This window comes from Heteronotia binoei, chromosome 7 (genome assembly GCF_032191835.1).
Source record: "Heteronotia binoei isolate CCM8104 ecotype False Entrance Well chromosome 7, APGP_CSIRO_Hbin_v1, whole genome shotgun sequence".
Taxonomy (NCBI): Eukaryota; Metazoa; Chordata; class Lepidosauria; order Squamata; family Gekkonidae; genus Heteronotia; species Heteronotia binoei.
The window spans coordinates 65,599,509-65,743,687 of record NC_083229.1 but is presented as its reverse complement, the minus strand read 5'-3'; the positions used below and the strand labels follow the sequence as shown (position 1 = coordinate 65,743,687).

The following is a 144,179-nucleotide window of genomic DNA, read 5'->3' as shown; positions in this document are numbered from 1 at the left end:
GGGGAAATATTGGCACGAATATGGAGAAGGACTTCTGTGGCAGAGTTGGCAAGAGAAATACAATGGTGACTCTGACCTTTTAGCTGTGTCTGAACCATGGAGCAAACCTGAGGTGAAAGAAAAGTGGGAGCAGCATTATTGCGAGCTATACTGGTATTACTGCGAACAGTTTCACTACTGGGCAAGCCAAGGTTGGACTGTTGACACTGTACATAACAACACAATAAAGAACACAAGTACACTGGAAACAAGGCAGCCAGAAGAAAAAACACCAGATATTGGTGCAGATGGCGACTGTGGAGAAATGCTGGATTCAGAATTTCATTCTCATCTTTCTTCTGGCGCTGGCTGCAAGGAAAATCTCATTCTACCTGATGAACTTTGTAATGAAATTCTTACTGCAGTTAGAAAAATAAATCTTGATTCTGAAGAAGCGAACCAGAGCAATTCAGCAAATGTGGTTGATATTACAGGCAATCAAGGACAGAGTTCAAGAAGTGATTCTGATCAGGCAGAAAAAGGAACAAAGGGGGAAAATGTGTCTTCAGAAAAAGGATGTCAGCCAGGTTTGTTGCCAGGATCAGAAACTGCATTTTTCCAGCCTGCAAAGGAATAAAATCCAGTCCTGATACTGAGGAGGGATATTCCAATGTGATAAATCTTATACCTTGCATCCAGCTCAAGTAATTTGTTCATGTGCAGGTTTATAAAATGATGCATGAGAAGGAGAAAGTGGATAGATGGACATTTTTCTTTGTCCTCCATAATAGTAGAACTTAAGAACACCTAATGAAGGTGATTGGCAATAGATTTTGGACTGATAAAAAGAAATGCATCTTTTTTTCTTTTCTTTTTTAAGAAGTGCTTCTTTATTAAGCTAGTAATGAAATTGTGGAATTTAGTGCCAGCAAATGTAGTGAAGGCCATGAGCATAGATGGCTTTAAAAGGCAAATTACTGAGGGATAATGTCTGTCAGTGGCTAGTACACATGTGAATAATACACACACACAGCTGCCTTATACTGAATCAAACAATTGGTCCATCAAGGTCAGTATGGTCTGTTCTGACTGGCAGTGGCTCTCTGGGGTCTCAGGCAATGCTCCCTCTAAGCTGTGGAGTCTTTTGAGCAAAAATTCCTCTTTGTGAGCTCCTGGCATTAGAGTTGTGAGTGAGCAATTTGGCTTCTGTATAAATTAGTTTGCTCTGGCGCCATCCTTCCTGAGTTAAGACAAAAATGTGTGAGCTGAAGGCTAAAAAGACTGTGAGCTAGCTCACATTAATTCAGATTAGAGGGAACACTGCTGTCAGGTAGCATGTCATGTTTTGAAACTTAAACTGTAAATTAAGAGTTCTAGTTGTATATTCCCAGTCTACATATGACACAGCCAAGTGCACTGTAAAAGGGGAGGGGAATGTCATTTGTTAACTAGTTCATTTTATTAGATATCAGGGCAAAGCATTATGACATCCTAAAAAGGCTCCCAAATAGTATCTCTAATTATCTTTTAATTGCTAGATTTTATTTATTTATTTTTAATTATATTCACCTTCAAATAGTTCACAAATAATTCACAGAAACATGACATAACACCCAATACCATTACCCACATACACCAACAATACATACCTACACAAAATACACAAACAAAAAGAGGACAAAGGCTGTGGAATCCTATTAAACAAAAACTTTCTTTCTTCTATGCTGCATCCCAAAGATACACTTGGCATTTCAAGTCATGTAGCCCTGTCTATGAGAAACACAGTACCAACTCATTTCATTCACTTTCCCCCCCGCAACCATTGACAAAAAAAATTCCATCTACCAGCTGTTTGGTCATTGCCCTTCTCTCTCAATTCATCTGTCAAAATATCCACCTCCGCCACAACCAATACCATTGCTATCATTTCATCCATTGTCTCTCACCATCTGCCACATCAAAGCTTTCATTTGCCCCATAGTAAACCTTATATGGACTTCTCTCGGAATGGAGTGTTTTTTGAAGTAAATACAGTTGACTCTGTGGACATAATCTATATCTTTCTCCAATTCTTTTTCCTCCATTCCAAATACCGGTGTCAAGGCCTCTACTATAACTTCTTTTATATCTTCATGTTTATCGAATGTTCTGCATTCTTAAGATATACGCTACCTGCTCCATTTCCATTCTCACTAGTTTTTCCCCTTCTATTTTTTGAATTGTTTCAATCTCCAAGCTTTTAATTCACTACTTCCATCTTTCCTTCCACAGATTTTACAGGTTGTGTCAAACCAAAAATCTCTTCCTTTGTTTCTGACAATTGCTTTTGCAGGCCATCTAATTTCTTATTTACTCCATCTATTTGTTCTGTTACATTTGCCTGCATTTGACTCAATGCATTCATAAAGTATAATTGTATAGAATTCTGTAGTTCCTTTATGACTTCTTGTGAAAGCATTGCCCCTATGGATTTTGAAGCTCCCAGTGATGGGACTGACTTATCTGGCTTGTTTGGCTTACTCATTTTTATTTATTTATTTATTAACTATTTATTCCCCCCCTTTATTAGCCTGTAAATTTCTTTCTCCAACCAATAACAAGTTTAGAATATATTACCCAGTCTTAATTCCAAAATATTGTCAATATTAAATTTAAAGCTATTCTGTTATCCAGGGTCTTACTGAGCTTCTATATATTAGGTCTCTCCTTACTATTTACTATTCACCCTAATTCCAGTTCATATACTAAAGGATACCTTTATCACACTAACACACTACTTCACTGCTTCACACTACTTCACTCAAAATCCATACATCACCTTCCTTCAGCACACTCACTCACCTACCAGTTGATTTTTATATCCTTCAGTTAGTGTTCTTTACCACCAAACACCCCTCACCCATTCCATTAATACTCACTCACTGCATATAGAAAATCAATAGTAATCAAGATAAGCAATAATTAATTACTCTGTTAGTTATTTGATTAAATGTCTCTTTTGAGTCCTTAGTGTTTTTCCAATTGCTTCCCCTTCTGTCTTCCTCTTCTTTTCTTCTCCCTTTTTTTCCTCGCCTCAATCTCAATCTCTGCACCGCTCTTCTTCTCTCTTCTTCCCCTCTATTTCTATATCTCTTCTTTCGTCTCTAATCCAGTCTCTGCTTCCTATTTCTTATCCCTCCTCAAATGGTTCACTGTCTCTTAACGTGAAAAGAAAAAACCAAACCAAATAAAAAACCCCAATTCAGTAATAATAATAATAATAAAATTTTATTTATACCCCGCCCTCCCCACCGAGGTAGGCTCAGGGCGGCTTACAGAGTGTGGCAAAAGCCATGTTAAACAATAAAACAATTATACATTCAGTACCATTTAAAATTACCATTAAATTTACATAATATAAAAATCTAAAATCAATCTAAAATAATCTTATCTTATTGCTAACTCAATTGTTGACTCAATAATCTTATCTTATTGCTAACTCAATTCAGAAAGTCAATTCAAAGTATCAGTTCAAAAAGCCAGTTCAGAAAGTTGATTCCAGTTCTTCTACGTTTCCACCGATAATACTCCACCCTCTCCACCGCACCTCTGCTCTTGCAATCCCAGAAACTATGTATTACATCCATAGTCTTCAGTCTCACATCAGTTCAAAAGTCCGGCAACTTTCTTTCCACCCTGTAAATTATATCCACGTCACGTCCAAACTTATTTATTCCTTTTCTTTTGGCAATGTCTTTATTGTTTCCTTTTGTCAATTGCAGGATTTCCCCCTCCCCCCGCTTCCGTTCCACACTTTCGCTGCTCGCCGGTTCTTCAGTCCTCCCTCCACTTCATTCCAAACCTCTTTCTCCCAATTCTTTTTTTTTTCTTCTCCAATTATTTCTCCTCTCTTCCCTCTTTATCACACAACATATACAAATCTGTCTGTTGCCACTTCTTAGGGTTCAAAATCACTTAACTTTTTTTTTCCAAAACACCGCTTCCCCTCCTCCTCTTTCCGGCATTCACAGCTTACTTGCCTGCTGGGGTCCACTCAAGTTGGGCTTAGGGAAGAACACCCAGATCCAAACCTTGGTAAGAGCCTGAACCCAGACCTCCCTATGCCTCCTCTGCTTAAGAACCCCTACAACGGGGGTTCTCTTGGGTTCCTTCGGGAAAAAAACCAAAAAATGAGCAGTGCAGATGCCTCCAGAGCCATAGCTCTGGAAACTGTGCCCATTTGTCACCGTGCCGAAACCGGATCCCATTTATTTATTTATTTTGATTTATATTCCATCTTCCTCGCAAGTGGGCTAAGGGCAAATCACAAAAATAATTTTACAAGATAGTTAAAATAGTAAGTAGTATTTCTGTTTTCATTTTAGTGTCTCTGAGGTCGTCTAGAAGAGATGGCACAGGAGGTGGGGTTTCTCCTAATACCAGTGATGATGGTGAGCAGCCCCCCGAACGTAAACCTGTCAAATTAAAGAGGAGGCAGGTTATCAGTCATTTCTTCTTATTGTTTAATTAACCAGTATTGTATATTTATACAGTTCTATATCATTGATTCTTATTGGATGTTAACATACTTAAACCATATTTTCTGTCCATTTAGTAACTCATCTGCAGAGTGGAAAAGTCTTCATTCCTATACTCATATATATTGTTCCATTAGCTGAAAAATGTATATCTCTGTAGTAGAGATATTTTGACTGCAGAGAGCCAAACAAAAAGTAGTTAGACCAATTTTCTGAACATTTGTAGTGCATCTTGGAAACGCTGTTGGGAGAAAAAATAATACTTGTGGTTATATTAAGGACTTGGGGGGATTGCAAGAAGTTATAAAAATCTTGGATGTGGGAAATAGAGAAATTCTTGCATTGTTAATAAACTGAACAACTTGAAGGACACTTTGGGCCGCTTCACTCATGAGATGAGATGAGTAATATGACTGTAACAAGCAGCCACAGGGTGACCCACTCTGCATCTGAGCAGTGGCCCTAGGGAAGGGAGGCTGAAAGCTACCCAGTAGTTTCTCCAGTTGGAAATGCCCCTCTCCTTAGTGTTGGAAAGCACCAACAAACTGCAGCTGACTTATGGCAACCTCGTAAAGTTATCAAGGCAAGAGACATTCAGAAGTGGTTTGCCATTGCTTGTCTGTGCATAGCAATTCTGGATTTCTTTGGTGGTCTCCCATGCAAATACTAATGAGGGCTGACACTGTTTAACTTCTGAGATTTGATAGGATTGGGATGGCCTGGGCCGTCAAGGTACCCCTCTTCTTATCCATTGCTAAGGCTCTGATCCATTTCTTCTTTCATCTGCTTTTTGGGACCAAATTGCACATCAAGAGTTACTGTTGCACAAGTGTACTGTCTAATATAGTCCCATTTCTATATCTCTAGCTATTTTATTATTACTTAAAAATTAATCTACCTAATTCAGAAGATCAAATTGGTAATAAAGACTTAACCTTATTCGTTTTTTTTTCTCTTAATGGTTAACAAAAGCACTTTGTGTTTTCTTTCTAGCCATGAACTAGATGCTGAAGAACATGGTCAGGCAGATCCAGAAAGTGTTTGTTGTCTTTTGGGGCTCAAACATGGCATGGGACAAAAGTAAGAAATACTCTGAATTTTTCCTCCAAAAAAGAGTTTATTTTAGACAGCACAGCTTTGCCCAGAATTATCCATTATTTTAAAGCATATAATATATCTCCCCTTTTCCTGCAGAATATCTGAAGAGTTACTTTAAGGCTCAGTTCCTACAGAAACATTTTTGTGTAATGTTGTGGTCAAAAATTATAAAATCATAGAGAACTGGCTTTATTATTAATTAATTTTTATTTTGTTAGCAGCTGCTGTGTGGGTCGTTCAGCTCTTTAATTCAACATGTTTCCAAAACGGACACAAAATACCTTACAGGCATAGCTTACCAAAATAATTTTAAAAACTACTTATCTGTGAACTATATAATATATGATGCTGTGGGTCTAGTTTGGTATAGTGCTTGGAATGTTAGAATAGTATCTGAGACCTGAGTTCTGGTCCCTACTCTACCATGAAGGCCATTGCGTAACTTTGGGCCAACTAGCCTAACCAACCTCTCAATGTCACTGTGATAATATGATGGGAAAGAGAAAACCATGTATGCCATCTCCAGCTCCTTGGGGAGGGAAAAGGATGAAATGCATTAGACAAATAAATGGATCTCCCAGGGTATCTAAGGGCCTTGATTTCAAATGGTGCTGTAGTGGTGGAAGAAGATCTTCTGTTTCCCTGTTGTATCACTCCATGACCTGAACATGATAAAGGACTATTTTATGGGAATTTTTCCCCTACCACCAAATGGCCAGGTTCTCTCAAAACACACTGTTTTGTAGCTTTTGACTATAAATTAAGAGATCTGATTATGTATCTCCAAAGCCTCCTTTGGTACCACCAGTAATGATGATTGCTATGTTTACTTATTTGAATCCTTGAAAAGACTGTATTAATAAATAGTTGAAGCTAAGCAACTGGATGACCTTGTTTAATTAAAAGTAATCAACCTGGAGGCATGTCTTGTATATTCCTCCCTAGGTAAAAAGTTGTTCTTAATTGTAATCTTTCTGCAGATACAGAGGAATTCCTGGCTTCAGTGAAAGAAGAGTGACAGAATTCAATAAAAACATGAAGTTTAAATCTAAGTTCTTGGACATGCGCAGAACAGTCAAGACCAAAAACAAACACATTTTTTTTACAGAGGAATCTGAGACATTATTTTGCAAGAAGAGCAAGACTTTAAATAAGGTAGCTGTTATTTATATAGTAAAATAAATAACCTTGATAGAACATATAATGCAAAGTACTGTTTCTGCTATATTTTTCAACATCCTGTGCAGTTTAATAGCTAATGCCTAATGGTTTATTTCACACTGCGTTTACATTATATATCAAATAGTTATGTGTGGCATCCCTATCTGCGGATATCTGAATCTGCAGATTGGGGCCAAACTGTACTAAACAGATTTTTCTTCAAACTTGGGAAAGTCCTTAGATTTGCAGAAAAATATGAAGTCACCAAAAATACATAGGGGATTTAAATTCCCCCAGATTCTGCAGCATTGAACATGGGGAGAGGGTCTGTGGCAGATGCCAGGAACTGCTCTGAGCAGCTGCCAGGCACCATTGCCTCCACAGCTGGTCTCTGAGGTCTAGAGCCATAGCAGGCTTGGTGATTGGGGGGGAGGGGATCCCCCCATGAGTCTTGTGGGCCCCACACTTATAAAAATAATGTTTTTGGAACAACTGGAGCTAAGACAGCCCTTGGAACCTTTTACTTTGTGATTCCAAGAGAGAAATCCGTGATAGGGTGGACATAGTTCCAAACCATGGGTTAGTGTTAACAGGAATGAGCCGAATGCTAAAACACTGTGTTCCCCTTTCTTGCATGCTCTGTTTTGATTAATAACTTCTGCTGTAGTGCAGGCCATTGCATCTGAACTGGGGAGGAGGAAGAGATTTCAAGCCATGATCTTTTTGTGATTAGTAGTCTTGGTCAGGATGGAAATGGTAATTTGCTGGTTCATGGTAAACACGTAAGTAGTGGGCAAGCAGGTGGCAAGGCACTCATTTGCATAGTATTACATCTTTGCCTGCTGTGTCTGCAAGAGCTTAATATGGCTTAAATGTCCTACCAAAAGAAATACACAAAAAAGCACTGCAGAATTTATAGATAAGATCGCTGGTAATTAAAAATAAGATTTCCTCAAACACTTGTAATTCCACTTCCAGTCTGTCCGTGACACCGCAAGCATGACTTCCATATTTTCCCCATCTTTATGATATATGAGGAGAATTGTGAGCAGAACAAAAACAGTATGTCTTGTAAACATAACTGACACTTATAAGCTAGGATAGTTTTGTTATGACATTTTTTTTATTTAGCATTGGCTGAAATAGGAAAATCTATATGTGATTTTTCTTTACTCTTTCAAGGTGATTTCTTTTAATACCATAATTGCTGATTTGACGCCCATCTTGTTTGTGATGCACGGTATTTTCCAGGTAGAAAAGTTCTTGAAACAAGTGAATGAGCTTAAGGAAGTGAAATCACAGGACTCCTTGCAAGATGTACTTCATAACACTTCTACAAGTAGTGATTTAGAGGAGCAGGAAAGTGATGGTGACTCTCAAACAACTTTGGATTTCCAGAATTGTGGCTTGTTACCTTCCAGCTCAGCTTCCTGTAAAGCTGAAAGCCTCACCGTAGAAAAGAAAGGCAGGGAAAAGGTGGCAATAGCAACAGGTGACTGTAACTTGCAAGAATCAGGACCAGGAGAACAAGGAGGAGAAGAATTTCCGTTGGGAAGACAGCTTGTTTCCATGGATATCCCAGACTATCTGCAAGAAGAAACAGAAGGTGCAAGAAAATGATGAATAAATATTCTGTGGGTGTGGGAGTACATGCCTTACATTTATTACAATTTAAGCAACAGACTAGAAAACTGAGGCTTATGTGTGATTGATAGGTTTGGGGGAGTTGAAGCAAAATAGCTCCATATTCATTTGGAAGTATGTGCTTGAAGTGGTATGATAGTGCAGTTTCACTTATTCCATTTCATCGTTACATCCTTTCTTGGCCTATATTTATTTATTAGGATATTTCCATGCTGCCTTTTCAGAGTCCTGCTGAAAGCAGCTTAAAATTGATATTGCATAACAATGTAGAAAGAAAGATGTTTGTTTTGTCCATGAGGGTCCTATGAATTCACAGTCTTCTTTCTGGAATCAGGAGTCATCTTTCTGAAAAGGAAATGTTTTTGTCTCTTGTGATTGTTTGGATCCTGTCCAGTACTGATTATTTTTGGTGACTAAAACAACAACAAAAATGAACTTCTAAGAGTTTTTTTTAGTTTCAAGACAATAAAGGGCTTGGATCCACCAGAACTTTCCATGAGTGGAAGGATCTCTGCCTGCTGAGTGACTTTCTCACCTCCCCACTTCCTCTACTGCACAGGAAGCCCCTCCCCCTATGCTGTTGCTGGAGAGTGGGGTCTGCATTTTGGAAGGGCGTGTGGGCTGAGGTAGGAGGTGAGAAAGTCACACTCTATGAGCACAAACCCTTTCCCCCATGGAAATGTTTCAGTCAATCCAATATTCTGTTTTAACAAATAATAAATTACAGACAAGCAATATTGTTTGACGGTTTAGTTGGATCTGATGGTTTTATGTTCATATTCCAGGGAAATCTATTTGTTTTTAAAAGATGAAAGTGATTGGAAAGGTTGATAAAACTAACAGGCATTTTCAAAAAATTTCAGAAAATGTTTGCAAGCTATTTTTGTCAAATGTATTCTCTCTATCCTTTGTTTAGTAATATGTTACAATTCCCCATTTTTGTTGGGGCTTTTTTTCAATTTATGAATTACTAGACATGTGATAAACTACGACTCATGGCCCTGTATAGTACAGCAAAATCAAAGACAGTCACCAGGATTTCACTATATTTTTTTGCAATCCCATCTCTTGAAAAGAATGATAAAGTTGTTCAGATTTGCCCTGATAATCTTAACATTTCAGCCAGGCAGTTTCAGAGTGATAAGCTAACCATAGAGCTGGGTTTTTTTCCCTTGGTGAAGGTGAAAAAGTCTCTCCTAAGAAGAAGAAAAACAAGAAAAAGAAGCAGAAAAAAATCAGACCCTCCCAGTCCCTGCCTCCTGAAATAGCCAGAGATCCCGAACTAGCCAAATATTGGGCACAACGGTATAGACTGTTCTCTCGATTTGATCAGGGGATTCAGTTAGATAGAGGTAAGCTCATAATCTATTGACCTGCCAATGCACTGTATGAACTGAAGCCTTGTTTCTTTTGAAGTTCTGAGTGTGGTTGTTTTATCTGTAGTAATTGCATTATGCTACATGGATACTGGGAAATGACTGGGGAAGGCAGTGGCAATGGCAAAGCACGCTGTAAAAAGTCTGCCTTGAAAACGTTGTGAAAGCAACGTCACCCCAGAGTCGAAAACGACTGGTGCTTGCACAGGAGACTACCTTTACCTTTACATGGATACTTGAAGCAGCATCAAGCCAAAAATGTTGGTGGAGATGTTATCTAGCATGAACAATGCAGTTTCCCCCTTCTTGCTGCGGCCTGTTGTGTGCTTCTCTCCCCTCAAGAACAGGATAGGGTGAAGTGGGGAAGTCTGCCCCGCAAAAGGAAATTGGTTGGAAACAACCACTTTTTTGCTGGCACCTAGTCAGAATCTAAGTCATTTAGAATCCAGACTTGTCTGTGGATTGAATTCTGAAACATGACAATTGCTTTCTTCTGACAGAGGGATGGTTTTCTGTTACTCCTGAGAAGATCGCAGAGCACATTGCAGAACGTGTAAAGCAGTCCTTCAACTCTGACATCATAATAGATGCATTCTGTGGTGTGGGGGGGAACACTATTCAGTTTGCCCTGGCAGCAAAAAGAGGTAAGGCTTCTCTCTCCTCTTATTTGTGGTGCAGTGAGCATTTTAAAAATGTGATCGCTGTAGTTAAAATTGAGATTTTTTTTCTATGTTGTTTTAACTAAAACACTCCCAAGCTGACTTGAGTTTTAAATACAGGCAAAATATAGAGACATGCATTGTTAGACAATTTTATTGCTTCTTAAAGCAAGAAGCAATTTACTTCATGGTTAATTGTTCCTAGCTGCTTACTCTGCCATCTCCTACAATTGCTGGATTGATTCTGTCTTAGATTTTTAAAGCCTGGCCTGGCAGATGCTGTGTGTTTTCCACCTGTCCAGGGAACATGGTGGCTGCTGACTCTGAATGTAGAAGGTAGAATGTAAAAGGTCTGGAACCTGCTGTAAGATTGAGTTTGTATGGGAGAAAAACAATGTTAACACTGTACTGCTGTGTGTGTCTGTACTGTTCTATCAGAAAGAAGGGAGACTAAGATGGGTAGTTGCTAGTTCTTATGTCTGGAGCACCTGTTGGACATGACTGGCATCTGCCAAAACAGTTATTACTTGGTTGAAGAAAATGCAGTGTTGGAGACCTAGAAGGAGAGATCAATGTGCATATGCAGTGACGACTCAAACAGTAGTTACTGGGAATGCCAGATATATAAATGGGACAATATGAAAGCATCACCACTAGCAAAATAAATACATGTGATCCAGCCCCTTCTTTGCTGCTCCTGTCAAACTGTCCTTATCCTTTAATTTGTCTTTTGTTCCTGAGCAGTGGGTTAAAGTCCTCAACCTTTAGCAGTAGGCTAAATTCCCCTTTAGCAGTAGCCTGAAGTCCGCAGCCACAAAATGATTCCCAACCAAGGATGCATTTGTTTATTTATATACAATATAAATTTATTTATTATATACTTTTCTCCCCAAGTTGGGACTCCAAGTGCCTTAGAACATAATTTTCTCCTCCATTCCCTCACAAAAACAGTCCTAAAAGAGTAGCAAAATTTGTGGCAGGGTATGAGCTTTCATGAGTCAGTGCTCACTTTTTCACAAAAGCTTGCACCATGCCACAAATTTTCTTAGTCTATAAGGTGCTACTGAACTCTTGCTCTTTTCTGCTGCTACAGACAAATACCAGCTACCCATCTAAAAACAATCCTGTAAGGTATGCCAGGCTGTGAGTTTGTGACTAGGGATGGACACAGGCCAAAGAAGTGCAAGTTTGTGGGTTTCATGAACCACGTTTCCATTTTATGAACCAGTTCATGGTTTGTGGTGGGAGGGGGCTTGCAAAAGCCATTTAAAGGAAATGCATCCCTTTAAATGCCTTTAGCAAGCCCCGCAGCAATGTGATGCAGAAGTCAATTCAAAAGGCATTTAAATGCCTTCTGAATCAACTTCTGCATCATGCCACCATGGTGATGGGGCCTAAGGGAGCTCATAACTGAAAGCATTTAAATGTCTTCTGAGTCAATTTCCACGGACCACTCCTGTGGTCCAAATGAACTCTTGAAAAACCCTGGGGGGTCCATGGAAAGTGTGAGGGCACAGATCATACAAATGGACCATGAACTGAACCCCAGTCCATGGAAAAATTAGGTTTGGGGTCTGTGCTCATCTCTATTTGTGACAGCCCCAAGTTCATCCCTAGTGAGCTTCTGTGGTAGAAGTGGGGATTCAAACCTGGGTCACCCAGAGTCTTAGTCTGCCACTCTATCCAGTATATACCACACTGCTCTTAAGGAGGGAACTGTTTCCGAATGTGTGCTTCCTGACAGACACAAAGGTCATGCCTTTAGAGCCCTGAGCAGCATTTTAACTGTTTAGCTCTCCCATATACAGAGAAGATCAGGTATAAATTATATAAATTTAGCATGGCTTTCATTAAGCAGAAGTTAAGTAATGGTTAACCATGGTTAGAATATTTAAAATAACTTGTATCTAAAACCTACTATTGTGCCTGAAGTGCCAGAAAAATTTAAGCTTTGGGAAGTAGTTTGACAATAATATGGCTGATACGAATTTTTTGCAACCATTTATAGAGATCTGTTTTGTTCTTTTCAGTAATTGCAGTCGATATTGACCCTGTGAAGATTGCTCTTGCTCACAACAATGCAGAAGTGTATGGAGTGGCAGACCAGATAGAGTTCATATGTGGTGACTTCATGCAACTGGCATCTGGGTTGAAAGCTGATGTTGTATTTCTTAGTCCTCCATGGGGTGGCCCTGAATATGCCACTGCAGAAATCTTCGATGTTCAAACAATGATCTCTCCTAATGGATATCCTTTTCCACATCAAATATTGTTTTAGGGTTTTTTTAATAAGTATTTTCTACTGTAGGATGAAGAAAGCCAACATTTGCTGTTACTTTAGATTAGTAGAGCCTTCTTAATTAGCTGTTGCACATCTCAGGTAATCTGAAAAGTCTAGCCTTGATTTCCAGCCTTTGCGGTTATAAAAGAAAAGTTCATTCTTTTCCTTTTCTAGATGTGGGTAACAGTACACTGTTTGCCAGTGGTACATAATATATTTACAATAAGTGAATATTTATAACATCTTAAAGTATCACAAATAAACTGTCAGGAGAATAAAACATTTACATATCAGCATACTTCATGTTGGAAAAAAGATGAGGACCCAGAGTATGGACTTTCAGAGTAAATGTTAAAAGTTAGAACAAAACAAGCCACTTATAGCTGTTCCTTTGGAAGTTGACATTAAATATGAGAAATATGCTTGTCATCTGGGAGATTTTTATGGACTTTATTTCTTAACAAAATCAAGTGAACTTGGACACTTTTAGTTTTATAAAGCTGTAGTCAGTCATGTAATAAAGTTATCTTATGGTTAGATCTTATCAGTGTTGATTTAGTTCCAAGATTCATGGTGTTGAAATATTTCAGATGCTTATCAAATTTGGCTGTTAACATATTAATCCCTTCCATGCTCAAATGTCTGCTTTCTTATTGGATAGCTTTATACATTGCCAGATGTGGCAATCACATCTATATACCCAACATCACAACCAAAAGATACAAAGGCTCACAAATTCATCCTGATTCCAATTAACTAACGGCAACAAAGAATATGTAAAATGTGCTTTCCATGAGGTATGCATGAGGGGGGTGGTAAGAAGAATGCGCGTGAAGGATTTTCCATAGAGTCATATCACTGAATAAACTTTTCAGGAAATATTTGCCTTGTAGAACATGCCTTGGCCCTGGTCCACACACCTGGAAGAAAGGGTAGGAATTAGGTGGTAGCCAATGTTCCCTCTAAGCTGCAGAGTTTGTGAGCAAAAACTCTACTTTGTGAGTTACTGGCATTAAAGTTGTGAGTGGTTGCATAAATTAGTGTGCTCTGGAGCCATTTTTCCTGAGCTACAACAAAAATGTAGCTGCAGGCTAAGTAGCCAGCTGTGTAAGCTGCAGGCTAAGAACCTGTGAGCTAGCTCACGCTAACTCAGCTTAGAGGGAACACTGGTGGTAGCATCCTGAGATAGATTATGTCACTTCAGATTTAAGTTAGGATCACATCTTTGAATTTCCCTGCGAGTTAAAATCTGATATAGGATCAAGAGGACTGGTCTAGGATTATTTCTCAATTGCAGGAAACTGGGTATGTGTTAAAATATTACTGCAACCCCATCCATAGCATGAAGTAATAACACTTCATTTATCAGCTTCTATCACTTTAGCCCTCTACACACAACCCTTCCACACCTTTAGTCAACACACAAATGACAGGAAGAGACACAAGTATGCTTGCCCCGTTTCCTATGATCATTGGCTTCCGAGTTTGGTTCCTTTGTATGGCAGAAGTCTGTGTATGTGGGCTCCCATCTTGTGTTAGGTAGCATTTGATCACAGGGTCAGTGGCTACATGTACACTATGCATCACCCACTGTGTTCACAAACCAGTGATTATGAGTAAGGTTACTGTGCCAGCACATCCATGTTGACTAAACATGTAGAGGGGTTGTGTTTAAATGGCCACTCTATTGTTTGATTTTTTAACAGATTTTTTTATTGAGATAAATATATGAAAACAGACAGGTAATTGAATTATATATCCAACACGGTACAAATAACACATTATAAAAGATTATTATAACCTAGAGAAAACGTATCCATCTATATTTAAAATTACTAAAGCCTTCTACTAGAGGAAAGAAAAATAAGTTAATAAATTAATAAGTAAAACAAAAACTCAGAGGTGAGTTTTCTAGGATGAAAAAAAATAGAACTGTAGCCAAACATGAAAAGAATGATGGGAAGGAAGGATATTGTGTTCTGTCATGTATTTTAATAGCGGTTACCATGTTGAAATGAATTTGTTATGTCCCTTATCGGTGGAAGTATGATGTACAATGATGGAAATCTTGTGTATAATGAATTGCCCCCATATTTTGTAATGCCATACTTTTTTGGAAGGTAGTAGAGGAGATCTCCAGGTGGATGCTATTGCCTCAGCTATAAGCAACAATATTAGTTCTTTGTCTACAATATTTAATTGTGACTTATCCCAAAAATTCAGAAGCACTAGCTCAGGTGTCACACGAAGACTTTAAGAAATAATAGCAGATATTTGTTGCATGACATCATGCCAACATTTGTGTATGACAGGACAGTCCCACCAGCAATGTAAATATGTTCCCACAGAACCACAGTTCTTCCAGCATAGAACACTAGATTGGCAATTCATTTGATGAAAGGAGATTATCACTAGAAATATTCAGTTTATATTTGCAGAATAGTGAATTGCTTTTATTAGAGAGTTTTCTTACAAAAAGAACCTCCCAAAAGAAAATATCTTTTTCTTCCTTAACACATCTCTACATATGAAATTTTCAAGTTGTCACAGAAGATTACCAGCAATATTGTGTACTTCCTTCCTCGTAATGCTGATATTGACCAGGTAAGTTTTGAAGCCCTTGGGTGCAGCTGGTGTAGCACAATGTTTAAGACTGACAAGTGAACTTGGAAAAACCCAGTTCGTTCTGTCTGTGTCATGTGCTAAACAGTGAGCTCTCAACACATCTTTCAGGCTTATCTCCACATTTTAAATAACGGATGCAAATCCAATATATCAACAACAACAACAACAGTTTTTATTTATATTCCGCCCTCCCCGCCGGAGCAGGCTCAGGGTGGCTAACAACATGATTCATACATTGGTTATACAAAATTGAATAAAACTACATTAACAGTTTAATTAAAATTCTGATTAAATTTCTAAAATTAATAAAATGTACTAGTGCTATGTTTACTTTTATGATGGCGAGTTTCTTGACAATTTCCTTCTTCGTCAGTGAAGGCCAATCAAAAGAGGATGGTCTTACAGGCCCTGCAGAACTGTTCAAGGTCCCGCAGGGCCCGCATTTCCTCTGGAAGTTGGTTCCATAGGCTTGGAGCCATAGAAGAGAAAGCCCGGTTACGGGTGCTTTGCAGCTTCACCTCTTTCGGTCCGGGAATGGTCAACAGGTTTTTCCCAGCTGACCTCAGTGCTCTCTGGGGTTCATATGGTGAGAGACGGTCCCTAAGGTAGGCAGGTCCTCGACCATATAGGGCTTTAAAGGTAATAACCAGCACTTTGTAACGAACTCGGTATACAACTGGCAGCCAGTGCAGTTCACATAGCCCAGGCTGTATGTGCTCCCACTTAGGGAGCCCCAACATCAGTCTAGCCGCCGCATTCTGCACCAGCTGCAGCTTCCGGGTTCGGTACAGAGGCAGCCCCATGTAGAGGGCATTACAGTAATCCAGTCTCGAGGTGACCGTTGCATGAATCACCGTTGCCAGATCTTGACGCTCTAGGAAGGGAGCCAGCTGCTTTGCCCGCCTTAGATGGAAGAAGGCTGACTTGGCAGTGGCTGCGATCTGGGCCTCCATTGATAGTGAAGGCTCCAGTAAAACTCCCAGGCTCCTGACCCGGCACGCCGCTTTCAGCGGCGCCCCGTCGAAGACTGGGAGAGGTATTTCCCCTCCCCGAGCGCCCCGACCTAGGCAAAGGACTTCTGTCTTCGCTGGATTCAGTTTCAGCCCACTCCGCCTCAACCAGGTTGCCATAGCCTGCAGAGCTCGGTCTAAGTTCTCTGGGACGCAGTCAGGCCGGCCGTCCATTAGCAGGTAGAGCTGGGTGTCATCTGCATATTGATGGCACCCAAGCCCATGTCTCCTAGCAATCTGGGCAAGGGGGCGCATGTAGATATTAAATAACATTGGTGAGAGAACTGCTCCCTGAGGCACTCCACAATCCAGTGTGCGCCTCTGGGACAGCTCGCCCCCAATTGCCACCCTTTGTCCCCGATCCTCAAGGAAGGAGGAAAGCCATTGTAAGGCAGACCCCCTAACCCCTACATCAGCGAGGCGGTGGGTCAGTAGCCGATGGTCGACCGTGTCGAACGCAGCCGACAGGTCTAGCAACATCAGCACCGCCACACCACCCTGATCCAGATGCCATTGGAGATCATCTACCAGGGCGACCAGTACTGTCTCCGTCCCATGACCCGGGTGAAAGCCAGACTGGCAAGGGTCTAGGATGGAAGCGTCATCCAGAAAACCCTGCAACTGTGACGCCACTGCCTTCTCTATAATTTTATCTAAAAACGGTAAATTAGAGACCGGTTGGTAGTTTGCCAATTCGGCTGGGTCTGCTGTGCTTTTTTTCAAGAGGGGACGGACCAAAGCCTCTTTTAGAGATGTTGGAAAGTGCCCCTCCAAGAGGGATCTATTTATGATGTCCCGTAACAGTACTGTTAAAAGCATTATGCATGTAAAGTGTTAAAGTTCTTTAAGCTTCAGTCTCAGATGCTCCATAAATATTTATTTTGATTGAAAGAAAATTAACTGCTATTGTTCATCTTAGAGATTAGGAGAAAGAGTAAGGTGGGACGTGATAGAAACATAAAATTATAGACAACATACATAGAATATAGCTAGAATTTTGCACCTGATGCTAAAAATCCAGGTGGGATGTATTCTGATGGCAATATCTTAGGTTATTTTTAAGTGGTTATACAAAGTCATGGAATATGTCAGTGATTATAGTAGTTAATACCTAAATGGAATCTCTGGTTCTGACATGATCAATGTTCCCTCTAAACTGAAGAATCTTGTGAGCAAAAATTCTACTTTGTGAGTTACTGGCATTAAAGTGAGCTACTGCATAAATTATTGTGCTCTGGGGGCTATTTTTCCTGAGCTAAGGCAAAAATGTGAGCTGGAGGCAAAAAAATCTGTGAGCTAGCTTGCACTAACTCAGCTTAGAGGGAACACTGGACATGATATACCTCTGAAAACCTACATGAAGTTGTCTTTATACTGAATCCATCAAGGTGAATATTGTCTACTATGACTGACATTAGCAGCTGTCCAAGGTCCAACATAGAGGTCTTTCATATCAGCTGGTACTTGGTCTTTTTAATTAGAGATGTTGGAGAGTGTATCTGGATCCCTCTGCATACAAATTGGGTGCTGTCACTGAGGAGCAGCTCCACCAGTTGTAGGACCAACAGTGGAGAGAGCTGTTACATTCCTGCTGTATTTGTAGACTCCATAAAAGCATCTCACTGATAGTTAGAAACAAGATGGGCTAAATGGGGCCATAGGACCAAGATTGCAGGGCTGCTGTTAACAAGTATACAAGTAGAGATGTGAACACACTGGAAAAAGCATTTTTCAAAGACACTTTTTTTTTTCAATTTTCCCAGTGGAAAAATAGTTATTGAGGAGCTCCAAAATAATATTTTTTTTCTTTTAAAGAGATTTTTCTCATTCATTATGTATAGCATGAAAAGGTCTGTGAACCTCAGGTTTCCCAGTGGAAAAATTAGGAAACATTGAACAGCACTGGAAAAAACTATGATACTTTTCCTTCGGGAGTAAGTAAAATGAAGGCCATGTTTTATCAAAATGTAATATTAAAAACTAGAGAATATGCAGCATTAAATAATAATTGCAATGCAAACTGTAGTCATTTACAATATTATCCATACTTTTTGTTTAATTGTAAATAATTTTGGCAACAGTATTATGGCTGGTATTATGCTCCAGACATCGTCAAAAAGCATAGTATCCTCTTGCAACACATTGAGATGGTTTGGTATGTGAGAGAGAAATTATCAGGATTTAAGCATGAACTTGTTGCTCTCATTTTTATGTTTTAGAGGCAAGTAGAATGGTTAATCATAGTTCTAAAATCACAGAAATATGTTTATTCCAACAACAGTTGTGACAGATGTTGTGACACATGTGCATTGGAAATCATTGCAATAAGATCCAGAAGATCAGTTTCCACTGTCACCTATTTGAGCACTGAGCACCAATACAGAAGATCAGCTAATGGCTAATAGCTGGAATAATTCATTAGATCTAATGAGAAAGCTCCTAAAAAAACACTCTCAACTGGTTAATTGTAACATGGAACTCTCCCAGTTATTGCATGTTGCTTTTTCTCCACTAGAGGGTACAATCACACAACTAGCACATAGTATAAGCAAATAAAGTATATTGTCACTAAGCTAGGTTACCAGATGTCTTCTTTTTAAAGGTCATATACTCTGGGCTTTTTTAAAAAAACTCATGAAAATGTTCTCTTTTGGGGTTGGAAGGTTAGGAATATTCTTTGTTAGTTAGTAGCAGTTATCATAGCTTAATGGTGGGGTAATTAAAATGAGATTTGTCATAGTGATTGCTTGTTTGAAGTAGTCATTCAGGAAATACGTCGTCCTTTTTGTTTCTCAAGATATGGTAACCCTACTTTAAGCTAAACAAAGAAGCAGATTGTTTGAAAGACTTACTGTTGGTTTTGGGCGTTCACGTAATATGCCTTGTATATATAGTTGGCAGAAAATTGTGTCTATTCAAATTTGGACCACAGAATTTGGACAGTTCCGCAGGGCCTGTAAGACAGTCCTCTTCCGGTTGGCTTATAACTGACCGGCACCAAACTACCAAAATACTGAAGGAAGTTTATAGATAGCACACTGTTGGATTGATGTACTGATTTTAATGTTTTAATTATGTAATTTCGAATTTCATTGTTAGAACTTTTGTGTTGTGAGCCGCCCTGAGCCCGCTTCGGTGGGGTAGGGCGGGATAAAAATCAAATAAAAAAAAAAGAAGCAAGAGTGCCAGAATAAGAAGGAGCTTTGGAAGTCATCTAGGCCAACTTCCAGTTTAGTATCCCTACAGCTAGCCACCCAGCTTCCCTAGACCTCTAGTGAAAGAGTGAGCATAACTTTCTGAGGCAGTCTGTCCCACTGTTGGGGCTTTTCCACAGAATTCTACCCCCCCCCCCCCCGTTAGTTCTAGCCCCATACCATTCTGGTTAATTCCCTGATTTTCACACATATTTTGTGCCTTTAATTGTCACTTTGTTCCCCCACCTCATCCCAGGTTTTTTTCATTTCCTTTGAGACCACTTTTACCTGCATTGTTTTCTGAAAGCTGATTTTGAATTGCCTTTAAGTTTCTTGCCTTTTCTCTCACTGAGGTGAAGAAGTCTGCAGATTTATACCCTGCCCTTCTCTTTGAATCAGAGACTCAGAGCGGCTTACAATCTCCTATATCTTCTCCCCCCACAACAGACACCTTGTGAGGTGGGTGCGGCTGAGAGAGCTCTCACAGCAGCTGCCCTTTCAAGGACAACTCCTGCGATAGCTATGGCTAACCCAAGGCCATTCCAGTAGTTGCAAGTGGAGGAGTGGGGAATCAAACCTGGTTCTCTCAGATAAGAGTCGGCACACTTAACCACTATACCAAACTGGCAGGGGAAGGTGGGAACTCAGAGAACTTGCTTAACCAGTTATTTTAGCAATATATCACTATTTTAGTGCCTTTAAGGCATGTGCAAAAAAAAGGGGGTTCTCTGATGCCCCAATGATGACAGCACAATTTTTTGAAAATCCTGATTATTTAAGGCACATGCGGAAGACAATAAGCTGACTTCACAGCTGTGAAAATCCAGAGGGAAGGCAGACATGTGGAAGAACCCTGTGCAAACCAATTTCAATGCTTGTGGATTGACTCCCAAGAAAATCAGAAGTAAACTGAGTATGCAGAAAAAAACCTTTAACAGCTCTTCCCATTAGGAAGTGTCTCCTAATCATCAGCAACAATCTACTTTGCTATGTGTCCTACACTGGGAGTTTCTATAACAGGAGCTATCTCTGAATAACAAAAATATCTCACTCTACCCATCCAGTTACCAAAAGCCTAGAGCTGGTTTTTTCTAGGGATGCTGTACATGCTGCTCTAAGGCTGCTGGTGAACTTCCAGTACTCACAAACTACCTGCTGGAGACCCCTGACCTAGATAATCCCATCACCAATGACATTTTCACAGGGGTCTGATTGTCTTCAGTATTTAGTGAAGTCTCCAGACTGTACTGAATGAAGAGTGAAGTCTAGAGGGGAAATAGCAGATGTATATGGTGCCCCAGTCTCCTCTGAGTTTCCTGCATGGACATCAGCAGCGAGTAAGGCTGCACTGATCCCATGTAAATAGTGCTTGTGCAAGCAATGCTGCCTGGATTGGCGCTTATTTTAAAATTCTTAGTTTTAATTTTTGTCATGTTGTGGAGCTCTTGCTGTCCACTTCCATTTGCAAAATATTTCTGAAAGAGCACTTTCATTCTTAAATAGAACATTGCAAATGGCTAGAAATATGGGAAATGACAAGAATGTGATTTAATAACGCAAACGCATGAAGGACAGGAACTGAGGATTGGCTGGGATTTCCAAAAGCAATTTTTTAGAAGTCTTGTGCAATCCAGTTCTTTCCCTCATGAACTGCCAGAGTTCAGTGAACTTCGGTGAAGTCTGGTTTCAGAAAAATGACCTGCTCATAATTAGATTACAGCTCCCAAGTCCTTTGTACATATGCTAGAATAGAAACTGCTGAGTTCTTTTTAGGACAAAGTAAGATGCAATTTCTTGCCAAATTGACTTTTTCACCTTTGCTGATTTCCCAGTTACTTTGCTAGAAGCTGAAGGCAGTTTCTGATTTTGGGGGGCTTTAGCGTCTCCTTAGTTTAGCTGTGACTGAAATGTATCCCTGTTCTGATTCAGTTGTTTGGGATGCTGTCTACAGTATCTTGAAGGTAGTGAACCTTCCTACTCCACAGTTCTGAAGAATTCTATACTGATCTTTCCCTGAATGTGGATGTTTCATTTGCTCTTGTATATATTGTATTTACTCAAAAGAAAGACTATTTTTTTTCTGGGAATACTGCTAAGAAAAGGAGGGAATTGCCTTATATTTTCATACAAGTATGAACAGTAAATGTTTTTTGGCTGGTGTGTGTGCCTCACATTCAGGGCCATCTTCCTTTCCCTTAAATACATGTATGTCATGTGAGAAAAGTTAACTTGTTGGCTCATTTTTGAAATTAGTTAGACTAGTTTGATGTAACATCCAGTTTCCAACATTCTCTCTTCCATACACTAGTATTAATTTCTGTCATGACTGATATTTAGTTCTCACTCTCTGCAGTTAAAGTGATAAGCAGTGTCTTAGACCATAGCACTTGTACAACAAAAGAAGTTATTCCACTTTAAAAAAAAATCCCTGAACATAGCAAAACTAGATGTTGGGGAACAAGTTGTCATGGGAGACCCTATCTGCAGTTTGGGAATCCAGCCAGGATACCTGATCTGCTGTCTGTACTCTCTACACATGTGAACATAGAGATTCTTAAGAAGTGGAACTTAGAGGAATGGGTACCAAGTATGTGAAATGTAAAGTGCTTTACAAGTTAAAATAGGCTTGGTTCTCTGTTCACTTCATTAGGTTTGCATTCAGGGATTGACAAGGATGTTAGAAGAGGTGCAGTCCCCCCTCAAGTGTAAGGTCACCAGTCCTAAATAGGAAATGATTGTCTGAAAATGATCATCTGCTGAAGGTGGCTGCTAGAGTATAGGCACATGTAGTGCTTTCTGTACTTAACTGAGCCCTTCCTACTTCCCCAACCCCTTCATTGGACACTTTTCTACTTCATAATGATTAATTTCTGCTTCTAATATACTGCAAGATTCCTGGTTCGTTGTGTGTGCTTGCTGGTTTTGTTTATTTTTGCTAAAACAGGATTTGTGTATATTGAATAAAAGGATACATTGGGGGGATTGGGCAGCTATCTAATTTGTCTTCTGCCTGCAAGGAATCAGTCATCTAAAGAATAGTTAATATTTCACTTCCTCCTTCTTTACAGTAAGTTTGCTCTGCTAATAATAGCTCGAAGATAGAGGAAGTTTGATGTGTTTAAAGCTGGTACTTTGTAACAAGTTTTAGAGGAATATAAACACAAGTGACATTTTATAGTCTCTAGATAGGAATTCATACATAGTGTCTGCAGCATTTCATAGACCTGGTCAGTATAAAACCTTTATTCAATGTTAGAAGTGAGTGTAGCAGCACTTCCAGATGCTATCTGTAAGTAGAATTTAAGCATGAGTCAGAGAAGATAGTCCCTGTTGCAGCAAGTGTTCTCGATAAATGGAAACATTAATGAAGTCTGCTCAGGAAAGTCGGCAGAATAGCACTTGTTCTCTGCTTTTGGCCATATCCAATTGCAACTGACTTACAGCAACCGCAGCAAGAGGCTTTTAAGGCAAATGTGGAATGTAGGTGGTTTGCCATTGCCTTCCTCTTCAGTCTTCCTTGCTGGTCTAATCTGCTTTCAAAAAATAAATATTAAACTACTGGTTAGGTATGTGTTCTCAAATATCAACAAAGGGGAGAAATTTACAAGATATTCAGAAGCTGGGTACAAATTTCCAGGTATAGAAGATCCTAAAGAAGGCAGAGTCAGAGAAATTCTCTCTCTAGTGATGGAATGGAAGTTCACTACTGAAACCGCTGTGATAAGCACTGAACTTACAGTTAATATGAAAACTTGCAGCCATATTGGCTCTTCTAACTGCCATTGCCTTCCTGACCTGTCTCACCGTAGGACAATACCCAAGGTATTTTGTTCTAGTCCTCTCTTGCTAGTCCTGGTAGAGTCTTATATGCACTATATGTAGGGTTGCCAAGTCTGATTCAGGAAATATCTGGGGACTTTGGGGGTGGAGCCAGGAGACTTTGGGGGTGGAGCCAGGAGAAAGGATGTGACATCACTTTGTGATGTCATATCCTGTGATGTCACTTCCAGGTCAAAGGTCAAGTGATGTCATTTCTCAAGCACCGCCCCTTCAAATGATGTCACTTCCAGAATATTGCATCCAAACGCCTTCCTGTGACGTCATTTTCCCCTTCCAAATTTAAATTTCTCACTTTACATTGATTTCTGACCCTCAAACCTTTGTTGTAATAGCAGGGGATCTCCAACCACCATCTGGAGGCTGGCAATCCTGATTTATACCCTACTTTTAGTGGGAACCCAAGCTGCTTCCATCAGGGGTTGAGAGTATTCCAATGTTACCCAGCAAGCTTCCTTGACAAGGTAGAGATTCAAACCCAGGTCTCCTAGACCCTAGTCCAGCACTCTAAAGCTGGAATCCAAAGGATGGGTACATAATATGAAGGGAAAGAACTACTCCATGCACAGCAGGAGCTTTGCTTGTACTCTTCACTGCAGGAATTTCTTTTGCTAACCAGGCAAAGTGTACTGAAAACTGCACAGAGGTTTGTGTTTGAGGGCATTTGGAACTAATTGATGCTGAGAACTCTGAAATAAAATTCCAGCTACATAGGCAGTTCTCTTCTTTGATTTCTAAATAGTTAGCAAAACCGATTTACTGTCTTTTCCCCACCCCCAACCCCAGCTCCAAATGGCTGTGGAATATCTTTGCTGACCATTGGAGAAGGGTGGGCTGCAAGATGACAAAAGATACAACCTATGCTTGTCACCTTCTCTCCCCAGGACTCCCCTGCTCATTTGGTATTCTAAAACCACCAAACCAGAGTTTTGAACCAGACCTGTATGTTTAATAAACAGTATTCAGAAATATGGAGATGAACACTTAATAGCAAAGAAATCAAAGAATGCTAGTTAGACATCAACTCATAGAAATAAGCCCTCCTATTAATTCTGAAGTTCTCATTATACGAACAGAGAAGTCACAACTTTGTATGCACTACTAAGACAGCAAGAAGAGGAACTGCTGAGTTCTCTGAGACAGTGAAATCTTGAGAAAAAATGACAATAGTAGAGCTGTAATGAAATCCACTGCTTTATAAAACTTTGTTAAGTTCAATCAGTAGTAATGTCTTAACACAGTAGCCAATATACTGTTGAAGTAAATGGAGGAATGGCTTGAAATCTGTTGCTCTTCAGTTACAGACTCTTTATTTCTATCTAATCTTTAACAAACTTTTAAGAAAAGCTAAATATGTAATTAGTACTAAATATGTAAAGACAAGATTGTCCATAGAAAACAATAGCAGAGCCTGGATTGTCCATAGGATATAATGGGAGAGAAGATTGTCCATCGACTTGCATGGGCTTCATTGAAATACATTGAAGCACAGAAACGGCTTTAACAAAAACCTGGAATGGATTCTTTCAGGAAAGTCAAAAGATACTACAAGTGTCCTGGGGGAGGGTGGGTCGCCATACTCTGGGACTGCATTGCTAGGGGACTGGATTGTCAGGGGGAAAACTAATCTGCCAGCCTTTAGGACTGGATTGACAGGGGAAAAGGTAGTTTTCCATCCTCCAGGACTGGATTGACAGGGGAAAATGTACTTTGCCAACTTCCAGTCCCCAAGGCTGCCCTTCTACCCTGTCCCCTGGCAATGCAGTCCCAGAGTGTGGCAACCCACCCTCCCCCTGACAATTCCATTCCAGGACACTTGTAGTATCTTTTGAATTTCCTGAAAGAATCCATTCCAAGTTTTTGTTGCAGCTGTTTCTGTGTTTCAGTGTATTTCAATTAAGCCCATGCAAGTCAATGGACAATCCACGCTCTGCTATTGTTCCCTATGGACAATCTTGTCATAGGCTTTAGAGCATCCCCGACACACACTCAGGGAAGATCTTTGTTGATTTGAAAGAAAGTGGAATAGGGGGAGAACTGAAAGGCGCTGGAACGGGAGGGGGAGAAACAGAGACGACAGTCTCCTTTCCAACACACACACAAACAAACAAATACCGGAAGATTTTTGTTGATCTTAAAGAAGCTGGAATGGGATTACCGAGGACACACACAAACAAATCAGGGAAGATCGTTGATTCTAAAGGAGCTGCTGGAACGGGATGTTGAGGGGGAGAAAAAGGACACCTCCAAACATTCACTGAAGGAGGAAAAAACTTTGTTGGTGCTTCAATGGGATGAAGGAGGAGAAAGGAGAGTGAGCGTGCATGGCTCCCCCCCCCACACACTTCCATCCATGGCTCCCACACGCTGCGGCTGGCCCCTTAGCAGACTCTCTCACTCACACGCGCGCACACACTGGCCTGCCCCCTCCCCTTCTGACAGACCTCCTCACCTCAGGACTGGAGGAGAGCGGAGCAGGCCGACGACACTGTGCGCTGCTGCCCGCTCGCTCTTGCTGCCTGAGTCCTGGCCTGGCCTGCCCCCTCCCCTTCTGTTAGACCTCCTCACCTCAGAGGACTGGAACAGGCCGCTGCCGCTGCGCGCTGCTGCCCGCTCTTGCTGAGTCCTGGCCTGCCCCCTCCCCTTCTCTGATTGACCTCAGAGGGGAGGGGAGCGGAGCAGGCCGACGCCGCTGCTGTGTGCCGCTGCTGCCTCTTCATCAACTTGCTGCTCCAAAGGACCCGGACTTGCAGCCTTTGCGCCATTCCCCTCTTCCCGCCCCCCCCCGCTTCCGTTTTTGGGGACAGCGGGGGAGGAGGGTGCAAACTCGGGGGTCCCCCGCCAGGGCGGGAGGGTTGGGACCCCTAACTATATGCATTGCTGCATGTATATGGCTTAATTCTTTATTCTTACCTGCTGGTGAGATAGCTGACTGACAGATAGGTCATGAAGGCCTGGAGTGCAAAAAGTATGGCTACAAGAAGGGCACTATTGTATCAGACTTGTGGTCCATCTTATCTAGCAAAGTGTTTCACACAATGGTCAACTGCTTGCCCTGGGAAGCCAACAAACAAGGCATAGAGGCCAAGGCCTCCTAACACTTGGTTTTAAAGTTTTACTACCTCTGAAGATGGAGGTTCCCTTAACTCAATATGTGTAGCAGCCCTTCTGCATGATTCTCTAGCCCCCTTTTAAAGCCATTTGTGCTTGTGGACATCTCTGTGACTACAGGTAGTGAGTTTTACAATTTAATCATGGATTGAATATAGTGTATCTTTTTGTCTGTCTGTACTGTGCCCGTTGCCTGTCAGCTTCATTGAGTGCCCTCAAGTTTTGGTATTATGGGAAAAGTTCCCAGTTGCTTCCATCCACTTTCTCCAGCCAATTCATAATTCTGTAAACCTCTATCATGTCCCCCTCTTAGCTTCCCCGTGTCCCTTTTGAGAAACAGTAACCAAAACTGTACACAGTATTTCAAACATGGGAGCACTATTGCTCAGGACAAGGGTATTGGCTTTTAAAACAGGGTTCAAAAACACAGACATGCTACCTCAAGGAATGGGAGAGTTTCCTAAAAAACTTTCTGGGACAGTTACCTGTATTCTGATTTGAGGTTGTGCATTGAAAGTACATTGAAAGTAGATGGAGTGAACTCTTAAAATGGTCTACGGAGGATGAAGTAGTGAAATCTCAAATGATTAAATGGGCAATTAATGTAAATAAATAAATACAGATGGAAACTTGGGAATACTTGTGGAAAAATTCTACGAAGCTTTCGACGTGTCATAGTATTAGAGAGAACTGTTTTAGAATGATGTATGGATGGTATATGACTCCTAAAAAATTGGCAAAGATGAACAATAAAATGCCAGACAGATGTGGCGGACTTGTGAAAGGGCAAAAAAGTATTGGCAGATGATTCAGCAAGAAATTTCTAAAATCTTGGGATATGAATTCAAGAAAGTTGCAGAGACTTTTCTGTTGGGATTACAAATGGAAAAATTTCCAAAAGAAAATAGAACTGTAATTTGGTACTTGCTTTCAGCTGCTAGGACATTATATGCACAGTTGTGGAAGCAAGAAAAAATACCAGAGAAATGGGATTGGATTATAAAAGTTATGACATGGAGTGAAATGGACAAATTAAGAAGAATATTAAGAGACTGTGATTTAGAAGTTTTCAAGATGGAGTGGAAAAAGTTTAGAAGATATGTAGAAAAAGAGTGGAAAATAAAAGGACATTGGACAATTTTTGATAATGATTAAGTTTTTAAAAAGAAGAATATAAATTTTTGTTTTAATAGTTAAGGGTGCCTTTAAATATTTGCATTTTAAGTACATAACACCGGCGGGGGTCAAGTAACGGGGGGGAGGGGTGGGTAGAAAGTAATATATGGGGTAGATAAAAGAAGTTATTAAAGATGTAAGAAATAGATTTATTACCATATGTTATCAATAAAATTGTTTTACTCACAAAAGAAAGTAGATGGAGTGAAAGAAGCTTGGCAGGCATGGGGAGGGTGTGGTGGCACAAAGATATCTTGCCCAAGGCCTGCCAGACCTGGAGCTAGTCTTCTGAACTGGCTGTGTTTTTCTCACAGTGCTCTACTGTGAAAAAAGAAATTAAAACAGAAGGGAATGTCAAAAAGCAATTTGAGACGTGTTATGAGCAGAGAAGGATGTTTGGCCTACAAAAAATTCCACATTCACAAAACTCTTGAACATGCTTCAAGATTATTTATATTCTGGCTTAACTGAATAAATCAGAGAGAAACTTTATCCTCCCAACTGTATTTTAATTAATTAATTAATTTTGCGCACTTAACAGTTCTAAATGTATGTGCTTGAACTTTCTTTTTAAAAGTATATTGGAGGAGTAGAGGTGATAGAGGTGAACTTTCTTTTTAAAAGTATATTGGAGGGGTAGAGGTGATACTAGAATACATGAAAGGAATGGCAGGCAAACATCTTTTATGGGATTAAAAGACTTATTTTATCATATTTGTATCCTGCCCTCCCCTGACAGGCTCAGGGCGGCTTCTCAGAGATGCTCTGTAAAATTACCCTTGAAGAGAAATGAGAAATGATAGAGCTGAATAGGTGCAAGAAATCCAAGAATAAAACGTGTGCACCAAAACAGTGCAGACAGTATTCCTTTGTGTATTTACTACTATTTGTGAGATTTCTTGTGTGCTGCTTCCTAGTAAAGGACTCACAACAACTAGTATTTGGAAAACAAATTATATCCACCTAGTTTGTAATAGGACCAGAACCTTTTCAGCTCTGACACCTACCTGGTGGTGGAATGAACTCCCCATGGAAGTCATGTCCCTGTGGGATCTATTGCAGTTCCACAGGGTCTGTAAGACAGAGCTCTTCTGCAAGGCCTTCCTGGGAGTTTTGCACATCTGATTTCATCTGCCCCTCTTGCTGTATGCTGTATACCGTCAGGATATTGGCCAGACCTGCCTTTGACTGCTCATTGTTTGGAACGCCTGTGATATTAACTATTATCATCATGCCTGGAGCAGAGTCATAGATTATAGCCATCTTGTGCTTAATTAATGTTGTGAATTGTGATTTATTGATCTGTTGATTTTAGGTTTTTAATGGATTAATGTGTGTTTCTATGTTGTTACCCACCTTGAGTCTGCCTTGGTGGGATATAAATCCCATAAATACAGGAATTATTAATCAGCATATCAATTATCATTAATGTTAAATTTTGTGTGTGTGTATGCAAATGGGTTTTAATTTGCTGGGTCTGATACTCTAAATTATGAGAAAATTAGGCTCTTCAGTTATAAAAGGATCCTGACCCCTGCCCTGTTAAGTAATATGTCAAGTAGGTTTTGTTTTGTAAAGAGAACTATCTAGAAAATGGTCAGTTACAACATGATATAATCAAGCTGAGGGGAGAGATTGGGCTGCATTATATTTGTTCAGTCACTCCCGGAGAGCCAATTTGCTGTAGTAGTTAGGATTGTGGACTCTAAGCTGAGAGAACTGGGTTTTTATTCCCCACTTTTCCACATGCAGCTGCTGGGTGATCTTGGACAAGCCACATTTCTCTCAAGAGCAGTTCTCTGAGAGACCTCTCAGCCCCACCTGTCTCACAAGGTGTCTGTTGTGGGGCGAGGAAGGGAAGAGGATTGATTGTAAACTTCTCTTGAGACTTTGAGTGAAGGATGGGTTACAGATCCAGTCTCCTCTTCTCTTCCTACTCCTGATGGCTGGCTCTTTATAAAAGAGCTTTATAGCTTATATGTAGTTCCAAGATAGTATCCAATTCTGCCAGTGCCACTTACGTCACATATAGAATTGTGTCCACATGCATTCAGCTATTTTTCTAGCCCTTCTAAACTTGTTTACTCTGCTCCATTGGTGAATCTGAAGCTCTGGAAAAGCAGATAGCAAAATTAGAATTTAGTTACTGGAATTCATTTAGAGTGCCAATTTTTGGCTAGAAGAGGGATTTAAAATATAATTAATATATGATATACTTGTGCACATTTCTAAAGTGTAAACCAGATGTCACAAAGCAAAGTTCACTTATTCATGTATTGGACCTGTGCATATACATACGCAAATGTGTGTGTGAGAGAGAGAGAAGTTGGGGATTTGGAGAGAGTATGCACATAAAAAAAAAGCACATATGTAAGGACAATCCGAAGCTTCACTTCTCTTAAGTACAAGTCCTCCTAGGCAACTTTCTGCAAGCTTGGCTATGTTACCGGAACTGAAATGAGCTGGGAGTAAAATGTTTGAAGCAATAGAGTTTGTTTTTCTGATTTTATCCAGCATGTTTAGGTATCATTTTGAACCTTTTTTTTTTCTTTTCTTTTTTAGATTGCTTCTTTAGCTGGACCAGGAGGGAAAGTTGAAATAGAACAAAATTTTCTGAACAACCGATTGAAGACTATAACTGCTTATTTTGGTGATCTAATCAGACAAGATGTACCGTGACCTGTGAATGTGATCCCAGACTTTGATCTCTCCATCATTCATTTATTTCCACAATCAGTGGCTCTTCTGTAATGTTTGTTTTTGTTGACTTGAGAAAAATTGTTGAGAATATCATACATATATTAATAAAATATTTTCTAATAAGGCTTGAGTTATCTGTGGTAGTAAATATTGAGGGGTATTATTAACTTTGGGAGGGAAGGTGGCATGGTATAGCCCAGTCTTATCAGATCTTTGAAGCAAAGCAGGATAGGTACTTGGAAGGGATACCACCAAAGAAGACTCTGCAGAGGAAGGCAATGGCAAGACCACCTCTGCTTCTCACTTGCCATACTGGGGTCGCCATAAATTGGCTGTGATTTGAAGGCACTCTATACACACATGACTAACTTTATATTGGGAGATATGAGGCCATTATTTTGAAAGTATTACTCTGCTGTTTGGAGAACTTATTACAGCCATAGTCTACCTTAAGTTAATCATCTGAATACTGAAAATAATGTAAGCTTTAGTGAGTGGAGCCTGGTTCAAATGAGACTGACCCTACATTTTAACTGAATTGAGGTAAGCTATTACTGACAGGAGAGGATGTGCAGAAAAGTTGTGTTTAAAAAGTGCAAGGAAGATTTGAAAATGCAAACAAGTTGAAGTGAGACAATTTAAAGGTGAGAAGGAAATTAAAGAAGGATAAAAATAGAGCAGATCAGTTGAGAAGATATTGGACTAGAGGTGGAAGAAACACGGAGGATGGAGGAAAATAGCCTTGGAATTTGGGGGTGGTGTTATAGCAGAAAAATAATGAGGTACACACTGAATTTCTTGTGTGAAGCGAGATTTTACTTTGGTACCAAAGCAGAGCTCAGCTGGGCACGGCAGCCCAAAAGAACTGAGTTAAAATCATTCACACAGTTTTCTAGCAAGCAAGCAGGCTTATCTGATTTCAACGTTCCCGCCTCTGCGGAGTTCTTTCTGGTAATATTCCATGACTTCATTCCTTTACTTTATCTATGACAGCACGACGCCCCTAGGAGGCCGTTACTTTATCTAAACAGCCAGCTTAAGCGCACACCTGCTTAGGCGGTGATCAGTGCTCCAACAGAAAGTTGCATCAGACACTTCAGTTTGAAAACAAAGCATGCTCTTATTCATTGTACTCATTATTATGGGGGTATTAATTATACAGGCCCTCCCTTCATTCCTCCCTTTCAGCCTCTGAAAGTTGTTAAAGTCTGAAAGAGACTGACCATCATCAAGCAAATTAATAAAATATTGTTTCCTTTCCTTTGGAGACATGTACATGATGTTAACATTCTTCCCATGGGGAGTGAGAGCCTTCACAGCATTATTAACTGTACCTCATAATAGGAATTAAACATGGCAATAGCATTAAACCTCCTAAAGAAATACCAACTAAAAATAAAATACGTTTCCAATCTCTCATAATTTGTCCAAACCATGACACACCCAATTTCTTCCATGTTTGCACTGGAACATGAGCAATTTTACAAATTTCAGGTGCACAGCCTCTCCATTATCAATATTAAGACAGCAATTTGAAAGATTAAACTTCCCACAGATTTGAAAGATTAAACTTCAGCCAGCAGATAGTCCAGAGCCAAGCGGTTCTGATATATGGCTGCACGCGGTTCTGATATATGTCTGGCTAATAACTCTAGAGCCTTTGGGGGGGTGGGGGGGTGGGCTCCCTCTGGGTATCCTACCCCCCCAGGGAAAGTGTATGCGCAATACATAGCCTCTCCTCTCCCGGTGTAGTGAATGCCGCGTGGTCACTGTCTGGCTATGCCTGGCAGATGGTCACTGCAATGGCCTCTCCTGCATTACTGCATCCGTAGCAACACCTTCTCGCTGGTCCCCCCCGTTTTTCACAGAGTTTGCTACGTCATGGTGCGACCGAATTGTCCGGCGGTATAACCGGATGGGCAGGCTGGGCCCAACAACCTTGCCAGCCTAAGAGAAGGAAAACTCTAACATCAAACCCGGGCAGATAGAGCTCGTTAATGTAACACCTACCACCTGGAGGACTCGCTGCCGGCGTCCCGGCTTACTGGGCCATGGCAGATGACCCCCAGGTGAAAGGGTGGAGCCAGTACCGCGCACACTGGGCTTCACCTAAAAAATTCCTCTGCGCAGGCCTGAAGGACATATCCACATACACAACCCACAACGCATCAAGTCCTGCAGCGATGGGCAAGGGGTGAAACGGCAGGTGGAAGGTGCCACTGGAAGCCGCAGTCCTGATCCTGCATGTAGGCGGTTCAGGGTATTGGTCGCCTGATGCTAACCCAGAGACGAAAGCATTTTTCGACAGCACCCTGAACGACCAAGCAGCCTTATCTAGGGACAGCACTGCTTGCTCCACACGGAGAGGGGCCTAGAAAAGGTGATCTAAACAAAGCTCGTCTCCTCCACCGCAGTTGGCTAGCCGCGGTCAACGGGCATCCTTACTTGCGGTCAAAAAAATAACAACAAAGAAAAGGCATGCACCTGCCTCACAAAGTGTGCAAAGACTAAAGCTTGCGTGTTGGAACATCAGAACCATGCTTGACACAGTAGACAGTGGTCGCCCTGAACGACGCTCTGCTCTAGTTGCCCACGAACTTCTCAGGTTGAATATCGACATAGCAGCTCTCAGTGAGGTCCGTTTCCCTGAGGAAGGTAGTCTTCAAGAACACGGTGCTGGCTATACCCTCTACTGGTTAGGTAAGTCAAAGGCTGAGAGCCGCCTTTCTGGCGTTGGCTTCATGGTCAGGAACTCCATTACCTCCAAACTCGAAAACCTGCCAACAGGTCACTCAGATCGCATCATGTCCATGCGCCTCCCACTTCAAAACAAGCAGCATGCAACACTCTTCAGTGTGTATGCCCCAACCCTTCAAGCAGATCCTGCAGAAAAGAACAAGTTCTATGCTGATCTACACAACCTCGTATGGAAGACCCCTACAGAGGACAAGGTGATCATCCTTGGCGACTTCAATGCCAGAGTAGGTAAAGACTCGGAAGCCTGGAAAGGAGTACTTGGCAAACACGGCATTGGCAACTGCAATGACAACGGGCGCCTCCTGCTAGAATTCTGCATGGAGCACCAGCTCACCATCACCAACACTATCTTCCAGCAGAAGAACAGTCTGAAGACAACCTGGATGCACCCACGGTCCAAGCACTGGCACCTTATCGACTACATTCTGGTGCGCCAGAGAGACCTTCAAGATGTCTTACACACCCGAGTAATGCCCAGTGCAGAATGTCATACGGATCATCGTCTTGTATGCTGCAATCTCCGTCTTCACTTTAAACCCACATCCAGGAGAGGAGGTATCCCTCGGAGGAAGTTTCAGGTTGGCAGTCTCCAGTCAGCCGAAGTTAAAGCTGCCTTCCAGGCAAAACTCCAGTCAAGAATTGAGGACCCCAGTTGCTCCACAGACCCTTCTCCAGAAGCACTCTGGGAACACCTAAAAACTACCGTCCTGCAGATCTCTGAAGAAGTCCTCGGGTTCTCCACAAGGAAGAACAAGGACTGGTTTGATGAGAACAATCAAGAGATCCAAGATTTACTGGCGAAAAAGAGATCTGCCTACCAAGCACATCTTGCTCAGCCCTCCTGTCCTGGGAAAAAAGCAACCTTTCGCGCTGTATGTAGCAACCTCCAGTGCAAGCTTCGAGACATTCAGAACGAGTGGTGGACCAAGCTTGCTGAGAGAACCCAGCTGTGTGCAGACACTGGTGATTTAAGAGGGTTCTACGAAGCCCTGAAGGCAGTATATGGTCCATCATATCAGACTCAGAGTCCCTTGCGTAGTGCAGACGGCCAAGTGCTCCTCACAGACAAGGCATCCATATTGAACCGGTGGTCGGAGTATTTTCAGGTTCTCTTCAGTGCCAACCGCGTAGTTCAAGATTCAGCAATTCACCTCACCCCACTTCAACCAGTGAAAACAGAGTTGGATGAGATCCCCACTCTAGAAGAGACTGTTAAAGCCATCAAGCAACTGAAAAGTGGCAAGGCAGCAGGAGTTGATGGAATTCCACCAGAGATCTGGAAGCATGGGGGCACAGTACTACATAGCTCACTTCACAAAGTACTTGTCACCTGCTGGGAACAAGGCAAATTACCACAGGACTTTCGCGATGCAATCATCATCACCCTATACAAGAACAAAGGGGAAAAGTCAGACTGCTCCAACTACCGGGGGATAACCCTGCTCTCCATCGCAGGCAAAATCCTTGCCAGAATACTGCTGAACAGACTGGTGCCCGCCATTGCAGAAGAACTCCTCCCAGAGAGCCAGTGCGGCTTCACAGCTAACAGGAGCACCACCGACATGGTATTTGTTCTCAGGCAGCTCCAAGAGAAATGCAGGGAACAGAACAAGGCTCTGTATGTGACTTTTGTCGACCTTACCAAAGCTTTCGATACCGTTAGCAGGAAAGGCCTGTGGCAAATCTTGGAACGTTTAGGATGTCCCCCAAGGTTCCTCAGCATGATCATCCAGCTACACGAAGACCAGCGAGGCCAAGTCAGACACTGCAACGACCTCTCGGAGCCCTTCCCAATAGGCACAGGTGTAAAGCAAGGCTGCGTTCTCGCGCCAACTCTCTTTACGATCTTCTTTAGCATGATGCTTCAAAGAGCCGCAGTAGATCTAGATGATGACGATGGTGTCTACATCCGCTATCGCACCGATGGCAGCCTGTTCAACCTGAGGCGACTAAAGGCCCACTCCAAGACAATGGAAAAACTCATCCGAGAGCTACTGTTTGCTGATGATGCTGCACTCGTCTCCCATTCGGTATCAGCTCTGCAGCATATGACGTCCTGCTTTGCAGAGGCTGCCAAGCTATTCGGCCTAGAAGTTAGTCTGAAGAAGACAGAAGTTCTCCACCAGCCTGCACCCCAGGAAGATTATCACCCTCCCTGCATCACTGTGGGTGAATCAGTTCTGAAGACAGTCCAGCAGTTCAGCTACCTGGGGTGCATCATCTCCTCAGATGCTAAGATCGACAAGGAGATTGACAACAGGCTGGCAAAGGCAAACTGTGCCTTTGGCCGACTGCACAAAAGAGTGTGGAGCAACAAGCATCTGAAAAAAGGCACAAAGATCAATGTTTACAAAACGGTTGTGATGACAACCCTCATCTACGGCTCCGAATCGTGGGTTTTATACCGTCATCACCTGCGACTCCTTGAGCGCTTTCATCAGCGCTGCCTTCGCACCATCCTCAACATCCACTGGAGTGACTTTGTGACCAACACTGAAGTTCTCAAGCGGGCGGAGGTTACCAGCATCGAGGCACTGCTGTTGAAGACGCAGCTGCGCTGGGCAGGGCATATTTCTAGGATGGAAAACCACCGCCTTCCCAAGATTGCCCTGTATGGCGAACTCTCCACCGGCCATCGAAATAGAGGGGCACCAAAGAAGAGGTACAAGGACTCCTTGAAGAAATCCCTTGGCACCTGTCGCATCAACCATCACCAGTGGTCTGACCTAGCCTCAGATCGCAAAGCATGGAGGCACACCATCCACCAGGCTGTTTCTTCTTTTGAGAACGCACGCACAGCTGGTCTTGAGGACAAAAGGAGATTGAGGAAGAATCGCACTGCTACAACACCAACCCTAAATCAGACTTTTCCCTGCAGCCACTGTGGCCGGACCTGCCTGTCCCGCATTGGTCTTGTCAGCCACCAGCGAGCCTGCAGCAGACGTGGACTATTGCACCCTTCTTAAATCTTCGTTCGCGAAGCCAAGCCGAGAGAGAGAACTCTAGAGCCATGGCTGTTTGATTTGTTATAATTTCTACCACAGCTTGCAATCTGATAATATGATTAAGCATATACACAGGCGTACAGTAGCCCCAAGACCCATCCTGTGCCCACGTGGCTGAGCCATAGTATTCAATGATCAGCTGTGGGGGACATTCTGTGGGGGACATTCATTTCTTCACTGTGTACCTCCGATGTCAAAGGAACGCTTTGATCTAACATAGTCATCCAATACTGGAGTTCCCAAAGCAGAACCAGCATTTGAAGGCAAAAGAAAGAAGCTGGGACATATTGTTCCAATAATAAGTTCCATGCCATCTGGGCAGGGGAATATAAGCCATTTTACCACAAATCCAATATAAACCTTCTGGAGCCATCCATTGATTAGAAGAATCTGAAGCAGCATTAGAATATTTATTTATGCTGCTAACATTTTCCCATGGCTGAAAATCCTCTATAACAGTGCCATCCGCTTCTACCCATTTTGGTTTCTCCTTAGTGGAGCTGACTAACAAGGTTTGGCAGCACGAAGTGTGCCCAACGTGCTTTCCATTCATCCACAGCGCAGCCCGAGAAATACACAATTCTCCATTCACAACTGTCTGCAGTTCCCAGATCTTCCTCCCTTCTAACTTTGACTCCAATCTAGGTTTATTCTATCAGACCGAGTCAGAAGGCAAAACCTCCGTGCCAACCCAAGGCCATCTCTCACTCATCAGTGGACCTTCGCACACCCAAGAGTTTGAAATATTTAGGGATGCGGCTATCTGTTCGGCCAGGGCTATGAAGAGATTACTCCCGGGTTCCAGAATAACAAATTTCTCATCCTGAGCATCATTAAACACAGCCTTATACAGAATTTTCATAGTCTCCTGGACAGGTGGCTTAGGCTTTATTAACGTGTAAGACTTTAAATCAACCAGCCAGCATACCCACTGTAAAGTTGGGCAGCGGAAACTTCCTCTATAAGGTATTGACCTGCCTGATCCGGGATACTCAATTTTTGCCTGCTAATAAGACACTCCACATTCTGCACAAACTATCTGAGTGTTATGCTCTATGCAGGCTCCATGCGCTTCCCTAAGTTGGACTCGCAGCATACGCTTAGAACTTTCTCCTTCCCAACATTTAGTACATCTTGCAACTTGAGTATAACATATTGGCACACAGAAAAAAACAGCAGAAAAGCGCAGCAATAAAAGCACTTGGAGCATACATAATTCTTTAGTCTTACAGCAGAAGCTTATAGCAAAATAGCACTTTTGTGATAATGCATTCAATACAGAAAAATAGTAAAAAAAATTCAAAAAGTTCAGAAAAACTAATACAAGGGAATATCTAAATCTGTGTGGTTCCAGAAGACCTCCTCAAAGCTTCAGCCGTGCATAGACCAGCCAACCTTCAGATATGACGGAAGCAGGGCTGCCGATGAAGCTCGGTATGCTGGACCCACTTTCAAGCAAGTCCCACTAGCTACAGGCTGCTGACTTTTAACAGTCTTTACTGGATGGCATAAGGCTGGATAGAATCTTTATAAAGTTTCAAAGTCTCAATGGCCTCCCTGGAACTGGCTGTGCTTTCCAGTGATCTGCAGCTTGCTTTAAATGAGACTAATAATAATAATAATAATAATAATAATAATAATAATAATAATTTTTATTTCTATCCCGCCCTCCCCACCTCGGCAGGCTCAGGGCGGCTAACAACACTTTATAAAAACATACAATAATAGATAAAACCTTTAAATTTAACAATATAAAAACATTAAACTTAATAACATTAAATCCAATAATCCAGTACATACGGTTAAGTAACTTCGACTGACAATGCTGATGGTGTTTAACGCTAGTTCTGCCAGTTTATACACAGCGGTATAGGTCTTTAAAACCGCATTGGCGGATCCTTAATTAACAAACTTCTTTAGCAGTCCGAATGTGCAAGTTTAAAAAGGGTGGTCTTGCAGGCCCTGCAGAACTGATTGAGGATCCATGCTGCTACTCCGTGGAACTTGGTGGCTGTAGGAGAACTTAAAAGAACAGTAAATGGGCCCTTCCACTTAAGCTGTAAGGTTTTTGCCCTCCAGCTTTTAACCCACACACTGTCTCCTGGCTGGTAAGCAAGTACAGGAGAATAAATTTGATATGGCAGAGTCTCAAACACATACCTGTTCACATCTTTCACAGCTTTGCCCAAGGCTTGCAGTTCTTCCCAAGTTATGAGGCTCCTAACTGTGAGAGGTCGCCCCAAACTCCTTGGACTAGAGGGGGAGCCTTTCGTAGACGATCTCAAATGGGAACAGTTTGAGTCATTTGTGTGGCAGGCAGTGCAACCGGAACAACGCAATTGGCAACATTGTAGTCCACGGCAAATGGGTTCCTTGACAGAGTTTAGATGGCGTTCTTCAGAGATCTGTTAGCCCTTTCAACTTTTGCTGAGCTCTGCGGGCGTTAGGCAGCATACAACTTCCAAGTAATACCGAGCAAAGTAGACATACCTTGTACAGTTTTATCAATGAACAATAGCCTGTTATCACTCCCGATGATTACAGATAAACCGAATTTAGGCACAATGTCTTTTAATAAAGCTTTTACAACTTCATTGGCTTTCTCAGTGCAGGTCAGGTAAGCTTCAATCCATTCGGACATCGTGCAAACGAATACAAACGATAAGGCTTAAGCGCAGCTTCCTTTGCAGCTTTCCTTTGCATTGGAAACTATAGAAGGTTGTAGTGTAGTATTCTGATAGATCACTTGTTTTATAGGTTTTATTATTTTATTGTTTAAACTGCTTTAACTTGTTGTATTTTAAATCTAAAATTTATGTTAGATCTTATATGTTGTGAACTGCCCTGAGCCACTTCGGTGGGAAGGGCGGGATATAAATTGAAATAAACTGAAACTGAAGTCCACCTTCAATACCAGGAAAGTTGGTAGAAACCATTATCAAAGACAGAATGAGTAGGCACATTGATGAACATGAGTTATTGAGGAAGACTCAGCATGGGTTCTGTAAGGGAAGATCTTGCCTCACTAACCTGTTACATTTCTTTGAGGGGGTGAACAAATATGTGGACCAAGGAGACCCGATAGATATTGTTTACCTTGACTTCCAGAAAGCTTTTCATCAAGTTCCTCATCAAAGGCTCCTTAGTAAGCTCGAGAGTCATGGAGTAAAAGGACAGGTCCTCTTGTGGATCAAAAACTGGCTAATTAATAGGAAGCAGAGAGTGAGTATAAATGGGCAGTCTTCGCAGTGGAGGACGGTAAGCAGTGGCATGCCGCAGGGCTCAGTACTGGGCCCCATGCTCTTTAACATGTTCACAAATGATTTGGAGTTGAGAGTAAGCAGTGAAGTGGCCAAGTTTGCAGATGACACTAAATTGTTCAGGGTGGTGAGAACCAGAGAGGATTGTGAGGCACTCCTAAGGGATCTGTTGAGGATGGGTGAGTGGGCTTCAACGTGGCAGATGAGGTTCAATGTGGCGAAGTGCAAAGTAATGCACATTGGGGCCAAGAATCCCAGCTGCCAATTCAAGTTGATGGGGTGTGAACTGGCAGAGGCTGACCAAGAGAGAGATCTTGAGGTCGTAGTAGATAACTCATTTAAAATGTCAAGACAGTGTGCGATAAAAAAGGCCAACGCCATGCTGGGAATTATTAGGAAGGGAATTGAAAACAAATCAGCCAGTATCATAATGCCCCTGTATAAATCGATGGTGCGGTCTCATTTGGAATACTGTGTGCAATTCTGGTCACCGCACCTCAAAAAGGATATCATAGCACTGGAAAAAGTGCAGAAAAGGGCAACTAGAATGATTAAAGGTTTGGAACACTTTCCCTATGAAGAAAGGTTAAAACGCTTACGGCTCTTTAGCTTGGAGAAATGTCGACTGCGGGGTGACATGATAGAGGTTTACAAGATTATGCATGGGATGGAGATTGTAGAGAAAGAAGTACTTTTCTCCCTTTCTCACAATACAAGAACTTGTGGGTATTCAATGAAATTGCTGAGCAATCAGGTTAGAACAGATAAAAGGAGGTACTTCTTCACCCAAAGGGTGATTAACATGTGGAATTCACTGCCACAGGAGGTGGTGGCGGCTACAAGCATAGCCAGCTTCAAGAGGGGGTTAGATAAAAATATGGAGCAGAGGTCAATCAGTGGCTATTAGCCACAGTGTGTTTATATATATATATTGCTTTGGAGAATCTTGTTTTCCTATTTCCCTATATCTGTACTTACTGATGCTCAATTTGAAAATTCAGATGTCCTGTTACCCAGTCATTGAAGAACGATTGGTTCACATTACATGTTGCCAGGAGCTGGTAGGGAGAAAAAGAAACAGAGAGGGAGAGAGAAATTTGAATGTAGATCTATATATCCCTCATGGCCTATCAAATTTTTTGGCCACTGTGTGACACAGAGTTTTGGACTGGATGGGCCATTGGCCTGATCCAACATGGTTTCTCTTATGTTCTTATGCCTTGCGATTTCCTCTTGCAACCAGTCTTAGGGGCTTTTCATGGCCTCGGCAGTGAATAACAGCTATAGGCCAAGGGTACCAGACAGCTTCTAATAGTTCTAGAATTTCTTTTCCATTTCTAATTTTTTTGCCGCTTGCAGTTATTAAGTCTCTTTCTTTTTCCAAGGCTCTGTGGGCATGTAATGTCATAAAAGCATATTTGAAGTCGGTGTAGATATTTGCTTTAAGTCCTTCTGCTAGCAAAAGAGCTCTGTGAGGGCAATTATCTATGCTTTTTGGACCGGTTGACATTGGCAGCGCTTCAGCCTTGATTACTGCTTCCAGAGTAACTACTGCATGCCCTGCTCTCCGCTTTCCATCCTGGACAATGCTACTCCTATCAGTAAAATACTCAATATCTGGATCTGAAAATGGGGTATCTTTTAAATCAGGCCGGCTGGAGTAAACTTCTTCCATGACTTCTAGGCAGTCATGTTCTAATTCAACATCGGGAGTTGGCAACAGGGAAGCTGGATTCAGAGTTGACATGGTTGCTATTTCACATGGGGATTTTCACACGAGTGCTTGGTATCTGACCATGCAGACATTGGTGAACCAATAATTCCCTTTGTACTCAAGAAGCGCTTACACGTAGTGGGGCAGTTTTACTTTAAGTTGATTGCCGAAGGTAAACTTGTCGGCTTCCTTCACAAGTTCCGCTGCAGCTGCTATTGAACGCATACACGGGGGCCACCCCTTGGCTACTGTGTCTAGTTGCTTAGACAGATATGCCACTGGCCGGGGCCATGATCCCAGCAACTGAGTCAAAATGCCTGCAGCTATTCCTTCTCGCTCATGCAGATACAGAGTAAAGAGCTTGTCGGTATCAGGTAATCCCAGGGCTGGAGCCTGCATGAGTTGGCACTTCAGGGTTTCAAAGTCATTTTGACATTGTTCTGTCCATTCAAAGGGTGCCCTTTCTCCCCCCTTTGTAGCCTCGTACAAGGGCTTAGCTGTTATTCACCATGCACAAGTTCTCTGCAGCCTCAGGATCGAATGGAGTATAAATTCGAAATGCTTGCATCAAGCGTTCGGCAAAGGCTCCGGGGCTTTCATCTGCTTCCTGGAGAACTTCGCTGACTTTGGACATATTAATGGACTTCTTGCCTGCTTCTTTCATCCCTCTAAGATTACCTGCCTGTCAGTCAATCAATTTATTGCATTAGCACATACTGCCATAGCATCAAACAACCAAATTCAACAATAAAACAGAGGTACAAGGGGAAAAAAACAGAATACCTCATGCCTTAATACAATAAGATACATTAAAACCCAATTTTAAAAACCAGATATAAAATTTAAAATATCAGAGAAAAAGGAAAAAAAACTACCCAAAATGAACAGTTAACAAGGTACAGTCTTCATTTTCTTTTCCATAATACCAGTCATAAATCTTGCAACTTGGAGGGGATTACCTGCCTGTATTCTAGTAGACGCTCTTTGGAAACGAGGGTATTGGATCTGTTGCAGGAAATCGGGCCTTTATCCACTCTTCTCTATCTGCAGTTCCTGGAGGAACTCTTCCTTCTACATATTTTCGGGCATTATACAGGATACGGCTTCTCTCCTCAGCTGGGAAGAGGGCCAGTAAAAGCTGATAGTCTACATAGGTAGGCTAGTGCATAGCCATAATACTGTTTAGCAGATTAATCAGTCATTGGGGCAGGATTGTCAGAAAATGCAACAGTATGGGTCTTCCAATTTACTAGATCACTTTAAGTGAAAGGCAGATAGATATATCGGATCACAGCGCCGGGACCGGGTTGTTGAGGGATGTGGACTTCTCAAAGGGGAGCTAGCAGTGAGCCCTCTGTGCCGGATATAAAACCTGGAAAAAATGAGGACGAGGCAGTGGAAGAGCTGGAAGTTTGCTTAGTGTTGGGAGAGAGTTCAATGTTGAGGGAAAGCCCAGGAGGTGAACTAAGACCTGTGGCTAATCCTTGGCGGTTGGACACGGGCATAGAGTAACAAGGGGCTGTTGCAAAAAGTGGTCGCTCAGAAAACAGCTGCTGGGTTAATTTTAGAGTTCACAGGGATCGCGCTCGCCCTTTTGCAGTTCCCGCTCCCTCATCTGCCTCTACTTCCTGGCTCTCTTCATTGAAGGACCCTAGAGCACTCTTAGCTGGTTGTGCCTGGTCATCGTCATCATCATTGCCATCCGCTGCCCCAGCACCTCCAGCTGGCGGCATTGGGAGAGGTGGGAACACTGGAACATATGGTGGGGGACTGGCCAAGGGATCTTTGGGACCAGCATCTAACCCCTTCTCCGGAGGGGTTGCCGTTTTCATTAGCGCACCATGACGCAAAGCCATAATTTAACTTGCAGCTTTAGCAGCTTTGTCAGCGGCACTCTGAACCCATTTCCTCTTCATCCTTTGTAACTTTTCTGGCCACCAGTAGGACTTTTGCACTGTCGCTGCCCAACTGTCAATGTAGGGGAACTGGCTTGCATTACCCGGGGACTGGACTATACTCTTATAAACCCGGTGAACCAAGCCTTGGTCAAAGCTATCCTCAGGCGGCCATTCTACATGTAAGGCCACCCATTCTTCCTGACAAAACACTTTCAGAGTTTCCGGAGTCAGTTTGACTCCATAATAATAAAAAATACAGAGTGTTGGACTGGATGGGCCATTGGCCTGATCCAACATGGCTTCTCTTATGTTCTTAATCATCACAGAAATGTTCCTTAAAGTTCTTACACATGTACTCTAGCAGGGTTTTGACTGAATTCCACCCATGGCACCAGACATTTAAACAAGACACTTCTAAGGAAAACAGAAAAACAGCAGCCACTAGTAAGGGGTCTGGACAGCCAGGGAGCACTGGGGGTTTTTCGCTTCCCCTCTTTCATTTATGCAGATCAGTTGCCCTACTGGGAAATGCACTACTAGAAAGTCCACACTCACTTAGAGGCTATGCCTCCTCTCATTCATGCACACACGCGTTCCACAGAAATCCTGCCAGATCCTAGCCTCTGTGCTTCAGCGCCAAAACGGAGCATACTGAACAGAGCTTAAGGGGTGATCAGACCTTTCTTCTCTCCTAAGGAGAGATAATCCAAATTCCCAGACAGTTTATACTCACAATTCTGAAGATCTTCTGATTCCCTGGACACATGGAAATGGTTCAACCAGGTGCGGGATCTTGGTTGGCAGACCAGGCACCTTCCCCCACCAGGACGGAGAGAGTTGGACTTGATCAAAAATGTGACCATAGCACCTATCCGGTCTTCCCGCCACAAGGGTGAAAGGTGGACGGTTATACAGCCACCCCAAGGGGAAGGAAATGTCCTACCCCGTTATTTCCTGGCCAATGCACCAGGTAAATATAGCAGAAAAATAACAAGGTCCACACTGAATTTCTGGTGTGAAGCAACGTTTTACTTTGGTACCAAAGCAGAGCTCAGCTGGGCATGGCAGCCCAAAAGAACTGAGTTAAAATCATTCAAAGTACATACAGTTTTCTAGCAAGCAAGCAGGCAAGCAGGCTTATCTGATTTCAACGTTCCCGCCTCTGCGGAGTTCTTTCTGGTAATATTCCATTACTTCATTCCTTTACCTTATCTATTACAGCACGACGCCCCTAGGAGGCTGTTACCTTATCTAAACAGCCAGCTTAAGCGCACACCTGCTTAGGCGGTGATCAGCGCTCCAGCGGAAAGTTACATCAGACACTTTAGCTTGAAAACAAGCATGCTCTTATTCATTGTATTAATTATTATGGGAGTATTAATTAATTATACAGGGCCCCCCCTTCAGTGTAAATGTAAGCTTGTATTTAACATTGTCCATCTAGCAATAGTGGTGCCTGTTGCTACCAAGGCTCCTTTAAACGTTACCTGTTTGGAGAATCAGCTATTTAGTAGAAATGCTGACTCTGTTAAAATAGAATGACTTAGTACATTTAAATGCTGCTGTTTACCCAGCCTACTGAATGAATATCCACTATGAACCCCCCCCCCCCAATCTTAGTTTAAACAGTCCAGAGAACTTTGCTAATAAATGAATGATTTTGCTGGTTGTTGCCATAATGAATACCACTTTCAATTTTATAATTTTTTTTTATTGATTTAAACTACAAAAGAAAGAAGCATTGCAAAGAATATGTTAAAAAGGGGGGAAAGAGGGATTGGGAATGGGGAAAACAGAAACAGAAAGCAGTACAAATTTATCAGTTATAATTCTACCTCCCAATACAATACTCAAATCATTCTACCTACAAGTATAAAAATCTCCATATATTTTACCTTCCTTTCATTACCAGAAAAAAAATCCTTTTGATAAACTAGTAGTAGCAATATGAATGTAAACACTTCTTAAACACATAGGTATAACAAGTTAAAAAAATTTTTTTGTCAAAACTGTCTCAATGCCAATTTTATCTGATTTAAGTTAAGCCTATTATAGGCACAAATTAGATTGTTGATTTAACAAAATCCTTATTAAAACAAGCACATAAAAATCATGTCTTTATCCTTAACAAATTACATAGGATATAACTAAATAATTTGTCTATCTCAGTCTAAACCATTTATCCAAAAAGCGTATTAAAAACAAATCTACCAAGTTACCAAATCTACCAGATACACAACAATTATGCTATCTGCCTTTACAACTGTTCTGTTTATAACAATTTTTATTATCCTCTATTAACAATATTTTATTATTTTATTATATTTTGCAATAATACTCAACATCAATTATTAAAAATTCATACAAAAAACATTACATTTTTCTCCTCTCCCCCCTTTTCGTGACCTCCAACAGTGTATTTTAAGTAAATTGCTAAAACTAAAAGGTAATTTTTTCATATAAAGAATCTTCATTAAAAAAACTTACAAGAAGATAAAAAGGAAAGAAAAAACCATATATATAAGAATTATAATTCATCTTCATTATAATCCTTTAGTCCTTATCAAAAGAAAATTTAAAAAAAGTATATTCCCACTTTTGACTATAATCCATATATACTTCTTCCAAAGTTCAACTATTGTCAAAAATCGCCAAGTATCCTTTAACTTTCCATTGTTTTTCAACATATATTTGAAATTTTCTCCATTCATTTTTAAACTTCTCTTAATCATTTTCTTTTAAGATTCTTGTAAGCTTGTCCATTTCACTCCAATGCATAACTTTCAAAGTCCAGTCCCACTTTTCTGGTATTTTATCCTGCTTCCACATCTGCGCATAAAATGTCCTTGCCGCTGAAAGCATGTACCAAATTATCGTTGTGTCTTGTTTCAGAAATGTTTCCATTTGTAATCCCAACAAAAAGATACCTGGTGCCTTCTTAATATTATAACCCAAATTTTTTGAGATCTCTTGCTGAATCATTTGCCAAAATTGTTTTGCCTTTTCACACGTCCACCACATAGAAAGATCCTTCATGTTTTTTACATTTCCAACGATTGTTCATTTTTGCCAGTTTCTTAGGTGTCATATATCACCTATATAACATTTTAAAACAGTTTTCTTTAATGTTATAACATGTCGATATCTTCATAGAGTTTTTCCATAAGCACTCCTATGACTCCATCTGTATTTCCTTATTTATATTTATCACCCATTTTATCATTTGAGATTTGACTACTTCCGTAGACCATTTCAACAATAGTTTATAAATCCTTGAAATCAATTTTTCGTTATCACCAAACAGCATTCTCTCCAGTTCTGTTTGTTCTTGTCTTATTCCATCATTTTTAATGTCCTGTTCAAGCAAACTTTTAATCTGTTGCAATTGAAACCAGTTATATTTATATTGTAGTTCTTCAGCCAATTTTAACTCAATCTTCCCTCCATGTATTTTTAACAATTGTTTGTATGATAGCCATTTTTCTTCCTTTGTAAAATTTTGCCGTGAAACCATCTGGACCAGGTGCTTTTCCTAATTTCATTGAATTACTTGCCGCCTCTACTTCTCCTCTTTCAGTTGGTTCATTTAGTACCTTCTCCATATTTTCTGTTAAGGGGTTTACTTTAATTTTCTGTAGATATACGTCAATTTTTCCTTTGTCCACCTTTTGGCATTTAAACAACTTAGCGTAATATTTATAAAATTCTCTTTTGATTCCTTCCTAGTCAACAATGTCCTTACCTCCCAATTTAATTTTGTTAATAATTTTATTCTCCCTTTTCTTCATTTGCCAGGCCAAATATTTTCCAGGTTTATTTGCTCCTTCAAAAGATTTCTGTTGCAATCTTTTTAAATTCCATTCCACTTCTTTATTTAACAAATGTCTCAATTGACTTTGTAATATTGTATCTCCCTTATAATTTTCTTTTTTCCAGGTCTCTTTTAAGCTCCTCCTTTTTTCCAGTCTTTCTGAATATCCAACATTAGCTTGTCTTTAGCTCTTTTATCTTTATTATTCAGTGTGATTAAAATACCTCTCATTACCGCTTTATATGCATCCCACACAGTTTGAAATTGAATGTCCTCTTTTTCATTTATTTGAAAGAAAGACTTGGTCTCCCTTTCCAGAGATACCACGACTTCCATTTTCTGTAGCAAATCTTCATTTATCCGCCATCTTAGAGTCATTTTCATGGGTTTTGTAGAGCACATTAATGGATTGTGATCTGCCCCTACTTTGGGAAGAATCTCTATTTTTTTCGTTAAAAGTCCAAGATTTTTTGTACTCCATAACATATTAATTCTTGAGAAAGAATTATGCCTTGCTGAAAAGAAAGTATAATCACATTCTTTAGGGTTAAATTCCCTACATATATTTTCCAGACTTGCTTGTTTTACTAACTCAAAAAATGACTGGTAATTTTCCTTTATTTTTTTCCCCAGATCTGTCCAGAATATTTTTGACTGTTCTATTAAAATCCCCTATTAGCATAATTTGCTCATACGTCATTTGGTCTAATTGTTGCATAATATCCTTAAAGAAAGAGTCTTTTGCTCTATTTGGGGCATGCAATCCCAATAACAAAGTTCTTTTGTAGTTCATCGTCACTTCCACCACAATATATCTGCCATCGTCATCCTTGAAAATCAATTTTGAATCCAATTCTTGTTTAACATAGAAAACAACTCCCCTTTTTTTCTCCTTAGCCAATGAACAGAATTCCACACCCAATTGTTTATTCCATAAAAATTTATAATCCATTTTTTGACATGTACTTCTTGTAGGCAAATTATATTACATTTTTGTTTCCCAATCCAATGAAACATTGCCTTTCTTTTTTGTGGTGAATTAAGTCCATTTACATTCCAAGATATTAATTTGTAATCCATCATGATTTTCTGTTTTTAGTCTGTACCCCAAACTCCTTATGTTCATCCAAGAACTTTGTCATTTCCTGGGTGCTCGTAATTGTAAATTTCTTCCCTTTGTGTTCAAAGCTCATTCCCTCTGGAAGTATCCATCTGTATCTCATTTCATTTTCTCTCAGCTTTTCAGACAATTTTTTGTATAATCTCCTGTCATTTATAACTTTCCTTGGCAATTCTTTCATGATTCTTACACTACTACCATCCACCTCCAATGCATTTTCAAATTGTTTGCTTAGAATCTTTCCGACCATGTCTCTTGTCCCAAATCTTTCAACCACATCTCTTGGTAGTTTGTTTTTTCTGGCATATTCTGAATTAACCCTGTAAATATAGTCATAAAAATAACTAGTTTCATCAGGGTCATCCCCCAAAAACTCAGCAATGATTTTTATTATGTATGTCCTTAAATCAGTCTCAATAGATTCAGGCATCCCTCTCAGACGGATCTGATTTTCCATTAATTTACAGTCTTGTAGCACTGCTTTCTCCTGCATTTTTTTTATAGCGGAATCCACTGTGTCAATCCTTAAGTCTTGGTCCTTTACCTTCTCTTCAACCTCCTGCACTTTCTTTAACGCTGCTTGGGAGTCTTTTCTGAGATCTTCAATATCTTTTTAAAAATTCTTTCTTACTCTCTGATATTGAATCCTTTATAACTTTTACCAGTCTTGCCTTCATGGTCTCCATTGCCTCCTGCCATTTAGACACTGCCTTTAAAACCATTAATCCGCTCTTACAACAATATGAGCAATCTCACTAAGTAAGCATACTGTAGATACATCTACTATATGAAGAAATATGTTATCTGCATTCTTTAACATTAATCCAAATTGACTATATATTTAGTTACAATTTTACCAGCTCTCTTACTTCTTCAAAATCTCCCTTATTCTTTTAAAATCAGATATCTGTTCATTATTAATAGTTACATGTTTGTTTACCCACAAAAAACAAACAAACCAGAATTCAGGAATCCTTCGTCCCAGTGATTAAAAACTTTGAAGTTCCTTTAATTTCTGCATCCATATTACATCAGAGTCATTCCATTTGATCACAGCTTGCCTTTTAAAATTGCATACCACTTCTTAATCAGAGTTCCATATCCAGCCATTCACAAAAAAAAAAAAAAATCCAAGATCCTTCTTCCGGAAAGCTTTTCACATCTTGATTTGTTGATTGGAGTGTACCTTTTCTCTTCTCAATATGGCCTGCCCCCTCAACAGCAGGAGGAAGAATTCAATACCATTTTTCCTTCTCCGGATGACTTCACTGGATCTTGATTTCCCGTCTTGTTTTAAAACTGCGACATAGGAGACAATTTTAATTTCCCTTTGTTTATTTCGAAGCATATCACTTTCCCATTCCGATTTCACAGCCATCAGCATACTCTCTTTAGCACTCAACTCCTGTAGGGTTGCAATTTCATTAGCTTTCAGCATAAAACAACTCATTTGGTCTTTAATGACCTACATAAATGAGACAAGATCTTGTTTCAGAGAGATGATATTTAAAAAGATATCTTTTTCATGAGACATTTTACTATGCAGTGCCATTTTTCTCTGATAACAAACTCAGTCTTTTAGTTCAGATTGTAAAATAGCTTCAAGCTCCTGCTAATCCACATTCCACGCCAGCTCCAGCTGAGATTTCAAATGCCATTCTTTCAAATACATTCAGGCGATAGAGACAGATCTCTCTGTAATATATCTCCTTTGTGTTCAGATCATATTGCAACCTAATAATAATCACTTTAGTATAAGTCCAATTATAATTCAGGTCGATTTTAGTAGTTATATTCAATCCAATTTAAATAGTTAAGACTGCTCGTAACTTTCCGAGGCCTCCTTTGTCTTTTTTTGAGCTAGTCTCTCGTTATGTAAAGTGACCCATCAGGGAACGGAATTGGAAAAGCACCTACTTGTTAAGTAGAATCATCACATTAGGAATAGGAAGATGCTACTTAACAAAGACGTACTGGAGAAAACGAAAGCAAAAAAGCAGTTGGGCATTTTTCTTTTTCTGCTGGTGCGCCAGCTTTTCATGGCTGTGGCGCTTCAAGACATACAGGAAACACAGGGGCAGCCGCCTCTGAACCCCTCTCTCCCCGTAAAAATCCCATGCCAAAGAAAAAGCCTCTTACGGGCTTTTTCTATGGGGGCATCACTTCTGCGACACCCCTCCAACAGCCAGACTCAGAATTGCCTCAGGAGGATGATCTGCGGACCACTCTGAAGCGAAGATAACAGCCTGGAAGTTCTTGAATATCACTTTCAAATAATGTTATTGAAGACAAATGGCATGATGACCAGCAGAGGGTGACAAATTTCATAGTGCTTATGGGGGCAAAGCTGTGAGAGCTTCATACAGAGCTTTTTTTCCATTATAGCCTAAGAGACAATAACTCCTCTTTTTTTGTCTTCAAGTCACAGCTGTCTGATGGCAACCCTGTAGGATTTTCATGACAAGATGTTCAGAGGTGATTTGTTATTGTCTTCCTCTACATAGTGACCCTAATATTCCTTAGTTGTCTCCTATCCAAATACTATCCATGGCCAGCCCTGGTAGCTCTTGAGATCTGATGAGATTTAGCTAACCAGGTCAGGGAAAAAACAGGTTTTAAAAAATAGAGGGAGAACTGTATGTGCAGTCCTATGGCAGTGCTGTCAAAAAGTCATGGTATAGCAGCTGCTTCTGGAACTTTGCTCTGTAGCAGGGAAGAAATCCCTGGTCATGTGGAGATAATTACTGGCCACCAGCACAGTACTTAATTACAAGATTGCATTAAAAGCTAGAGAAGTCTGATGATCTGAAATTAAATTTGGACTGTTAGGCTCTAGACTAATTTTGAATCCTAGAATACATTGAACCATTAATATCTTGTGGTTAACAACAATAAAGCAAGGCTAGAATGGTATATGAATGTAGTGATCCAAGGCAGAGAGGGAGAGAAGCTAACGAAGGGAATCTGCCAGATGAATGTTGCTTCTTTTTAATTTTGTAGTGTTATTATAAAGCTAATATATGTGGCATTTTGATAGTTAAGAACATAAGAACCAGATCAGATCAATGACCCATCTAACACAGCATCCTGTTTCACACTGGCCAACCAGTTCCTCCAGACAGCCAACAATAGGGCGTAGAGGCTGAGGCCTTCTCCTGATGTTACCTACTGACTCTGGATTTCAGAGGATTAGTGCCTGTGATGTAGAGGTTCCCCTCAATCACTATGACTAATAGCCATTGATAGAGTTATCCTCCACGAATCTATTCGATCCCCTTTTAAAGCTGTTTATCCCTGTCACCATCACTACATCCTCTGTCAGTGAATTCCACATTTTAACACTCTGTGTGTAAAGTATTTCCTTTTGTCTGTCTTGAACTTACTGCTCATCAACTTCATTGGATGATCTCAAGCTCTAGTATTTTGGGAGAGTGAGAAAAACTTCTGTATCAACTGTATCCATCATAGAATCATAGAGTTGGAAGGGGACCTCCAGGGTCATCTAGTCCAACCCCCTGCACAATGCAAGAAACTCACAAATACCACTCCCTAAATTCACAGGATCTTCATTGCTGTCAGACAGCCATCAGCCTCTGTTTTAAAACCTCCAAGGAAGGAGAGCCCACCACCTCCTGAGGAAGCCTGTTCCATTGAGGAACCACTCTAATGGTCAGGAAGTTCTTCCTAATGTTGAGCCAGAAACTCTTTTGATTTAATTTCAACCTATAGGTTCTGGTCCTACCTTCTGGGGCTACAGAAAACAATTCTGCACCATCCTCTATATCAGAGCCCCCAACCTTTTTATCCCAGGAACTGGCCCCAGCGCTGGCTGGCCCACCGCGGCCCCAGAGCCAGTGGCTGCCCCCTCTGCCCCTCCACGGCATCTCCTCCTTTCCCCATTTCCTCCTCCCTCCTCTGCCCTGCCCCCCGCAGCCTTGCTGCCCACCTCCATGCAGCCTCACCGCCTCCTGTTTTTACCACTTTCAGGCCAGAGAAGTTGAAATGCCTTCCAGACCGACCCCCCCCCTTCCAATTAGCTGATCCAATCAGCCAGGAAAACTATGGCAGTGCAGCTGTTTCAGCGGTCGCTCGCCACTGCTGCCACGGTTTTCCCTCTGATTGGATCAGCTGATCAGCAGGAGGCAGGGGAGGTTGGCCTGGAAGGCACTTCATGGCACCTTTCCCAGCCTTAAAGTGGTATAAACGGGGGATGGCGAGGATGCACGGGGGGGGGGGGTGGGCAGGCAGCTGCACGGCCCTCTTGGAAACAGGCCACAGACTGGGACCGGTCCGTGGCCTGGGGGTTGGGGACTCCTGCTCTATATGACAACCCTTCAAGTACTTGAAGATGGTGATCATATCACCTCTTAGCTGCTGCCTCTCCAGGCTAAACATGCCCAGCTCCTTCAATCTTTCTTCATAGGACATAGTCTCCACACCCCTCACCATCTTCAACACCATCCTCTGGACCCGTTCCAACTTGTCTATATCCTTCTTAAAATGTGGTGCCCAAAACTGAACACAATACTCCAGGTCTTACCAGGTCTTACCAGAGCAGAGTAAAGCAATACCATCACTTCACGTGATCTGGATACTATACTTCTGTTGATACAGACCAAAATTGCATTTGCCTTTTTAGCCACCACATCACACTGTTGACTCATTGTCTAAGTGGTGAGCCTCTTGGCCTGCCCCCGTCCTCTCCTCCCCCGCCATCCCTGAAGGCAATTGAGAGGGGAACTGAGCCACTGAACAATGCTCAGACCGTCACAGCTTCCAGCAGCATGTCTCAGAACGCTCTCCTGGTGGGGGAGGTGGGGGCGCATCCCGCGGGCACAGCTACAGATTCCGACATGGGCTGCCTGTACACAGCTGGTTTCAATAAAGCTGAGGAAGCCAGGTTGGCAGGGGTCGGTGGCACAGGGGGATTAGATTTAAAGGGAGGGAAAGAAACACACTGGGAAGGAAGAGTCAGTGCTGTCGGACCAGTCAGTTCAGAGAGAGGGAGTGAAAGGCAGCAAGGCCAGGGCAGGTCGGCAGGGACCCAGGTGATGCTAACCTTCCCCTCACCACCTGGTCTGAGGTGTGTCTGTTCTCCTCCCTCAGTAATTAGTCCTGGAGCAGCCACCTGGCCCCTCTCAAGGGCCTCAGCCAGAAGAGCCTGACACTCATGTTCAGCATATGGTCTACTAAGATTCTTTTCGTGCATATTACTGCTAAGACAAGTCTCCCCCATCCTATAACCATGCATTGGATTTTTCCTACCTAAATGCATAACTTTACATTTATCCCTGTTAAAATTCATTTTATTCATTTTAGCCCAGTTTTCCAGCCTGTCAAGGTCATCCTGTATCTTGTTTCTGTCTTCTACTGTATTTGCAGCCCCTCCCAATTTAGTATAATCTGCAAATCTAATAAGCATTCCCTCTATTCCTTCATCCAAATCATTTATAAAGATGTTGAACAAAACAGGTCCCAGGACAGATCCTTGAGGCACTCCACTTGTTACTCCAAGAGGCTGAGGAACCATTCACAAGGACTCTTTGGGTGCGATCTGTCAACCAGTTACAAATCCACCTAACGGTAGCAGGATCCAAACCACATTTTACCAACTTGTCAACAAGGATAGTGTCAAGCGATATTTCTCAATAAGCAGTCTTTTATTGTTAGAAACTCAGAAGCTGTACCAAGGACACAAGCCTTGGGAATAATGACGTATACAGGGTTACACAGTTGCTATATAGGATATCTTCAAAGGTTACATTACAGATGCATACTTGAGTCACGGGTTCAAAGGTTACTACACACTATCTCTTTCATTACTAAGGAATTTTAGGCTATTAAAAACATCTCCCATTCTCACACTTTTCTAGCAGAAGATAAGAGTTGTCTGTGAGAACCTGTGGGAGAGGCGACTTGAAAGTGGTACCAGCCAGGCTGTAGCATAAACATCCTTGGGCCAGATGGATTTATTAATTGCCCAATGGTTGTAAATAAGGGGGGAGCAGTAGAGAGCTGGTGACCAGCTCTTTGTCTAAGAGACAATTATGTTACAGAAATAAGCGCGCTTGGAAGATAGTATGTGAAACCTTATCAAAAGCCTTACTGAAATCAAGATAAACTATGTCTATAGCATTCCCCTGACCCAGCAAGGTAGTCACTTTCTAAAAAAAAAAGAGAGAGATCAGGTTAGTCTGACATGACTTGTTCTTGAGAAACCCATGCTGGCTCTTAGTAATCACAGCCAACCTTTCTAAATGTTCCAGGAGCCACTGAATGGGGAGCCAGCTGTTTTTCCTGAAGAGCACAAAGCAGGGGTTTAAATTCCTGCTTTCTGCTCTTCATCCTAGGCATAATTTTATAAACTTCTCTCATGTTCCCTCTTAGTTTCTTTTCTAAACTAAAAAGTCCAAGACTCTTCAGCATAGGAAAGGTGCTCCAACCCTTAATCATCTTGGTCGCCCTCCTCTGTACTTTCACCAGCTCTTCAATGTCCTTTTTGAGATACAGTGACCAGAACTGTACACAGTATTCCAAATGAGGCTGCACCATAGATCTGTAAATGGAAATTACAATTAGGGATGGGCACAAACCACATTTTTATACTTTGGTTAGGTTTATCATTCATGACTGAACTACAAACCAAACCATAAGCCCATACATCTGGGAGATTTAGTTCACAAATTGACCTGGTTCATATCAGTTTGTGAGCCATTTTAAGTTTAAACCCTTGCTTTCTGCTCCTGGTGACTTTTCACAAGTGGAAAGCAATAGTTTAAATGGCTCCCAATCATTTAACCAAACAGCTGAATGGTGGGAAGCCCCTACCACTCAGCTGTTTTTCATGAAGAGCACAAAGCAGGGGTTTAAACTCCAGCTTTCTGCTCTCATGAACTGCATCAAAATTTATGAAAGTTTGTGGCAGTTCTTTCATTCACAAACATTGCTTTGCAGACCAGGAATTGGCCAATATTCATTGTGAACTTTAGTTCATTAGCCAGTTTGTGCCCATTCCTAATTAAAATGTCAACCACTGTATTCTCAATCCCTTTCCTAATAAATCCCTATTATAGATTTTGCAACATAGTTCCCTCTGTTCATCTGGGTTCAGAAGAAGTGCAAATAACCAAGCACTTGTTATGCCTTTAACCATATCTTAAAGTAGAAATTAAAAAAAAGTGAATGATATGCTAGGAAACAACATTTGTGAGTCATGTGCCTGCCTTTATTAGATAAATACAACAGGACATCCTGTCATTGCTGCCCAATTTTTGTTTAGCTGCTTCATTCTCCCATCAATATGGATGGAAAACAATTGGGAAGGGAGAATGAAACTTTTCCTACCACAGAACCCCGGCACATTTCTCTGCAGGAAAGAGTTGTATTTCTAAACACAGCTAAATGTCTTTATTTAGATATGTTTTAGACAGGCTTAGACCCAGCTATCTTTTCCACTTGCACCCAGTTCTGCTCACTACAGCCGCACATTTGTATACATAGTACCATGATCCAAAAGAGCTTTTTTTATGGTCAAAGGAGAGCCCTCTATAATGGACAGGTTAGGATCTGCCTTAGCTACCAAGTACCTTAGCTGAGCGAGGCGCCACATTTTATACCTTCTTGACTGTGAACTTCTCTCCCTGCTGTGGTTTGAGTATTAGGTGGACTTAGGGTTTAGACCCACCCTGTCTCTCTGCTCATTGTGTGTGGTAGGTCTTCACTAATGGGAGTCTTGGCTTAGTGAGGACCCATATTTTATACCCTCCTGACTTCTCTCTCCTGCTGGGGTTTGGGTGTTAGGTGGACTTGGGGCTCTAAGCAAACACTGTCTCTTGGCACATGCCAAGTGTCTTGGCAGAAGACCCATATTATATGCCCTCCTGATTGTGAACTCCTCTCCCCTGCTGGGGTTTGGGTATTAGGTGGACTCAGGGCTCATGGCCATGCAAGAGGGTTTGTACCAGATGGCAGCCCTGTATGACCAGAACTCTAGGGATCAGCATCAGTTGTCTGAGGGGATTTGGCAAGGTACTCCCTCACTATCACCTTTGCTGAATCCTCTGCCATTGCACACTTGGCATCCCCACAACTGCTGACTTCCCGGTTCACTACTGACAACCATTGCTGAAGCTTCTCCCTGGTTGGGCTCTTTGAGGCAGAGATACTTGGGTGTGGGTCCTCCTCTTCCCCAGCATCTTCCACCCACTGTTACCTCTGGCCACATCTGTTGGCCTGTATCCTCCAAAGTCTTTGCAGAGCTCACACTTCCATTGCAAGAACCCTGCATTCAGGAGAGCAATTTTGCCTTTTATCTAGGGGTCACAGTCTATAGAGGCCAACTTGTACTCCCTTTTATTGCAGGGAGGATGTAACCTGGTGGTGATGCCTATCTGCAACCTCACTGCCAAGGCCCTGACCCATGGGAGAACAGCCATCTCCAGTATGGAGGCCAGCTCCTGGTCCAGCCCTCAAATCACATTTTTGAATGGCTTTTTCTTATTTCAATTTCTCCCTATATTCAGATGTGCTTCTGTTACTATTAAGAAGTGTGGCTCCATTGTTTGATTCTCCTTCCCTTCCCATGACTCTGTGGGCATCTGCAGCAGGACCACTTCTTTCCCTGCCCTTGCTTCTGGACTCTGGTGAAGTAAATAAGTTTGAGAGAAAGCCTTATCACTTTCACAGTATCTTTGTTTCCATTCCAAAAGTCATGCACTATGTACCTAGCATGTCTGGAGTGAATGGCAATGTTTAAAAAGCAAGAAAGCATTGATATATTAGACAAGGCTTGCCAACAGGCCTGGAGAAAAATGTCCTGTCCCTTTAACAATGACGTATTGTGTGAAAATTGCAGGTGCAGATTGCCCATTAAGGCCATAGAGACAAGTCCCAGTAGGGATAACCTGATGTGACCCTTCCCCCAATGAGGGTCACCCTCAGCCTCAAAGGAGGGGCAACTCTCAACCTGTGCAGGTCAGGTGGCAGCTGCCTTTATCCTTGCCCATGCCGGGTAAGGAAGGGGGTGCTCAGGCTCATTGACTCCCATGCTGGACAAGGAAGGAGGCATACAGCCCTACCACGTTTTATGTGGCAAAGGAGATGCTTGGTCAGGCTATTTTCCTCCCCCTTCTTTTGGAAATAGGCAATTGAAGATTTTCATGTCATGGAGGTAAACAGCATCACCTCGTAACTGACATCCTATTAAAAGATAAAGGTAGTCCCCTGTGCAAGCACCAGTCGTTTCTGACTCTGGGGTGACGTTGCTTTCACGTTTTCACAGAAGATTCTTTTATGGGGTGGTTTGCCATTGCCTTCCCCAGTCATCAACTCTTTTTCCCCCAGTCATCTACCCCTTTTCCCTCATTTTACCAACCTCAGAAGGATGGAAGGCTGAGTCAACCTTGAGCCAGCTACCTGAACCCAGCTTCTGCCGGGCTCAAACTCAGGTTGTGAGCAGAGCTTGGACTGCAGTACTGCCACGGGGCTCCTGACATCCTATTAAGCCTCTACTAATGAAACAAGACATTTTTCTCCAGCTCTTTTTAAATTATTTTAATTTTATATAATTGTATTGAATCAATGGGGAGGAGGTGGTTATCAAGAAAACAGAGACTCATGGGCAGGTAATTCAGAAACAGGAGGCTATATATATGAAATATAGCCACTTTGCTGGTTACCTTGCCCTTGTTCACTGTTAGTAAGTAGATATCTGCCTCTTTAAGATTTGAGTCCAGTAGCACCTTAGGAACCAACAAAATTTGGGGTGGGGTATGAGCTTTAACTGTAAAAAAAAAAAATTGTCAAAACATCTTGTTGATTCCTAAAACACTACTCAACTGGAATCTAGCTCTCCTGCTTTAATATAATGACCACCTGGAAGTTTGAGAGAAAGTGAAAAAAGTAAATTACATTACAGTTGTCTTTTGCTGATAATAAGGTAGTCTGTATAAAATTATTCTGAGAGGTTGCTTTGAATCAATAAACATTAATTTTGCTTTGTCTCCTTGGAACATCAACACCAACCAAGAGACTTTGAATGGACAAAAGGAGGAATGTACAAAACTGCAGAAGAAACAGCTGGTTATTTTTTTTTAAATGAAAAGAATAACATAAAGAGGGAGTTGGTCAGAACATTGTTGTTAATAGTGAATTCAAAATCTGGTTTGTGGAGGCAGATTTTTAAATCAGCCTCAGGAAAAGCAGTTGAAGGAAGCCTATGACATTCTAGATATTCTAGGAAGGATTACTATGAAGAGCCCTTGTTCAGACATGTAGATAAGTATTTGGTGCTGAAAAATAAAGTGAAGGGCTTTATAGATTACTGAATCTGAAAGGGCTCAGTTTTATAATCAAGAAGGGGATGCAATAAACTGAGAAAGTCAAGAAGTAGTAGCTTAGTTTCAGGAAAAGACAAAAGAGGGCAACATTGCAGTAGCCTGTAAACCACTTATGGAAGTGGAATAATCTAGTGGAGATTTGAAGAAAGTTATACATATGCAATCCTCAGTAAAATACAAAAGGCAAGGCTGACCTGTAGTGACACTTTATTTGATTGAACGCAAAGATAGAAGGGGGTACAGGGAAACAAAGCATGTAAAGAGAACATGCAATGGGTCACAACCAAGTCATTGTGACCTCCTCCATGGAGCATTCCAGGCAACAAATGAACAGAGTGTTAGCCAAATTGCCCTCAAAAGTGGTCTGGGAAATTTAATTAGATGGGCATAGATGGCAAATTTGTACAGGAGCGATAACGTATGCATACAGGAATCAGTCCCCCTTAGGAGCACTTTTAAATAATGAGATTATTAACAGTAGAATGTATGTGTGATGAGAATTTGTGTTTTCTTGTATGCTTGAGTGTTTTCTAATAAAGATCTAGGAAAAATAGGCAGGAAAATGATAGCGATGTTTGCATTAGCAGGAATTATTGTGATGAATGGGTAATATTAGTATATCTGTCCAACAACTGGAGAAGGGAGTTTCCTCAGCGAAGATGAAATAAGGAAGGGGGAAGCAAGATACAACCAGCTTCACCTCCAAACTAATCAGGATTGGGGGTAACTCTGGCAGCAAGGTAGGGGTACTGTCAGAGTCACACCTGAATGGCCAAAAAGTTGGCCTTATATAGCCAGTTTCATATCCCAAGGCAGGATCTCGTGATGAGATTAGCCTGTCTGGTTATGGTTCCTAGAATTTTGTAAAAAGAATTTGATGGGCGATGATGGGTCATTGAATGCAAACCATATATTACACAAAGAAACTGATCAATTTAGGGTCTGATGACTACTATTGTAACACCTTGGGAAGAAACAATGGGAGGACAAAAGAGACTGGGAGGAGGAAAGATGGGTGTCAGGATGTGGCTGGAGATGGGCAATCATTACAACAATGTTCTGTTGAAAGAAAGATTCTCATTGATGGGCATCAGAAAGGTTCCTGTCTCTTTGAGAATGACCATTGCACCAGTCCTTTGTTTGGTTTTGCATTTCCAAAGGATGGTTTCTGGAATGTGGTGCATGAGGAAGAAACTGTCTCTGCATGGCTGCTTGCAGGAAAGTGTGTTGTCATCCTGGAACACCTCAGGAACATGATTCCTTTCAGGGCTGCTTCTGATCCTGTCCTTATGGAGACAGAGGTGCAGTTTCTGGTCTGCAGAGCTGGACAGCTAGTAGATGAAGCAGTCCGAGGTTCATGTGTCCTTGTGGGCACAGGCTACCCACAATATAGCAGGCTAGGTAAGGAGCATGGCTAGATGCTGTATAATCCATGGGGGCTGTGACGGAACCGGCCCGATTCTGCCTTCAGACCCGGTCCCATCAACTCCCTATTGAGTCGCCAACTCCTGGAGGGAGCTATTTCTCCTCCGACCACTTGGGCTTGCTGCCACCACCTGCTTAGTCTAGGGGTTCAGATTGAGAGGAACATGACTCCCAATTCCCCTCTCCAGCTATGAGGCCAGGCCTCAAGGTCCTCTGCCACCCTGTACTTGGGTATCACAGAGACCACAGCACTTTTTCGGGGAACCCCTGGAGGATTGGCACCTTATCCAACTGCATGCCTTCCCCGGGGCCCCCTTCATAAAGCAGCGTGGTCTAAGCGGTTGGGAATCTATGTGGTACAGAGTTTGACTGCCAGCATTCAAAACAGTAAAAATGTTTAATAAGAAGAGAAAGAAAAATAAAAACAAAAACAGTTACATGTAAAAGTTTAGCACAGCACCTGATCAGCAACAAGAAGGGCAAATAAAAGGTGGATTTAAACGCCTCCTCTCGTCCCTGGTGTAAACTTACCCTACCTTGTGAATTACTTACTCGGTCTCACTGCCTGGGGTCCTCCTCCTCTTGAGTAGGCCTCTCCCACAGTCAGGAGCCCACAGACTCACAACCTCTCTCTTGGAGGGCCAGCTGCGGACTGGCCTTTTCCTGCCTAATTCAAATAAAAAAACCAAAAGAACTTCCTGCCCCTCTAGGAGGCTTTCCCCCTAGAGTTGCTGGTTTAACTCCAGAAGGGAGGAGGGAATGAGGGGAAGGCTAAAGAACTTCCTGCCCCTCTAGGAGGCTTTCCCCCTAGAGTTGATGGTTTAACTCCGGAAGGGGGGGGGGAGTGAAGGGAAGACTAGGCCACACAGCCTGCCTAGTAGTTTCATGTTCCCCTCCAACCAAGCACCAACATTAACCAAGATGGCGTTTCTCCACAGGGGCCAAGGGCCCATAAGTGATCTGGCATACGTGCCAGGCTGTTACAGTCCATAACAGTCCAATATCATGGGGAAGGGGGTCCAGGGCTAACAAATGGTGGTTTGAAAATGCCTTCTTCTTCAACTCCAGTCTTCCTTGGTGGTCTCCTATTCAAGTACTGGCTGTGACTGACCCTGCTTAGCTCCTAAACTCTGGGAAGTCCAGGTAAACTGGGCTATTTGGGCTGTTAAAGAATATGGAAACTGTAGTCATAGTGACTTGGTCTGAGTTCAGCCCAAGGGAACTTTTGGAAGGAGGAAAGGGTCTCAGCTTAGCAAAATTAAAACACACTTTGAGCTCTTATCTTTAAAAGGATGCAATAGAACACTACTTGCAACTGTCCAAATTAGGAGGAAAATTCAGAGTACCCTCACTTTGCTGGCACTCACAAGAAACAGATTTTGTGCTAAGATATGACGCACACACACAACTTACTGGTCTATTCCATACTTGCAATGTTACAGAATGGTAGAGAATCTGAATCATGATTCAGGCTTGTTTAAACAATAGCCGTAATACTTGTTTAACATATCTCATTGGAAAAACTGAACATCATTATCACCAGTTTTTCATTCAAGCACACTGAAGTCTCATTGGTTGCAATGAGAAACAATTAAGCACTAAATGTGATATTAGTTAGAAAAGTGGAGTGCCTCAAGGATCTGTCCTGGAACCTGTTTTGTTCATCTTCATAAATAATCTAGATGAAGGAATAGAGGGAATGCTTATTAGATTTGCAGATGATACTAAATTGAGAGGGATTGCAAATACAACAGAAGACAGAGACAGGATACAGGATGATCTTGACAGGCTGGAAAACTGGGCTAAAACAAATAAAACTAATTTTAACAGAGATAAATGCAAAGTTCTGTATTTAGGTAGGAAAAACCAAAAGAATCATTATAGGATAGAGGAGACTTGCCTTGGCAGTAGTATGTGTGAAAAGGATCTAGGGGTCTTAGTGGACCATACACTGAACATGACTCAGCAGTGTGATGCGGTAGCTATAAAGGCAAATTCAATTCTGGGCTGTATCAACAGTAGTGTCCAGATAATGTGAAGTGATGGTATCACTTTACTCTGCTCTGGTTAGACCTCACCTATAGTATCAGTTCGCTTATAGTATCAGGGTCATAAGTTCTGGGCACCACAATTTAAGGATATAGACAAGCTGGAATGTGTCCAGAGATGGGCAACAAAGATGGTGAGGAGTCTAGAGACCAAGTCCTGTGAGGAAAGGTTGAAGGAGCTGGGTATGTTTAGCCTGAAGAGGAGACAATTGAAAGGTGATATGATCACCTTCTTGAAGTACTTGGAAGGACTGTCATGTAGAAGATTGTGCAGAATTGTTTTATGTTGCCCCAGAAGGTTGGACCAGAACCAGCAGATTGAAATTAAATCAAAAGATTTTCCAGCTCAAATTAGGAAGAACTTCCTGACAGAGCAGTGTTCTCCTTCCCTGGAGGTTTTAAAACATGGTAGATGACCATCTGACAGCAATGCTAATTTTGTGAATTAGGCAGATCATGAGAAAGGAGAATAGGAAGGGTTGCATCAGTGTTTAGTTCTTGTAGCCCCTTCTTACATACCCAGGGAAATGCTGATTGACACTTTGGGGTCAGTCAGAAATTTTTCTCCAGGCCAGATTGCCAAGGCATTCTGGAGGTTTTTGCCATATTCTGGGCATGAAGCAGGGGTCACTGGGGATGTATGCATGTGTGTGAGAAGGGTTATTTGTGAGTTTCCTGCATTGTGTGGGTGGGTGGACTAGATGACACTGGATGTCCCTCCCAACTCTATTATTCTGTTATTCTAGTTGTGTCTGGTCTCTAAAGTATGCTAAATATATTTCTCCTTCCTTTTTATAAATATGTTAATATGTGTTTGTGTTTTGGTAATTTGTTTTTAGTATTTCATATATATGCAGTTAAAAAATTGTTTTAATGTTTTGACTTGAAACTATGGACTGGGTGGAAAGGTGGCATCAAATGCTTTAAATAAATAAAATAGCAATATCTCCTCCCCCAATACCATAGTCAGAAAGGAATTTTCTTTCAGCAGTGGAAAATTCTTTTGGTTTGGTTTACTTAGTTGGCTTTGACTGTGTACTTTCGGTTCCAGTGATATTAATTGTCTATTATGCTTTCATCACTTAACATTGTCTAATAAACTCCAAAGTACTTTTCTTATAATGTATTTCACCCTAAGAAACCAGTTCAGGAATGTTTGATTATGAACAAAAGACTCTTGCTTCTCAGTAGCAACACAGCTCACAAAAATAAGTTCACTTCCTTCTTCTGTAGTGGAAAAGGGTTTAAGAACTACTCAGATATATTTATTACAGTTTGCTTCATCCAGGTAAAAATAACCTGGTGGGGAAAAAATACAATTTGATACAACTAAATATGTTCCTTTTCCGGATAATTCACGTGTGCGTGTAATGTGAGTATAGTAAATTTTTAAAAATTAACTTCAAATCTCAGTTGAGCCATGAATTCACTTGGTGGTCTCAGGAGTGTAATAGACCCCTTTCTTCTGTATCATCCTGCTTTCCAGTTATAGTCATCTCAACCCCTGCACTCTGTGCCCCTGCCTGAAGTAGAAAGGGGAGCACTGAACAGAAATAGGTTTTCCCAGTGGTGATGCCTTATCTGCCCTCCCCCTTGAAGTTCAGTTAGTGCCTACTCTGTTAGTATTTCAGCGCCAGTATAAAATGTTCCTGTTCTGTTGTTATGATCTTGGCCTTTCTGCCTTGCTTTTAAGGCTAACTTTTATGATGTTTTAATACCACTGGTTTCAGCACTCATCTTGAGGTAGTTTTACTGCCAATATACGAGTTTTATTTAAATTTTAAATTATTTTACTGATACATTATGTGAATTTTCCACCTTTTTTGTCTTACATCTTTTGTTAGTTGTCTTAATCAAGTACCTACCTGGACAAGGTCAGTGACCCCACTGAGCCTAGTCAAGTGCTGGCTCCTGTAGCATAGCGTTGCCAATCCCCCACTGGGGTCAGGGGATCCCCCAGTTTGAAAGCCCTCCCCCTGCTTCAGGGTCATCACAAAGCCGGGAGGGATGTCTGCTGGGCACTCCATTATACCCTATGGAGACCGATTCCCATAGAGTATGATGGATAATTGAGCCATGGGTATCCGGGGTTCTGAGGGGGGACTTGTTTTTGAGGTAGAGGCACCAAACTTTCCGCACAGCATCCAGTGCCTCTCCTCAAAACACCCCTCAAGTTTCCCAAAAAATTGGACCGGGGGTCCAATTCTAAGAGTCCCAAAAGAAGGTGCCCCCATCCTTTGGAATTCCAAATGGAGGGAAGGCATTTAAAAGGCATGGGGTCCCTTTAAATGTGATGGCCAGAACTCCCTTCAGAATTCAATTGTGCTTGTCACACCCTTGCTCCTGGCTTCACCCCCAAAGTCCCCAGATATTCCTTGAGTCAGACCAGGCAACCCTACTGTAACAGCATAGTGTTAACTCTTTCTGGTTCCATATGGGATGTATGATTCAGAATGGTCTAGGGTTGCCAAGTCCAATTCAAGAAATATCTGGGGACTTTGGGGGTGGAGACAGGAGACTTTGAGAGTGGAGCCAGGAGACATTGGGGGTGGAGCCAGGAGCAAGGCTGTGGCAAGCACAATTGAACTCCAAAGGGAGTTCTGGCCATCACTTTTAAAGGGACAGCACACCTTTTAAATGCCCTCCCTCCATTAGAAATAATGAAGGATAGGGGCACCTTCTTTTGGGACTCATAGAATCAGACCCCCCTTGTCCAATCCTTTTGAAACTTGGAGGGTGTTTTGACAAGAGGCATTGAATGCTATGCTCCAAATTTGGTGCCTGTACCTCAAAAAACAGCCCCACCAGAGCCCCAGGTACCCGCAGATCAATTCTCCATTGTTCCCTTTGGGAATCGGTCTGCATAGGGAATAATAGAGTACCCAGCAGACATTTCCCTCCCCTCCCCCGCTTTCAGATGACCCTGAAGCAGAGGAAGGGCTTCCAAACTGGGGGATCCCCTGCCTCCACCTGGGGATTGGTCCAAAGTTTTTCTTGGAATGCATAAAGCATGTAGCTGCCCCTGTTCATTATTCACAGCATGTTATATTAGCCACAGTGGCTTCCTGGGGATACCATATATCAAATAGAAGCTCTTGAATTTGATGCTAGAACAAGTGTTTAAACTGTGCGCCAGTGACTGTCCCTAGAATATAGGATTTGGGGTGATCCAAACTGATTTTGAGGTTCAGCTACCCCTAATTTTCTTAATAATTTCTCCTGAGGTACCCTACTTTTGAGCTGCAAAAGAGGCTTTGGACCAGGGAACAGTCTACGTCCCCTTAATAGGCCTTTATGCTGGTCCAGAGCTTATTTTGCAGTGTAGAGTTTTGTTAATATCATCAACATTTGTGACTGAATCTGTGAATAAGGAAGTAGGAATTGTGAATAGAGAACTGGGAACCAACGTCAGCCACCTTCCTATCTACCACATGCTGGATGGTAACACTTCCTCTTTTCCTGTGAGAGTCATTCTAACCCCTAACAACCAATTTTTTAAAAAGATTATAGAAACCTATAATCTTTCACTGTGGGCAAGATACAGAAACAAGATGCTTTCTTTCTTTTTTACATTCGAAGTGGTGCATTATAAATTATAAATACAAAATTAAGGCATTCTCAATAATATTCAAAATGAACACATTAACTTCCATAGTCTTCTGGTTGATTCCAGCAGTGGATCTATCTGTCTGTCAGTTCCGCATCAGGGGACAGAAGGATCCAAAGGTCTCTGTAACCATGTCCTTTTCAAATGTATTTTGAAGTGCTATGCAGACTAACAGCAGGGTTGGAGCGGGTGCCCACTGGTTCCATGAACTGGAAAAGTGAAGGATTTTGTCAGTTCTGTTGCAACAGGATTGACAGGAGGTCTTGAAATGACAAACTATTCAGACCACCTGGACAGAAGGATCAAATCATTTGTACTATTGTTGCCACAGACTCATCCTACTTCAAATGTTTGTGGGTTGGCAGCTTATCAGCCAGTCTCTGAGTCCACCTGAGTCTCTTTATACATTCTGCTTCTGCACAGATAGGCTTGGAACCTGTCCAAATTCCCAAAGGCCTGAAGTGATTACCATAGCATACACCACTGTATCTGTAAATTGCACTTTATGTTTCATCTGGATATTAGATTTAATTATTGTTAGCCACTTCAAGAATCTTGGTTCTTGATGTCTGAAAGCTAGAATATAAATGGAGGAGGAGGGGAGAAGAAGAAGAGTTGGATTTATACCCTGCCCTTCACTCAGAGTGGTTTACAATCTCTTTCCCTTCCTCTCTCCTCAACAAACACCCTATGAGGTAGGTGGGGCTGAGAGAATTCGGAGAGAACTGTGACTGACCCAAGATCATCCAGCTGGCTGCATGTGGAGGCGTGGGGAATAAAGCACAGTTCTCTGGATTACAGTCCACTTCTCTTAACCACTACACCAAACTTGCTCTAAATTAAGGGTGTCTAAGAGAATAAGAGGTTCTAGGGGATTATAATTTTAGGATTCTAGGGGATTGCAATCTTGTGGCAGTATTGAGTCCTTCTGACTGTCAACAACATAGAGGCAAAAGATGTAATCTGAGGTGTAGTCTTGAGCTTTCCACAACTGAGCAATCACTGTATTTGTTAATTCTTGGAATTTTGCCAAGTATTGTTTCATAAGAAAATGTGCTCCATACCAACAAAGGGGACCAGATACTTACTTATCCTTTTAACCATCCCGTCCTTAAGAAGTAATGTAAACATAAAATCTTCATGCTGGTATACAGGGGAAACACAAGCTCCTTATTAAATGATATAAGATGTAGGTATAACCCTTAATGACTGATCAAGGCATACATGCATAGCAAGAGTGTATTTGCATTTTCAATCAGATGGGAAATAAACTTTGTAATATGAACTATTGGAATTATGGATTTCAAATGTACAATAGATAATAATAGAACTATCCCATAATTTCTCAGAAATTCAATACCTAAGAAGCTCCTAGGCTTGCTGAAGAAAAGAAAGTATTGGGCTGGATCCTACTCCTGTCCTACCACTTCACGGAGTAAAGTTTGAAGCTTTTCTCCAGTCCATCCTTCAATGAGCCTTCCTCCGGGTTGTAGCTCTTCCATTGGAGGAGGATCCATTTATAGGGCAAGGAGGCTAACTGGATGATAGTTGGATCCACCCCTTTGTCCCAGTCTTTCATCTCATTTTCCCCATCTGTTAGTTTGTGAGTGCACATCTGACAGTATTCCCCAATTGCTGTTCCAAATCTCTCCAGGCACATTTAGCAGCAATTCACCCACTTTTTTTGGAAATTAGATACTGACAGGCAATGACCTACCCAGGAATAAAATCAAAAGAGAGACTGTGAAGTCTGTTAATTGGCCTGCACCATTACATAGTGCAAAAGAGACATGGGGTTGGCTAATGGTGGTGCCTTCTTCTGGTGCAAGGTGCCTCCCTGATGCAAAAAGCTATTCTTCTAGTGGAATACTACTCTACTGCTCCAATGCTAGTATAATAGTATCATAGGATCTAACTTAATGTCAGGCCAGAAGGAATATACTAAGATGTTTATTCCTTGAAGAAAAACTGGAATCTTTGAAGATTTTGACTAATGTTAATAAACTGCTTAAATTTGTCCATTTTATAATGATACAGTAAGCTATTAATACTGTTCTCATTTGTCCACTTAACCATAGAAATATAGACACACAAACATTACTATAGAAATCAGGCCCAATTCAAGCCATGCCCTCCTCGTTTCCCCTTACCCAAGAATGCATTTCACGCCTTTTATAGACATAGTTATCTGCTAAATTGTGGGCATAAGGTAAGGAGCTGATTTGACTTTGTTTCTCTATAGCCTAAAAGGAAACAAAATGGCAAGTGAATTAGTCTTTTAAACTTTTGGCTAACATAGTCAATAACTCACTTTACTAATTTCTCCTTGGGATATTTATTTCATTTATATCCCACCTTTCTCTCCAGTGGGGACCGAAAGCAGTTTCTGTCATTCTCTTCTTCTCCATTTAATCCACACAACAAACTTGTGAGGGAGATTATCCTGAAAGTGGTCCAAGGTTTTCCAGCAAGTTTCCATGGCAGAGCAGGGATTTGAGTGTTGTCTTCCAACACTTTAACCACTACACCACACAACAGAAACAAACCAAGGCAGCAATCTTCAGTATTTATACCAATTGAGAGATTTGTGGTACCAGTCTTACTACAAACAGCAACATCATGTGAGTAGTAATATGTAATAGGTCACTGTGAGGCAAAGCACCCCAGTTCCCCTCAAGGGTTAATGTGAATATTAGTAGGCCTGCTTCGACTTGAAAGTTGCAAGTGTCTGTAATTGGGCCTTCTTGCCCACACTATCCTTATCTTCTTCAAGGCCAGAGACTGAAGACTGCAGTAATTGGCTAATCCTGAGAACCTCTGTTCAGTTGTGTAACCAGATGGGAAGCAGGAGTGGGCATCTGGAGGGCTCCCTCAAGAGAGCTCCCTAATAGGGTTTCAGAGACCACCTGGTACCAGATAGTCAAATACTATAATTAAACTATAGGCAAGAGAAACATAGGGAGGGGTCTGAGCTGAAAATCTACCTGAAAAATACCCTAACTGTATTTTTGGGAGTAGATTTTGGCATCCCAAATGTATCTAGGTTTTCTCAGGAAAACTGAAAAGAACAAATCCTTAAAAAATCCCAGATGTATTTGAGAATTACTGAGTAGACCTGAAAACAGCAGAGAGGCAGGAACAATATGGGTGTTTGTCATGCTTCTACTGCAGTCAAGGGTTGCCAATCCCCAGCTGGGGGCAGAGAATCCAACAGTTTAGAAATCCTCCCCCCCCCCCCCCCGCTTCAGGGTTATCAGAAAGTCGAGGGGAGGGAAATGTCTGCTGGGCTTAAGGTACCTTTAAATGTCATGGCCAAGAACTCTCTCTGGAGTTCTGTCGCATCCTTGCTTCTGGCTCCACCCCCAAAGTCCCCAGATATTTTTGAGTTGGACCTGGCAACCCTATTGCAGTTTCTTTAATGTTTAAAGGGACTACAGAAGACAGCCAGAGGATCACCTGTGCCAGGGGGAACAGACTGATCCCACTGGGTCAGCTTGAGTCTGGCTTCTCAAGCAGCCCAGTTTACACCAGGCTGCAGAAGAAGCCAGCCCCAGAATCTGCTGTGCCACCAGGCATAGCAGTAGCTTCTCCTGCAGTCCAGCAATGTGCTCCACTGCACACAGCAGCTCCTGGTCCAGTTTAACTGGACTGATTCTGATTTTTCCCAGGAAATATCACTTTTGCTGATGGCTTCCCTCCACCAGGACTCCTGCTGGGAGCCAAATGTCTGTATTTGCTTCCACTTGATATACATATAAGAACAGGGTTTGATTGTAAATGTATCAACACTTGCCCTAGACCCACCAGCACATGGGGCAAAGACTCCGCAGAAGAAGAGCTTTCAATATTTCTACTTTGCACAAGGCTCTGTGTGCTGTGAAGCTCCTGGAGGAAACACCATGCCTCTTTGATGTAGTGATTAAGAGCCAGTTTGGTGTAGTGATTAAGAGTGGTGAACTCTAATCTGGAGAACTGGGTTTGATTTCCCACTTCACATGCAGCCAGCTGGGAGACCTTGGGTCAGTCACAGTTCTCTCAGAGCTGTTCTCTCAAGAGCATTTATTTCCAAGTTCTCTCAGCCTCACCTACCTCACAGGGTGTCTGTTGTGGAGAGAGGAAGAGTAGATTATAACCCACTCTGAGTGAAGGGCAGAGCATAAAATCTAACTCTTCTCTTGACCAACAGTTCCTCTTCCAGCAGACCAGAAAGATCGGTCCACTTTCTGTACCTCCACAGTCTCCCATGAGACACAGGAATAGAAGGCCAGAGAAGGGCCAGAGCGGAAGCCTTGGCTGGGCAGATGAGTACATGCTTGGCAGCTCAGGGTCTCCCACACTCTAGCCCAGTGGTCCCCAACCTTTTTGACCCCAGGGCCCGGCACCAGGGCCAGTCCGCCAACTGTGGCCCCAGGGCCATCAGGGTGGGGGCACCCAATTCAGTCTCCTCCTCCCCCAGTGGTTTCCCCAGTGGACCAACTGATTGGGGCAATGTCGGCCTGAGAGGCGCTTCACCATCCCTTTCCTGGCCTTAAAATGGTGAAAACAGGGGGAGGGAGGAGACACCACGGGGGAGGGGTCCACTGCAAACAGGCTGCGGCCCAGTGCCAGTCCCCGGACGGGGCGGGGTTGTGGACCCCTGCTCTAGCCTCTCTCAGGAGGAAGAGAAACTCAGTAACTCTTTGCAGGATTAGAGACCCAACAAGGACTACAGGAAAGCGAAGGATTTTCAATTCCCACAATCCAGCAAATGTGTTCCAGCCTTTTCTGGTTTAACACCTTCTTTTAACCAGCTAGTGCTTTAACCTGGAGAGTTATTGTCTTTTGCCTACAAGTCACAGCTGATTTATGGCAACGCCACAGGGGTTTTAAGGGAGATGGTTGGAGGTGGTTTGCCATTGCCTCTGCATCTTTGGAGTATCCTTTGAAGGTCTCCCATCCAAATCATAACCAGGGTTGACCCTGCTTAGCTTCCAGGATTGGCTAGCCTGGGCTGAGGGAATCCGCGTTACTGAGCTTCAGCTTGCATCTTGTGGAGCGTTAACTTCCACTTTGATCCTTGGACTATTGATTAAAGCCTGCCTATCCTTTACTGCCCTTTTCCCGCCAGCATGTAGGAACAAGGAAGACGGTTATTTAGCATGAAACAAAACGTAGATAACAGCTATCAAACGCCTTTCCTTCTTTCCTCCCCTCTGTCTTCTTTTATTCGTGGATGCTCTCTATAGTTGCAAGCTGCTTTACAGAGGGGGTCGACCAGAGGCGTCTCTTGGAAGCTCCTCCGCCGTTCGGCCCCCTCTGCAAACCGTCTCCTTATTTTTAACTAACAGTATCAGGTTCTCCGTTCGGATTCAAGTTCCCCACCCGCCCACCGGTGCCTTCCCGAACAACTATGCAAATTCCCTATGACCAGGAAGTAAGCAGCAAACCCTCAGCCAGGGGCGAGCCGGGCAAGTTGCTGAAGTTCCTCTCTGCCGAGGAGCGGGGCAAGCTGCTCTGAGAATGAGCGTTTCGATGTCTCCTGCTCCGGGTTTTCGGGTCCATTCCCAAGAATCCCGAGTTGCCTCATTTTGAGCAACGCACCTTACTGGCTGCCGCCCTCTCCAGCCCTGTGGCTGAAGCAACAGTGGGATTAACTTGCTGGTCCCAAGACTTCACGTTCAGGAAAGTAAGTCCATCCTCCCTCTTTCTCTTCTCTTAATGCATTATTTTTGCCTCTCTTAGTTGTGTAGAGACCGAATATAATGGATTCTAGGGACTGCGACTGGCTGGAATGAAAACTGGCTAAACTTTTATAAGTGACTAATCAAGTTCAGCCTCAAGTTTGTTGCTGCTGAATGCAGTGGCAAAGAGTGTTGTCTGAGAAGGGAAACAAAGTCCTGCTATCTTTTTGGTTTCAGTTGCCTCCGTATGGTGGGTTTTCCTTACTGGCCAAGCTTGTGAGATGTTTTAGTAGTAGGTTGTTCGTGGATGGAGAAAGGGGCGCGCACCATTACCAAGCGTTTCAGTTCAGTGATCTCGTTCGCTTGATTAAACAAAACAAACAAACAAAAAACCTCCTCGTGAGGTGAATTTCTATCCTTCTCTCCTGTATAGAAGACTTCGTACATTCCTGAAAAGGGGTAGGGGGTGGAAAAGACCGACCATGGATATCTAAATTTACATCAGGAACGCGGAGGATCGGTGGGACTGCGGGAGACCCGGATTCCCTCAGCCTCAGCGCTTTCAAGGCTAACTTCGGGCAAGCTTCCTTTTCTCAGAAGTTCTAGGCGTAAAATCAGATAAGCCGCTTGTACAATTCGGTTGAACAACAGAGAGTGCAACTGGTAAAGGGTTGCCATTAATATATCAAAGCAGATCGATTTTTATCAAGTTCTGAAACCTGATATCCTTTCCTCATCTCTCTCCCCCATCCCACTTTAAACCACTGTAATGTGGAACATATGGAGAGCACATTTTTTAAAAGAGGAAGTTTTATACTAAATGGACAGTTTGTGTTTCTGAGCCTCTACAGGAACTTTTCTCTGAACACCAGATAAAACCTATGTTACAGTGCATTAGTTAAAAGGAAGTCAGTGTTATTTTCACAAGGGCTCAGTTTTCCCCTTGCCTGAGGGAAGGGCCCGCCGGTCCAGTTTTAATCTCTCATGTGATGCTGATGAATTTTATAAGACATCTGACCTATTGTTGGAATGCTTCCTAAGGATGGTTAATGTTTTCCAGTCTTCTTGATAGGATAATATTCTATATATGTTGACAGTTCTTTGCTTTTTTGGGGGGGGGGGAGAATTCCACTGGATATGCTACCATTCTCCTCCTCCAAACAGGGACAGTGTCTAAAATGAAAACAATTTAAATGAAGAAATATGATGAGTGACCCTAAAGAGTTCAAAAAATGAAGCATATTACTTTTATTTTTCAAGGGGCAGGGAAATCCTATGCAAGTTTAATTAAAGATTAAGTTTTGCTGTGCATGGTTTTTATTTATTTATTTTATTTTATTTATCTCCCGCCCTCCCTGAAGCAGGCTCAGGGCTGGTCACAACATAAAATTCCACAAACAATTAAATTTGTCTAAATCTAAATGGTAGAGCTTACTCTTCAGTAAATCTTTAAAATTGCAGCATGAATTGCTTCCAACAGATATTAGTGACTTTCATGGCTAATTCAGTCTGGTCAAAAATCTTAGACTACTTACTGTTTGGTTGATCAGTTTACAGTTTTAGCTTGGGATCTGAATTTTAAATGAGTGGTTTCATTTTATCCCAGCTAGTCCTCTTGAATATTTCCCGCAAATTTAGGGTCTTCAAAGTCTTTTTAGTGTTAAGATTATTATCCCATAACTTTTCTGGCTTTCAGTACAGAATGAACAGAAGTTAACAGTTAATAAGAATGGAGTTAAAGTGAGCAGATATAATATGGATAAATAAAAAAGCACAATGTCTTAGTTGTAATAATGGGGCAATGCTGAAGCAAAAGTTGCTTCCTGTCTTCTCAGCTAACCAAAAGGGAACCAACTACATGTGACATGAGGTTAGTGCTAGCCGTTCCACTTGAAAGCAGCAATGCTTTGGGGAACAAAGGCAGTTGCTAATTTAAATTAAAGTGTTTTGCTCTTTTAACATATTTACTACCCACTCATCCCTCAAAGTGGTTTAGATAATGAATAGTGTAGTCAAGTCTACATCTGTTTAGTTGCAACCATACTCCCCAGTTTATTCACTGCAACAGTCACTTTGGGGTGTGGGTTTGGGGTATGTAAATTGTAATCCTGTTGTACAGTTCCAAATAGGGAAGCTGCTCTGTCTCTATGATTATCTTTAATATTGATAGTTTCTGTTCTGAAAAAACCCCACATGTTGTTATAAGCCACCCCAATTATTTTGATAAAAGGATGTAATACAAATGCTATTTAGTAAGAACAAAGTTTGAGTCCAGTGGCATCTTTAAGACCATCAGAGCTTTATTCAAACTGTAAGGTTTTATGTGCATGCACACTTATCTGAAGAAGTGTGCCTGTGCATGAAAGCTGATGCCTTGAATAAAACTCATTTCATTTTAAAGGTGCCACCGGACTCAAATTTTGTTCTGTTGATTGAAACTGACATCGCTGCCCACCTGAATGTAACATTTTATAAAGCATCAGTGTTCAAAGCATTCTAAAGTAAGATTAAATGCAGGAGGAGGTTGGGAGGTTACATGACTGGAGGTCAGTCTCCTTCCTTTATATGAAACAGGATGGGCAAAGGGGAAGTAAGATGGTACCAAAGTTTCCAATAATATTTTTTAAAACAACCTTATGTTCTTCTCTTCTGTACTCGCCAGACCATGAGCAGTTATTGGTGGGATGTGGAACACATGAAAATTATAAGCATGGTCCCATTAATTTGTTGAACATCATCATTTGAAGCTAATTCTGCAATAACTCTTGTGTCATTCTGGTGTGAATGACTTAAACAACTGTTGTTATTGCTTTGATTAAAGATTGTTAAGCATTCAGATTTGTTCTTGAAGAGCATATATATTAGAAATGATACTTTTACCCAACTTTTCACATATTCATAATTGGTAGTGGCAGTGCTTTGTTTGAAAATGGAAACATGCTAAAGATTTCCTCTCTAAATTATCAAAATGACTGTCAATGAATTGGTTTTAAGTTTTTTCTTTATCCAAGGGAAGCTTTGCCAGATAAATAACGGCAAGCAACAGACCTTGTTTCAATAAACTAGAGTTTTATTTTAGCAGTAAAGGAATAAGATTGTATTATTACAGACTAATTCAGGAAGATGTTTCAGTGAGAGAACAGAACTACACTTGTGGTGCCCAGTAGTCTCTCTAGCCACCTCCCAGCTCCCTGAAAGGAGGCCAGTCTTAAGAACTAAAACTTAACCCTGGTACAGCACTTTACTACTTATAAATATTATTTTTGCTATATGTTTTTATCTTGCTGTTATTTCATTATATTTCTACTTACATAGTACAATTTTTGCATTAATATGTCATGTTCAATATTTACGACTTCTGCTTTCTTGGCCCTATTACATTATTAGGTGTTTTCTTGTACTGACTTACATCATGCAATCTACCTTGAGTCTCAATGAGAAAAAGTAAATAATCTAAATCTGGGGTGTCAAACATGCAGCCCGGGGGCTGAATCAGGCCCCCTCTGGGCTCCTATCAGACCCACGAGCAATTCACTGTCATCTGCTTCCTTCTCCGTCTCTTGCTTCCTTTTGCATCACTGCTTGTTTTTTCAGACTTGCTCAGTCACACAGGAGCTACAGAGCCAAGCCCTCTCTTCCTCCTGTTGGTTGAGGTTCAACAAGCCAGTGAGATGGATTAGGCTGAGTCGAATTGATTTGCCATGTGTGTGTATGTCTGTGTCCTTCATAAAGTTTATATCTCCCTGACTTGGCATTACATTTTATGACGCACATGGCCCAGCCCAACAAGGTCAAGATCCGGCCCTCATAGCAAATGAGTTCAGCACCCCTGATAAATATGACTACCAAAGCAGCCTTTTGTTGTGAGAGTCTCCTTGGTTTAGTATTGATTTTCTTTTCTTGTGGACATTGTAGACAGCTGTTTGTCCTCTATTCAGATCTAAAATCTTATGTTATGCTTGTTGCAACTGAATTTCCAGGTGGCTTTTCATCATGGTTGAAACCAAACTACAGTGCTCAAGGGGCACACCTGCAGTACCAATGGAATATTGTGAGCTATGAGATAATTCTTGCAAACAGTTGCATTTTAACACTCACTGAGGAAGCTTAAAACTGTGAGCTGATTTTGAATCTAGCTGTGGTGAGCTTGCCCATTGCTTATAGGAGCAGGAAATAACTCTTTTCCTTCAATCGAAAAAGTATTAATAATATAACTCAATCCTGCAACAATGTTTGGAATGTATTTCCTTCCTTGGTTGTCCTTTTTTGGCAGAATGTAGAGAAAAGTGGCTCTAGAACTTTTTCCTCTTAGAATATTGTCACCTGCACAATGATTGAAAGAATAATCAGTTACCACTTTCTGTCAACAGAAATACAGGGCGGGGGCAATCCCAGAAATCTCCACATTTTGCTATTGGGGCTTTTTCACCCAGCCCATATAACATAGTGGGGGAGTTCATTAAGAAAACTGATCCAAGGAACCAATTTTAAGTGTTTTGGTGAGGTATAGCACTTTATAACAACCTGATTCCCTTCCTGATAACCTGGAGGACATTTACTTCACAGCAGAGATAGTTTGTGAGTTAGGAAAGTATCAGAATGTTAGGAATTATTAATGTTATATGTTTTATATGTTTTCTTTTAAAATCCATGGAAGTTTATGTTAGGTGTCTGTTGTTTTTGGTTCAAACAATCCCCCCCATTAAAGCTTTTTAAAGTTCTGTACTGGTGAGAAAGTTTGAGTCCATTGGCACCTTTAAGACCAGTGAAGTCATACTGGTGTGGGTTATTCAATATACAAATGGGAAAGAGTGATTCTCCCTCAGAGGTTGTCAGACATCTCTGTGGGTTATTCCTACTGTTCCTTCAGGGAGGCAGGAAACACTTTTTTCACCTTCCTGTTGCCGCCTTCGGAATAACCCCGCCCTCAGTTTTGTTCCTGCCTCCACAGGGAGCAGCAGCACAAGGCTAGGCTAGGCTAAGCCTTTTTTCTCTTTTTCTCTTATTCTTTCCCTTCCATAGCTATTTCTCTTCCTCTCCTTTCTCTTTCCCTGCGCTGGGTAAAGGCAGCAGAGGGGATCAGTTTGGGCCACTTTAGAATGGCCTGCAGCAAGGACGGTTTCCTTTCGGATGAGGAGGGAGAGTCGCACGCCGCGCCTCTCGTGGCGGCGAATTGCATCGAAGGTGCCGACTCGCCTTCGCGGCTTGCTCGCGCCCTTCCCAACGCAGCCGCAGACGATTCAGCTGCCAGCGCCAAGAAACGGCGCGTAATGGAAGCCCCGACTATGTGCCTCGGGGCGGCAGCAATCAGCGGCGGCCATTTGGGAAGTGCGGGGCATAGCTCTCAGACCTTCCAACCCCCAGGAGCAGGCACTCTGGAGGCTCGGAACTACCTGCAGCCACGAATGGAAGGCTTCCAGGATGGGGGTAATGTACTAAGGAGCAACCCTCTGGACCCAGAGGCTATGCTCTTTATTAGGTGAGCGATGCAGGAGGAAATGGGATCCTTTTGCGCCCGAATGGGGCTTCTCCCAAAGGGACCAACCTTTCCCTTAGATCCTCCCCGTTCCTTCTCCTGGCCCACCAAGGCAGCTCGAAAGGCCCCATTACAGTCTTCCCAGTCCCTACCTATTGAGCCTGAATCTATAGCATCTGGCTCTGATCAGGAGGATAGGGAAGAGGGGGAATGTTTCTCAGAGGAGGAACAGGAGGAGGTTAAAATACCCGAGCAGGCTAGTCGTTTCTTCCGTCAGGAAGATTACCAGTTTTTGCTAACCAAGACACTTTCAGCATTAGAAATTGAGGTGGGGCCCATTGATGAGGAAGCCAAGGTAGCTAAATCAAAGAAGTTTAAGTCCAGAACCAGTGGAAATACTGAGTTCTTGCCAAGGGGGGAAACTTCTGAACAAGTATTCCCATTTCCAGAATACTTTGAAAAGCAGGTTAGAGTGGAATGGGAAAAGCCAGCTTACCTTAAGCAGTTCCCTCACTTAGTAAAAAAGTTGTACGCACTTCCTGCTTACACTAATGAGTTATTACAGGCTCCAACTGTGGACGGTCCAGTAGCAGCTCTACAATCCTTGGGCCTGGTATCGGAGGATGGCCAGGGTTCTCTTAGAGATCCTCTGGACAAAAAAGCTGAGGCGACCTTGAAAAGACTATACGAATCTGTGGCCATGATCGTGAAGGCATCCTCTGCGGCCTCCCTGGTTTCCAGGGCGTCCATTGTTTGGGTACGTAAGTTACTCCAGATGTTACCAGAGGACAACAGATGTATGTTAGAGGGCGCCTCACGCATTCTTAAGGCAGCGTCGTTTATGGCTGACGCGACCTTAGATATCCTAACATTTGCCTCCAAGGCAATGGCGTCCACTACGGTGGCTAGACGCCTCCTTTGGCTTCGGGCTTGGCAAGCTGACTTTCTCTCTAAGTCTACAGTGGCAGCATACCCTTTTCAGGGGGATCGTCTCTTCGGGGACGCTTTGGATAAGATCCTAGTAGAGACTAGGGATAAAAAGAAGGCCATGCCCAAATCCATTCGGAGAAATGAAAAAAAGGGCCCTCAGTCCTTTCAGACTCAGCATTCCTTGGCCAGATACCACACCGATTCAAAAAAGTTCAATTGGGAAACGCCAAAGAGCTCCTTTAAGAGAGGTTCATTTGGTTCCAAATTCAATCGAAATAACTTCTCCAAAATGGACAAGCCCGACCGAGAGGCCAAGTCCAAGCAGGCATGACTACAACCACATACCGGTGGGAGCTCGACTACTCCATTTCGCAGCAAACTGGGAGGCCTCTCAGGCAGACCAATGGTCTTTAGAAATTGTACAAGAGGGGTATTCAATAGAGTTCCATCGCATTCCACCAGACAGATTTGTCAGATCACCAACCCCCAAGCAGGGTCACAAACGTCTCATTACTACAAAAGCAATCCATCACCTTCTCGACATTCGAGCAGTCAAACCGGTCCCGGGGTTGGAGAAGGGGAAAGGTGTGTACTCCATTCTTTTCACCATACCCAAGAAGAATGGCGACTGGAGGGCCATCTTGGATCTCAAGTTTCTGAACCGCTACATCAGGGTACGTCATTTCAGAATGGAAACCTTGAGATTCATTATGGACTCACTTTTGACAGGGGAGTACCTCACCTCCATAGACCTGACTGAAGCTTATCTTCACATACCTATCCACTCTTCTCATCGTCGTTTCCTAAGGTTTGTGGTACTGAATCAACATTACCAGTACAGGGCCTTACCCTTTGGCCTGTCAACAGCGCCCAGAGTTTTCTCCAAGATCTTAATAAATCCAATAGTACAGCTGAGAAAGCAGGGGATCCACATTCACCCCTACCTGGACGACCTCTTAGTCAGATCCAACAGCAAAGAGAAATCTCTTCGGGACACGGCTCTGGCCATTCAGTGTCTTCAGTCGCACGGGTTCATGGTGAACATAGCAAAGAGTTCACTTCAGCCGAGCCAGAGGTTGGAACATCTAGGAGCGATGATCGACTCCACGTGCAACTCGCTATTTCTGCCTCTGTCCAAGGCCAGGACCATCAGGGACTTGGCTATCAGGGTCATCCAGAGCCAATCATCATGACTAATGTTGCTTGCCAAACTAATGGGACTATTGATTTCGACCATAGACATGATCCAATGGGCCAGATTCCATTCCAGACCTCTTCAAATGTTCCTAAGGCCTTTTCAACTTCAGATCATGGAGTTAACAGTCAAGAGGCGCTTACTATGGTGGACAGACTTGACTCATCTTTGCCAGGGCAAATTGTTCCATCCTCCCTCATCCCTAGAGCTGTTCACAGATGCCAGCCTGGGGGGGGGGCCACTCTTCAGGACAAACCAGTCCAAGGCAGGTGGTCACAACCCGAGGGTCTGCTTCCCATCAATCTCCTGGAAGTCAGAGCCATACGTCTGGCTCTGGTTGCCTTCAGGGCACAATTGTATCAGAAACACGTTCTCATCAGAACGGACAACATAACAGCCAAGGCATACCTGAACAACCAAGGGGGTTCCAGATCCTCGCAGTTACACAAGGAAGCATCAAAGATTCTAACATGGGCAGAAAAGAATCTGGCCTCTCTAAGGGCGGAACACATCAGAGGCCAGGACAACATACAGGCAGACTGATTAAGCAGACAGGCTATTTGCAAAGGCGAGTGGGCTCTCAGCACAAGTGTATTCGATCTCATATGTCAACGTTGGGGTCAACCAGAAGTGGATCTATTCGCTTCCGACACAAACACAAAGCTACCAAGGTATTTCATCAGGTTCTTCCATCCGGAAGCCGAACAGACAGACGCGTTGACAGCTGTATGGCCTCCAGGTCTAGGGTGACCATAATGTCTGAAGGCCAGCCAGGGACACGTGGGGGGGGGGAGGTAGGGGTGCGCGCGCGCGAAGCGCGTGTGCGCCGCCGGAAACAGGAAGTGACGCCACTTCCGGTGACGTCACTTCCAGTGACGTCATGCCACCACAGGAAACAGGAAGTGACATCACTTCCTGTGACATCATTTCCCCGCGTCACCTGCCGGAAATGGGAAGTGACATCACTTCCTGTGACATCATTTCCCCCAAATGACATCATTTCCCCCAAATGCCACGGCCGGAAACAGGAAGTGACTTCACAGCACTTCCTGTGACATCCCCAAAAATCCCCCAAATATCACCGCCGGAAACAATTTTGTTCTGAAATCCTGTATATACTTCATCAGTATATGGGATAAGGCACTTTCTCAACTGTGCTGCATAATGCAGCCTATTTATTTTGTCCTGTTTGCTCTGTTGGCTCTATCTGCGCCACCTTCATCACTTTCGGGGTGTGGATCCCCCAGTGGGGTGGTCTCGTGACTCCCTCCGCCGGCTGTTTCTGATAGCCCTGCGCCCCCTCTTTCATTTGATATGTGTCCCGTGCGGGTGCCACCCTCCCGCCGGGAGATGCCGCAAAATGAGCCCCCTTGAGGCTTATGGCGGCAGGGCTCGGGGGAAGCGAGCTAGACTGCTGTTCTTTTGAGGGGTTATAGAGTGTTTCGAGCCCGTCCCTGTGGCATCGGTCCCCTGGGCCCCACAACGATGGGACCGATGCCACAGGGACGGGCTCGAAACACTCTATAACCCCTCAAAAGAACAGCAGTCTAGCTCGCTTCCCCCGAGCCCTGCCGCCATAAGCCTCAAGGGGGCTCATTTTGCGGCATCTCCCGGCGGGAGGGTGGCACCCGCACGGGACACATATCAAATGAAAGAGGGGGCGCAGGGCTATCAGAAACAGCCGGCGGAGGGAGTCACGAGACCACCCCACTGGGGGATCCACACCCCGAAAGTGATGAAGGTGGCGCAGACAGAGCCAACAGAGCCAACAGGACAAAATAAATAGGCTGCATTATGCAGCACAGTTGAGAAAGTGCCTTATCCCATATACTGATGAAGTAAATACAGGATCTGAGAACAAAATTGCACCAGAAGACACAAACACAAAGCTCCCTTACACTGAATCAGTGCTTGGGTCCACCAAAGTCAGTATTATCTACTCCAGTCACAAACACAAAGCTCCCTTACACTGAATCAGTGCTTGGGTCCACCAAAGTCAGTATTGTCACATAAGAACATAAGAGAAGCCCTGTTGGATCAGGCCAGTGGCCCATCCAGTCCAACACTCTGCGTCACATAAGAACATAAGAGAAGCCCTGTTGCATCAGGCCAGTGGCCCCTCCAGTCCAACACTCTGTGTAACATAAGAATATAAGAGAAGCCCTGTTGCATCAGGCCAGTGGCCCCTCCAGTCCAACACTCTGTGTCACATAAAAATATAAGAGAAGCCCTGTTGCATCAGACCAATGGCTCATCCACTCCACCACTCTGGTCACATAAGAACATAAGAGAAGCCCTGTTAGATCAGGCCAGTGGCCCCTCCAGTCCAACACTCTGTGTCACATAAGAACATAAGAGAAGCCCTGTTGGATCAGGCCAGTGGCCCCTCCAGTCCAACACTCTGTGCCACATAAAAATATAAGAGAAGCCCTGTTGCATCAGACCAATGGCTCATCCACTCCACCACTCTGTGTCACATAAGAACATAAGAGAAGCCCTGTTAGATCAGGCCAGCGGCCCCTCCAGTCCAACACTCTGTGTCACATAAGAACATAAGAGAAGCCCTGTTGGATCAGGCCAGTGGCCCCTCCAGTCCAACACTCTGTGTCACATAAAAATATAAGAGAAGCCCTGTTGCATCAGGCCAGTGGCCCCTCCAGTCCAACACTCTGTGTCACATAAGAACATAAGGAGGGAAGGAAGGGAAGGGAGGAAGGAAGGAAGGAAGGAAGGAAGGGGGAGGAAGGGAGGGAAGGAAGGAAGGGGGAGGGAGGGAAGGAAGGAAGGGGGGAGGGAAGGAAGGAAGGAAGAAAGGAAGGAAGGGAGGAGGGAGGGAAGGAAGGAAGGGAGTGAGGGAAGGAAGGGAGGGAAGGAAGAAAGGAAGGGAGGAGGGAGGGAAGGAAGGAAGGGAAGGGAGTGAGGGAAGGAAGGAAGGAAGGGAGGGAGGAAGGGAGGGAGGAGGGAGGGAAGAAAGGAAGGCCGCCCACGCCCCCCCCCCCGCTTTCGGCCCCCTTACCTGATTCCAGGGCGGCGGCGTCCAGCGGCGGCGGGGAGTCCTCTGGCGGCGGCCTCGCGGCGAGGGAGGGAGGGAGCTGCCGGCGCTGGCCTCTGGAGGCCTCCAGGGACCAGCGCCGGGCCTCTCCGCTACCGGCGCTGGCCTATGGAGGCCTCCAGGGACCAGCGCCGGCTGCTCCGCGGCTTCCCCGCGGCCTCCGCTGGTCCCTGGAGGCCCTCCAGAGACTCTGGAGGGCCTCCAGGGACCAGCGGAGGCCGCGGGGAAGCCTTCGCTGGCCGGCGCTGGTCCCCGAAGGCCTTCCAGAGGCTCTGGAAGGCCTTCCGGGACCAGCGCCGGGTGCCCCGCGGCCTCCCCGCGGCCTCCGCTGGTCCCTGGAGGCCCTCCAGAGTCTCTGGAGGGCCTCCAGGGACCAGCGGAGGCCGCGGGGAAGCCTTCGCTGGCCGGTGCTGGTCCCCGAAGGCCTTCCAGAGGCTCTGGAAGGCCTTCCGGGACCAGCGCCGGGTGCCCCGCGGCCTCCCCGCGGCCTCCGCTGGTCCCTGGAGGCCCTCCAGAGTCTCTGGAGGGCCTCCAGGGACCAGCGGAGGCTGCGGGGAAGCCTTCGCTGGCCGGCGCTGGTCCCGGAAGGCCTTCCAGAGGCTCTGGAAGGCCTTCCGGGACCAGCGCCGGGTGCCCCGCGGCCTCCCCGCGGCCTCCGCTGGTCCCTGGAGGCCCTCCAGAGTCTCTGGAGGGCTTCCAGCGACCAGCGGAGGCCACGGAGAGGCCTCCACCACTGCCGCCGGGCCCCGCGCGCGGGCGGGGAAGGCGGCGAGTTAGGGAGGGAGCGTCCCTGCGCCGGGGCCCTGCGCAGGCGCAGGGACGCTCCCTCCCTCACTTGCCGCCTTCCCCGCCGGCGCCCGCGGCCCACCGGCTCCGGGGCTGCCTAAACCGGGACCTTTAATGGTCCCGGTATCGGGAGCCGGGATTGGGTGGCCAGAACCGGGAATGTCCCGGGAGACCGGGACGGTCTGGCCACCCTATCCAGGTCTCCTGTACGCGTTTCCCCCAGTCCCTCTGGTTTCTCGAGTTCTGTGGAGAGTGAGAGTTCTACAGGCGGAAATCATCATGGTAGCTCCCTATTGGCCACGGCGACCATGGTTCTCAATGTTGACAGAGCTATCAAGAGACCTTCCGCTGTCGCTACCAGTGTCTCCCGACATGCTCCATCAGGGTCCGGTGTGGCACCCCGACCCAGAGTGGTTTCACTTGACCACGTGGAGATTGAGCGGGAAACCTTCAGAAGTTTAGGCTACTCTTCTGAGGTGACGGACACTATGCTAGCGTCAAGAAGACCTTCCACCATTCGTATACACAACACAACTTGGAAGGCCTTTGTTCGCTGGTGTTGTAGAAAAAAGGTCTCATTGCTTACTCCTTCCATTGCAGAGATACTAGCGTTTTTACAGGAGGGCCTAGAGTCCAGGTTAAAACCAGCTACGTTACGAAGGCAGATAGCTGCCCTGTCCACCATCTTACTGGTCATTGGAGGGTACAGGCTATCTCAACATCCACACATCCAGTTATTTTTGCAGGGGGCGAATTTAAAGTCACCTCCGACAGTCCATCGTTTTCCATCTTGGCGACTCCATACCGTTTTATCAGCTCTTACAAAGAAGCCATTTGAACCTCTTCAAGAGGTGGACTTAAAATGGGTTCGAATGAAAACTCTCTTCTTGGTAGCCATAACGTCTGCACGTCGAGTTTCAGAACTGGGGGCATTATCAGTGAAGGCTGGTCTTTGTGTGTTCCATAAAGAAAAGGTGGTTCTGCACATAGATCCTTCCTTTCTTCCCAAGGCTGTTTCTAAGTTCCATCGTACACAAGAAATCTACCTACCCACATTTTGTCCACATCCCAAACACCCAAAGGAAGTCGTTTGGCATACCTTAGATGTGCGCAGAGCCTTAAAAATTTTCATCCTAAGATCCGAGTCGATTAGGAAAACTGACTATATGTTCAACAACATCTCTCCTCCCAGAGCTGGAGATAAGATGTCCACTTCGTCAATTAGTGCAGTTCTAAAGGCCTGTATCAGTGAAGCATATAGGGCATCAGGGTTGCAAATTCCTAGAGGAATTATGGCCCATTCCCTTAGGAGTGCCTCTACAAACGCAGCACTGCTGAATCGCGCGTCAGTGGAAGAGGTGTGTAGAGCTGCTACTTGGTCCTCTCCATCTGCATTCGTAAGACAATATAAGATTCATTCCATGGCATCAGCAGATGCAGCATTTGGGAGAAAGGTATTACAGCACGTTCTGAGGGAGGCCAGCGATGAAGACCCACCCAACTAAAGGGGGACTGCTCTGGTAGGTCCCACAGAGATGTCCGACAACCTCTGAGGGAGAACGGCCCATTGGACTTACCGTGAGGGGTCCTTCTCCTCAGAGGTTCGGAGGACATCTCGCCACTCCCAGATGTAGCTTCATCGCTTATACCTTATTAGGTTCTACTTTCTACAGCTTTTCTCCCTTGTACTGTGTTACGTTCAGTACTATCGGAGTTCAAGGTTACAGTTTATATTGTAGTTATAAGTTGTTAGTTGTGTTTATAGTCCTTCTAGTTAGAGGGAAGACAACACTGCTTTCGGAGTCCCACAACTGAGAGCGGGGTTATTCCGAAGGCGCCAACAGGAAGGTGAAAAAAGTGTTTCCTGCCTCCCTGAAGGAACAGTAGGAATAACCCACAGAGATGTCCTCCGAACCTCTGAGGAGAAGGACCCCTCACGGTAAGTCCAATGGGCCGTTCTATGCCTCATGTCAAAGAGTGTTTTCAAGCATGGATGTTTTAGTACTTGTAAATATAATGATTTCAGCTATAACAAACAAAATCAGTTGTATGGAACTTTTTCTGTCTCAAGATACATTAGACTTTGGTTTGAGGTTTTATACCCCCAAACCAGTAAGTATAAGGGGTTGTTTTATAGTGTTGTTAGAGGATTAAGAATATAGTTAGTTGCCATATGACATCTGCCAGGGAACATGTTGTATACAAGACGCCATAAATCTATTCAGTTTCTAAAGAAGATAGCTCTAACCTCTTTGTAACTGAAACCCTGGATAGGTTAAGGGAGGGTGGGGGAAGGCAAACTGTGGTCTTTAGGAAGGCCCTGATATAGCACTTCTCTGCCTGTTTCTTCCTTGTATGATTTGAGTATGGGGACTCTGGTTTCTGCTCCAGCTGCCTCTTTCTTCTCCAGCCAAGCTCAATTTTGCCCAAAAGTGGTTGTTACAAAATCCAGATTTGTCTGTTCCAAGGATGAGGTCAGACAGATATCATTCTTTTCCCCATTACATTGTCCTTTTCTATTGAACTAATAATGTTGCATTTATGATATTGCTTCATTTTTCCTTGTATATGGTTTCATTTCCTCCATCTTGCAAAAAGTACCTTTTCTCTCCAAGGTTGTAAATACAACTATGTTCTGTGCGGTATTGCTAGCATTGTCTGTATGGCATCACTGGCACCTTAATGGAATTTGCAAGCCCTTCTCCTTGGAAGCAACTGTGCTTTTTAAAAATATATGATTTCTGACAATCATTGACTGCTGGTGGAGAAAGTACCATTACCGGAAGCATGCTTGGACATTGTGGGTGGATGTAGGCAGTATTCACAGTAGGTTAGAGGTGTAATCAGGGCTAGCCCTGCCACTAGGCAAATTAGGCATTTGTGTGATCACTACAGCTACCTATGTTCAAACTAAAGTGTTATCAAACTATTTGGAGGGCTTGTTGACCTTCAAAAGAGCTGAGGAGGTTTGTGGCCTTACTATTTAATTTTAAAAAGTTATATATACTAAAAGCCAGGATTGAAAATGACACATCCTTCTTTTGAAATTTGATCTGGATCCAGTATAATGTGAATTCCAAGAACTGAAGTATCATGGACATTTTTGGGAAACAGGAAATTCCAGTTTTGGGTAAAGTTTTGGATGCCCCCCACATGACTTACTGTCTTATAGGCACAGTTCTCCCTAAGAGGAGGAGGACATCTTGGGTGTTTCCCACCGTTTAATCAGGGAGGCAGGAATCTAAAATCTTCCTCTTCCTGTGGCTGTGGGAACCACCCTCTTACTCAGTTCATTTCCTGCCTTGACAGGGAGAGCAAGCTTTAGGATAGGCTCCTATCCCTTTTTCCTCACGCTATTACTCCTACTATATATATATATATATATATATATATATATATATATATATATATATATATAAAATACTTCCTTCCTCTTCTTTTCTCTGTGATTTTTCCTTTCAACTAACACCTTTCTTCCTCCCCACTTTTTCTGCCTTCCCTCCTCCTTTTTAAAATTGTCCTTTACCTCAGCGTCTGAGGGAAGGAGCGCTGAAACGGCCCAGGTCCCTTTAAGGGACAGCCGCAGTGCGAAGAGAAGGCAGGATGCAGCGCCGTCCCAAGGACGACTTTATGGACGACCCCGCGTTGGATGCCTGGCGCGGGGCCGAAGAATGGGGATCCTCCGGAGCCGGCATGACCCTTGGGCTTGCGGCAGCTACCGGCAACGTGCCCTGTAGGGGCGGGCCGCCGGCGAGCGGCAGAAAGCGGCTCTGGTCGTCTTCGGCCACAGAAGAAGCACGCGCTGCACTTTCTTCTCCCGACGGCCATTTTGAAGCACGGAAAATGGCGCGAAGCGGGCCCGATCGGCGGCAGTCCTTCGCTGAGAAGCAAGGACTCCCAGAGGCCACCCTCCAGCCAGGAGACTTCGGTCATGGCCTCCAAGAGACTGCACAGTCTTCTCAGCTCCTTGGGGGGCAGGGTAACATACCCACAATGGGATCTTCTTTTGCCTATGAATTTTTAGAGTGCATTAAGCAGACTGTAGACAATGCAGTTAGAGCAGCAGCTCATAAGAGATCTTATGCTCCAAGCTCTCACTCATCTTCCGGGTCCCCCTCTCCAAAGAGACCCAAGAATCGTGCCTGGCTCACCAAGGCACAGAAGACCTTAGCAAGTGAATGTTCAGGGAGAGAGAGATCACCTGAAGGGGATCAATCAGAGGACTCTGAGAGGGAGGATCGGGAGGAGGGCGAGTTTATTTCGGATGAGGAGATAGAAAGCAGTACAGGCCCAGAACCTTCCTTAAGATTTTTTAAAGCAGAGGAGTACCAACCCCTCCTAGCTAAAGTACTGGAAGCTTTAGACCTCTATGAATCACCTGAAGAGCAGGAAGCCAGCTGCCCTCTAACTAATCCTAAGAACAAACCTAAGGGGAACACGGAGTTCTTCCCTCGGTACTGATCCACGGATAAGGTCTTTCTCTTCCCTGAGTTTTTTGAACGCCAGTTGAAGGCAGAGTGGGCGAAGCCAAGTGCTAATCGTCAGGTGCCAGGTTTTATTAAGAAGTTGTATGCATTACCTTCCTTTGCCAATGACATGCTACAGGTACCGTTGGTTGATGCGCCTGTGTCGGCCCTACAGTCACATGGACTCCTGTCTGAAGACGGACATGGCTCGGTTCGAGACAGCTGGGACAGAAAGATCGATTTAGCTTTGAAAAGGAACCACGAGGCCACTGCCTTAGCCATTAAGGCAGCAGCCACAAACTTTATTGTTTCTCGTGCGGCAATCATTTGGGTTCGACGCCTAACTCAACTACTTCCCAACTCAATCAGGAGGATTCTTGAGGGCACCAACAGGCTCCTTAGGGCGGCCGAGTTCTCTGCAGATGTTTCCTTGGATACGCTTACCTTCTCTGCCAGAGCAATTGCATCATCGGCAGTGGCGAGAAGGGGGCTGTGGCTTCGTGCCTGGCCAGTGGACATTCATTCTAAGTCAATAGTTTCTTCCTACCCATTTCAGGGTGAGAAGTTGTTTGGAGACGCTCTAGACAAGATCCTAGTGGAGACACGTGACAAGAAGAAGGCTATGCCTAAGTATCTCAGACGCCCGAATAGGAAGGGTTTCAGACCCATCTCTTTTTGGGCTTTAACCAGCAACTCCAAGCCGAAACAGGACTTTAGAAAATCATCCTGGGGACAGTCCAGACAAAATTTTTCCAAAAATTTTAATAACCCGAGATTCCAGAGGCACTAGCCCGACAGATCGGATAAGCCAGACAGGGATCCCAAGTCCAATAAAGCCTGACTGAACTTCCATTCCTGTTGGGGGTCGCCTTCTACATTTTCATTAGGCTTGGGCGACCTCACAAGCCAATTCTTGGACTATAGAAATTGTCTCTCAGGGATATGCCATAGAGTTCAAGAGAACTCCCCCAGATCGCTTCCTTATATCCCCTCTTTGTTCAAACCCAACCAGGAGAGACATCACCTTCAAAGCAATTTGTCATCTATTGGAGTGCGCGGCAATAGAGCTAGTACCAAAACGGGGACTGGAGAGCAATTTTGGATTTGAAGTTTCTGAACAGGGCCATCAAACTGCGCCACTTTCGCATGGAGTCCATCAAATCCATAACAGAAGCTCTTCATCATCAGGACTACATGACATCCTTGGACTTAACAGAAGCATACCTTCACATCCCGATTCTGCTGGCACACCGCAAGTTCCTTCGTTTCTGCATGAACGGATTGCACTTCCAATTCAGGGCTCTGCCCTTCGGCCTGGTGACAGCACCCAAGGTGTTCACCAAAGTACTGGTGAACATAATAGCTCTTCTCAGACAACAGGGGATACATGTACATCCGTATCTCAACGACTTGTTGATAAGGTCATCATCGAGGAGGCGCCTCTTACAAGATGTCCAACACACCATCATTTGTCTTCAACAGCACGGCTTTATAGTCAACCTCTCCAAGAGCCACTTAAGCCTGACACAGAGGTTGGAACACCTGGGCATGGTCATCGACACAAACCGGGATTCTTTCTTCCTTCCAGAGGACAAGGTGCTGAGGACCAAGATATTGGTACAACAGTTGATCAAGGAAAGATCGTCGTCTCTCCAGACCTTGGCAAGACTCATGGGTCTGTTGGTCTCGAATCTCGAGGCGGTCCAGTGGGGGCGTTTTCACACCAGGTCATTGCAGATGTTTTTACGTCCTTACCAGCTTCAGATTATGGAGAAGTGTGCCTTGTCTCTTACAGTACCTTTGGAGGTGAAGGAGAACCTATATTGGTGGACAATAGATGCCAACCTACGCCAGGGGAAGATTTACTGTGTGGAGAAGGAGATGCAGATCTTCTCAGATGCCAGTCTTTCAGGTTGGGGGCGACTCTCGACGAGAAACTCACGCAAGGCTAGTGGTCTCCCAGGGAAACAAAACTCCCGATCAACCTATTGGAGCTCCGGGCCATTCAGTTAGCGTTGCTCCACTTCCGGGATCAGGTCATCGGTCAACATGTTTTAGTCCGGACGGACAACATAGCAGCCAAGGCTTATTTAAACAATCCAGGGGATCCAGGTCCTCTCTCCACAAGGAGGCCGTGAAGTTGTTCAGCTGGGCAGAAGAGCATGTGAAGTCAGTCAGGGCGGAACACGTTCAGGGGATCTGCAACATCAAGGCAGACTGGCTCAGCAGAGAGAACATTCAATCCGGGGAGTGGTCACTCAAATTGTTGTTTCAAAAAATAGTGGATCACTTTGGTCTACCGATCCTGGATCTGTTTGCATCGAGTCAAAATCACCAACTTCCAAGGTTCTTCACGAGATTCTTCCACAGACAGGCAGAGTCCACAGACGCTCTAACATCCCCGTGGCCTCAAAGTCTTCTTTACGCTTTTCCTCTGATTCCTGTCATTCCAAAACTACTCAGAAGAGTCAATCTACTGAGAGCCGAGGTCTTACTGGTTGCTCCCTGGTGGCCTCGACGTCCTTGGTTTTCATCAATCCACCAGATGTCAATAATGGAACCACTCCATCTACCAATGTGGCCAGACGCACTATCACAGGGGGCGGTATGGCATCCACATCTCAACTGACTGCGATTGACCGTGTGGAGGTTGAGAGGAGATCGTTGCTAGATCTGGGTTATACAATGGAGGTAGCAAGCACTATTTTAGCCTCCAGAAAAGATTCCACTATGCGGATATACAACGCCTCATGGAAAGCCTTCCACAGATGGTGTCGGAGAAAGGACGTGGACCCATTACAGCCTACTATTCCGAAGATCCTTCAATTTCTCCAGGATGGTTTACGTTCGGATCTTAAACCAGCTACACTTCGACGTCAGTTGGCAGCCCTATCATCCGTGCTTCAGCAGGTGGAGGGGTTTAAGTTATCATCTCATCCTCACATTCGTCGTTTTCTTAGAGGAGCTTCACTAACTTCTCCTCAAATTCACCGTTTGCCTACATGGCGACTAAATCCAGTACTCTCAGCTTTAACTAACCCACCATTCGAGCCTCTAATGTCGATTCCTTTGAAGATGCTGCGTATGAAGGTTATCTTTCTGGTGGCAGTAACATCGGCCAGAAGGGTTTCCGAGCTCGGGGCTCTATCTGTTAAGTGAGAGCTATGCGTATTTCACAAGGATAAGGTGGTCCTCTACACAGACCCTATTTTTTTCAACCGAAGGTTTCTTCTAAATTTCATAAAAACCAGGAAATCAACTTACCATCCTTTTGCCCAAATCCCAAGCATCACAAGGAGCGAGTATGGCATACGCTTGATGTACGCAGAGCAATCAAGATTTTATGTTCATCAATATAGCATCACCCAGACTAGGCCAGAAAATGTCCAAAGCGGCAATAAGTTATGCCATTAAACAGTGCATAGTAGAGGCATACAAAGCAATGCATCTCAAAGTAGCCATTGGGATTACTGCTCATTCGACAAGAAGTGCGGCAACCAACGTGGCATTTGATAAGAACGTCTCGGTTGAGGAAGTTTGTAAAGCAGCCATGTGGTCTTCTATTTCCATGTTCATTCACCATTACAAGCTGAATGCTTATGCCTCTGCGGACGTAGCCTTTGGCAGACAAATATTACAGCATGTGCTGTCGGATTAGGGTGATCCCTCCCTGACTAACACACTGCTCTGGGAGCACCCAAGATGTCCTCCGCCTCCTAGGGAGAACGACCCTTGGCACTTACCATGAGGGGTCCTTCTCCTAAGAGGATAGGAGGACATCTTGCCTCCCCTCTATCGCCCTATCTGTAGAGTGTTATTTTCAACTCTCTTTTCTCTGACATCAGATTTCCAATGTTTTATTAGGTCAGGTACTGTGGCCTGCTTTTTTCTCTTTACACCAGTTGTTTCATAGCAAAATTTTTGCCTTAAAGTTGCAGTTTACTGTTTATATATAGGTTAAGTTGTCCGTACTGCTTCTCGGAGTCACCCGAACTGAGCAAAAGGGTGGTTCCCACAGCCACAGGAAGAGGAAGATTTTAGATTCCTGCCTCCCTGATTGGACGGTGGGAAACACCCAAGATGTCCTCCTATCCTCTTAGGAGAAGGACCCCTCACGGTAAGTGCCAAGGGTCAATCTAGGCTTCCCTCTTAGTTACACAGCCTGGCCTGCACTGTGATTCCAGCCTCGGAGGAATCCCAACACTATCTTGAGGCTCCCAATGCCATGTTGAACAGTGGCAGCTTAGAGATAGGCAAGGAGAGCAGCCAAGGAGGCGCAGAGCCCAGCCAGTCTGGCCTTAAGTGTCTGTTTCCTTGCAAAAGCCCAGAGGGCTGAAGGAACTCACATGCACCTTGACTCTACTTATCTCTGTCTTTGGGGTGGGAAGAAGAGGAAACACTCTCTTGCCTTGCAAAAGCCCAAGGAGATCAGAGTGTCTGTTGCCTTGCAAAAGCCCAGGGAGTTGAAAAAACTTGATTGCACCTTGACTCTGCTTGTTTCTGTCTTTGGGGTGGGGAGAAGCCCTGTCACAATAGCCACCATGTGCCTTTCTGCCTTGAAAAGCTTAGAAGATGCTGGGGAATGGCTTGTTGTTTGGAAAGGTGTGTGTGCCTTTAAATTTCACTGACTAGAGCTGTATGGGCCGGATGAGCAGGCAGAGTGATATGGCTCTGTGAAGCATGTGTGAGAAAGGAAGAAAAGTGTGTGTGTGTGTGTGTGTGAGAGAGAAAGAGCACTGCTGAGTGATGAGGAAATGAAGACTTCCCTGCTGTATTTTTATTTATTTTAGGGAATAGGAAAGTCTCTTGGCTTCACCCCCAAAGTCTCCTGACTCTACCCTCAAAGTCCCGAGATATTTTCTGAGTTGGACCTAACAACCCTATGCTCTGTTCTCCACAGGGAAGACGTTTTGATTCAAATGATCCAGGATGATGGACTAATAAAAAATGAGTAGCATTTACTGTATCTTGTGATCATTAGTAAATTGATACCATTCACTGATCAAGATCTAAGCATCATAAGCTGGATCCAGACTGCCAGCTTGGGTTGGCAGCCTCTCGTCCCAAAATAAGCCAGCAGAAAGAGAAGCGTCCTGGGGGTGGTCAGACTGCATTTGGCCCACTGCTGGGATGCACCTGGAGGAGCAGTCAAACTGCTCAAGGGCTTGAGCAGCACTTTCCAGGCACTCCCCGACTGTTCAGGCAGCTGGGAAAGGCAGCAGGGAAGCACCCTGGTGATTCCTAAGTGTTAGCTTTTTCAGTTGCTTTAATAGCACTGGAGGATCGGGTGAGTACAGGAGCAGGACCATCTGCAGATGTTCGCATCTGGACTTGGTTTTTTTAATCCTTCTAGGGGCCGTCATTCTCCTAGTCTGGACCCAGCTCTAGAGACTTCATTGGAGAAAGGAATTCTGAGCCAAGGTGACAAATTAATAAGTGCTCTCCTCAGTATTTTTCTCACAAGAGCCCTCACTATATTGTAAGGAAGTATGATTATTGCTCTTTGAGCAGGACTGTGAATTTATAACTTATATATTTTACAAATCAGTCTGCTGTGGATCTCTTTCTCCCCCACACAGAGTTCTCCAATACAGAACCTTAAAAATATAAATAAAAACTAAAGTGGCAAATTTGCAGCAGCAGATTAAGAGATGCCCCCTAAAACAATGGGCTCATATCTTCCAGCCATTTATGCAAGACAAAGAGATTTCCATAGGATATACATGTGGTCTAACTTGTTTGGAAATTATTTTTAACTTCTTTCAACAACATATTGATGAAAAGACATCTTTGAGTTGAAATTTTTTTTCCTTATGGGGAGAGATGGGCATTGACTCTGTTTGATATAGCTGAAATTTCATTCTGATTGTACGGTTGGGACAATCCCAGTCTGTAGTGTTTTTCCTGAGGTCTGTATACCCTAACTACACAATCAATCCTGTGTGTGTTTGTGCTCAGGGCACTTCCACTTTTTAGGTCTTCCTTTTCTATTAATATGCTCAAGAAGGCTAACAAAAGTTGAAGTTCTACAGAAGAATCATACTTAACATGAAAAGGAAAACTGAGGGCTGTGCCCTTCTGCTGCGTCTGGAAGACCATTTACATCAAGAACTGCATGGCAAATGGAGTCAGCCCTTGGTCCCACTTCACAATTGATGTTTCTGTTCTAGTAGCCAAGAGTGGCACTAATGGAATAGTTCTGTACTTTAGAATGGATGATCTCTTTGTGTTGGTTTAGAAATGGAGAGATAAGGCTACTAGAGAAATTGTGGCCCCCCACTGGTGGAACCAACTCCCAGACGATGTTAGAGCCATGTGGGACCTTCCCCAGTTCCTCAAGGCCTGCAAAACAACATTATTTCAAATGGCCTTCAACCGAAGTACATAGTTGCCCAACACCACTGAATGTATGGCATGAATTTTAGCACCAAAACTGTTGTTTTAAAATTGTATTAATTTCAAACTGTAAACTGTTTTAGCTTCTTAATTGATTTATTACTGTAATTTTTTAAATTTTTATTTTTGATATCACAATGTTGTTCGCCACCCTGAGCCTGCTTCGGCGGGGAGGGCAGGATATAAATACAAAAAATTAATTTATTATTTAAATAATAAATAATGGCCAGTTCTAAAAGTCAGTAAGGATTCTAAGGAAAAAAAAATCCTAGTTGGCAGCTGGCCTTGGAAAGATTTGACCTGAGACCTTAGAAAACAGAGATATTGACCAAGATGGATCAGTGCTCTTGATTTTAATGTACTTTGTCCTTTCATAATTATAAATTAGATTTAGGCAGCAATCCAGGTAGGCCTAGTTGGGAATAAGTCCTACCAAATTTAAAGGTAAAGGTAGTCCCCTGTGCAAGGACCGAGTCGTTACCCACCCATGGGGTGATGTCACCAAATATACTCATATTTAAAGTGTTATGCACATAATGGCATAATATTTAGGAAGTACCTTGTAGATACAACTTTATAGTGTAGTTTATATTAAAATAAGCCTGACATACCCACTTCTGTGAGGGATTTATTTTACTAGTTGGCAAGGGTTACTTGCAACTCAGACTACATGTCAGTTTAAGGAGCACTGGTTGTGTCATGGAAGTTTGATGTTTATCTTGCTTTGTGACAGACTTTTCAGTGTTTCTCTTAAATATGCTTATTTTCATGATAGAACTGCTGATCATATTGCTTTACTAAAGATTTTTCTTTGATCTGTGCATATGTCTTTGAAAGAGGGTTGCCAAGTCTGCGTTGGAAAATACCAGGAAACTTTGGGGGTGGATCTGGGAGAGGGTGGGATTTGGGAAGGGGAGTAGCCTCAGCATGATACAATGCCATAGAGTCCACCCTTCATAGTAGCCATTTTCTCCAGGGGAGCTGATCCCTGCCAGCTGGAGATCAGTTGTAAAAGCGGAAGATTTCCAGGCCCCACCTGAAGGTTGGCAACCCTACTCTGAAAGCTAAAATCAATGCTATTAGTCTGCCTATTTTGGCCTATGACATTTTCTTGTTCGATGTAGATTCCACACTCTTTTTTCTTTTCTGCATACCATTCAGCTGATAAACCACTCTTCCTTTTGTGTAAATCATCTACTAATAATTCTTACTCTTCAGTGTCAGGTTTCTAAGTCTGACTCAAACCTCATTACTTATGAGGTCACTATCTACAGCTTATACAAGGAGCAGACATGCTTGCATAATCAGTGGAAGGTTCATGTTTCCTATGAGATCTTAAATAATTGCTATGACAAATTGTCAAATTTGTACTACTGGACACTATACTCTCTGTACATTGTACAGTGTAGTACATACAATAGAAAAAAATTAACCCGTATTTGGCACCTTTTAAATATGTTAGGTTTTCAAATTTGTCAGATTATTCTATGTTCTAAAAGATGACTCTTAAATCTTTTGCACCCCATTATTCTCTTGTTAAATGCTTAGGTCTGAGGCTTTTTTAAATGAAAGAGATATGAGAACCATAGCTTAAGACAGATGCCGGAATTTCAGATGAGGAAGTGAAAGTTTCTGAGGTAAGCTGGAAGAGGGGAAGGAAGTGGAGAAGTCTATATTTGGAGACCTGGAGCTCAAATAGAGACAGAGAAAATAGGTAATGTGATCTTATATTTGATCATTTTACGTTGTGCGTCTTTTGAGAATTCCTCCATCATGTAACTTAGGTCTCGTGTTCAGCCCCGTAGCCAGGATTTGAAGAATTGGGGGGCCCTGATTTTTTTCAGGGGGCACATAGTGGCCCCAACCTCCATGGCCTTCTCTCCTACCACCGCTGAGGAGGAAAGCTGCCAGCTCACTGCCATACAGCCTCCCCCCTCCCCACAGCTGCCCCAAGGTGATCCCTTTCCACCCCTCTTCCAGCAGCTCTGGTGGGGAGCCACTCAGCGGTTTAGATACGTGCCGCACGGTCTCCTGCCCTTACCTGTAGCATGATCCAGCTAGGCAAGCCCTGCGGGACAAGGAGTGTGTGTGGAAGGTGCCACCAAGTCACAACTGACTTCTGGGGCTACAAGACTTCCAATGCAGATTTCTTCCTGTAGGAGGGAGAGCCGAGGCTGCCCAAGCGCAGCTCCCACCCTCACTCAGGTAGCCAGTGAGACCAGGCCAGAAAACCCCTGCAGGCGATCATCACCTCTCCACTGATCCCCAGCCCTGGACTGCAGCCAGGACCTCCACTTGTGTGCGCCAGCCTACCCTACCCTGCCCTGTCTGCAATGGAGCCATCCGGCCTCTACCCCCACCACCCCACTTGAGAGCCAGAATGGCCTTTTCTTGCAGGCGCCCTCTCGCCCAATGTCAAGCTTAACTTTCAGTCCTGGGCGCTGAAAGTGCTCCATTGTTTCTGCTTGCTGAGGGGTGAGAGATTTCTTCCAGTCCCTAAGCAAGCAGAAGCAACACGGAGCTTAACTTTCAGTCCTGGGCTCCAAAAGTGCCCCGTTGTTTCTGCTTGCTGAGGGGTCAGAGAATTCTTCCGGCCCCTAAGCAAGCAGAAGCAACTGTGTATGATGATGGCAGAATGGAGAAGGATTCAGCCAAGGCATTGGAGGCTGGTTAGGGGCCCCAAGTCAGGGGGCCCTGTCTAGGGGTCAGGAGGCTGTGCCCCCACAGGCCCCCTCGTAGCTACAGGCCTGCTCGTGTTCCATGTGTTCAATTTGTACGTCATAGGTTAGTGTTCTAAATGCCCTCTGTCAACATGGACCTGAGCTGCTATAGAAGTGAAGCTACAGAATTATCTTGTTGGTTTAAGCTCTTCTAAAGATAAACATGCTCCTTTTTGCTGCTTTTATATAATCTTATCCAGTGTAAAAAGAATCTCCACGAGTTTCCTGTAGATGAAGTATAATCTAGATAAGTGAAGGTGAAGTTAATGAGCTAAAACTGTAGTGGCTGAATGAATTCTCTGTTTCAAAGCCTCTTCGTGGATCAAACTAGACATGCTGGTACATGGTTTTTAAAATGTACTAATTTATTTTCTAATTACAGTTTACTGGGGCTTTTTTTTTTTGAAAAAGCCCAGCAGGAACTAATTTGCATATTAGACTTCATCCCCTGACATCAAGCCTGCTGGAACTGTATTCCTGTGCATTCCTGCTCAAAAAAAGGCCTGCAGTTTACTAATAAACTGTGACTGGTGGAATGCACAGAAAAGGATACTGTACTCTTCCTACTGCCACACTTTTGCTAGGGATGAGGCCAGTTTTTGAAAGCTGGTCCCATTTGACTGGAATATTTGCATTTTGATTAAATTTCTCCCATTGAGAAACAGATCCATGAGCCTTCATTTTCACAGTATTTCTTTCCTTACACAGAAATTTTCCCAATGAATTGAATACATTTTCAACATTATTTGTACATCAATAGTATGTAAATTGTATTAAAAGGTACTATAGAATTGTCAAAGACAAAAAGGAGGTAACTTGAAACCAATGCCAATGAAGATGCACAAAATAAAAAAGAAATACAAATAGCCATTTGTAATAATCCCTACCACTGATCTGTTGTTCGATACACTTTTTTTCCATTTTCACTTTTATTGGCACCAATGAAGGAGAAAAGTACATACATCCTAGCTTTATAGATGAATTATGCCCTTGTTGCATCCTAGTTTTGGTTCCACTGATGGTAGGAACAGGATCTTACACAATTGCATGCTGACTCTTCTCTTTTCTTCTAGCTTTTCTCTTAGTTGCTTCATGTGTGTTGTTTGCTGTACTTGCAGTTTCTAAATTTTTTGGAAGTTTCACTTCACTTCTGTAGGACCTGATCATTTCTCAGGATAAGCAACATTCAGAGTCCTTTTTGTCTTCACTTGCTGCTATTCCACAGAGCTAGCATTTTCCATCGCAGCTCCACACCTGTGGAATCAACTTCCGGACGAAGTACGGGCCCTGCGGAGTCTAGATCAGTTCCGCAGGGCCTGTAAGACTACTCTTTTTAAGATGGCCTTCGCCTAACATTGTACCAAGATAGATCTGCTGTAGACGTATCCGCCATTAAATTTATTAAAGACCTATAATTATAGCATCATAAATGTAATTTTAATATATTTGGGTTTAAATGATGGTTTTATAATGTAGTATTTATTGAATTATATGATTTTATTGTATATCGAATTCATGTTGTAAGCCACCCTGAGCCTGCTTCGGCGGGGAGGGCAGGATATAAATTGTATTATTATTATTATTATTACAGGTGATATTACTAAGAAGGGGGTAAAGAAAGTAGTGAAGGGACATCTACAGCAATAAAAATCATTTAACTGAGCAAAGTTTAGATTTTCCAAGTCCAATTCAAGAAATATCTGGGGACTTGGCAGTGGAGCCAGGAGACATTGTGGGTGGAGCCAGGAGCAAGGTTGTGGCAAGCATAATTGAACTCCAAAGGGAGTTCTGGCCATCACTTTTAAAGGGACAGCACACCTTTTAAATGTCCTCCCTCCATTAGAAATAATGAAGGATAGGGGCACCTTCTTTTGGGGCTCATAGAATTGGATCCCCTTTTGAAACTTGGAGGAGAGGCATCAGATGCTATGTTTTGAGGAGAGGCATCAGATGCTATGCTGCAAATATGGTGCCTCTACCTCAAAAAACAGCCCCCCCTGAACCCCAGATACCTGTAAATCAATTCTCCATTATATCTTATAGGAATCAGTCTCCATAGGGAGTAATGGAGTGCCCAGCAGACATACCTCCCTTTCTCATGACCCTGAAGCAAGGGGAGGGCCCTGATGACCCTCAAGCTGGGGAGAGGTTACCATCTGAGGATTGGCAGCCCTAGCAAAGTTATTTGAGATCCATGTGGTAGAGTTTATTATGATGTGACTGAGGGCATGGAGCAAAAGCAATGTTTGATAAAACTAAGAGCAGTTTCTAATTTTTATATTTAATTATGGATTCTTTATTAAAGCCTAGTTGTCAAAGTAATGTCATGTAAAATACAGAGCAGATGTAATCACATTGATGGCATCAGTAATGTTTATATTCAGCTCTTTTGTGGTCTGGCTGGTTCCCAGGCTAACCAGCAAAAGACAAAGCTACTATTTACAAAAAAAGAGAACAATATGCAGCAGCTATAGGGTTGGGGAAAAGGAATGTTTTTATATGCATGAGAAAGCTGGAGTGCTTTTATACACATGACAAATAGGGTTGCAAGGTTTGTGTTAGAAAATACCTGGAGACTTTGGGGGTGGATCTAGGAGAGGGCAAGGTTTGGAGAGAGAAGGGGTTCTCAGCATGATACAACGCCATAGAGTCCACCCTTCAAAGCAGCCATTTTTTCCAAGGAATTGATCAAAGCCACCAAGTAATACACCATCTTTCAGTTTGCAAAAATATATTACAAGAATTGTGTACAACACAAAATAAGCGATACAATACTGATAAAAGGTCGGCAATGCTAAGACCTTTTAAAGTAACAAACTCCAAAGGGGCCAAACTCCCCTGTCCCAAAATGAATAGATATAAGTTCAAACTTGGAAGTAGTCCAAATGAGATTCACAAGGTGGGTGCTTCTGGGAAACGTAATTTCAATGTAGCATTTTCTTAAAAAGTTGTCTCTCTAGATTTTGATGACGTTTCAATTCTTAAGTTTAACGGTCCAGTTATTTAGGAACTATAATGATAATAATAATTACTAACCAAGGTTTAAACAAAAAGATAAATTGCATATTTAACATATTAAAACAATGATTATTTGCAAAGGCTTACCCCTGTTCTAATAATAATTGTTTTGATTTGTTAAATATGAAAGAAAGAATTGAAACGGAAAGATGGTGTATTACTTGGTGGCTTTGATCAGTCTACTAATTATACAAAGTGCCCTTCAAGCAACACATTTTCTCCAGGGGAGCTGATCTCTGTCAGCTGAAGATCAGCTGTAAAAGCAGGAGATCTCCAGGCCCCACCTTGAGCCGTCTGAGCATTAGCTTGTTTGAGAAACTTGTGAAGACTTTTTGTCCCATGGGAGCTGTTGAAAATTTGATTCTTTATTGACTTTTGGACTTCTTTAATCCCTGTCTGAGGAAATTATTGAAACGGGAAGAGAAAGTCAATGTCTCTGTTGCATATAATAATTTCGTAGGATTAATGGAATTGAACATTCTACTGTGAATTTTGATTTTGGACATTGTTGTTGAAATTCTACAATAAGCATTGACTACTGTGGATTTCTAATATATACTTGTCTGATCTAGTGCTTTTAACTTTGTATTATTTTTGCAAATATTTGTAAGTTTGGTCACAGTAACCTTTTGGTTAGTGTTTGTCCTCAACTTTTTGTTGTCCTCAACTTTTTGTGACTTTTCTCTTTGTATTGTATGCCCACCTGGAGGCTAGCAACCCTAAAGCTGGAACCATGTATGTATGTGTATGTGTGTTAATATCTTAGGGAATTTAGATACACATTGAATATTGTCCGTTCAATTCACTTTAGCAATTGATTGCAAGTAGGGATGCCAACCTCAAGGTGGGATCCCCAGGAATTACAGTTCATCTCCAGACTACAGAAATTAGTCCCCCTGGAGAAAATGAATGCTTTTGAGGATGGACATTATGACATTGTACCCCACTAAGGTCCCTGTCCTCCCTGCGCTCCACGCCAAATATCCAGGTATTTCCCAACCTGGAGCTGGCAACCCCAACCCCTGTGCCAGTGGCCAGAGAGGACCTGGCAACCCTGTTTGCAAATGGATATTGCCATTTACACAGTAAAATCCAATGCATTAAAAGTGGATTGAAAATGCATCAGTGTGTGTGAAAGCTCCCTTAAACTCCTTTTGTTTGGAGGTTTTGGAAGCCCAGGGTTTGGACTTGGATAGCTACACTGAGAAGAGATGGATAAGAGTAGTGTTTGAATCTATAGTGAAGGTCAAGTCAAGTATTTCAGTAAAGACTGACGTGATCCTGTGGGGACAGTAACTTTTCTTTCCAGTTTATTTCACAGAATTGTTTTGGGAATAAATGAAAAAAATGAGTGCTGTGGCAAGAGAATCTATTTTAACTGTAAAAAGAATATTTTATTTCCAAAAGATTGCACAAATTAAAACAAAGCTTTCTTATCAGACATTAATATCATCACATTATTAATGTTATTTTCTTTTACTGTTTTTTCATATCAACTGTATTACTCAAAATGGTGTGAAGTCAGGTTTTTATTATGAAGTTAGCCCTATTTATAAAACTATGTCTTGTTAAAAAAATTAGTCATTTTTAAAAAAAAAAACTGAAATCAGATTTGACAATTACTATTTTTCTTTGTGATGAGCCAAATGCCCAAGAATTTTCTGTTTTATTGGCATTAGTTACAGCTGGGGCTTTTTTTGGTAGAAAAAATCCAGCAGGAACTGATTTCCATATTAGGCCACACCCCCTGGCACAAAGCCAGCCAGAACTGCGTTCCTGTGTGTTCCTGCTCAAAAAAAGCCCTGGTTACAGCTATTTGGCTTTTTTTAAAGCATGTTTGTAATTCTTTTCTGGTACAGTCAGGATTGTTTTTTGTAGCATGAACTCTTTTGCAGATTAGGCCACACACCTCTGATGTAGCCAATCCTTCAACAGTCTGCAGGCTCTTATTATAGGGCCTATTGTAAACTTCAGGAGGATTGGCTACATTAAGAGTGTGTGGCCTAATATGCAAAGGAGTTCCTGCTGCAAAAACAAAAAAACCCCTGGGTACAGTCATTTCTAAGGTGAACCAGTGATCACAATGGAAATCCTCTTGGGAAGAACTAAAGTCTTGTCAGTTTTATGGAAACTTGTATGCTGCTGCTGTTTAATGACTTGTGTTTTTAATGTTTTGTGTTTTATACTGTGGTTTTTAACTGTAAGCCTGCCTTGAGTAGGACTCTGAAGAGGAGGCATATAAATATTCAGTGGGATTAAAGTGTGATAACAGCATAGGATTTTGTTTTTAGGCTGCAGTCCCAAGTATACATTCCTGGAAGTAAACTCCATTGAACCACATGGGGCATCCTTCTGCGTAGACATGCTTAGGCTAGCCCCTTAGTCTGTAATTCATTTTGTTTTACTAATTTTGCCAGGTTTCCTTTTTATTACATATGTTGGTATTTTTATATTGTATTCAGTAAGGAACACATTTCTTGATGTATCCTTTTATTTTCCTTCCACTTCAGAAATTGTTCTGCTATCCTCTCTACCAATCCAACAAAATATCAGTCTAAACAGCAACTCACACATTTTAGAAAATAATTTTTGAGCCTAGCAGTAGAAAGCAAACCACAGAAAACCCATGAAGCCTCTAATAGATAGTATTCAAAATAGGGAAATGGTGATAATCCACATTAATACAGGATCCAAAAAATCAAGTTGTGCAGCATTTGTTGAGCATGCTGTGTTCACAAATCTGTACAATTTGGCAGGATCAGTACACACTCCTAGTTCATCAGTGTGCTTGGTCATTTGCTGACTCACACTCTCCCATTCTCTTCTATTCTAGTCTGCACTATGCATCAGTGAGACATGAAAATACAAAAGGAACAGCCTTATCTCATATCCAGATGTCATTTTTTTTTAAAAAAATGGATTAGTTGGTATCTATATACTATTAGCCATCTGTCGTCTCAATCAGTGAATATCTAAATCCATGGATTGTAGTCATGTGGAGCTAAAGAGATTTTTTGGCAACCTTTGGCAACTTCCCAAGTTTGCAGAAAAATATTAAATAAAAATACATAAGGAGATTTAAATCCTTGGACATTCTTACTGTAGTTGCACTGGCTTTCTTTTTTCGGGTGTTCAACTGTGGTGGCACTGGGGCTCCAACCTGGGTCCAGTGGTGGCAACTGCAGTCTGGGGCTCCATGCAAGATCCAACAATGGTGTCTGCATAGCCCAGAAGCTGCACTGGACCCCGTTGGAACATCCCACAGCTCTGCACTGGGACCAGCAGTGGCCATGCAGCCACTGTTGGGCCTAGTGCAGTGTGTCACCATCAGTGCAACCCGGGAGCTGCACTGGGAATACTGCTGCTGAAGCCTTGCTGGGCATGCAGCCATCAGTGGTGCAGCCTGGGAGCCATGGTTGGCTCGTCACTGGGCATGGCCCAGAGACATCCCAAAGGCTGCACCAGGCCTGGCAGCAGATGCTGAAGAACCCGAAGGCTGTACCAGGCCCAGGACCCCATTCTGGGCCCAGCAGCAGTGCAACCCAAAGAGAGCCCAGATGCCACACTGTGCCTGGCAGCAACTGCCAAACAACTCAGGGCCCCATATTGGACCTGCTGATGACTGTCAGAGAGCCCAGGGGCCACACTGGGCTCAATAAGGAGGAAGGGAGATGGGATTGCCCGGTGAGTCTCGCGGGCCCCTACTTATTGTAACTATATTAAAGGTTAACAAGGTTAGGTAAGGTTAACAAGGTTAGGTAAGTTTGTATTTTAATGAGATATTAAAGTCATCTATTTCCACAAATCTGTTGTATATATTTGAGCTTTGCATAGAAATGTCTGAAGCAAGATGCTAATTTTTCTTATTGAGAGGTAGTGATCAGTTCTTGAACTTACTGCTAGAACGGTTAAAAGCCTCTTTGAAAACATTAAAAAATGTTGAAGGAAAAGTTGCGAGCGTGGCTTCTGACATAAATCAATTAACAAATGTAATTGGGGGGGGGGGGGAAATGTTAATCCCCAATCAGTGCATTTGCCCCCATAACTGTGATGGCCCAGGAAAAGATGCATCTGAATGCCAAACCTACAGTCTCCTCAGAAACTAATTATGCATCTGATGCCTCTGATAAATACTGCAAAAAATAGCAAAATCTAATCTTTCGACCAAATCGAGTTTGCTTAACTATTTGAAGCTACAGAGGAAGAGTTCCAGGCTGGGGGAACAGTCATCTAGTCAATAATCATCTTTGTGAAATTCTCACTTTTAATCTTAACTTTTATCTCAGCTCTACAGTTTATGACAGTTTGTACCTTATAATAATGCTGAGAATCTGCTTGTTAAAATGTAAACTTTTTATATAATTATCTCTCTATTCTCTGTTTTTCTTTCTGTATTCTTATTATTCTTTTTAAAAATACACATTATTGTTTTTTTAAGCAATAATTTTGATATATAATGATACAGTTCAAAACTGTATAGCTATATAGTTGTGACCAGCCACACTGGTCATTTTTCATTTCAAGGGGGAGAAGTCAACATTAATACAAAATTAAAAATTGAAGCAATAATACCACTTATAATATGCAGATAGTCACAATAATTTGCGTGTTATAAGCAAATATTACTAAGGTAATGTTATGAATGTCTAACTGCTTAATACGGACTATACATTGTGTAAAAATAAAATTTCTTTGTTGGGTGATTCTATTGTGGCTGGCACCCATAGTTCTGTGCCTATCAGACCACTGCTATTAATTTTTTCTTTTGACAAATTATGCATTTAAAATCAGAGGCTTTGGCAGCCCGAAAGAACTAATTTTTTTTTTAAATGTTCATTGTGTTGAAATGTGGGAGAAACTAATTACTTTAAAACATGTAACAAACAGACACAGCTCTGCACAGCTTTTGCACATGCACAAATGCTGTGCATTAGGGATGTCAACCTCCAGGTAGAAATCTTAGAATTACAACACATCTGTTTTTGAAAAACTCTCCCAAGTTCTTTGTTTATTTAACTTGTCCGACCTGATAAGGTCTAAGCAGAGTGTGTAATTTTAAAACAATGCCCAGGAAGATTCATATTGATGGGAGTCTAACACCGGGAGTGACCGGCAACATTTGAAATATATTGTACAACAACATTTCTGGCGTCTGCACTCCCACCCTGTAATAGCAAAATATAAGATCGATCAAATTAGAAGGCGGTTATCAAAACATCATGAAGCTGAAAAGGTCTAGTTGTTTTTTTAAGCTGTGTTCCAAAGCCCTTTGGAAGAAATCACTTTCTCAGACATGGGCCTGTGAGAACTCTTTTTGCAAGGATGTGCTTTTTTATTTTGGCAGCCAAAGTTAGATTCTCCAGTCTGGAGACTGGCAACCTCCCTGAGTGCTTGCAGAGAACAAGAGGTAGTCTTCATAATCGTCTGAGAACAGGCTGCTGAAGATGCTAGAAAAATAGAATTTAATGTTGGAAAAGCGTGAATAAGAAACTATATAGGAGTTTGCAATTAATAATGAGACAGTGTTATTAGAATGGACGGCAGAACTAGTCATGCTTGTCTTGCAACACTTTCCCCCCTGTAAAACACATAGAGAGACACTGAAAAACCTTTAACACCCTCAACATAGTTTCCCCCCCAAAGCACAGCTTTTGCACAAATGCCCAGCATTAGGGTTGCAAACCTCTGGGTGGTGATCTCCTAGAATTACAACGCATCTGTTTTTGAAAAACTCTCCCATTGCAAATCACAAACCGGTGCAAAATTTCAACCATTTTACACACGCAACAGCATCCTCTCAACAAACTGTGGGGGCTGGCAAACCAAGGATCTAGGATTCAGGCCAAAACTCTTATGGTTTTTACTGAGCCCCAGAGAGTTGTATCAACATGCAACCTGATGTTAAAAGGGACATGTTACAGGTATAAGGTTAGCTGCGTTCAGTTTTAAATCCATCATTTTATCCATTGGGTATGTGTACTCTCCAAACTATGTCAGCTTAGAACAGTTGCTTCTCCACAATTCTCTAAATAACGTCTGTGTTGCAAAGCATGCTTTCCCCAAACAATATGAAGCATGCTACACCAGAAGCATAGGCTGACCCCTCTTTTTCCCCCATAGAAAACATCTGACATTCGTTGGATGGGTGGATCCCTAGCCTCCCATCAGGGACAGTTGCCTCAGTCCCCCATAGGAAAACATACAGTATTCATTGTGTGTGTGTGTGGGAGGGGCAGCTGTCACTTTGGTATGCGGCTTGATGATTATAGGGTACCCCTATCTACTACTGCTGTGAAAACATTGTGAAAGCAACGTCACCCCAGAGTCGGAAACGACTGGTGCTCGCACAGGGGACCTTTCCTTTCCTTTGACGAACCCTAGTATTCAATAGTTGTATGGAGTTGTGAGTAAAAGTATTCAGTGGCTCACATTATAATTATTAGTTATATGAGATAAAAAGAAAGGACTGGTTAAAACAAGAATGAAAACCCTACAACAACAGTGATTTCCCCAGTTAGAATTTGAGCCTTTCTTGAGAGAATAAAAAGGCACACTATAATCACCTCTACCTAGAGTCTTTGCAATACATTCTTTCTATATCCCCAGATATGCGCATTATAATGCCAATTGTTTTTTTTTAATTCTGACCTTGTAAGTTGTTGTGCTAAGGCTTTTTTTTGTAAAAAAAAAAATCTTGCTCATTCACAAGTTTGCCCCATTAGAAAGTTTAAGTATTATTTCCTATATCTGGAATACATACTAACTTTTCAAAAAGGACCCACTGGTTACTATGGCCTCCTTTTCCCACTGAGATTTAAAGTGGATATACAGTGTAAGTCAATGCAGTCAATTTAAGCGATGTAATAGGACTGGGATTGCAGAAATCTAGAACAAAACAGAAATATGAACAAAGTATGAGTATTTAACATGATGTATTGAACAAGCAATAAATGGCATTACATAAATAGAAATACAGTGAACTGAGAACAAGATACAGCAACAGATAACACATACTGTACACAGTAGTACACAGACCTTTTTCCTTCCTTGAAACATCTCCTGTATCATTGCATAATAACAGAGCATTATCACCTTTACAAAACTGACCTACTGAACAATTCTGTTTTACATGGTTTGTGGAGTGCCAGAAACATGAGAACCTTCTTCAGGTGGGGCATTCAACAAGGGAATGTAGGCCACTACAAGAGTATGTATGTGCATAGGCAGTTGTTGATCTTGCCAAAGGTCCTACTCAGATGGGTGAAGTTATCATGATGGAGGAGAGGTTGGTCCTACAGGCATGAAGTGCTTTCTGTGTGGCAGCTAGTACCCTGAATTGGATTTGGTAATTGATGGGCAGTGAATGGAGTGATTGCAGAATGAATGCAATGTGTACACTCTGGCTAGTTGCTGATAATAACTGAGCTGCAGCGTTCTGTACCAACTGGAGTCTCCCAGTTGACTTTGAGGGGAGTGCATTACAGTAGCCCAGTCTCAATGTTACTGTGGCATGGATCCAAGTGGCCAAATCAGCCACGTCAAGATAGAGGCCTGTCTTCTGAACTCAAGCAACTTGGAAAAAGGTTTTTTTAAAGAATGCCATTAACTGTCTTCTCGAACAGTAGTACTGAGTTTAGTAGGCTCTTAACTAAGTCAGCAAGAGTCAGCTGAACTTATCTGGAAATGGGAAGCACAATGTCCTTGATGACCTCAGACTTCCCAACCAGTACTGTTCCCATCTTGTCAGGGTGCAGTTTCAATTTGTTCACCTTCAGCAGCAGTCAAGCAGTGGTCTCTATTGCATCAACAGGAGATTTCAGTAGAGATGGAGGTGAGTATCATCTACATATTGATGACGTACCACTCTAAAACTATGCATGATATCTTTTGGGGGGGCGGGGGGGACATTTTGGCAATCTTCAGAAGCCTAGCATTAAAATAGTAGCTCCTAGTTTTAAAATTTTAAAAAACCCTTGGGATGTCACCCCCCCCCCTCTCAGCCAGCCAGCTGCCGAGCTTGTGTCCTTGGGTAACCTACCCATGGGTGAAGTAGCCCAGAAATCGTGAGCTGAAGGGGGTGAGAGAATGTAGAGGAGAGGAGAGAAAGGGGAGTGTATGGTATCCCATCCCTTGTGCATTAATTTGGCCAGGTTGTTGGCAATTTGATGCCCACTCCCACAGGTCACAAGTGACTAGGGTTGCCAACCTCCATATGGGGCCTGGTGATCTCCTGCTTTTACAGCTGATCTCCAGCTGGCAGAGATCAGCTCCCCTGGAGAAAACAGGTAGAAATCAGTGGCGGCACAGTATCAAATATGTATCCAAAAACAACTGTGCCAAAAATAACAAACCCTTGATGCGAAATTAGAAAATTACAGTATATTATGAAGTGCACAAGCATCCAAAATTCATACATGAATAAAAATGAACAGTCCTATACATAGTCCCATACAAAATGTTGATTTTGCTGGGTGACTCCAAAGAAATTCACAAATCTTCATTGGGTAGTATACTCCAAAGTAATACACAGAATGGAGTCCATCCGCAGGTGTCGGCTTCAAAGGCAAATTCACCTTCACATGATCACGGGCTTGATGCCACGTTCTGTTAATTATAGCTTCTTCATAAGTCAACTAAACTACGAACAAAATGTGACAGCAGACAGAATAATAGCCAATATATGTTTAAAATTACAACAAAATGGAAGTGTCCCAAAATGTCATACTACCTTGTAAAGTCATCCTGACTGTTTCTCATACACACTCATTTTCAGTTTCTCAAGTGATGGCTTGCTAAGACTCAGATTACCCGTCATTAAAAAGCAAGCCCAGCTGTTGCACATTTTGCCATTTAAAGGGGACTATATACAAAACATATTCTAAACACACGGCATATACAAAAATGATACACAAACACTCCAGAATACTAAATGAAACATGAAAAATTATTACACTGATTAAGACCAAATGGTTCAATTGTATTCAATCGATGAATCCATCTAGCCTCTTTCTGCAATAAGATTTTTTGGAAATTACCCCCTCTATAATTGGAATTTACTACTTTCTGAAGTACAAAAAACTTTAAAGCCTCCAAATCATGGCCAGTTTCCATATAGTGTTTGGCTTCAGTTATACATCAGATATGAAACATCACCAGACATGTGCTTATTAGTTCTGAAAAATCACTGCCCTTCAACAAATGATATAGCTGTATCTTGTAGAAGCTATTGCACTCAATATTTTACACAGCAGCTCCTATGCATATGGCCCCACATGATACAATCCTTAAGAGAAAGTAGTAGTGAGGATCATTTACCCACTTTTAAGCACACATAAGTAAAAGCTTCCACAAGCAAGATCATTGTGATCTTGAAAAATCCATCCTAACCCAGGCTTGCAGTGGTCAAAATCATTTAATTTGATATGGAAATGTAATGATAGATGTAATAAAATGGCAAACTGAAATTTTGACACTCTTGGCATTTTGGAACCAGAAACCTAAGACTGTGTAGAAAAATCACAATGGGGCCAAAACATAAATGTTCAGTAAACAGCCCTCTGCAGAATCAGCAACAAAATCTAGCTCAGACTCTTAAAACTCTGAAATCAAGTGGTGTAACTATAGGAGGGGATGGTAAAGAAATCTATTTCCTTGTTTAATTGTAGATTAATTTGGGTTACAGTCTATCTTTACCAATCCCAGGCTCCCAGCTGTTCTACCATGAACACTTATTTGAGTATCCCTCTCTCTTGTGGATGCCAGAGCATTCCATTCATTTATACTCATTACTTTAAAAGGTAATCTTGTAAGTGATTCGATTCTATGCTGGAAACTGGTGCACTGTCTCTCAACTTTCTTTGAATTAAGCATGAAATTCTGGTATACTTTTAACTGGCACTAGTACATATTAAGTGGCAGAAACAATAACAATTGTATCATGTTCCCATGTTGGTTTTTAAAAAGGGTTTGCTGCAGAACAGCTTAAAAGAATTCTCAGCCACTACCTGGAATGTTTTCATCATCTGTTGGTAAACTAGCATGTCAGAGAAATTGGAAAAAAACACTTATTTTTGTAATGAGACCATCAATAACTTAATATTTCAATCTCTCCAACTTGAGTGTCTCATTCTGAAATTTTAAAAAATGAATCCTGGCATTATTTCTTTTTAAAAATGTATTTGTTTTTAAAAATCCCATTTAAAAATTAATGAAGCTTATTTTGGAATAATCCATTTGTTATCTTGGAGATATCTGCAGTCTCTCTCTGGAGGGAGAGAATCTCTTGCATCTGAGGTAGTGCATAAGGGCTTATTCTGGAATAAAGTTATGTTTACCTTAATACGGTAGACAGACTAACATTGCATTGTGTGCATGCACACTTCTTTATGCACACAAAAGCTTATAGGTCTTAAAAGTGCCACTGGACTTGAACCTAAATCCAGTTGGTCTTAAACAATAGCAATGCTGGCAATTTGAAGTCATGCTAGCTATAGAAGTCATGAATATACAGTTTCTAGAAGTTAGCCAGTTTTTAGACATTGTACCATAAATGCTGGGAAGAAAAGGAGATCTTTGTTATGTAGAGTAGACAATATGGATACTATGTACAGAATTTTTGCTTAATATTTTTTTATTCCAGCAGGAAATATGGGATGTATAAAATCCAAAAGAAAAGAGAATCTTCATGGAGATGGGCTAGATATGAAGACCCAATCAGTACGTAAAACTGAAAGAACTATTTATGTGAGGGATCCAACATCCAATAAACAGCAAAGGCCAGTAAGTAGATAGGGAATAATTCCAACAGTGAGATCACAGCATGACTGGCAGAACTTAAAATTCAATCAAAAAACAAAATCTTGCAGAAGTAAAAATTGATTTTTGTCTGTGGTTTTGCTTTGTAGTTGCTATTCAATTTGCAAAGAATATTGCTGAAATCACAAGCTTTTTTGCACAATAAGCTCTTGTGGATAGCTCCATGAGCACACTGAATATGTTCCCCTGCCAATTCACGTGCATTACCGTCCCACTGACTGTAGTTCACTAATCTGTTTTTTCAATCTACAACTGTATGGCAGCTCATTGTTCAATAGGGTTGCCAAGTCCAATTCAAGAAATATCTGGGGACTTTGGGGGTGGGGCCAGGAGACATTGGGGGCGGAGCACGGGTGTGACAAGCAGAATTGAACTCCAAGGGAGTTCTGGCCATCACATTTAAAGGGACAGCACACCTTTTAAAATGCCTTCCTTCCATAGAAAATAATGAAGGATAGGGGCACCTTCTTTTGGGGCTCATAGAATTGGACCCCTTGGTATTTTGGGGAGAGGTACCCCCTGGTCCAATACTTTTGAAACTTGGAGGGCATTTTGGGAAGAGGCACTAGATGCTATACTGAAAATTTGGCACCTCTACCTCAAAAAACAGCCCCCCCAGAGCTCCCGATACCAGCAGATCAATTTCCTATCATTCCTTATGGGAATTGTTCATGGAGTTGCATAATGGCTGTGGGGGTGGGGCTTCCCCCGCCGGCCAGCTGGCTGGGGGAGGGGGGAAGCCTGTAAAACCAGGGGATCCCCCGCTGGGACCTGGGGATTGGGAAGCCTATTCTTCAATGAATACCACTTGGCTTATGAATTCTTCTTGATGTATTTGATGCTTTAAAAGAAACTGAAGTAACTATTTAAAAGTATTACAAAATGTCCAACATTCTTGCTGAGCATTGCTATTTAAAATGACTTTGGTCAGGATGGGGTGATTCATTGAATATAAAATAAATAAAATATGGTATTTGCTTCATGAATATCATGGTATTTAATAACCTGAAAGGAAAAGTTCTTTTCAAAGTGTGGTTACATAAATAGGAAATATGCTCTTTCATATGCTTACTTCATTGGCCAAAAAGGGAGGGTCTTTATAAATGAAGGTGAGTACTTGTACTCAGTTCAGGGTATCATGCTGGAACTTTCTTGATCACTTTTTATGCATATTTACAAGAAACAAGCAGTTAAACAGGCACACCTGAAAAATTATTTCATCTAATATCACCTACTTTACCTAGATACAAAAGATAAAAGGTAAAGCAGCCTGAATAACTATTTTGTAATTTTGTAGAATGAAATCTGAAAAATTATTTCTCACTATTCTCATTTAATGTGATACATTAAATATAAAGATGTTAAGTCAGAGTGCACAATGTTTTGTGTCATTTTGCTTGACCCTAATGAAAAGTATTTCATAAACTTTGTTTCTTGTTCTGAACCTGTGCAGAATGCCTTTCCCACACAATTTTGATGGATGAAAGGGCAGATTGCTCTGTCTTTGTTTTCAATCACAGCTCACATTTCCCTTGTTAGCACTGTGTACTTTCAGAACACAACCATACAAGTCTGTTTCAGTTGGGGTTTTTTACTTCCTTCCCAGTCAGTCTTCAGTAATAAATAAATAATAAGCATTTTGATAACTAGTTTCCCTGCCATATGCAAACATTCCACTTAGCCCCCTTTTCTGATCAGAGGGTGCACTCATCTATGCCTGCTCTTTTGGCATAGAACAAGAGAGGACACAAAAGAGGCTCTGTTACCCTCTCTGGTAATAAAAGTAACAATATTTTTTACCTTTATACTGCAATCATCAGGCAGACCCTTCCTTGGAAAGTCGGTTACTTCAGTAAGAATCTCTGAACCTGAAGTTTTCTGTGTCTGATGTTTGGAGATGGTAGATGGGGACTTTGTACTATTTTGTAGATTCCCTGGACTATTTTGCCTGCTTTGTTGGACAAGTACAAGCTTGGTGAATTTTTTTCATCTCCCCTCAGTTGGTGGTCGGGTAAAAGTCACAGTGTTATGAAGTTATTATCAAATAAAAAGTTATTATTAACTGTTTTATGTGATTTTATTATATTGTATTGCATTCCTATGTTGTGAGCCGCCCTGAGCCTGCTTGTGCGGGGAGGGCGGGATACAAATAATAATAATAATAAAGTTATTATAAGTGCTTCTAAACACTGGCCAAGGAAAAAATAGCTAATTAAAAATAGTGACTAATAAATGTTAGTTCATAAATCTGACATGGACATTAACTGCTTCTTATTATTATTCTAGACAAAACCAGATGCACTTTTACCAGGTCAGAGGTTCTGTACAGAACGTAAGTTTATAAAAGCCACTGGTTAGTACAAGTTAGTGAAATCTATAGAAAAATCTATAAATGAATGAAAATATCTCTTAAATTTATATATTAGCAGAGGAGAAGGATCTTCGGGTCACTGTAGTAGCCTTATATGCTTACAATGGTCTTCATGAAGACGATTTGTCCTTCAAGAAAGGAGAGAAAATGACAGTTCTTGAGGAGTGAGTATAAGCATAACACAGCAGGAATGTATTCTCAAACCTGTCCTTATAATTGTAAACACAATAAATATTTTTAAAAGAGAATATTGAGATTATTGGGAAGCGGAATGTTCTGCATCATATTGTGCACAATTTAAAATATTATTTATTTCATTTATACCTTATCTTTCCCCCTGATGGTGGTCCAAAGCACCTGACATCAACCTCATCTCCTCTGTTTTATCCTAACAACACTCTGAGGTGGGTTAGGCTGAGAGAGTATGACTGGCCCAAAGTCACCTAGCAAGCTTCCATGGCATAAGTGGGGATTTGAACCTGGATCTCCCTAGATCCTAGTCTGACAGTCTTAACCACTACACCACACTGGCTTGAATGTGGCAGAAAATACACATAGCCCTGTTTTTAAATTACTGAATATTTGTTCGTTCTTGTGTCATGTGTAGGGCAAACAACTTTAGGTATGTGTATCCTCTTTGTATATGAAAACACAGATTGCAGAGCTATCTGTAAAACTCATCTGTGAAAAATATACTCATTTCTACTGAAGTTTAGTATGCTGAGTTTATATATAATTTATTTCCAGTTTACATCCTGCCAATATTAAAAGTACTTTGATCATTCAGTTTATACTTTCTCTGCTGAGTATCATGTAGCTCTTATTAAAGAAAAGATTTGTGAACCCGATATTGTCAAAGCTATATTGAATGTGTTCTCCTGTCCCAGTGTATTCTCCAGGAAAACTGATCTCTGTAGTCTGGAGATCAGTTGTAAAATGGGATATCCCCAGGCCTTGCCTGGAGCTTGGCAACCTTAGAAATCATACTTGGGTAGGACTCACACTTTGCCAAGATAAATACAGGTCCTCAGACCATTTGATTGCAGGCATGTCTAGTAGAGAGTATTATTTTCTCCCACAGTGAAGCCTAAAAGGCTTTTTGTATGTTTATTTTTTGAAGACTGATGAAGAAGATGATCATTCCTATTTGCTTAGATTACTATTGCTCTTCCCTCCCCCCCCCCTCAGGCATGGAGAATGGTGGAAAGCTAAATCCCTCTTGACCAAGAAGGAAGGCTTTATCCCAAGCAACTATGTTGCGAAGATCAACACCTTAGAAACAGAAGAGTAGGTTCATCATATTCAGCTTTTGTTATTCACCACTTACTACATTCCAACTGGAAAAGAAAAGAAAGGTGTAACTTTTTTCAAAATGTTTTTCAGATGGTTTTTTAAAGATATAACCAGGAAAGATGCAGAAAGGCAACTTTTAGCACCAGGAAATAGCCCTGGAGCTTTCCTTATCAGAGAGAGTGAAACATTAAAAGGTAGGCAATGGCTTTCTGAATTGTTTCCAAATTAAAAGTAAACTCAGCCTTCTGCCCTTCTTCAGTCTATACTTGGCTAGTTGTGAGCTTCTCCATATGATCTATTCAGGTGTATGGATTTATTTAATTTAACCATAATTTTTAAAGGTTACATGAAAGGCCTTTTTACTTCAGTTCCTAAAAATATACTAATAAGCAAAAGAGTTCACTCACAAATAAGTTGTCAGAGTTTGTTCTCAGTGAACATGAATTTGGTTTGTTGTAGGTTTAGGCTACTATCTTGTGCACTGAGCTGAGATTAAAGTCTTCAAAGTTAACTTCATTTTGTCATGACCCCTAAATATGCCTCAGCAAACTGAGATTTGTTTCTCTCCCAGTAACTGGAAACTTTCAATCAGGGTCTAATCCCCATTAAGAATCCCAGTTACTAGGAAAGAAGAAGCCTAAGTGTGGAATCTTAAAAAGAGTTGCACACTTTTAAGCCCATTGACTTGATCTCTGAAGTTACTGTTTTTTTGTTGTTCTGGTTTGTTTTTTTATCATAGAAAAATGGATTCCTACAGTTCATGAGAAAAGTATATGATCCATCACTTTAAAAATTCAGTTTTGTCTAGCTCATACAAGAGAACCACTTTCTAATCCTGTGTTTGCTCTGAAGCCCTGAGTTCACAGCGCTAATGCTTTCCTGGTCACTGATGGGGGAAAGCATCCCAGTAATGTTTAGGCTAGCTTAGATATATTCTTTGTGCACTTTGGTGTGTGCTACTATGTTTGCCAAAATCCATTACCTTAGAAAGTAGAGTCAGGAAAACTGCAAGTCCATATGTTTTCTGCTTTGTTACTGTTGATGCAGTTGGTGTTATATGAAAGCAAAACAGCTCTTCTTAAGACGTGTTAAAAGTTTGGTACTGATATAGTATAGTAGCCCTTTTTGCATATTTTGGTGATCTGCACTCTACAGAAACCTGAAACCCACATGTGAATTCTACATGATAATCACCATAATAGGTTTTATCTTGCATATAAATAGTAACATGGTAATCCTGACTCTACAGTTTTGCTTTTCTGGAAGGTGGCAAAAACCAGTGGTCTCATGAATAAAAACAATTGATGTGGTAGTATTAAAAAAAAGAGTTATCTATCTTCAGGTGATTTTATTGGATTTGAAACATGTTTCTCTGGCCTAGTCTTTGAAAGGAGTTAGTGTCTAGTAGAAATTGTAGTCTTTCTTCCACAACACTTTTTAAAAGAGTAATTAACGCTTTAGCATTAAAACTGGCCAGGACTGCAAAAAATTTGATTTGGTGTGAATTTTACTTGTAATGCATGCAGTGTAATATTTTTTAAAATTGTCCACAGGTAGCTACTCTCTGTCCATCAGGGACATTGACAGTCAACATGGCGATGTTGTCAAGCACTACAAAATCAGAAGTCTAGACAATGGAGGATATTACATCTCCCCAAGAATTACCTTTCCCTCCATCGGTGACATGATCAAACATTATCAAAGTAAGTATTGAAAACACTGGCTTAACAAAACACAAAATGCTCTTCTATTTCAGGATACTTAAGTCAAATGTATTTTAATATAGAGTACTAGGTTGTGGGAAAGACAGTTTTGACTTTTATCAGTCTTAAAGTAAGGGGAGAATCAAAATAGCTTTAAACAGGAAGTCTTTGGCTTGGGAGATTATGCCGTGTTTAGAGTCTTGTGCGAACCTAGTAATAAACTGAAAAGTTATCAGCACTGTAATTATCTTGTACCAAAAAACTTGTCATATCTGTTGTCTTGTTGATCTTGCTGATTTTTAATTTTCAGAATCTTAAAGAAGATATTTGGCTGGCAGATAAAATGTGTAGCTGAGGGAGGGACAATGTGTCTTTTATACAGAAAAGAACAGTGGAAAACAGAATCAAGCCTGAAGCATATTAAAAATAGCTCTGCTTTGGTTCAGGTATGCCTCAACTCAGAATTCTCATACCAAGCTTGTTTCTAATGCACCAAAATTTATACCTATTTTATCTGCCAGCCAAATACACAGTCATGTCTAAGTAAAATAATATGTGAAACAAGACATTTTGCATTTCTAAGTCTCAGTACACCCCTCTGTAAGTACCAGATATTGGACAGAGGAGATAGCAAAATCAGTGTGCCTCCTTAGAAATGCCAATGGGAGGTAGAACTGCCCATCTTCTGGATGACCCAAAGTGATAAGTAGTTAGGAAAGGTGGCTAGAATTAGAGATTTTTTTAAAATCTATCTCAGAAACAGACACACAAGATGGAGAGTAGGATTCCCAAATTCTACATTATAAGTAGCAAATATTCTGGGTAAGAAATCTATGTGAGTTGTATGTCAGCATGGATGAGATCCTGCTATTTGGTGTTTGTCCCTAAGTATCTGAGTAAATGCTTTGCCGTAAAAAGTTGTGTTGTCTTTGTATGCTTATTGCAAGGCTACTCAATAAATCTGTCACCATTCAAGGCTTGTGAGCTGTCCAGCAGAATCTCTCTACCTTTGCATAGCCTAGGGCTGAACTGTTGTGAGGCTGACTTTTGCTCAGCAGGTAAAAATTGCCCAAACCAAGACAGTGTTTGGTTTTTGTGGCTAACAAGTGTTGGTTAAGACTATAACATATCTTGTTTTTCTCTTAAACAGAACAGGCAGATGGTTTATGTCGAAAGCTGGAGAAAGCATGCATTAGTCCCAAACCACAGAAACCATGGGACAAGGATGCCTGGGAGATCCCTCGGGACTCAATTAAATTAGTCAAAAAGCTTGATGCAGGTCAATTTGGAGAAGTCTGGATGGGTAAGATGCTTGTTTGGGTGAAGAGCTGTTCAGATGCTTAATTTCTTGTAAAATAGATAAATTACTAATTCTGAATTACCTTTGGTTTCATTAAAGTAGCCTAGGAACTGTCACACAATTCCCAAAACTGGTTTTGTGTTTGTGCATGTGCATATTAAACCTGCCTGTTATTAGGTTGTTTGTCAAGTATCCAGAATGATGCACAGTGTTTGTACTGGGCTCCCACATGGATTTTATGTTCTTACATTTTATGCAGTCTGTTGCAGCTTATGCATACTGAATGTGTTTGAAAAGAGATCTAGATGCTTTAAAGGCCAGGTCATTCATATGACTATTTTATTTAACTTTTTTGGCAAGCAAGTGAAGCTGCGACCTAAGAGTAGAACATCTGCTCTCAAGTTCATGTTCAGTGGTATGTTCCAGAAGTGGCTGAGTAACAGGTGACATGAAAGGTCTTTACTGAGATTGAGAGAGCTGCTGTTAGTGAGAACAGACAATACTAACTTTGCAAGACTAATGATCTGACTCTGTATAAGGCAATTTCATTTGTTCAGTTCTGTTTGTTTCTTTTATTTAAAACATTTCTGTTCTGCCTTTCCACCCAAACAAGGTCCCAAACATCAAACATATAAACAAACATAAAATATTTCAAAATTTTCAAAATATTTAAAACACAGTATGCATAAAATCCTACAGATAAAAGCCAAACTGTACTGGTGACAACTCACCTACCCTCCCTTAGGTTGAGCTACATGTCACTCAGTTCCTCCAGCCCCAGGACAGACAAGGATTGGGCCACTGGGGAGGCTGCCTTCATGTCTTATAGGCCCATCCTGTCAGGTTTATTTTCTGTCAGTGGCTGTTGCTAGGCAACTATAGTATTCCAAGCTTGATTCTGTCAGTAAAAGGTGGAAGGAAGAGGCCATTTCTAGGCCTATTTTGGCCTTTGAAGGAGATCATTGGGGCCAGTAATGACTAGGGTTGCCAGTTCCAGGTTAGGAAATTCCTGGATATTTTATGGTGGAGTCTAAAGAAGCCAGAGTTTGCAGAGGGGAGAGACCTCAGCTGAATAGAATGCCATAGAGTCCACTCTCCAAAGCACTTACTTTCTCCAGGGGAAGAGATATCTGTTGTTTGGAGTTCAGTTGTGATATAAGGAGATCTTCAGGCTCTACTGGGAGGTTGGCTGTCCTGGCAGCACCCTCTGGGCGACTTGAAGCCACTTGACTGGTATGACTTAACTAGACCTGACTGCTTGCTACTGTTCAACAGCACTCCCTCCATCCTCCCATGACAGCTGGTGTGGCATAACAGCACTTTAGAGCAGGGTCTGCTAGACCCAGGTTCTTGCAGAGGAAGCTGACTGGGTGATTTTGGACCAGTCTTAGACTTTCAGCCTAACCTGCGTCTGTTGTGCAGATCAAAAAGGGGGAGAGGAGAATGATGTAAACTGCTTAGGTTCCCCCCACACTGTGGAGAAAGACTGTACTTTTCATAGGTAGTGGCTGCAAAGAGTGGAGAGGAGATAGAAAGCTGAAGTGAGAGGGTCAGATCAATGTAGGTTGATGGTTGGCTGGGAAGGAAATACAGTTGCCAACTCCAGATGGGGAAATTCCTATAAGTTTGGGGCTTGAGGAGGGAGTGGTTAAGAACAGTATGCAAAACAAAACAAAAATATTTTCACCCACTTACAGAAGACAATAGAGGAAGACAAACAAATCTCCCTGGGGAGGGAATTCCAATGTTTTGGCTAGTACCTTTCATCTCAGGCTTAAGTTCAGATGCCATAAATGCTATTAACAATAAACCACATGTTATGAGTAAGGCCTCTTTTTACAAATGGAAGCTTCTCTGTCAGGGACTTTTTCCCCAGTACCAAAATGTCCTCTTGTATATCTTAGATTGCACCTCCATGCATAGCCCTAGTGTTGCACTAATATGACAGGACCCACAACTAGTAGTTCCCGGGCCAGTCCGGTTACAGGCGTTGGCTGCAGACGGCTGTATTCATGACTCTGATAAACGCTAAGTAGTTTTAAATACTCCCAAGATATTTTAAGCTGCTTTTTTGGCCCTTCTGTGTTTAATTGATGATTTCAAGGACTTGGCATTCTTATTATTTTTAAGTACCGACAAGGAGTCGATTATTGCAGTTCAATCACGGCTATCACTTGGCCAGGCACAGCCAACTAATTTACAATTGGCCTTGAAGACTGGGAGTCTATTTTTGTTGTTGCTAACTTTCTATGTGAAGCTTTTTCCCATACAGAAAATTTGGGAACCTCTCCAAGTTGTAAAAGGTTACTCTACTTCTGCTGCTCTTTCCTCTCGGAAAAGGAGTTTTGGAGCAAAGAATATTTTTGCATGTATCATTCTAAGGTCTATTTAATCTTAATAGTACTTGCTATTGCTTTGAAATTTGAACAATGGCTCCCGGCAAGTGTTCAAGGGATGCAGAGGAATCATCTTCTATCCCTGCTAAGAAGCAGTCTAAGATTGGGGATTTTTTTAGTCTCCGGTACCAAACAAAAAGCTTCTTCAACTGCTTTTGTTATTGAAACTACAAATCGCTTTTCTCCTTCGGAGTGTGAGATTGAGGGAGGAGGCAATTAGCACTTTCGCGCAGGAGGACAAGGAGGATGAGGCTGACCCGAGGCATTTAAGAACACAGCAGATTCTTTCTGATAATGAGGATATTATTAATTCCTCATTTGGGCAAGCACTCCTTGAATTTACTGCCAGAACAGTTAAAACCCTCTTTGAAAACATAAAAAGTATCAAAGATAGGTTTTCAAACCTGGCATCTGATATAAAACTGCTAATTAATACAACCAGGGAAATTCATCAATTTCACCTATCCTCAAAAATTCCAATGGCTCAAGAAAATTTAGAATCAAAGTCTAAAGCCTCCTCAGTATTCAACACTGAGCTAGATGCAGTTGGTAAATACAGTAAAAAAATCACAAAAATTGATTTTTCAACCAAATAAGGTCTATTTAACAATCTGCAGCTACAGAGGTAGGATTCCGAGCTGGAGGAATAGTCACCTAGTTAAATCTCATCTCCGTGAAGTTCTCCAGATTAATTATCAAATAATAGATTTGTTTAACATGGAATTTTTAAACTGTTCATTTCAGCCACAGAGAATTTTATTGACTTTTAAAACCCCTGATATTCCTATTTTAATTCAGAAGCAGAAAAAGTTTCTATGGACAAAGGGGATATTCCCAGCTCGCTGTTTTGTAAATGTAACAATGGCTGAACCACTCCTGACTCTCTCTAAAATAAAGAAGTTTTCCAAGTCCCAAGGAAAGCCAACAATTCCAGAAGTTCCACAGCTGGCTACACCCAATAGAAAGTCCCCGATGGGTCTCAATAGAAGGACTTCAGAGATTCCAGTGGACAAGGATGAACAATTGGAACAAAATGTTCTATCTCTCAACTGTGACCCATTGGAAGAAGAAGAAAAAGATGATGATATTGGGTTTATATCCCGCCCTCCACTCCGAAGAGTCTCAGAGCGGCTCACAATCTCCTTTACCTTCCTCCCCCACAACAGATACCCTGTGAAGTGGGTGGGGCTAAGAGAGCTCTTACAGCAGCTGCCCTTTAAAGGACAACTTCTGCCAGGGCTATGGCTAACCCAAGGCCATGCTAGCAGGTGCAAGTGGAGGAGTGGGGAATCAAACCCGGTTCTCCCAGATAAGAGTCCACACACTTAACCACTACACCAAACTTTATTGATATTTATCTTCTACACTCTTTTGGAAAGCTACCAACTATGGAGCAACACGCAGTTATTGGGAGACTGGAACTTACTAAAAACTGTTTCCAATCACTTATAGAGACAGCAACCTGCCCACATCTCTAAGGATAATCCAATCCAAAATGAGCATGAAAGTTTTACTATGGGAAACTCCCTTACTGAGACAAATTTAACTCAGCCTCCCAGTGAGCAGGAACATTCTGAGCAACCAGGTTTTTAAAATGCCAAATCCTCCCGACTTGCTTTTTCTGACTCACTCAACATGGACACAATGACAGCCCAGCCTGAGACGCAGTTCTTGCAACGCAACGGCTGTATCTTCAATGATTCACAGAAATCATTGGATTAGATAAGAAAGATAGAGTGACTAGTTCCCAGGCCTCTTTATTCATCTAGCTACTGATTTATAGGAAGACCATGTTTGCACACTTCAATAATTATATTTATTTATTTATTTATTTACATTATATTTATATCCCGCCCATTCCATACAGACTCAAGGGGGCTAACAACATAAAATAGACAGTAAACAAAACAATATTTAAACAATAAAATAATCAGATAATGACAATGGCAGGCAGATCATGTAATATTTTCTTTCTCACGTGCACAGATCCTGGGCAGTTAATAATAAAAGTGCTATGGATCCAGATGTGGTGGTAGCCCTCTCCTATTAGATGTTTAGTATGTGCATAGCATTCTATTGTTGGAAGCATTTCACAAACATTATCACAAAATCTTCATTCAGGAGTCTTTGATGATGGACTTAATTTGAATGGTGTAGGGTTTTTGTGTGTGTGTCTGTGTATATAACAGATTGAACCCAGCCAGCTTTTTCACTCAGTCTACTGCAAATCCCTCCTTGCTACAGTCCCTGTCCAATATGCCCTTTGTATGTGCAGAACCTATTATCCCTAACATAACTCTTATTGGTGGTCAGAGGGAATCCCTCCTCCCTTTTCATGAGTAGAAAAACTGGTTGAATCCAGTTGAATACTTACTGATTACACTATCTTCATTCTTATTTATTTTTATGATTTTTATTTAAAGCTTTGTATCTTATCTTTTTATCCAGTTAGGGCCATCAAGGAAGCAAACAGTTAAAAAGACATTAAAATCAAGTTTAAGAACAATACATACGTAAAAAAGAAAGAATGGCCAATAAGGAAATGCTAAGCAAAGCAAAACAAGAAATCACCACCTGCTGTCAGAAGAATGTAATATAGAGGACAGACACCACATTATAGTTTTTAAAAGTTATAGAAACAGGATTTTCCTTTGCAGAAGCCATACTGGTTCTTTCTCAGCAAAGTTCAGTTTTCTGTATGCTTATTACGGAACTTCAGTAAATTAACCTTTAGGGGGGAAAGATGTGCTTTGAGTTCTAGGTAAATGGAAAATAGTAATGTCTTTTGCTTTAACAGAATAATTCATTCCATGACAATAATAAAAATGTAAAGCATGCATAGGGGTACAGTTTACAAGATTCTTGGCATCTCCATTGCAATGACAGGTGGTCTTCATTCTATAGGGCATTCTGTGGCAAGCCATTAATTTTTCTGAGAGTCTAAAGTACACTTGAAATGGGGACAGAAGCTCTCCCTTGATGCTGTGGAACACTTACATGCGACCCAGTTGCATTCTGCAAGAGGAGAAGATTGTGTGGGCAGTGTTTGTGTGATTCCCCTTAGTGTACTGATTTTTCTACCACTTGGTTATAGCAATTTCACTTGTTTAATAGAAAATGCACCACACTAGCTAAAATACAGTTTTTGGGTATCAAGCAACAGATAGCATCAGTGTGTTTGTTGTTTAATAAGCCCATATGATAACAGTTTTGGACACTGAGCTGATATGCTCAGTGAAGTGCTGTCATCTGTAGCAGAAATAACTGATTTCAGGAAGTTCTGTGCTTGCATATATGCATACAGAACTGGAGAGTAGTGCTTCTGGTTCAAGATGTTTCCTCTTGTTTATGTGAGCCTTTTGACGTCTATATTTGTCTCAGCATGGTTGGTTCTCTGTGGGTTATTGTTACATTTGGGTAAAATTACTGCACTGTGGACCAAACTACATGCTTCCTCTCCAGGCTTTAGTATTAAAAGCTGGTGGGAAGCATTTTGATTGCAAACATCTAAGAACTTGATGGTACAATTCTGTGGTATTCCAGTTGCCTTTGTTGTCCTGTGATCTCACCAGTTCATAAAGGATTATATTTACTTAGTATTTAGTTATTCCAGAATGATTTTATGGAGGCAGAGGAAAAAAATAGATAAAAAACAGCATGAGTACTCACTAAATATGCATTATCAGATGATCAGATACGATGTCTTTATATTTTTGGGAAAGTAGTTGCGATAAGCTGTTGCGGCTAAAACAGCAAACCATCTTGTAGTTCCTTAGACCAACAAATGTGTTATGAATGGGCTTTCACAGTTAAAACCATGAAAAGTGATCACTGACCAACTGTGTCAGGAGCTATTTTTGCAAAAGAAGATTAAAAACATAAGCATGTACTAAATTGTAAAATAGGAAACCCACAATGTCAGTCACCCTCTGCCAATTCTGTTTCTGTGGCAACTTTGTAATAGGTCCAAATAATATTAGATTTTATAGTTCATCTGTGTTTTCATGCATTATTTCAGTATTGTACTTTGATAGCAGAAGACTTTCTGCAGTCACTCTGCAGTTCCTAAGATGCCAAAATTTGGTCTTGAAAATCTATTTCCATGCTTGTTCTTTTAAATTAAATGATGTAAATTCCCTGCGTAAATATGTACTCTTACAGCAATGACTAGTTTGAGGAGGAAGCTTTGTATAAACAAGCTGAATTCCAGTGCGGTAGGAAATCTTAGTAACAGAAATCTTGAAGAAAATTTTTATACAGCATTGACAGCTAATAAAGCAAATATATTGAAGTATACTGTAAATGTAAGGTAAAAGTTTGGCCAGTTGAGCTCATTAATTGTACAAGCTTTGTCATCAGCATTTTAACATAGTAATAAGCTACCTATGCTGAAAGGTGAAATAGGCTTCTCTGTAATCCATCTTTTCTCCTCCTTTAGTTAAGTTTCAGTAGGTGATAGTGAAAAGCAAATAGTTCTATAAGGCTAAAGTGAATCAAACACGGTGCTGAAAGGGAAGCCTGTCTCTCCCCCCACCCCTCCTCTTAAGGCTCACTGGAAATTCATGTGACAGTTAGTCAAAGCCTGCATATGAGCAATAGCTGTCCAATAAGAACAGCTTCACTTTTCTCCTTAGGTAATTTTCTCATGTATCTTCTGCATCTCTGTGGTTTAGCTACCTGTAGCATTTGAACGAGAGATGTGTACAAACATGTGGTGGCGCTCACTGAGTAAGCATCCAGTTATGCTTACCATATCTCCTTGAGTTCTTACATTCTCTACATCTCTACCCGCCAAAGAAATACAAGTGGCAACCTTCTCTGCCACATAAAGAGTGAATCAGCTTGGTCTATTCCAAAGGATATCAGAAGTTTGGCTAATGTGTATTTTATGTACAAATACTTGCTAAATATTACATTTTTGTTTAAGAAATCAGTGAAAGGATTGATTTCAAATTGTATTCCATCTGTTCAGATGGTTTGTGTGTATATCTTTAAAAAAACGTATTTTGTTTTGGGCCTTTGGTGTGTGGGAGAATTAATATAAAACCAGTCTGCTATGAACACAGAGACAAACAGTGATGTATCTAGACACTCAAACGTTGGCTTTATTTATTACTTTTAATAAAGCCAAAGTTTGAGTGCCCAGATGCATCACCTTAAAAATCAGTTTAGCTTGCTGGATTTTGGTAATAGCATAATAATCTCTTTCATTCTAGGTTACTACAATAACAATACCAAAGTTGCAGTTAAAACTCTAAAGCCTGGTACTATGTCTGTGCAAGCTTTCATGGAAGAAGCCAATCTTATGAAATCACTTCAGCATGACAAGCTGGTTAGATTGTATGCTGTCGTCACCAAAGAAGAACCTATTTATATAATAACAGAGTTTGTTACAAGAGGTAGGAATTACTGGTTTTAGAAACAAGAAAATACCATTTTTGTGTGCATGAATGTGAACTTGGCGTGTACTTTATAGCTATTTGTTATGCATATAAGTGGCTAAGAAGTTTGTTTACGGTGTAAGTTTCATATCTTGGACAAAATTACTTCAAATAGGCAGTTTAACAGGGACATATTGAGACTAAATGGCTGTATGTTTCAGAAGATAAAGAAATGTTCCAAGATTTTGATTCACACAAGTTCTTCTTACTCAGGCCAGTGTCTTGTGAGTTGTATGCATTTATAGAAGCCTGAGATGTAGGGGAACATAGGCAGGAACTCACAGATAGTGGTTTTTTGTCTATGGCACGTATTTACTGGTACTGTAAGTACTTCTGCCCCGTGGCGCAGAGTGGTAAGGCAGCAGTACTGCAGTACTGTGATCTGAAATCTCTGCTCACGACCTGAGTTCGATTCCAGCGGAAGCTGGATTCAGGTAGCTGGCCCAAGGTTGACTCAGCCTTCCATCCTTCCGAGGTCAGCAAAATGAGTACCTAGCTTGCTTGGGGAGGGAAGTGTAAAAGACTGCGGAAGGCAATGGCAAACCACCCCATAAAAAGTCTGCCGTGAAAACTTGTGAAAGCAGTGTCACTCCAGAGTCAGAAACGACTGGTGCTTGCATAGGGGACTTTTCCTTTCCAAGTACTTCTGAGCATGGAGCAGGGATCACTGGGGGTGTGGGGGGAGGTATTTGTGAATTTCCTGCATTGTGCAGGGGTTGGACCAGATGACCCTAGAGGTCCCCTCCAACTCTTTGATTCTATGATTTTAAGTATTGGAAATATATTTAAGATTGTCTACAGAACACCATATTAATGTCTACAGAACACCATATGATATGTTGACTAGGAAGAAAGAAAATTTTGCGGATAATTTGTATAATCAAAGCACAGATTTTTTTCCCCTTTATGTATAAGAGTAGTTTACTTCAAATAGCAAGTGGATTTATCTTTGCACGTACTCTCGGTGCTAAGATTACAAGTACATAAATCAGCTAGTTACGTCATATACAGTTCTCTGCATCTTTAAAATCTGCTTTTCGGTTATTAATATGGTTACTATGTCAATAAAAGATGTTGTTTAAAAGCAGCTGTTATTAGGTTCTTAGGAGGTTGAAGCATGTTTTCAAAGGAGCTACTATTTAAACAGCCTTCATACAAAACTAAATGGTTGTACTTTGAGTGCAGATCAGGAGATTGCACATGATGATACCCACTTCTTTGATGTACAAACATTGGAAACATATTGCTAATTGCTGAAAATTTTTGTAGCCACACTGAGCTTTTGCAAAACAGAAACCCGAGAAAGTTAACTCCTGTCACAAAAAATTTGGTATTTTTCTTTAAGTAAAATATATACAAATAAATTTCTGCCTGATTCTTCAAAGATTAGATCTCCAGTGTTTTTACTTGTTTCTTGGTTTCAAACTTGTTTTAAACTTTTGTTCACACAGGTAGCTTGCTGAATTTTCTGAAGAGTACAGAGGGCGGGAAATTACTGCTGCCAAAGCTTATTGACTTTTCAGCTCAGGTAAACAGAGTAGTAATATAATGTAATACATGGTATTACAGGTCTTTTGCTGAGAATTCTGACTTGGATGCCTTATAAAAACTCAGTGTAGCCAACCAAGGATTTTATATTAACAAGGCTTTCTGCTATGGTAAAACAGAAAACTGGGACGGCCATTCTGACAATTCTTGGTTGAAGTTCAGTATATTAAAGCACAAAAAGTGATGGAAAGGTGCTTTGGCCTCACCTGGACCTATCTTCTACAACTGCCTGGAGGTCTGGTGTATTGAGGCATGCTTTGATCCACACCTTCCATTTCCATAATTTGGATACTGAGTTTTTATTTAAATGGATTTTCAATAAAAGCATGCTTATATGTGGCCATAAAAATTGTTTCCTGTTTTGTGGGGTAGATTATTATGACATTTCTCTTGATGCTTTAGGCCAGGAGTGTCAAACACTCCATGGACTGCAACCAGCCCACTCAGGGCTTTGATCAGAACTGGGACTCTTTTCTCCCCCCCCTCCTGTCCTTACCCTTTGAAGCTTGGAGGCTGCCTCTCCTAGGCTCTTTGCAGCTGGGAGGTAGAGTCTCTTTCAGTCTAGGAGCTTCAAAGGAGCTCTTTGAAGCCCTCTTTGATGCTCCCAGTCTGAGTCTCAGTTCCTGGGCTCTTCCTGTCTTTCTTTGCTGCTGCTGCAAGGAAAACGTGGGGTGGATTTTAAGATCCATTCCACGTTTTTCTTACAGCTTTGTCTTTGCTCTGCAATGGTTTCAAATGGAGTGGAGATGGTTACATTTTCAGCATTTCTTTAGCCAGATAAAACTCATGCTTCCTGGAGTTGTGTTCTTGCAAATAAAAGATTGATGCTTTCAGCCAGTTTATCTCTGTTGAATGGCCCTAATCTAGTGAATAATCTAATGTGGGAACCCACAGCCAAAGGGGGATATTATACTGGAAAGCCATTGCCAATCTTACTCAGGGATGGGGGAGAAGCTTACAATGCCATTTCATTGTTTCCACAGAGTCAGAGCCTTTTTAAAAATTGCACTGCCAAATTCCACTATTCCCCACCTGTCCAACTTAAACAAAATATTAGAATAGTTTTAAGCATGTTTGTATTTTAGGTTTAAAAATAATATCTTAACTGTGTTTGTCTGTGTCCATTATAAAGTTTGTATTTCCACTACCTGGCATTATATTTCATGACACACATGACCCAGGCTCACAAATTTATTTATTTATTTCATTTATATCCCGCCCTCCCCCACCACGGCAGGCTCAGGGCGGCTATAAAGTCCCATTTATGTCAGATCCAGCCCTCCTAACAAATGAATTTGACACCCCTGCTTTAGGCTATTACTACCAGGTTTGCCTAAGTTGTATCAGGGTTAGTTTGATTTTTATTTTCTTTAAATCCACCTCAAAACTGGTTTGGTCACAAATTAAGTCAGCCAGAGCTGGTAGGGAATGGAATAATGTACCAAGGAAAGATCCTAATCATCTGCTTCAGCAATGTAAGGAGCAGGTTTTTTGGCAACACATTGCACTTCAGTTACAGGTGGTAAAGAAAAATAGAATGGCATGCCTAGAATGTACTATAAATAGTTATTCTAGTGCAGTGCTGAGTAGAATCTGGATTCAGACCCCAGAATGCAGAGAAAAAGTATCCTTTGAAATACTAGGTGATTTACCTGTAAGTATAGCTTTATTGTGTAAACTTAAATTTAATTATGAAGGGATAATTTGTTGTACTCACAGTACTGTTACCTGTGTGTCACCATTTCCTGTAATCCTTGAGTAACTTGCTGTGATGTCATGGAAATATTCATGTATTTCCTAATTGCAGGCTTGAGCTGTGCTGAAAGGAGAAATTTTGTGTAGAGGAAGGAAGAGTTGCTTGCTATTGTCAAACTGAACACAATGATTTTGGCTTAGATCTAAGGTGATTAAGAGGGAAGGGTTTGATACTGCACAATGGATGGTGCAGGAAGCGAGAAAAAAGACTAACATAACATGACTGGTGAGGAGTCTTCCTAAACTAGGATGGGAATGGGAGGAGGGAAGAGAAAATATTCCAGCTGTACCCAGAACTGTCTTTATCTGGCGGGCACCCATCAAGACAAAGTAGCAAATCTGTAGCAAACCATTTTCCTTGGCTGGGGCTTGCACCTTTTGTTTTATCAACTGTAGAGGTGGAGTTGTCCTGCACTGATTCTAAGATTGAGTCATTAAACCAGAGTAGAATCACAGGTTGCAAAGTTCTACAAATTCAGGAGGACACATTATTGCTTTTCGTAGGGATTGAATTGCAACATAGATTTTCCAAGCTACTGGCAATTAGCCTGTTGGCCAGTCCAGACTAAAAACTCAAAAGAAGTTGGATTTCTTTACCCAGATCCTCTTCTTATGGAATCAGTGTAGTGCAGGAAACATCTTGTTGGAGGGTCCTATCAGTTTATGGAAGGGTTTGATGTAATTCTTATTCACCTTTATCCAAAGCAGTCCAAGGAGGTATAAAGACCTCCCAGGAGTAGAGATGTACCCTATAACTGCAGAGGGACAGACAATGAAGTTAATTCTGGGGGGTCTGGGCAAAAAGGTAAGAGTAACATTTTGCAGTCTATTAAGGGTGCACAACAGATCATTGCCAGTTACCTCCCCCCCTCCCTTTTGTTGTTGTTGCTGCTGCTGCAATGGGCTTTCCTTTTTTCTAGAACATGCAGCAGCTGGTCAGAACAAGCACTTGCTATTCAGTTATCACTTTTAAAGGAAGCACAGTGAAAGAGAAACTATAAGTGAAGACAATGCATACAAAGCTTGGGTTTGATTTCTTTTTTTAAATAAAACCCTGTATAAAGCAATATTTACTGCTTGTCACAATGCCACAACAACTTCTATAGCAAATATCTTTTGAACCAGCCCTTAATATCCTGATGTAAAAATTAACCTTAGTTTGACCTAGCACTGTAAACAAAGTGACAAAATCTGTTTCATATTATCTTACTGTATTCTGCTAGCTAGCAAATTTATATTATTTATATGAGACTGCAATTTCTTCTATTTTTAATTACAATTTTGGCATATTCTAGTTTCCAACATTACTATGGCACAATTTGTTGTTTTAACTCTTTTCAAGATCCAGTTATAGATGTTTATCCTATGTATGTATACATGTTTCTCTTTCTGACTAATACTTACTATTCCTTGTCAATGATACAGAGATGCTTAAACACCTGCTGGTTTGGCTCATAGCCTGTTCACTGCTGTGAATGCTAATTGCTTCGCCTCAAACTTTCCCCAGTACAGCACTTACTTTGAGGGGAGGAGAGTGCATCAGAAACCTGTTCCTATTTGATCCCCTGATAACTGGGAGCCAGCTTCTGATACCTCCCCCCCCCAATAACTTTCCTGTGTCTTATCAAGTTTAGCAGGCAGCAAAGTTCCAAGGCTGATCCTCCAATCAGCTGAGAGTTGGCTTCTGATTCCACTCCCTCTTCCTTCAAAAAACTGCTATATCTTAGCAGTTAGATAAACTAGATAAGTTGTCTGAGCAGCATATTGGAAGCTTTGTAACAAATTCAAGCAGCAAATTAGAAACTGACTTGTAACTATTGCCCCCCCAAGGTTGGAATAAAGAGTCAGACACAATGCTTTGGTATAAAATTGGGCCACTTTATTAAACGGCAAGGGCACCCAAACAGCGGGCTGGCCAGGGCTAGGGGTCACCGCGACCGCCCCCCTGCCATTAGCGGGCGAGAGACCCAGCCCCCCAGCCAGAGCTGTGTGACTCAGCTCCTGCCAGGCAGGCCCAGCAGGGAGGCGCGCACCAGAAAGCCCAAACCCAGACGCACGTCTCGACGGAAGACACCCTCTAGCCGAGCCTCCAGGACAGTCTGAATTCTCCAAACCCCGGGTTTCCAAACCCAAGGGTTGATCCTGCCAGACCCCTAATTCCCCAAAAGGGGAATGCTTCACAATCCTCCCCTAGCCGCATAGTGCCCTAAACCCCAAAAACCTGCCAACTAAAGTGACCACCTATTTAAACAGCACCTCCCGATAGCCAAATCCACAATCCACTGTACTGCTATGCAGGGCAGGCAAAAAACACACCCCAGCAACAGCCATTCAGCTGGGGTGCAAAAAATTCCTACCTGGCCCCCAAATGAGGCAACCAGCAAACGCCGTTAAAACAGCCAGACACCGCCCCTTACATTGCGCGCCGAAACGGGTGCCCCCTGACTCTCTCCACCCAGGGAGGCAAACCAGGCTAATGCAGCCTAGCAGCTACACTGCAGGCTGCAAGCCCCAGAATCTCCCAGTCAGCTGGAAGTCAGTTTCTGAACTGGGAAATTAGTTATTTGGTAGGGATTGGAATGAACTGGTTGACAAACTAAAGTTTTTCATGAATTTTGGCCAATTTGTGGTTTGTGAAGCAATTTTCGCAAAATGAAAAATGGCCATGAACTGACGCAAGTTACAGCCCCCCAAAGAGGGTGCCTGTCATTTCCCCAGAAAGCACCTTTTGGGGGCAGGGGGAGGGTGTAACTCAGGCCCTGTAAATCCAATCTTCACCAAAGTTAGAGGGCAGGTAAAAGAGTCTCAGACAGAGACCCCCTGTGAGGATGCAGTCATTTTGCAGGAGTGTATAGAACAGATCTTGTGTAAGCTAGAAATTTCAAACTTGGAGGGCATGGATTGTCTAGGGGAGTTCTGCTGTGAGTTTGTTGTCTCTAACTTGTACATAATCTGTTCTATACAGTCTGTATCCTCCGTCTGTCAAAATGACTGAAGTTCAGGATTGTGTAGAATAGATCCTGTGCAAGCTAGAGACATCAGAGTTTCAGGGGACCTCCCCAAGATGCTCCACATGCCATCCAAGTTGTTGCTTTGAAGCTATTTAAACATTTTGATGTAGTGGATACAGTCTGTCTGGGAATGTCTCTACTCACAAACCTCCATAGACAGTTTGAAAAGTTTGTGGAAAGTTCACACTGAATGACCTGCCATGAACTTGACTTCACAAGGCATGAACCATCCAAAATTTATCACAGACTTTAATGTGTGGTCCAATTAGTGTCCATCCCTATTAAAATACTTAATTTTAGTCATGATTAATAGTCAACACAACTATAACAAAAGAAATGATTTGACTCTTTGGCTATCTGAATGGATGTGATGAAAGTTTTGAAAACTTCTGTCTTATATGAGCTTTCTAGGATTGTCTCTTAGGGAATGCCCTCTTCCACAAAACAATGGACTGTACAACTGCAGTAGAGTTGACTGAAAAACAGAGCTACTATAGAAGCTTGTTCATATGCAACCATGCGAAGTCTGTTTGACCAATAGCTGGAGCAAGAAATTTCTCTCTGTGTGTGAGCGCATGTGCTCATGCTATTTGAATTTCCTAAGTTAAATACAGGGTAGGAAACAACAACAGTTTCTCTAATGAATTAGAGATTCTATGTACAGCTGTCTGTGAAGGCTGTCTGTGTGAAGTCTGTACAGCAGGTAGAGGCTAGGACAGGGACAGAGCACACATTACCAATTTCCCCCTCTGTGTATTAATTGCACCAACTTAAAGAATACATACACAGCATCATCTTGAGATCTATGTTTCAGAAATGTTTGTAGTTCACATAGGGGATGCTTCACAATCCGCATTAGCCTTTGCTCCGGTGCTGTGTTTCCCCCAGGGCAGATGTTGGTTTACGCATATCTTGACCCGAGGCAGCAGTTTGACCCGCCTCCAAAGCGGTGTTGCCCCGAATTTAAGAAATCAGCAAAATGCGAGAAATTTATTTTTGATGAGGTTCCGGGGCTCGAAATTTATGTGCAGAACTCATGCCAATGCGCTGTCAAACTTCTCGCATCAGAAGAACACACCCACATAACTCCACGCCCATGATTCTGCCCAGTTATTTCGTCATACTTCCTTAATTTTACTCCCTTTGAAAATTATCCCTTTGAAAATTATCCAATATTTTCCTGAAATAGAGTAATTTTTTTAAACAAATCACGTTTCGCGTTACAACGCAAAAATATATATAACGATGTAATGCAATTTTCTTTTACTGAATACATCCCTTGCTTCCACCCGCCCCCGTTCTTTATGGTATTCCACGTGATTTTGATAATGTGTCATTGCATTGTGATTACTTTCTTCCCCCCTCCGATAAAAATCACTCCTGACTATTATAATTTTTTTTTCAAATAAGATCATTACAATGCACTTACGTAAATAGTGATGTTACACAAACTACTTTAAAGATGCGCGATTGCCACCTTTATCGATTCCCCCCCATGGCCTCAAATGGAAATGGGAATTTGATTATGTTTATACGTTTATATTTTTGATAGGTTGGGGAGACTTTCTCCCTTAACCGCTCTGCATAAATCTTCCCCCCCACCACCACCTTCATGCATCTGTTTGTAATTTGTTATAACTTTTAATGGAAAAGTGTGTGCTTAACATTCAGTGTGTGTGGATAAAAATGGTGGATCGCCAACTCAGATTTCCCGGGGCTTAGATAACCTGCCAATGGCAGGGCAAAAGGAAAACATGTGACTTTGCCAGTATTATGCCTCTGGCATTACGTTGTAACGCAAACAAAGACAATCGCGTTGTAACGTGAACACACATGCGTGTTAAAAGAAAAAAAAGGGAAACGTATGGAGGGGGAAATTGCTACGATTGTAGGGGAAACTCCAGGAGCAACAGTAACGTGGAATCAGAACACACGGAACAGACTGGGAATTGAATCCGGGAGAAATTCTCTAGTGCGGAATCGAGAAATCACACCCGCATAGAACAACCTCAGAGTGAAAGGGAGGCAAACACCAAATGCGGAATCAGCCATAGTATCTGTCTATTCCATACTGTCTGGGGTCAACACTTTTGCTCCTATAATTACCCCAGAGGGTTGCAAGCCTCACTGAAGGCATATTGTGCTAGCCAATCCTGAGGATGGGGATGTTGTCTGGCAGGTCACAGAAGGGCATGGCTTTGATGGAGTCTACTCAGGAGTCAGCCAGTTTTAAGGAGAGCAACTGGCTCTCAGCAGCAGAATCAACCACTTGAGTTCCTACCAGAGATGTCACAGTCCCTGTGTACACTGCATTGGTCAGCCCACACCTGGATTGTGTGCAATTCTGGAGGCCTCACTTCAAAAAGGATGTGAACAATGGAGTGGGTGCAGAGGAGAGTGACAAGGATTATCAGGACCTGGAGACCAAGCCCTATGTGGAAAGGCTGATGGACTTGGGAATGTTCAGTCTGGAGAGGAGGAGGTTGAGGGTGGGGACATAATTGCTCTCTTTAAGTATTTGAAGGGCTATCACTTAGAGGAGGGCAGGGAGCTATTCCTGTTGGCAGCAGAGGATAGTACTCACAATAATAGGTTTAAATTAAGGGCAGGAAGATACTGGTTGGATATTAGGAAAAACTTTTTACAGTAAGAATTGTTCAACAGTGGAAGGAACTACCTAGGGAGATGGTGAGTTCCCCCTCTCTAGCAGTCTTAAGCAGCGGCTGGACAAACACTTGCCAGGAATGCTCTAGGTTCATCCTGCCTGGAGCAGTGAGTTGGACTAGATGGCCTGTGGCACACCTTCCACCTCTGTGATTCTATTCCAAGGTGAATTTTGCAGCTTTTAAAAGGCAAATGTTATTACTTAATTGCCAACACTGTTTAGCATAACCAAGAAACAGAAACTGCCAGTTTCACAGATTGTGTATAATTTGTGAAACTGGCAGTTTCTGTTTCTTGCTTATGCAAGGGTTTGGCTTCATGCATTATTTCTCTCTTTTTTTAAAAAAAAAACTGCTTTCAGTCTTGTGATACTGTGGTGGGAAGTGCTGTCAACTTTTTTCCATTGCCTGACACCCTAAAAGAGGAACAAGGAGAAAACAAATTTTATGAATGGTGATCTGCATGTCAAAAACAGGACTGCTTCTTGAGGGAAATTTAAAAGACTTTTCAAGGTGTTGTGTTTACTTGTAAAATGTAGTTCCAATTCTCTTATGTAGCAAAAATTGCATTTAAGTCATAGTAGTACCATTGATTTATAAGCATGAACTTGGTTTGTGTGCAAGTATTTTAATCTAGTTGATAATCTTGATTACACTGCATGTTGCCCAACTTCCTGAATGAACCTAAAGCAAAACTAACAACCAAACTAAAATGTTTTTTGCTGAACGTCCCTGTGATGAACAGCACCAGGACTTCCAGCCTTTATTCATTCCACTGACCTCTGAATCAAGCAAGAATATATTAGTCAAATAATTCAGTAGCATTATATCTGTTTCATTGTCATGATGCAGAGTGACAGAAGTGGCTGTAGTGTAACAAATAATTTTTAAAAAGGTTAGCATATTTTTAGAACAGAGAAGAGCCAAACCTGAGCTCATTTTTTGAGATGGAGGTTAGGGACTGCAACTCCCTGCCTCCTGACAGCACCTTGTTTAAATACACACATAACTGTAATTTTTAAATGTTAAAACTATAGTGACCGAGTCCCTGGTGAATACATTGAATATAGTGATCCTTATTCACAGAATGAGATCCTTTTCTGAAATATCATTGATAGAAGGGAAGGGAAGAAGATGGATTCATGCAGCAGGAAAAGCCAATGCAGTTCATACTTTTAGATGTTATGTGCTTTTTAAAAAGACTGTTGTGGTCCATAATTATTTTTTATTTATATATATATATATATATATATAAAAATATTTATATATATAAATATATATATATATATTAAGATTAATGAATTGTGTAAATGATTGAAAAGAGCAAATGTCCCCATATAAGAGAAAATCTCTAAGTTATTTTTCAATTTATGTATTTGAATTTTAGATATATTTAGCTGCACTTTCACATCAACTTTTGTGCTATGATATAAAAATAGAAGGCTTTTCTCTTGTTGGTACAGATTGCAGAGGGCATGGCATATATAGAAAGGAAAAACTACATACATCGGGATCTGAGAGCAGCTAATGTTCTCGTCTCAGAATTACTAATGTGCAAAATTGCTGATTTTGGACTAGCCAGAGTGATTGAAGATAATGAATATACAGCCAGGGAAGGTAAGTATCACTTTATAATAATACAAAAAAAGTTCCATGAACAACTATTTCTTATGAAAGAATCTGATATTTCACATATCAATACTGCATTTTTAACAATGCTAGTATATTTTTAAAATCATATAAAGTGGTTTCTTGTCCTCTTTCAGATCTTCAAAATAAATGTTTTTGCATATTACAGTCTGTGCCTTAAACAAAAGAAACATTGTCATGTTTCTAGAGGATTTTAATTTAAAATAATTTGCATTACCAGTAGGTACTCACTTATATCTAGCCAATTGCCCCTCTGTAAATCTCTGGACACCAGACTGCCATGTATTAGAGGTGCGTGTACAGATTTTCATAACATTTTTCTGCTTGCGACATTTTAGCATTTCAACAGTTATAAACACTCATTTTCTTCCCTTTAAATTCCAGGACTCTATTAAAAGCTAGAAAGAAAAATATGAGAGCTGCATGAGCTGAGATATAGGAGCCATACAGCATCTTCACTGTTAGTTCAGGGGCACATGTTGGGAAAGGCAGTTCTTGCGTGAAGACAGTTCAGGTATAAGAGGAGGACTAGTCTAGATGCAGCAGGTCTCATAATGCTTTTTAAAAGCTACTGTTATTTGAATTAGTTCTCTTCCTCAGTAATTTCAGATGATTTTTTACCCCTTCTTTAGGTGCAAAATTCCCTATCAAATGGACAGCACCAGAAGCCATTAACTATGGTTTATTTACTATAAAATCTGACGTGTGGTCCTTTGGAGTTCTTCTATATGAAATCATTACATATGGAAAAATTCCTTATCCAGGTATGTGCTTCGTTATACACCTCTGTTTTATGTACTCTTGTTCTACTTAGACAGGTACCAAACTATTTTCCTATTGTGAAACATATACATGGTTTACAGACTCTTATGAAAGAGTTATGGAAGTGCATCGCAGTAATTTCATGCTCATAACTTTACAGAGGTTTATTTATTTCTAATCCATCTTCCTTTCTGAGGCTCCAGTTAGATTACAAAATTAGAAAATAATGGAATAAAATGATGCTTCATAAACAATACAGAAAAAACAAGATAATTCATACAATGAGCAGTGCAATAAATTACAACTCTGTTCCCTTCATAAAACCATCCTCCTGAGCAATTCCACTTGCTACAACCCTATTTATTTCCCTTATAAAAATATAGTTTGTTCCCAGGCCCTCATTTTTCTGCCTCCCTTCGTGCATTGACTTTTGTTTGGAACTTCCTGCTTTGATTAAGGTTCTGGTCATCATGATGTCTGAATAGAGGATCACACAAGACAGGATTCTAAAGTGGGATTGAACAGAGATTTAGAATCCCATTTTGTGCGGAGTGCGGTAAGCCACTGCATGATAAAGCCAAGTGAGAACAGCAAGAGGGGCACACAATGCAATTTTTTCCTTAGTTTCATAAAACTTCCCTGTAGATAATAAATTAGAATCTGCAGGTTTCAAGTTTCCTGTCATGGTACTTCAGAATCATGTATAAGAAGTTAAGAGGTTTGTCTAGCCACTGCTTAAAGACTGCCAGTGAGGAAAAACTCACCACCTCTCTAGATAGCTGATTCCATGGTTGACCAACTCTTATTGTAAAAAAGTTTATTCCTAATATTCAGCTGGTAGCACTTGAAGTCAGATCAATTCCCCTACAGAAAATGGCCACCTTGGGTGAGTGGGAAGAGAACAAGTATGGGGGGGGGGCACTTGCCTAGAGCCTCTTTCTAGAGCCTATTGTATTTTCTTTCACAGTGGGCCTTAGTTCTAGTATAAGTCGCTAGATTTTCTGTTTGGCATGTTCTGCTGAGAGACTATGTTAGCTCTGTTTTCTGGTTTGCAGAAATATCTTTCATAATGTTTCCCCATTTTCCTGGCCCTATCTGTGACAATGCTCAACCTCACTTTTAAATCACACTTAACATCAATAACTTTGCTGCAGTAACGACCTGTATCACACACCATACTGAAAAGAGAAAATCTTTTATTACTTCTTATGTAGAGATAAAACATCTTTTGTCCAGCATAAAAACATGATATTTGCACCTGTTTTCAGATACATAAGTGACACATGTGAGAGCAGTCAGGTTGCCAACTGCTGAAACCAAAATTTTTACCTGAGCTGGATTGTGGATCTCTAGGTCAAGAGGTAGATCGTAATGCAGAGATAGTGTCAGAACCTGCTGATTTTTGTCTACTTTCTCCATCCCATGCATTATCTTGTAAACTTTGTAAACACACACACACACACCCTGGAAAGCCGCTGCCAATCTGAATAGACAGCACTGACTTTGATGGACCGAGGGTCTGATTCAGTATAAGGCAGCTTCATATGTTCAAATAGTTGCAGAACTGTAAAAGCACAGTGCTATAAAGGTTATGATTCCTAGAGCTGCAGGCATAACTAAGGGATTTCTCTACAATTTGAAATCTTTAAAAACCCTATAAAATATGCTTGGGTATTAAAATTTCCAAAATAACAGAAAAAAATTTCTTGGCTTTAGGAAAAGAAGGCTTACAAAACTCTCAGTGGTTGTTGTGCTTTAGACAACCACAACAATACTGTCACGCCTTTAAGCCTTTGCTTAAAGCCATGAAGGGAAGAGTGGATTGGGAGGCTGAAAGAACCCTAGAACTCTACCCCCCAGTCAGTCATGTTCTCTGATAGAAGTTGACTCGCCAGAGTCAAGCCCAGTATGGCTACTGGCAACTGACTATCAACCCAGCTCAGCTTGTTCTGGCATCACTGCACAACTGGGCCCAACTGCTGTGCAACCTGACCAGGCTTTTCCTTGGGAAGATGTTGTCAGGGGTAGCATAGGAGAGAAAGCTGAAGACATAGGAGCAATAAAGGCAGGTTACTGTATATGAAGGAGAGAACAAAGCAGGAAATGGGGAGAGGGGGTTGCCGGGAAATGGAAGAAAATATTGGGGGAGGGGGACATGGGAGAAAAGATGTCTCCTTGCAAGTGGCTCCCGCACATGTTTGAAAATGTAAAACCCATTTGCTCTGATGTGGCCAGAAAAGACAGCTTAAAGGAGTTTTTTGTGTTTATTATTTTAGGAATGAGTAATTCTGATGTAATGGTAGCTCTTCAGCGGGGTTACCGTATGCCACGCATGGATGGCTGCCCAATTGAGCTCTATGACATCATGAAAACTTGCTGGAAAGATAAAGCAGAAGAGAGACCAACATTTGAATATTTACAGAGCGTGCTTGATGACTTCTATACAGCTACAGAAGGACAATACCAGCAGCAGCCATAAGAAAAAGAAGCTTCTGTGCTCCATTGACAGTCTTTGGATAATATGGTTTAAGACAGTTATTTTGGATATATTGGAATACCTTTATCACTTGTGGTTCCTGAAACTAAAAACTGCAGTTCAGCTGGAAGAAGATGAGCACTGTAAATTATCATCCTGCTTACAGTTAAAGTCCACTATTAATGCTTCCTTTGTGTTTTTCTTAAATAAACATCCAGATGAGATGAGCTTTGACTCGGAAGACAAAAGGGAAAGACAGTCACACCGGTGTCAAACACAAGAAAGGAATAACTGCAAACACAATGAACAAATGCAAGTTCATGATGGTAATCAGAACTTGGAACAAATGGTACAGCTATATTGTTCATCATTAAAAGGCCACTGTTTGGGCCAAATCTGATCTTACACAGGAAGCATCTGAATGTTCTCCTGGCAGAATGTGTGTCTTAACTGAACAGAAGCTTCAAGGGTTACACTGGGAGTAGAAGAGCAGTAAGAAGGGACATGAGAGGGGTAACACCAGCTCCGGAACTTCTTTCCTCCTGCTGTTTGTCTACTTAAAATTCCTACCTAAAGTTTTAGAGCTGTGTGAGAAAATATATGGATCTTTTTACTTCTGCAGGGAGAAGATCAGCTGAGGTTTGCCTGCGGGTTATCATGATTTAAAGCACGGAAATAGCTGTGGTATCATTCCCCCTAAATTCCAGAACAGTTCCCTATTCAAAGGTTCAGTGTATGGAATGTGAAATACATGTTATAACTAATATAAGACATTTCATGTGGCATGTATGTAGAAGAGTTTAAACTCACTTTGAAAAAAAAGTAAATGGTAAAATCCTTTATACTGATGGGTTTCATAAAACTGTTCTACCAGAGACATTTAAAAAAATACTTATATTTGATTAACAGTATCTAAGAAGCTGCTTTTACTGTACAGCAGCTTTGGAGTTATTACTGTTTTCATTCTTAACTCTTTGTTGCTGTTTTTCCCCCAAATGTAGTGTTACAAAAGGCACAACTAAAATGTAAATTAAATCTCAGGAAATACAGCTTGCTGTTTGTACAGTCAAAGAGTCTGATATATTTGCACACATAGGCTTGGAACCAGAAGCTTGTATTCCCAGCCTCTTCCTTCCCACTGTAGTCTGATATGCTGCTCCTAGAGAATTGCCGATTCCTGGCTACAACATTAAAGTGGAGTCAGGGAGGAGGGAATTTACTGGGTGTAATATTTGACAGGATCCAACCCATTATCTAGAATGGTAACAATTGCACATGAGAAAGCATATTAGAAGTCTTCAGGGGTACAAGTTTGGGATCAAGTCAGAAACTGGATGAGAGTTAACTGTGGTAATTGTTATACCGTGCCTCTATTTTTTACTCCATTGGACTGGGTTTTTTTATCATGATAATAATGGGAAGACAATAGTTTTAAGGAAATGCTTATTCACAAGCTGGTTGCTATAAGGAATATGATTCTGTTCAGTTGCGTGAACACCATTTTAAATATATATATATATATATATATACATACACACACACACACATGCTATTTACCATTTTTGAATGAAGGAATCCATTTGGCAGACTGATAACCAGTATGCCAACCTGTAAATATTTTTACATGGCATTGTGATTTTAATAAATAAACATCCTTGAAACTCTAAACTTGATAGATTTTCTTGTATGCTTTAAGTTGTTGCTACTTTTAACTCATAAAGCCCTGGGAACTGTAGTTTTAAACACCAGAAATGCTAAAACCAGTTATTTTTTATAAAATTATTTAACTTATAATTTAAGCGTATTAGGTAGTAGAATTGAAATGTGACCTGGGTGATCTCTGGCCAGTCATTCATTAAGCCCAGTCTACCTCACTGTTAGGATACATTAAGGAGAAGACCATGTACAGTGTCCCCACTTCCTTAGATGAATAGCATAAAATACCTTTTCTATCAATGTATGAGGGAGGGGTTGCAGCTCAGTAAGCAGCATCTGCTTTGCATGCAGAATGTCCCAGGGTCGGTCCCTGGCATCTCCAGTTAGAAGGATCAGGTAATAAGTGAGCTGAAAGATATTTGCCTGAGACATGGAGAGTTGTTGCTTGCCCGAATAGACAATACTGACCATGATAGACCAGTAGTCTGGTGCAGTGTAATAACTCTGAGTTGAATGTGCCTCTATTATTTTTTTCACTGTATTCCTTTTGATCCAGTATGAACAATTCCAGCCTTAAGCTTAGGGTTGCCAGCCTCCCGCACCACCCCCCGCCCACCCTTTGCCATTGGCAAGGGTTGGGGGAGGTGAGTTGCGAGCTCCAAGTTGGGAAACTCCTGGAGATTAGGGGGTGGAGCCTGGGGAGGGTAGGGGCATCAGTGGGGTACATGCCATAGAGTCTATCCTCCAAAGCATCCCTTTTACTCCAGGAAAACTAATCTCTGTAGTCTGGTAGTAAGCTGTAAAGTTCAGAGGATTCCCAGATCCCATTTGGAAGCTGAGATCCCTACTTTAGCTCTCTGTTGGCAAGCTAAATGTGAATTCTATATAAATGGAGAACCTGCTTCCAAGTGGTACATGGCACAATTTGAGGCATCTAAAATTTTCAGTTGTTTGCAAGGTCTGAAAATCATTTATTAGTCTGAATCTCAGCTAAGTTTTTTAACAAGAGGGGCTAGTGGCTTCTCACATGGCTTGCCTTTTCAGTAAAGCTTCTGGATAATTTAAAAACTGAATGTATGTCTTTCAGCCTCTATGGCAGAAGATATTCACAGCATGAACAGCCAGGCTTAAAGGAATTGCTACATTTAAGCATGCCAAGCTGGAGTTTCCTGTACACTGAGCATACATAATTTAACTGAAATAGTCATCAAAGAACACTGTCCTGAACTAATTAACAACCCTAACTTTCTGCAGACTTTCTACGAGTAGCTGAAGCAATATGTTAACATTTGTCCTAAATCTATATGTGGAACCTCTGAAGTTGGCAATGTGACAGAAACAAGCTATATTTTGACAACACTGTATCAATCCCTTACAGACCTATTAATAGGCTACTTTAACTAGTTTTGACAAGATGCAAACTGGGAAGTTTCAGTGACATTATGTGCTATATGATTCAGTTTGAGAGAACAGTAGCATAGTAAAGGAAAAGATGAAAATACCATATAGCTTAAGCTAACCTCAGAAGTTAGAGGCACACACAAGATAAGGATTGTTGAAAGATTGGTGGCGTCCTAATGAGTGAAACCATACCATGGATGTAAAAATTTAGCTCTAATATTTAAAAGTTTTGCTGTCACTTCAAAAATAACCGGGTCTTCTTGGCACAACAGTTTTATAATCTGCTCTTCATTTTGGCTAGAGTATATATGCTGTCACCTTCTTTAACAAAGAACCTGATATCATATGGTGTTCATGGAGGCTGCCTAAGCCCTGAACAAGCTGTGCGAACAAACCTTCAGTACATAGAGCATGTCTATTTTTCTTTATCAGTCCTCTATTTATGGTTGAAGGAAGAGCCAGCATTGGAGTTGGATATATATGATCGTAGTTTTCCTCCCAGCTTTACTCCAATGTTTCCACAGGCTAGGAAAGTAAGTTTATACAACTCTGGGAATTAAAGGTAATTGGTAACAATCTTAACCTGGATTCAGGAATGCATGTATTTCTAAATGCTCTCCAGATGTCTTATCATTTTAAACCTTAAGATTTCCTTACATACCAACAGACACTTTCAGCATATATTTATGAACCCAAAGAAGTCAAACAAACCAAACATTTGTATTCAAGAAAGACATAACCTTAAATATCTGCCTCATGGCTCCTAACCATCCACTGTGATGCCATAGATCAGATCTACTTGTTTTAGGCATGTGACATTAGAAAGGATAAGAAAAAAATGCTGTTGGTAGAGGCTGGGGAATGTATGTCTTTGACTTCCAGAAAGCTTTTGATAAAAGTTCCTCATCAAAGGCTCTTAAGTAAGCTCGAGAGTCATGGAGTAAAAGGACAGGTCCTCTTGTGGATCAAAAACTGGCTAATTAATAGGAAGCAGAGAGTGAGTATAAATGGGCAGTCTTCGCAGTGGAGGACAGTAAGCAGTGGAGTGCCGCAGGGCTCAGTACTGGATCCCATGCTCTTTAACTTGTTCATAAATTATTTGGAGTTGAGAGTAAGCAGTGAAGAGGCCAAGTTTGCAGATGACAATAAATTGTTCAGGGTGGTGAAAACAAGAGAGGATGGTGCGGAACTCCAAAGGGATCTGTTGAGGCTGAGTGAGTGGGCGTCAACGTGGCAGATGAGGTTCAATGCGGCCAAGTGCAAAGTAATGTACATTGAGGCCAAGAATCCCAGCTACAAATACAAGTTGATTGGGTGTGAACGGGCAGAGACTGACCAAGAGAGAGATCTTGGGGTCGTGGTAGATAACTCACTGAAAACGTCAAGACAGTGTGCGATTGCAATAAAAAAAAGGCCAATGTCATGCTGGGAATTATTAGGAAGGGAATTAAAAACAAATCAGCCAGTATCATAATGCCCCTGTATAAATCGATGGTGCGGTCTCATTTGGAATACTGTGTGCAATTCTGGTCACCGCACCTCAAAAAGGATATTATAGCATTGGAAAAAGTGCAGAAAAGGGCAACTAGAATGATTAAAGGTTTGGAACACTTTCCCTATGAAGAAAGGTTAAAACGCTTGGGGTTCTTTAGCTTGGAGAAACATTGACTGCAGGGTGACATGATAGAGGTTTATTGCTGTCTATTCAGATTGGCAGCGGCTTTCCAGGGGGTGTGTGTGTGTGTGTGTGTTTACAAGGTTTACAAGATTATGCATGGGATGGAGAAAGTAGAGAAAAAGTACTTTTCTCCCTTTCTCACAATACAAGAACTCGTGGGCATTCGATGAAATCGCTGAGCAGTCAGTTAGAACGGATAAAGGGAGGTACTTCTTCATCCAAAGGGTGATTAACATGTGGAATTCACTGCCACAGGAGGTGGTGGCGGCCACAAGCATGGCCAGCTTCAAGAGGGGGTTAGATAAAAATATGGAGCAGAGGTCCATCAGTGGCTATTAGCCACAATGTGTGTGTGTGTGTATATATATATAATGTTATATATATATACAATTTTGGCCCCTGTGTGATACAGAGTGTTGGACTGGATGGGCCATTGGCCTGATCCAACATGGCTTCTCTTATGTTTTTATGTCCTACTCTCCTTTGGCTTTAATAATCAAGTTTGAAAACTAATCTATATACTATTAGTGATGCATAGTCCCCATCTGTAGATAGTTAAATCCAGGTTCTTTTGTAGCAGGAACTCCTTTGCATATTAGGCCACACACCCCCGATGTAGCCAATCCTCCTAAAGCTTACAGGAGGCCCTGTACTAAGATCCCTATAAGCTCTTGGAGAATGTGGCCTAATATACAAAGGAGTTCCTGCTACAAAAAGGAAACTTGTTAAATTCATGGATTGGTGCCATACAAATACTAAACAGATTTTTTAGCAAACTGGGGACTTCCCAAGTTCACAGGAAAATCTGAAAATTGCTAATGCATAGTGGGCCGAGCCAGTGCAGCTTAAGACTCCACACTGGTTCCAGCAGTGACCAAACAGACCTGGGCTCTGTTTTAGGCCTGGCAGGAGCTGTACAGCCTGCGAATCATGCTGTCTGGCAGCAGCCGCACACCCCAGGAGCTAGGCTCAACATGCTGCTGGTGGCGCAGTTCAGGAGCCATACTAGGAATGCTGCTGCCAGTGGTGCAACCTGGGAGTCACATGAGGCCTGCTGCAGCAGAGGCACAGGCCTGGGATTTGTACTAGTATGGACCTGGCAAGACAGTGAGCAGGGAAATCCCCTTATGAGAATTGTGGGCCTGCACCTGTTCATTGATGTTAGCCAGAAGAACTGGGTTTGATTCCCCACTCCTCCACAGGCACCTGCT

The 144,179-nt window shown here is 41.9% G+C and overlaps 2 protein-coding genes across 8 annotated transcripts in view; both read left to right on the top strand.

Moving 5' to 3' along the window:
- The window catches only part of TGS1 (trimethylguanosine synthase 1), a 34,582-nt gene extending 4,091 nt beyond the window's left edge, over positions 1 to 30,491 (top strand). Inside the window, exons 4-13 of the mRNA XM_060243754.1 lie at positions 1 to 566; positions 4,344 to 4,452; positions 5,490 to 5,576; positions 6,575 to 6,749; positions 8,007 to 8,361; positions 9,581 to 9,751; positions 10,276 to 10,419; positions 12,465 to 12,685; positions 15,245 to 15,319; positions 30,231 to 30,491. The exon at positions 1 to 566 is cut by the window's left edge and continues 227 nt beyond it. Of these exons, the coding sequence (XP_060099737.1) occupies positions 1 to 566; positions 4,344 to 4,452; positions 5,490 to 5,576; positions 6,575 to 6,749; positions 8,007 to 8,361; positions 9,581 to 9,751; positions 10,276 to 10,419; positions 12,465 to 12,685; positions 15,245 to 15,319; positions 30,231 to 30,347 (2,020 nt within the window). The 3' untranslated portion in view covers positions 30,348 to 30,491. The remainder of the gene's footprint in view (positions 567 to 4,343; positions 4,453 to 5,489; positions 5,577 to 6,574; positions 6,750 to 8,006; positions 8,362 to 9,580; positions 9,752 to 10,275; positions 10,420 to 12,464; positions 12,686 to 15,244; positions 15,320 to 30,230) is intronic.
- A 40,309-nt stretch (positions 30,492 to 70,800) lies between these two features.
- LYN (LYN proto-oncogene, Src family tyrosine kinase) lies at positions 70,801 to 139,901 on the top strand. 7 transcript variants are annotated; one of them, XM_060243761.1, is made up of 13 exons: positions 70,801 to 71,015; positions 109,692 to 109,765; positions 112,151 to 112,196; positions 112,291 to 112,399; positions 113,424 to 113,522; positions 113,619 to 113,722; positions 115,082 to 115,231; positions 116,382 to 116,534; positions 124,144 to 124,326; positions 125,820 to 125,896; positions 134,809 to 134,962; positions 135,628 to 135,759; positions 138,034 to 139,901. In XM_060243761.1, the coding sequence occupies exons 2-13, from the start codon at positions 109,697 to 109,699 to the stop codon at positions 138,234 to 138,236; spliced, it is 1,479 nt and encodes a 492-aa protein (XP_060099744.1). In that variant the 5' UTR covers positions 70,801 to 71,015; positions 109,692 to 109,696; the 3' UTR covers positions 138,237 to 139,901. The 7 variants fall into 7 exon arrangements, with proteins under 7 accessions (XP_060099744.1, XP_060099743.1, XP_060099740.1 ...); XM_060243760.1 differs by having other exon boundaries at positions 70,807 to 71,015; positions 109,692 to 109,828; positions 112,294 to 112,399; XM_060243757.1 differs by having other exon boundaries at positions 70,810 to 71,015; positions 109,692 to 109,828.
- The last annotated feature ends 4,278 nt before the right edge of the window (positions 139,902 to 144,179 follow it).

What these genes read in the sequence shown, in the direction of transcription:
- LYN (XM_060243757.1), top strand. Translation starts at nt 109,697, where the DNA reads ATGGGATGTATAAAATCCAAAAGAAAAGAGAATCTTCATGGAGATGGG. An exon ending in AAAATGACAGTTCTTGAGGA is followed by an intron (nt 112,400 to 113,423) that starts GTGAGTATAAGC and finishes CCCCCCCCTCAG; the next exon opens with GCATGGAGAATGGTGGAAAG. An exon ending in AGAGAGTGAAACATTAAAAG is followed by an intron (nt 113,723 to 115,081) that starts GTAGGCAATGGC and finishes AATTGTCCACAG; the next exon opens with GTAGCTACTCTCTGTCCATC.